Source organism: Oryctolagus cuniculus, chromosome 2 (assembly GCF_964237555.1).
Source record: "Oryctolagus cuniculus chromosome 2, mOryCun1.1, whole genome shotgun sequence".
In the NCBI taxonomy this organism is placed as follows: domain Eukaryota; kingdom Metazoa; phylum Chordata; class Mammalia; order Lagomorpha; family Leporidae; genus Oryctolagus; species Oryctolagus cuniculus.
In genome coordinates this window covers 142,619,263-142,763,441 of record NC_091433.1, presented here as the reverse complement: position 1 = coordinate 142,763,441, position 144,179 = coordinate 142,619,263, and the positions used below count along the sequence as shown (strand labels likewise).

The 144,179-nt window shown below is 43.2% G+C and overlaps 1 long non-coding RNA gene across 1 annotated transcript; it reads right to left on the bottom strand.

The window, feature by feature from the left end:
- Positions 1-24,010: 24,010 nt before the first annotated feature.
- LOC127488598 (uncharacterized) lies at positions 24,011-138,927 on the bottom strand. The gene is made up of 3 exons (XR_011386915.1): positions 137,642-138,927; positions 132,975-133,076; positions 24,011-27,533 (listed from the first exon to the last, which is right to left on the bottom strand). It is a non-coding gene; the product is annotated as an uncharacterized lncRNA (long non-coding RNA).
- Between the last annotated feature and the right edge of the window lie 5,252 nt (positions 138,928-144,179).

The window sequence follows — 144,179 nt, the reverse complement described above, 5'->3', positions numbered from 1 at the left end:
TGGAGAGCTAGAACCCGACCTGACAATATGGACTCTCTCTGGCTCCTGATGGTAAGCACGACACTGACTGAAACAACAGTCGAGCAAAGCACCATCTCCGTCAATGACCACCGCCATACAGGCATGGGAGGACCAGACGGTGGTGGCTTCAGCAAAGAGAAAGGTTTAGGACCTGTGAGACACTACAAAACAAGGCTTCAGGGCCTTTGGGATGAAAGTGGAACAGAAAAGAAAGATACCAATGGGGACAAAAAGTCTGGAGAAGAAAGGAGAGAACTGAGGGGAAGAAAACTCAGAAGAGAAAACCAGGCCTGGAATAGGGATGTTAAATTCAAGATACTGGCAGCACTTGGAAACAGCAAACATAGCCTGGTGGTAGAGACTGGACTATGGGCCATCTTGGAAATCATGAGTGTGCCTGAACTCATAAAAATAAGAATGTTTACAGGCAGGAATGAAGAGCTCCATTAGTCTATCATTACAACAACAACAAATGACAAGAACAGGGTTTACTTGGCTCATATTTTTAGAGGTTGAAAGCCCAAAGGACAGGATGTAGACTTTTGCAAAGGCCCCTATAGTGGGTGGCAGACTGTGTGGGGAGGAAGGGTCACATGATGTGCCAGGAAGCAGAGAGGGTAGACTCAACTTTGGGTTTCAAAGCCAACTGTCTTACAAGAAAGAGCTCACTGACAGGAGCACAAGCCAGTGACCTGAGGACCTCTCAGTAAGTTCACCTCCTACATACCATAACTGGTTAACTGTCTACTGTCTTACTACCTTGAACGTGTGGCTTTGGAATTTAAGGTCTTCATGAGTTTGAAAACAAAATCAGAATCAGACTTCAGCATATACCTATAGTTACTGAGCAGCAGAGGTTCTTGTCTGAATCACCTCTTGGCCACAGGTCAGATCTCCCTAAAAGCAAGTTCACAGAGTATCACAGTCATTGCCAGGACAAAGGAAATGGAGCTTCCACCAAAGAGAAAAGCTGGCATCCAGATGAGCTAAGAAGAGTCCCTGCAAGTTGCCAGGAGCAGAAGGGATCAGAGGACAAAACGTAATCTAAGTAGGGAGCCAGGGGCCAGAGCTATAAACAATGGACAGACACAGGTGCGTGGACAGCAAGAAAGGGTGCAGTCCTGGGCCATAGCCTAGGACAGCTTAGATGCTCCTAGCTTCCTTTCCTGAATCCACTGCCTGTGACAGGGTTTGAGTGAGCAGCACGGAAAGTCAAAGGACCAAAGGCAGACAGAAGGGACAAAGAAATGAGAAAATGAGTTGGAGCTTTGGGGCACCTCAAAAACTCGGCACCCATTCCCTGGAAAGGGTCATGACATAAACAAAATCTGCATCATTCCATTTAGTTATAAAGATCTATAGTTTCAAATGTTCCTGTGTGTATGTGTGCACCTTTAAACAGGATGAAACATCTCAAAGGTTCCAGTTCAGGCTCCTCTGCTTCCAACCCAGCTTCCTGCTAATGTGTACCTTGGAAGGTGGGTGCTGGCAGTGGGTGCTGGCTCAAGTGCTTGGAACCCCCTCATCCACATGGGAGGCCTGGATGGAGTTCTGGGCATTTGGAGTGTGAGCCAGCAGGTAGGAGATTCATTCTCTCTTTCTCTCTTTCTCCCTCTCCCTCTGCCTTTCAAATGAATAGGAAACAAAATTCAAACACTCTAAGGATGTAAAAACATCCTATATTTCATTAGAGCTGAAGTAGTAATTTTTATTAGCTGAGGTAATGATACTTGGGTAAGTCCTGTGTTACAATGAAAAACTCTGGGTGTCCCTCTATTTGGAAAAACACAGTTCTCCGTGAAAAAGAAGCAAATGAACTCTGTTCCACCAGTTCTATCCATGTACCTACCGATTTTCCTGGCACTCTTCAAGTTTCTAGCAGGTTTCTGAAATGATGTATATGTTTTTAAAGGCACCCTTCCTACTTGAGGACATCCATTTTGCACTTGCATCCCTCACATTTGCACATGAAAAAAATCCATCACTGTGTATACAAATGACAAATTGCAATGCAAATAGGCATTTGTGTGCCCAATTACCCATTTTGTGTGTTTGCAAAACGGATGTTCGGGCAAATGCTGCAGGTGTGAGTTGGTAGCCTGCTGCAAATTTTGTTCCCACTGAGTCAGCACCAAATAAGGTGAGGTCTCTTGACAGTGTGGCTGTGGGGAGAAAGTCCATCTTAGGGGAGCCCTTCAGCACTGGTAACAGGTGTGGGCAGCAAACAGACAATCTGTGTGGAGAGGAAAAGTGAAAGCCAATGTATTTAAAAAGTGAAAGAACTCTGGGTCCCTAGATGATTGGTGTGTCCTAGAAGTACTGAGGGTTTTTGCATGCATGGCCCTAACTTCTTTAATTCAGAGCTTTCTAATGGGAAACTTACTCTTTTCTTTGTTTAACTTTTAATTTATTCTGATAAGAACATTGAATATGAGCTCTACCCTCTTAACAAGTTTTTAAGTATACAATTCTATATTGTTAACTGTAGGCACAATGCTACACAACACATCTCTAGAATTTAGTCCTCTTGCTTAACTGAAAGTCCCTTTGATTAGCAGCTCACCAATTTCCCCTCCCTCCACCTCCTAGCAACCACCATGCCACTCTATGATTCTATGACTCTCAAATTCCTCATGTAAGTGGAATCATTCCGAGTCTGTCTTTTTGTGACTAGTGTATTTCACTTCGCATAATATCTTTCATGTTGTTACATATTGCAAATTTTTCAAGGTTGAATAATATTCCATTGCAGGAATATACTGCAGTTTCTTTATCAATCATCTGTCCATGGATATTTGGGTTCATATCTTGGCTATTGTGAAAATCATGCTGCAATAAACATGGAAGTGCTAATATCCCCTTGAGCTTTTGATTTCACAGAAGTGACATTGCTAGGTCATATGATAGTTCCATTTTTATTTTTTATCTTTTTTGAGGAATCAGCATTCTGTTTTCCATAGAGGCACCATTTTGCATTCCCACCCATAGTGTACTAGGAAACCCGAATCATCAAAGCATATTTTGTATCTTTTTAAAGTGTGGCTGTAAGTATGAGGTAGATACTCAGTACTCCAGATAGCACTCAGAAAATCCTGGGAAATCCTAAAGCTTTTGCAGGTTGATGTGCAAGCCTACAGCCACAGGCAGGCCATTCACCAGCTCTTCCTCTGTCAGAATTCTCAGGCACTTAAGAAGAACCAACAGCACTCTCTCTTGACCTACTCATGAATTCCCCTGGAGACAGATGCCACCTGTCTGAGCCACTACCATCTCCTCTAACCTGCTTCTTCCCAAAATAATAATGGGAAAATTAGAAGGAGGGCAAAGAGGTATGACTCTTCATTTGCGTGCTTGTTTGTTTATTGTGGATTTGAGATAAGTTGTTGTGGATTTGAAACTCAAGAATAATACATTCAGGAATCCAATGTTTTCTTGACAAATTTATAGTTGAATCCATAAATATTTTCACTTGATTTTCTTTTAACAAGGTTATTTGTCGAAAATCACAGTATATAAAGTTCTCCTTTTATACAGTGCCTCACTATATGTGAAAGTCATTTAAATACCATTGTTGTCATCATATAAATTTTATTTTCAATATTCTTTTTGGTATCTAACAGAATTTTAGTTTTTAAAAAATCAAAGCAAAATACAGCAACCCGCTTAATCATAAAAGTACCACTTCCTTTAGGATGTCAGTAATTCGTAAAATTGCCTTAGATATTTGCTAGATATCAGAAATGGGTAATGCAGTATTTTAAGTGCAGAAATGCATTAGTATTATGTAAGTACATGATCCTTAATGTACTAATCTTGGCAATATGTGTAATGAGGACTTTCAGTAACACTTATTTTAAGTGTCCTCTGAGAAATGCTAATTTACAATGAAACACCTATGGAAGTACATGTGACATCTACATGAATACCAAATGAATTCATTTTGATCAATGCTATTACAATGAATATAAAATGAATTCACAATGATAGGACATTTAAAGTATTACCAAATTTTCTTTTACTATTACATGAGCTATGGAGATTAACATATATTGAGTCAATTTGAATATATATGTATATATGTATACATATAAATACACATATAAGCATATACATATTTATTCACAAAGACATATACCAAAAATATATGTCCACAGTGACTGCTTCATTAGGAAACAACTTTTTATATAAGAAATGTTCTATTCATATACTCACAAATTTTATTTGTATAAAATGCTTATATTTACAAAAACTGCATACTAGACATTAACAAAAAGGTTTGCAATATGATAACAAGTAAACAAGCAGACTTTGTGGATTTTAGACTGACAAAGACATTCCCAAATCTATACCTTGAATTTTTTTCTTTCATGATGGTAGTCTTGGTAAATTGATTCATATAACCTGTTCAAACTCATTGGTGGTTTTGATGGCTAGCCAAAGACAACCCATGATGGATGGACAAGATGGATGGATGGATGAGTGAATGAACAGATGAACAGCTGGATAACTGTATATAATATTCTATTTAACCATGATCCCTCAGGCACTGGAGGTTTTATTTAGAGCTTTCAACAAGCCATACTCTGTAGGGAATAGGTGAATTATACATTTTTGTCAATCAGGCTTTTTCTTTTTGATGACAAACTCAAGTCCACAGACTGTGAGAACTCTTTAACTTCGACTTAGGCTGACCCACTCTAAGACCTACATATCAATCAACAAGGATTGACCTTGGAAGGATGGCTGAGTCTCTGGTCCATTTAGGATTGTAAGCGGCCAATATGAGTAGCCCAACATGGAGCTCTCAGATGAAATCAGCATGCCAGGCAGAGGCATCATGCTGAAAGATACCAAGCCAGGAAACACCATAGTAATTCTCCACTGCTAGAACATAAAGCATAAAGTCCATGCTGTGGTCTCTATCTCACTTCAGAGAACAGGATTTCTCAGATTCATCCATCAAATTTCTTCTTAAAAATATTTATTTATTTTGTTTTTTATTTGAAAGAGAGAGGGAGGCACAGAGATATCTTCATCCACTGGTTCATTCTCAAATTGTCACAAAGACTGGGGCTGGGCAATGCAGAATTCAGGCACTCCATCTGGTCTCCGAAATGGGTAGCAGGGGTCCAAGCACTTGGGCCATCTCCCACTGCTTTTCCAGGTACATTAGCAGGGAGCAGGATTGGAAGTGGAGCAACCAGGACTAGAACTGGTGCTCATAAGGGATGCCAGTGTCATGGGCAACAGCTTAACATGCTGTTCTACAACGCCAGCCCCTCATACATCAAATTTCTGTCAATGGTGATCTGCACACCTAAGCCAGACTGCACTCAAATAATACCCAACTCTCACCAATGTGCGCCAGTTCCCACCTCCTCAGCATCAACTACTCATCTTTCACTTTTTTCCTCTTCACTACCACAGCCCTGGGTCGGAACCTTGTTGTCTCTTGCAAAAGCCTCATACTTGACCTATCCCCTGCCTCCCTGCCTCCCTGCCTCCCTGCCTCCCTGCCTCCCTGCCTCCAGTTAGTCTTGCACACTACCAAACAGATTATCTTTCTAACAAGCATATTGGATCTGGCGAGTCATCTGCTCAAAATTCTCAATGGTTCTCTCTCACCTACAGGATTTAAATCGAATGCCCTGTTGGGTATTTAGCGCCCAGCCAACCTGTCCAGCTGCATCTCCTTCTTACTCCTAGACATGCTTTATGTTCCAGCAGTGGTGAACCACCATGGTCTTTCCTGGCTTGGCATCTTTCTGCATGGTGCCTTCTGCCTGGCATGTCTTTCCCTCACCTGTCTGCCTGGAAAACATCTAATTATTCTTTCAATTTCAATTCAAAAGCTTCTTCTTCTAGGAGGCTCTCCCAGTCCCCTTGCTGGCATCTGAATCTCACAGACTCCATGATTCCACTTTTTACACAGAATTACAATCTTTTTGTAAACATGTCTATAGGGTAACTAGGCTATAAAATCTTGAGCCAAGAACAATATTTTGTTTATCTTTGTCTCCCGAGACATTGCCCTGTGTCTAACATATCATGCTTATTCAATGGATGTTGAGTAAATAGACTTGTCTTCAAAAGATTCTATTGTCCTTTCTACTGTCTGCTCTTCAAGCAGACATTCAGAAATTTACACTCAAAATTGCTAAGAAAGCACCATTCTGGTTTTAATTGACTTGGTGAACACATTTGAATTATGTGTGGGCAAAAGTATGAATCTGAAAGTCCAAATCATCTTCCACTATCTCCCAAATCTCCTGTGAAATCAAATTACTGAATCACTAATCTAAAAATAAAAATACTTCAGGTCAATTACCAGCCATGTATTGAGCACAGTATCAATACTTTAGGTCTATCAGTTTGTGAAAATCTCACAATTGCCATATGACATTGGTATCACTATCCCCATTTTATAGCTGAATCTTGATCAAGGCCACCGGCATGGAGAATAGGAGATTCAACACAAGCCTGGCTGTCTCAAAGCCTGGGCTTGGGACAGTAACTTTTTCTAGGTGTGTCAGGAGTTTCCATAGTTTCTGGAATAGAGAACCTAACAGCCCCAGGGAGGAGATTCCAGAGTATGATATATTAGTCTAAAAGTCCAAGTGAGTCCCTCATTCACTTCACCTCCAAACCCCCAAATCTCCACACAGAAACTGACATCATGCTATGTGCACAATGAAGTCCAATGGTTTGACCTCTTCTGGTGGGTTTTTATTCTTTGTTTTTGGCACAGGCTTGCTGCCTAAATTTTGAAAAACTTATTTTCAAATGACTTGAAACATTCCCCCACTACTTTTCTTTTTGTTGAGTACAAAGCAGTTTCATTTTCAGATCAGGTAAAAAGAGTTTATAAATCTAATACAGTTGGCTTCTGGTCTTGTCTTGATTTTCAAAATTGGGTTTTTGTTTTTCCTCATTCTGGAAAGCATAAGTGGACTGAAACCAGGTTCTTGAAATGAACCACCCACATGGAGCTTGAACATTTTTTTTAGAAGAGAAAAAAAAATGATAATGTTCTCTAGTTTCTAGAATGAACTTTTCCTCCAGTCAAGTTCATAAGAGGGGCAGTGGAGAGGGGATCACCAGCAGAAGAATAGGAATGCCTATCTCAAGCAAATACTGCTAAAAACCCAAAGGCTACTGCTGTCCCTGGGAGCGTGGATGTCCCCTCCTCATCTGGTGCTGCTTGACTCCTGTTGGCAATTATCAGAACAATGGAAATGCATTCTCTAATTTTTAAAGACAGAATCAGTGACTTGTACAAGCAATCTGTAACTTCTACTTAGCAATGTGTATTGGACTGCCCACCATCAGAAGCTCCATTCTTTACCAATATCCAAGAGAAAACTGGGACTCTACGAAGCTGCCCATATCTGGAGTTGTCTCTAGGTAGAAAACTCAGTAATCACATTGGGTATGGCTGAAAGAGAATATAAACTGTCCACAGAAGAAAGTGTAATTTCCGACTGAGTTGTTTGTGAAGGCCAAAATAAGAGCTGTGAGCTGCAGGATTCAGATCTTGATTCATTTTCTCTACTTTCAAACTAACAGGAAAATCTCAAATGTCACCTTCTCTGAGACATTGTCTTGTAATCCCACTTCCTAAATACACAGTGATTGTTGGCTGGTTCCCACAGCACTTCATTCAGATGTCCATCATCCTAACCTCCGCAACGTAGAACAATTAGATGGATAATTCTGAAGCCATTGAAGATAGACCGTGTCTTATTTACTCTATCCTTAGTATCTGGTTAGTACAACAGGGATGAGCAAACTTTCTTCTATAAAGGACTGAACAGTAAATATTTTAGGCTTTCGGACAATATGGCCTCTGTCATAACCACTAGCTGCCATTTAGTACAAATGCACCTACAGACCATGAAAAATCAATGAGCCTGTTTGTGTTCTAAAACACTGTTCACAAAAATAGGTGGTAGGACAGACTGGATCATCAAGGCCATAGTTTGCCAAGTCCTGACACAGACTATCCAGTGAAAAATCCAAACAAAGAATGGAGGGAGGAACAGAGGTCAGGAGAGAAGGTGAGATCGAGCAAAAAGTAGACAGAGAAAGAAATAAACCCAGAAATAAAGTTAGAAGAAAAATTCAATATGCTTCCCAGATGGTAAAGAGCTATTCCTAGTGACTTTCTCTCCAGCAAAGCATTTAGTCCATGAGAAACAATTCTAATTAGAATCCTCCTATTATATTTCACATCGTATTCTCTATGTGTAAATCTTCCAAACAGTTTCTCTCTTTTGGCAAATCATTATTTCACATTTATTAAGACAGAGTACAGTTGAAGGGCTCCATTGCTGGCTTATAACTGCAGCTTGTCTACAGGTGTCATATTTTATGCACCGAAAAGAGAGAGTATTGTTCTGCCACTCTCTATGCAGGAACTACGAATGCCTGGAAATAAATGACTTTTGACTGCTGATCAGAACCACACTTTAATCAGTTACTGGTCTATGATCAATAATTAATCATGCTATTCTGTCTAGGTAATAAATAATGGGGAAAATAGCAATGAATATATAGTTGGTCAGATTCTCCCTGGGGCAAAACAGAAAAGGACCAGCATGAAAGGCTGCCTGAATAACCCTGTAGATTCTCAATACACAGTTTTAGTTGAAATTCCAAGAGAGTTAGTGCTGTTAGTAGAGAAAGAATTCTCACCATCAGCATCTCCCTCCAGGTCCTTCAGGACTAATAATTTCTATCTGAATCAAGTGGGTCTGTGCTCAAATGACTAAAAAGAGGGCCTGTGACAGCAGAGTCCCCATGGCACAAGCCCTATGTTTCACAGGTATGATACGATTGGAGCACCTCCCCTGGAGGTAGAGGCAACAGGGAGCCAACAGGAACACGAGTGCACCTTACTTTTTATGATAATACTCTTCGGTCAGAAACTGTGTATAAACTATAGCTTCAGCCATTGAATCCTGCAAGAGTATCCAGTGACTTTGCTATTAAAAAGTTTTATGATGGACTATTTTATAGAGAATAATTGTATGAGTTTTCTATTGCTATGTAGCAATGTTCCACAAATTTAGTGACTTGAAACAGCATGCATTCATTATCTCACACTTGCTATAGGTAGGATTCTGAAAGCTTTAACAGGGTCCTTCCCTCAGGGCTCAATCACAGGGCTGCCATCACTTCACACTGTCTGTTGGAACTGTTCCTCTCTGGAGCTTGGAGTCCTCTTCCAAGCTCATCTGATTATCAGAATTAAGTTCCTTGAGGTTGCAAGACTGACACGCATGGCTACTAACTGGCTGTCTCAAGAACCAGGCCCTTACCTCTTCAGCCAACTTTCAAGTAGAAGTGCAGGGAATGGGAAAACGCACATGCGAGGGAGATTCAAGGTGAACTGTTACACAGCTCATGTAGCTAACAATCTTCAGGGTTGTTAGAGATTAAGAAAATCCTACCTCGGGGCTGGCGCTATGGTGCAGTGGGTTAACACCCTGGCCTGAAGTGCCAGCATTCCATATGGGCGCCGGTTCTAGTCCCTGCTGCCCCACTTCCAATCCAGCTCTCTGCTGTGGCCTGGGAAAGCAGTGGAAGATGGCCTAAGTCCTCGGGCCCCTGAACCCACGAAGAAGCTCCTGGCTTCAGATCCGCGCTGCTCCGGCCGTTGCGGCCAATTGCGGAGTGAACCATCGGATGGAAGATCCCTCTCTCTCTGTGTAATTCTGACTTTCAAATAATTAAATAAATCTTTTTTTTTTTTTTAAAGAAGATCCTACCTCTTATTTTGCTGTTAAATAGCTTAGTAGTTTCCCTGAGCAGAAAGTCTTGGCAACAGTTCCCATTATGGGGCGCCACCCTAATATCATGCTTGATCTATCAGTTCAGGCCTTTCTCATGTGTTGCTAATGTAGATGGGACCATCCTGAATTTCGAATGTAGCAATATTTTTGATACAAAAACTGTAGGACTCTTCATAAGATACTCTAAATTGTCTTATTCCACCTGTGATATCAGCAAATTATCTACTGAATGCATGTGCTTTGAGTCAGGTGTTTTCTTTTTATTAACTTATTTCTTCCCAAACTCCAGCCTACCTACATTCTGAGAACATGCAGCCACACCCGTAAGCCTTCCTAACAAAGCAGGACACCAGCCCAACACCCAGGTCTTCCTCCCTCGTGGATGACAGGAGACTTGCCAGAAGGCCCATGTGAGCATTGGCCCTGCAGATGCAGCCAGGCCTGCAAACTACCAGTGGCCTTGCCACTCTTCACGAATTTGAAGAACAGAAATAGGCCCTCGATTCACAGAGCAAAGATGAAGTAAAGCCTTTATAATGATTAACTCACTAGTCACCTTGGAGCATATCCACAAAGGAAAACCAATTCGTATGCATCTAGCAATCCTCTGGCACCCTATCCACGTGCTCCCCATCTTCTTCACTGCTAATTGGTTTCTGAAAGGCTCACTCCTGGCTTAGTGAAAGACACCCAAACTCTCTAAAACTCTGACACTGGGCAGTTAACCTGGAACTGCCCCTTTTGCACCCATTGCTTTTATCAGCTAGTCCCTTTGGATTAAGGCAAATGGCTCTACAGGTTGGTTCCCCACAAATGAAAAGGAGTGTCTCCCGATGGAGCTACCTTATTCTGCCACATTTGACATAGGAACTTTCCAAAGCCAAGGAAACAAGAAGAGGTCTTACAACAGTGAGTGCATTAAACTGCTAAAGTACATTCAACACAGTTTAAAGCAGCTGCGGAAATTCAATTAAAATGCTCAGCACCCAACCTCCATTCTGGGCAAGCCTGGCGGACCTGGGATACCTCCCCCAAACCTCTTGAAAACAGAGGCAGCATCTACCTTTAGTGGAAGAAATAAGACTTTAGATAGAGCAGTATCAGGTCACATTTCTCCCTAAGAAGGTGAAAAGTTAAAAGAAACCACCTATCTATAGAGACTGCACTTTCAGCTGATGGAGAGCCGGAAGGAAGATGACGGGCATACACATGTGCACAGACGCTACACACCACGGCGAGGCACCAAAGGAGGAGAAACTGACTTGGCGTATTGGCCACCCTGACTGGCTGCCTTCGCTGAATTGGAGAGGACTTGCAGCCACTTCAGAGGGGGGTACACAGCCAACGCAAACCAAACACAATCTGCTTCTTTGTGAATTGCAAGCAATTCCCAACAGCCTGAGCTAATGGTACGGAGCAGCAGAGCAGATAACCCAATACGGTGGATAATCTCAAAATCATTTTCCATTTGGCTTGTGGAATGAATTAAATGATTTGTTTCAGCTTCAGCAGATTTACCTTCCTAATTATGTTTTTTGTTAGGCTAGAAACATTCAACATTGCAGGATGTTGCCAGGGATTTAAGAAGTGCAGCAGATAATAACGGCCATGTGAGAGAGCAGCACAGAGGTCACCAGGATCATTGTCATCTATCGAACGCCAACGATGTGCAAGTCACCAAACAGGACAGCAAGTGATGAAAGACATGTCTCCTACTGCCATGGCTATCACACAGTGTCTTAGTCCATTTTGTGCTGCTATAACAGAACACCACAGGCTGGGTAATTTATAAACATTAGAACTTAACTGGACTCAGGTTCTACAGCCTAAGAAGTGCAAAGTCAAGGGGCAGCTAGAAGTGAGGGACTTTCTGTGACACAAGGTGAGAGGGTGTGCAAGGAGGAGGGGAATGAATGGATTCTTTTATCTTGTGCAATGACTGACCCATTCAGAGATAACAGCATTAAACTCTTCACGAAGGCAGAGCCCATATGACTGAATCACTTCTTAAAGGTCCCTCATGTCAACACTGTTGCATTGGAGGTTGGCTTTCCAACACATGAAATTTAGGGGACATGTTCAAACCACAGCATGCTATAATTAAGTACCAGATCCAAAATTATAAAAACATTACTGAGAGATATTGTTTATTTAAGTAGCATGGAGAACACAGAAGTTTCCTTTACTTGGGATATCCCTACATGTTCTATAAATATTTGTTGAGGGACAAGTGGAGTGTCCCAGTGGTCTAAGCCACCCCTTGGAAGGCCTGCATCCCATATCCACATGCCTGGAATTGAGTCTCTCCTCTACTGCTGATCCGGCTTCCTGCTCATGAGCAACCTAGGAAAAGCATCAGTGGGAGGGATCAAATTACTGGGGTCCCTGCCACTCATGTGGGAAACCAAGATGGACCTCCTATTTCCTGGTTTAACCTAGGCCAGTCCTGGTTGCAGGCATTTGAAGAGTGAACCAGTGGATGGAAGATTTCTTTCTTTCTCTCTCTCCTCTCTGTGCCTTTTAAATCAATAAAAATAATCTTTATATATATATATATATATATATATATATATATATATATATATATATGTTGGGGGCCAGCACTGTGGCATAGCAGGTAAAACTGCCACCTGCAGTGCCAGTATCCCATATAGGCGCTGGTTCAAGTCCCGGCTGCTCCACTTCTGATCCAGCTCTCTGCTATGGCCTGGGAAAGAAGCAGAAGATAGCTCAAGTCCTTCGGCCCCTGCACCCATGTAGGAGACCCAGAAGAGGCTCCTGGCTCCTGGCTTCGGATCAGTGCAGCTACAGCCATTGCGGCCAACTGGGTAGTGAACCAGCAGATGAAAGACCCCCTTTCCCCTTCTCTCTCTGTGTAACTCTGACTTTCAAATAAATAAACAAATATGTGTGTGTGTGTGTGTGTGTGTTGAAGAAAATGAATGAAAGGATGAATAAGGCATTTTTGGAAAAAAGTGAGAAACCACTCTTACAGTAACGATCATTGTTCACCAAGATGGTCAGGAGATGTGTTCTCCTAAATCAGAAGCTCCTAGAAGGCATGGTTCTCTCCCTCACCTTTCCCAACTTACTTCCCTTGGGTTAATTCTCTCTATCTTTTTCATCTCAACCTAAATAACCTAACGATGACTTCAAGGAAATCTTTGCAACCGACTCTATGTCAGTCCCAGGCAGGTGCTTTCTTAATACCCTGCATTTCATCTCCTAAGCACTTCACCCAACTTCAAGTGAATACTTAGCTGTGCAATATTTGTAGACAGTCTGCTTCCTCCAATAAAAGCTAAGCAGCATGGTGGCTGGGGCTAATATCTCTCCTACTTCTATCACTCCATTTCCAAAACTCAACACAGTGGCATGCTAAATAAACATCTGTGGTAGAATAGTATCCTGAATTGGAGTGCTCAGACCAAAAGAGAACATTAACTGCGGTCTAAGGAATGGGTAGACAATACTTGAGTGAAGACAAGCATAGCAGGAATTCCAGGAAAAAGAATCTGTCTTTACATCCTTGTATGTTGACTCCTACATCATCTGTAGGCCTCAGGCTACAGAATAAATATTAAGACTAACATGTTTTCTTTTCAGTAAGTTCAAGGCTGATTGGTGCCTTGAACTAACTAAAGAATGGAATTGGTGTAAGTGGCCAGAATTGTCAAGTTGTATGGGTCTGATGCAGTCTGTACTTCTAGACTGTCAGCTTCGAGGAGAAGGAGTCCGAGTCTGTTTCTTCACCTTTACCTCGCTCGTGTAACACAATGTGAATAATTCAATAAACTCAAAATTTGGAATGAAAAGGTGAACACTCATGATTCAGTTAATTCTTAATTATAAAAGGTAAAAACAATACTGAAAACTCTGGACCATACATTTCTAGTCACTATAAGTGTCTATTATAAAAAAATAAGAAACACTGAACACTTTAGGGGGCAATGTCAAATAGGTTTGGCCTCATTTGTGTTACTAAAAAATTTTGTCACTGAGAAATAATCCATTTTACAACACAATGGCAAACAAATACAACAAATGAATGAACTAAATAAAATTGTCCTTTGTAACTGGTTATCTTAGCACCCCACTGGTGCATCCTAAATGGCAGCTACTAGGCCATCACTGACTCTCAATTGACATTTTCTAGTATTCTCTTTTAAAGATTTATTTTATTTATTTGAAAGACAGAGTTACAGAGAGAGGTAGAGACAGAGACAGAGGTCTTCCATCCTCTGATTCACTCCCCAGATGGCCACAACAGCTGGAACTGTGCCGATCTGAAGCCAGGAGCCAAGAGCTTCCTCCGGGTTTCCCACGTGGGCGCAGGGCCCAAGAACCTGGGCCATCCTCCACCGCTATCCCAGGCCATAGCAGAGAGCTGGATCGGAAGAGGAGCAGCTGGGACTAGAACCGGCGCCCATATGAGATGCCAGTGCTTCAGGCCTGGGCTTTAACCGGCTGCGCCACAGCGCCAGCCCCACATTTTCTAGTATCCTTAAGCAACTTAAGAGATATGAAAAATACACTGCGGAAAATATAAACTTGCATTTGTCTTACAGACAGCCATTTCGCAGCAAACAGGTATGCTGGGGCAGAACGCAGGCTTTCTCACATTCTGCACATTCTGGAGGCTTTCCTGGAGCTGGGCACAAACCACAGAAAAACAAGTAAGTCACCATCTCAGGAAGCATCCCTCAGATATTCCGGATTTTGAGACAAGTGGAATTATTCCCCACTAATTTATACACCAACTAAAGTGGCCAGTTGGCAAGTCCACAATTAATGTGAATGCCAAGTGGGAAGGCAGCTTTGTTTCATCTCAGAGAACACTTCGCTGAGCACCAGCCTCCCCAGCTGAAAAGCATACGATGCCTCTCCCTTTAAACTTGCAGCAGACGCTGGCATTTCTTCATCTCAATTCACTCTATCATTATGATGCATTATACAATGTAATGATGTAATACACCGGAAAGCCGAAATGCGTGCGCCTTGCCAAAAATAATAATAAGAAAAGTATACAATTATTTTCTGCTATGAAAGCCACTATCACTATCATTTCATCCTTCCCCAGCCAAAATGAAAGCTTCCCTAATGGCTCAGAGTCTCTTTATGTTTGTGAATTGAACATGAATGTGAAAAGTAGGACGTCACCTCGTCTGTACCAAGTCAGAACTTTTAAAGGATGTAAACAAATCTATCACTTGAGCTCAGTGGGCTGGCTCCAGAATCTGCTCCAACTATATTTCCAATGGTGTGATTCCTGGTGTGATTCTAAATGTTACCAAGCCTTTATTTGTTAATAACAAATTTTTCTTAATAAAAAAAAAAAAGGACTGCCTTTTCATGTTTCATTAACATTAACCTACAATCACAAGCCGCTGTTCTGGGCAGGAAGCACATTTCAGGAAAAAGTCAACGTCTCCTGATAGCTGCGTTTGTGGCTGATTAAATCAAAAAGAATCAAAGTAATAGAACCTCAGAAAAAAAGCCAACTAATTGCTATGTCTCCCCTCCCCCTTACCGAATGCTATTTTGAGTTACAGGAGCAGAACATTGTTTTAAGAATCAGATATATTAATGTCTCTATCACAAGAAAATATTCCCCAAAGACTGCAATATTGAACAGACTTTTTTTCCATCCAGTTCCTCTTGGTTTTGCCTCTCCTGTTTGCCCCTCCACCTCCCCTCCTCGCCCTGCTCCCGTGGATTTTCTGGGTAGATTTCTACAGCATATCTAATGCTTTTCTTCATTATTATCAGGGATCAACCCCTTATAAGCAGGACCAAACCTAAAGAAGGAGGCCACATCCTTGACGGTCCAGCGTGCTGGCAGAGGCTCTGTCAATTTGGATCGCAGCGACATTTCAGAGTGATATTTTCAGCGCTGTTATTATAATCGTAATTGGGAAGTGGTTGATTAGAAGGAGGCCAGAGACAAATTTTAAAGGAGCACAGGGAGCAGAGCAGGGCAGGCTGCCGTCCCCGGCATTCGGTCTGCAGCTCCGGGAAAGCCGCCCTGACAGCACTCACTCACAACACCCAGCCACACATCATAAAGCTCCTAAGTAGGCTGGCCACCCGCTTTATGTTGGAAATTTGTGGGATGCCATTTTTTGCCTGGCGAAATTAGTAGGAATGCTTAACATAATTAATTTTTATACTAAACACGTGTTGTTATTTTTTTTTAATGTACAATTACCAAACCATCGAAACCACAGTGGAGCACAATCAGATGTGCCTGACAACACATAATTGACATAAAGGACGTGCAGGAAAATACGTGAAAACATAAAATAAATGGTTATTGCTCTTTAGAATCTGCATTTAAAGAGTGGAATTAATCATAATTATGCATTATTAGCTAATAATTGGGTGGAAGCATACAGGGCATAGCTTGTTTATTGTTGCTGTCGCTGCTATTGTTACTGTTATTATTATTTTTGATGGAAAATTTTACCAACCTGAGATTGTTTTAAAGAATCCCCAGTGATTGCTCAGTGCACACAGCTGGTGGACTGTTTTGCATTATTCACTCACCACTGAAACACAGTCACCTCTGTGGACGGCCCCAGAAAAATCCCAGACATCTCTTAAGAACACACCAGCAGATGCAAGGTCTGTTTTCTCATCCAAGAGAATGCCAAAGAGGGGCGGGAAGTAAAAAGGGAGAGATGCTTCATGCAGGGTGAGAGAAGTCCAGAGCAGGAAGCAAAAACATGCTATTTCTCAGATTCAAACCTTCTTCAACATATCATTTCTTCTCTCATTACCTGCTTCTACGTGTGTGTGTGTGTCTGTAAAATATACCCCCACAAGCAAAAGAAGGGTAAGACATACTTGGTGACCAAGCTTTTAATGACTGCTGATGATCAATAAGTATGTATAATACTGGTTGTATTTGTACCACTGGGGTTCAACACACAGCGGCATGGTAGGAGCCAGAATGTTCAGATTTCAGTTTTCAGTAGGTAGCACGGCAGCCTCCGGCTCCCCATCAAGTGTCCTGTGATCCAAACCTCCTGCTCTCACACCATGGGAGACTAAGTGACAGTGCAGAGAACAGAAGTGGTGTCTTTCAGGTGATCAAACTACCAGTTGCAGGGTGAGAATTTGCTGACACAGCTGGTTTTCCTGGTCTACGTGAGGTGGGATAATGGAAATGATCAATTTTTGTTTCTTTCCCCACATTTTGGTGTCACACAAATAGCCCAAGAAAGGACATAGAGAAAGGACATTGACCAAAAAGGTAAAAACAAGAAAAGACAGCAAAAACAACAAGTAAACATGGCTAATTAATCCAATTTAAATTTGTTACATATTAAAAAAAATATTACCAGTCAACCTGATCAATCCAATTGGTTCATCTCAGGCATTTATTCAACAAATATTTCTTGATTGCCTGCTGGATATCAGACATAATTCCAGGCCCTTGGGATTCAGTGAACAAAACACACAAAAATCCTTGTTCCCATGAAGTTTACATTCTGTGTGCAGTGGGTAGTGACAGGCAGAGACAATAAACCAGTCACTAAAGTACAAGGCAGTTCAGGTGGCAATATATACCTTAGACACACGTACAGCATGGAAAAGAAAGCAGGAGGTATGCGTGGGGTAACAAGTTGTGCAATGGTAAACAGAGCGGGCAGTGAAGACCTCCGCAGAGTGGCAGTACCTGAGTAAAGATCATAGGCCCACTTAGACTAAAACCTAGTTAAGTCAACTATTGGGATGAGATTTCCTTTTCCTGTTTTTGAACAGAGATGACCAAATCAAGCCAACAACCTTTTGAAAGCACTACCTTAGTAAATCACTCAAAGGAAGATTTGCATGGAGTACAATTTCTTTTTAATAAAACATGTTTGAGTTGACTTTTTCCTCTTTACAAAGAGGAAATAGACACATTTTTCTTAAAATAATTCAAACTGGATTTCTCTCTCTGTTTCTAACCCCGGGGCGGGGCGCGGAGGGTATCTTTTCAAGCAGACCAGCGACCTATTTGGCTGGATGCATCTTTTAAGCCATTTGCTTTCCAGGCACTGAGCCCTGAGAACAAGAAGGGCAGCCAACAAACGCACAGTGACCAGGTTTCCTGAGTCATAAGTCAGTACCCATGATCTAAGAGGGAATTGTTTTTCTGGTTTGTGAATTTATTTATATAAAAAGACTCAAAGTTATAAAATGTAAACCACTATTAGTTCTTATTATTTTTTTAAAGTGTATTTCTTAAAAAGAATATAGTTAGCTAAAAATACATACTAAGCCAACATACACATATACCTACATCAGTACATATTAACATCTGAAACTTTAATATTGGAATAAACCCAAGAAACCCAGAAACTATGGTCTCCATGCCATACATATCAATGTGCATAGTATATGTTGGTCAAAACCCATGTAATCCATATAATCCTAACAGGAAACGTATTTCTTTTCCAGCATATTCAAAGTTCCTGGACCCTTAATTGCGTTTATCTATTTAAATTAGTATAACCTCTGCCCCTCACACACACATCCTAAGCTGAGGGAGATGGAAGTAGCCAGGATCACGTGCTCTCAGATGCTCCACTGAAACCCAATGCAGGAGCAGATACACTCAGCACTAGGTAATGGGAAACTGGCAAGGAGCTAACCCACGGCCTATGCTTTGAGGAGGAGCCAGTGGGGTTGCAGGAGGAGCCTGAGGCCTTACTCTCAGGTAACTGTTGCTGCCAGCATCCTGAGTCACGAGGTTCCAGCTCTCCCTGGGTACCCGGGACAAAGGATGGACAGAAAGCAAATGCCCGTTTTTAGTTGCACTGCGTGCAGCACAGGTGGGGATGGGGCAATCTTGTTTTATTACCACCTGTTTTTTGTTACTGTTGTTGTTGATGTTTAGTGAGACTTTTCACAGAGCCAGAGGGAAGCCTAGATTGAAATTCTGGTGTTTAGGAAGAGAATTCCTCGTCTTCTCTAACCTCCATTATTCTGCCTACCCCCCCCCCCCTTTTACTGGCCTACTTGGACCCCCACAATCCCCTCTTAGTTCCAACTTTGTTCACCTCATCACCAAGGCTTTCCTATCAACTGCTTATGCTTTGGCATGAATGCAAAGTGAATAATAACTTCTAGGAAAATTTGCGACTAAAGCCATTTTGTGTCATTGAAAGAATGAGAAGCACCGTATCGCATGACAAGAGTTCTGGACTCTCTGTGGATGTGATCTTGGGGCTGAAAAGACTTTGCAACATATTTCAGCTCTCCCACTTGTGCACTCCCCGCCCCCGGCAGGTAAGCTTGTGCTCTAGTTAGCCTTTGGCAATTGGAGGGAATTTTTCTTCATGATACAACAAACACAATTGGAAATGATCTGGGTAAAGCCACCTGTGCTTTCACCAGACCACCATCCTCTTCAAATGGTTTGAAAGACAAGCAGGTCCAGGTTGGTCCCACCCAGAAAAGACATACTGTCACCAGACGCGGTGTATCGTAGCCCCCTCCCTTTGCCTCCAGGAAGCTGAATGAATGATCCTCACTGCTGAGGAGTTTCTCACTCAAACTCCCTATGCCTCTTGCGGGTGTCCAAAGGGTCGGGATGGGAGGCATTGTCCTTCCCTAGAGAATTTACTCACTACTGCTGCAGGAAAGTGGCTCTACTCACTGAATCATCTTGTGGCTTGCAAGCCTGATTTGATCAAAAATGTTAATTGTGCTTCTCTTTAACATGATTTATAGGACATTAGTGACAGCAGGGGAGTGTTTACTCAGTGCAGGTAAGACATCACAGTCTAGGGGCTGCCTCTGATTTCCATGTAATTAGGAAAATTTGGCCCACCCAGGGGCCTAATGAGATCACTACTCTCTTTGCCTCCCAAAAATGCAGAGTAAGTCACTAACTGGCACGTCGCCTCTCCAGTTTTCAATGACTTTTAAAATATATGTAAAATTAAAAATAATCAAAGGGAAAGCATCTTGGTTTGGCTGTGTCTTCTCTGAGTGGCTTTGCACAGGCAAATGAGGCTGGTACTGCCTCTACCTCTAGGGACCCCCTGGGAATGACAATCCAGTTATGGGTGCACGTTCTGTGCTTTGGGCCTGTGGGATAAACTCTTCCACACACCCAGTGACACACACACATAGCTCCATTTCTGTTATTGGTGTACATGCTGTAAACACACTTGGAGAGCTTTGTTTTAATACCTGTGTAACCAATCTGTTGAAGGTCCCTTCTTTCATAGCTGAAATGATTGAAAACCTGGAACAGAAAGATGACTAATGGCCTAAAGATGCATATGAATGAGCACAGCAATAGTAAGAGTCTGTACCTTTGCCTGCTGCCCCTGTGAAATCGCAGGTGTAGTCACGAAGTGGTTCCTCACTCCTCTCCTCTAGTATCTCAGCTCACAGGTACCCACGCGTAGCTCCATCTCTTCCCCAGCCTGTGCAGATCTCTTTCAGAAACACAGCCCCTCACTGTAGAGCCCCCAGCAACCTCTGCTTTCTGTGCCCATAACATATGCCTTGATGGGGCTTCTAAGGAACTTAGAACATGTGCGTTTTCATGCTGTTACAGCACCAAGCATTCACACGATGTAAACAAGGGTAGAGTAAAACCCCTTAAAAAGGGAAAGGTCCATAGCAAAATTCTGAACCCATTTTAAAGATGTATATCAAAAGGGTTTTATAGTTATTCTGGAGAGCAGGGACAGGAATGACAAAGGAGAAATAAAAATCTTTCTTCTTTTTTTTAATCAGAGCTGCTTTGTGCGAGGGTACACAGGGCTTTGACATGTGCAATGTTTGGGTTTGCATTGCCAGCAAGATAAAATACAGTTTGTGCCACTATATATATATATATATATATATATATACACATATATCTGTATGTGGGTACAGGAGAGTATTTTTAAAAATTCAATAAAATGTTATCTCTGATTAGAAAAGAACGATGAATTCTCCTGCTAAACCAGGTAACCCTAAAAGCATGTTAACATGAAATACTAAATAAAATGCTACTCATCTATAATAAATCTTATTACACATTTTGGCAATTTTACTACTAACATAGTGAAGGTTTCAAGCAATGTTTGAAAATAGAAATCTTAAATTGAATCATTGTTGCATGAATATATGCAAAATATTCATTTCTAGCACTGTGAGGGTTGAGTGCTTTTAAATTGGAGAAATCACTCATGACTTCACCTTTTCATGCAAGATAAAGTTGTATGTGGTAACATCATTACAATGTCATGAAAGGAGTGGAAATCATACAACAGTTCTGCCTAAAGCTAATATACAAAAAAGGGCTTCAATATTTTTCAATATTGTTCAATATTTAAAGGTGCAGTGCAAGGCTTTAAATATATTTAAAAAAATCATTAGGCTTTAGATGTCAGTGAGGCCTTTACCGAGCTCAGAGACTAATAAAATCTTTGATGAGATCTCTTTAATATTTAACGGAATTCATGTCTTAGGTAGTTGCCTATTTTCCACTCCCGTTTCTGCAGACAAGGCTAAATATAGATTTTTAAAAAAAGATTTATGAGGAAGTGATTATGGATTTTCTTAACTATAGCACTAAAATAAAACTATTTACTCAATGATACTGTCATAACAAGAGAAAAAGCATTATGACATTTTAATAGGATTTTCTATCACTTCTTTAAGAGAAGAGCGCTCCAAAAGTAGCTAATACATTTGTACGCACTCACAATCAGGGAATTCAATCAGTGGAAACAAATGAGCAGATTTGCAAATGAGTTGCCCAACCATGAATCATCAATAGAGGGTGAGGAGGATTGTTGTTTTATTTTTAATATTGACAACAACAATTATTGTTGTTGCTCAAGGATTTCTTTGCTTTTTTTCCTAATCAATGATATAAAAAAATTAGGAGCCAAAGTTCAGACTCAAAATCCTATGTCACGTGTGTGTTTCTCTGCGTGTGTGTATGTGTATGCAGATGTAACCGCTCTCATTTAATTGTATTATTTCTGTAGAGTTAATCAGGGGGGAAATATTATTCACACGGAGGTAAAGTAAGGCATTCACAGGCTCAACTTTAAACCCTGTTTATGTATGAAATTGATAGCTCCATTTCTGTTATCAAGTCACCAGTCCAGCACTTTAAAGTCATGGTCTGCAAAATAAAATTGTCTCCCTTTTGAATGTCACCCCCTAAAACCAAATATTCCCATTTATTAAAATAAAAATGTAAATTTATAAATTATCATCCTATTTTTATGTAAAAGCATTCTGGAAAGTACCACATACCATTGTCACATGGCAAACAGCCCTCCCCCTCATTGGCTGTTGCTAGGCTACCAGGAAATGGAATGGACCATTGCCAATGATGAATTAACTGATGAGCCAGGATGACAGTAATCTTTGTCACTGGATGCAGTAGCTGTCTGAGCCCTGTCATTTTCTGCATTTCATGTTAAACAGATATACCTAGATTGTAAAACAATACAAAGAAGAATCTGAAAAGAAAGAAGTAAACTTTGACAATCAGAGGGCGGTAGCTTTTTATATAACATACGAGGCTTATTACCTCCACTGAAGAATGCAATCCAGCATTCATTAGCTTTTCTTTTTTTAAATTAAAATCTGTGAGCAAATGAAACTTTGTTCTACATCAATAAAGCAGATTCAAAGGAATACATACTGAGAAGCACTCTGTAATCTGTCTACACAAAGCCAAAAAACATCCAGCTGAAATGTGAAAAAAAAAATCGCAAAATAATCAGGATGCTTGGTCCATGATGTTAACCACTGAGATATGTGCATATGTGAGAGTCTCCTTATTTGGCAAATTGTACAGACAAAGATGACTGGCCAAATCCAGGTGTTTGGGCTTTGTAGATGTTATAGGCACACTCGTAAAGGATGAACAATTGCAATACTCGGCAAATATTGTCATATCTCCCCAGGACACAATATTTTTCCATTTGGAACAAACTGACTCATCCAATCATAATGATTTTTAATGAATTATCTATAAAAATATTGATGGAATTAGGGATTTTGTTCTACTTGTAGCTTCAACTTGAGACTGACCAGTCATGAACCCTTAGAAGACAGAGGACAGGAACTCAGAAGTTCTGAATGGAGGACTTCAAGGGAAGACAGGAGGAAAGCAAGTGTATAGGCAGAGGTGTGATCATGCACCATACCAGAACAGACACACACACACACACACACACACACACATAGTGGGCCAAATGCAGACAAAGGGGTATGCAGGAAATGATCACAGTGAGATGCCACCAGCCACGAAAAGACACTGCAACAAGAAGCAGTAAGTCTGATTTCTATAAGCACCCTGCCTGGCCGCATTTTCAGGAGGTGAAGACGGAGCAGCTGAACTTTAGAATGCTGAGAGGATTTCATGATCACAATCTTAAGGGGGAAACAGTATGAGGGAGAGACAGCATCAGGAGGAATCAATGAAAAGTCAAAAATAATGCTGTACCCAACAATCTCTGTATCTAGTCTTTTTTTCCCCCAAAATAGTCCTGGGGTCTGAGCTCATCAATTTGGATGGTCACTTGTACTGACTCCAAATCTCTAAAAATTTTAGGAAGAACAAACTAGTTAGGTACCCTCTCCTACTTAACTATGCAGCAATGTATTCATTATGAAATGGATTAACTATCTTAGATGAATGAAGTGGATGCAAGCAGGTGAGTGTGTGTGTGTGTGTGTGTGTCTGTGTGTGTAGTTTCAGTGTTTTTAGGACAAAGGATCTGCCAATGAGAGAGAAACTCTGGGGTCTTGTTAGTCCCTGCATTAGTAGAAGATGAATGGCAGAGGGTTCTTTGGACCTAATACTTCATAGCACTCAAGGCCTATTCTTCTCTTTTCCAACATGTGGATTTTTGAAATGATAGATCATAACGATAGGCCCAATGCGTGTGGATGCGGATTGTGTGCACTTAATATTTCAGAAGCAGTGTATGCAACCTAATCCAATCACTCTGAAAAATGTGGAAAATGGAAAGGCATAAAGAAAGCTGCTGGCATAAAAGAGAATAAAGAAGAAATATTGACAAAGCTCTGTATGGATTAGACAAAATATATTCATGTTGCATTTGAATATATATGTATATGTATATATACATTCTGATATGTATATATGTATATACATTTAATATATGTATACACACACGTATATATAATCAATGTATGAAAACAAATCAGGTCACAAAAGTACTTTCTTTGAAGTTAAAATAAATGCCTATCTTCCACTGTGGGTTTTTGTCATTGCCTTTATAAGAATCTTGGAGAATTATGGAAGATTTTTAATGAATCACAACCAATACCTCAAAAGTATTAGCAAATACTAGAGAGGGAGCCTAGCCAATAGATAAATTTACAGATTCTGGAGCCAGATCTGGACAATCAGGTACACATTTTAGCTCTGCCATGATCACCTCCTTGTCTCCAGCAAGTTATTTATCCCCTTTTTTCTTCTGTTCTTCTCTTTGTTCATCCATAAAATGGGGAGGTGGATAATAGACTTCTTAAATATTTGTTTTATTTATTTGAAAGGCAGAGTTACACAGAAGGAGAGACAGAGTGAAATCATCCATCCACTGCTTCACTCCCCAAATGGCCACAACGGCGGGGCTGGGCCAGACTGAAGCCAAGATCCAGGAGCTTCTTCCAATAGGTTTAGGGACCCAATGACTTGAAGCATCCTCAGCTGCTTTTCTAGGCACATTAGCAGGGAACTGGATCAGAAGTGGAACAGCCTGGACTCAAACCAATACCCACATGGGATGCCCATATTGCAGGTGGTGGTTTTATGGCTAAGCCAAAAGACCTGCTATTGATCAGTTAATATTTGTTTTTGAACTACTTAGATCAGCCTTGATACATAACAAGCACTATGGAATGAATGAATATACACCTATGTGGTATTTATCCAGGAAATTTTATCAAGGGAGGCTTTGAAACCTTCTTTCCCATAAAAGCAGAACGTTTCATCTCAATGATTTCATAGTGGCAAGCAACTGACCCACAGCCTAGTGTGCATGTGGGTAATTTTTTTGTCCTCTGTCTTGTATAACTTAGCCCTATAAACCTAGAACAGAAAGGTTACACCCTCTTGGGTTTGCTTCCCTAAGAGGATGCCCTCCAACTAACTGTCTCCTGGAAATAATTTGCTAGTCACCCAGCACTCTAGTCTCCCTGTAATGTCTTCCTCATCTTTCTCATACCACTTCATGACTTAGCAAAAGAAATTCTGGGAGTTAGAGATACAGAAAAACTTTCTCCAAATGATAGTGAAAAACACTTGGTGAAATACAGAACAGAGGATAGGAAAAAGGGAGAGAGCCTACACCAAAACCAACCAACCAAACAAAATATCAATCAGTATTGGGCCATAAAATTTCTGAGACTCAAAAATGAGACAGACTGAGGCAGAACCAGTTGTGAATGAGGAAGCACAGGCATTGGCTATCTGACTACCCTGTTCCATTGGATACCCAACAGCAACACTCATTCAATTCAACAATGTTTGTTAAGTACCCATGTGGACACCTAAAATCTGATCAAAACAGTCAAAAATCTCTGCCTTTATGGAGCTTACACTCTACAGAGGGAGAAGCAAAATTATAACCAAATAAGTAAAATATATAGTGAGTTAAGTGATAATAAGGAATAAATGGGGGGTGAGGAGTAAGCAAGAAGGTTAGGGCTTGCCTGGTGGCAGAAAGGGAGTTCATATCAGGCACTCCCATTCCACCTGCTATATTCTAGTGTGACACGGTCTGTAGGGGAAGAGGGTTTATGCCTAGAACACTTGTCTGATCCTATTTTAATTACTGCATTAGACTTTGCTAAACACTACCATTAGAAGTTTTCCAGGAATGGGCTTTTGACACAATGGTTGACATGCCACTCGAGATATTTGCATCCCATGTTGGAGTGCCTGGGTACAAGTGCCTGGGTTCAATTCCATCTTCCTGCTAATGTGCACTTTGGGAGATAGCATAGGATGTCTCAAGTGTTTAGGTCCTAGTCACCCACAAGGTAGACCCAAATGGAGTTCTGGGTTCCTGGTTTGACTTACCTAGCCCCAGGCTATTATGGGCATTTGAGAAGGAAACCAGCAGATAGAGGATCTCTTTGTCTCTCCCTACTTACATCTTTCAAACAAACAAAAATTTAAATAGTTACCCACACAACAGAGTCCTACCTTGACTTATCCTCTGCCACAGACTCCTATCTTGTTTGAAGAGGAAAAGATGTGCCAATAGTCCCCATTATATGACCATGTAGCTTTATAAGAAGAGAAACGGACAGACACACACCTCTCTCTTGCTATGGAATGCTCTACACTGCTTCAGGACTTGGCCAGCCAGAATGCTAACACCAGAAGCCAAACCAATGGGTCTGCCTTATCTTAGACTGTGAACTTCCATTCTAACACTCTCTTTTCTTCAAAAGATAGTTTCTCTCTGATCTTCCATTGCAGTAACAAAAACTGACTCATACATACGATTGTAGTCAAGCTTGTTGGGTCCATTAAATTATCATATTTTTATATTTTGATAGTATGCATGAAAATGGTGATCTTTCAGCCTCATCCCAAAGTTAAATAAATCCCTTAGCCGGACTAAGGATGAAGCAATAGAGATAAAATATAATGCTTTTAACATAGTTTTTAGAAGACAAGGAAAATGCGAAATTGTGCTATTACTCTTCCAGTGGGACTAGAATCAGCCTTCAAGCTCCTATAGGCAAGCCTGCATCCAACCAGAAGATAAAGCTGCTTTGCAGAGAAATCAGCTCCTCACAAACCCTCAGCTACATACTTCAGGGTCAGCAACCTGTGAAAAAGCACTTTTTGGAAAATAAAATATGTAAATAGGATATTATAAATGGGATAATATTTCTTACCCAATACTGGTCATCAAGTGAGGGGCATAATAATTCTACCTGGAACCTTAAAAGTAAAAGGCTTGAGTAGAAAGGAATTCCAGGATACTGAAAAAAGGTGTCTGTGAATTGAACTTTCCTCAATAATCCATTATAATTTAAATTTTCTTCAGCAAATCATAGAAATCTACCCAGTATTGTTAGAAATCTTGATTATGATTTACCAACAGCTTGAGAGAAATACAGAAATAGATAACTGAATTTTGTAGTGATCTTCAAGAATTTTCAGGTCATTTGCACAAAGTGAACAATAAGAAGGGACTTAAAAGTGTTTCTGGAAAGTGGACTTAAAAGATAATGTATATTTTCTATGATTCCCTGAAACAGCCCTAAACTGGATGGTGGCTGTGGCTACATAGGAAAATCACAGAGAGGACGAAGGTGGTTCTTCAGTGTATTCTAGGGCAGAAGAAGAATATTTGGCTGAATTCTACTTTCTCTTTTCCTTAGATCCCATCAAATGAGTTTATGTGTAGAAACACAACATGGAAGTTTCCAAGAAACACGGTGAAACAATGGAGATTCTTGACTTCAGATCTAAGATTAAGTATTTTCATTTCGTGGGTGCTCTGTAGAAGCATTTTTATCAAAATATGTCCAGTACATGGTTTTCCTGCATTTTAATTTTGTTTTGCTCTCCTAAGTGTAGTGGCTTAAAAATTCATTGTTGTACATAGTTAAGCACATTCCTCCTCATCCGTACAATCTTTACTGTAGTTGATTCTAGAGATGCATACCTCTGTACTGATATTCCAATGCTTAAGATACTTGCTCAGTGTTCTGAAAAAAAAAAAAAAAAAAAAAAGAGGAGTCAGTAGATACAATCTCTCTTCCCTACCCACTGTCACACATCACAACTGTTCAGGCCAGGAGTAAACCAGCTGCTGCAGATTTTTTCTCCCAGGAATTTGAAACAGGGACATTAGAATCTTCTTAGATGTAAGAATTGTGAGCTAAAAGATCATACAGATTTGCAGGATAAGGCCACCATTTGAAGGTATCCATAATGGGCCATGGGTAAACAGATGTATGAACAAGTGAAACTGATCTTCAGAGAGAAACGAATCAAACACGGAAACAACAGAAGAAAGAAGAGTTTTTGGGATGACAGAGAGGAATGAGTAGTTGCTCGATTCTCCACTTGTATGAGGCAAAGCTCTATTAGCACACAGGTTTCATGAGACGCTCAGGTAGCCTCTTAATATAACCTACTTTTTTTTTTTTTATTTATAGATTCTCCTTATACCAAATCCTAAAAACAAGTGTCAAGTAATACATAGGTACATCATGGCACAGACTCTTCAGTATATCTTGCCATGGCTCGAAGCGCTACACACCATCTTAATAAGGATCTCATTGCAATAGTGTTGGAAAGTGTAGACTACCCAGGAGTTCAGAAGATGAAGATCTGGCAGTGAGGAGGAGACGCCACAGTTTTCTGGGAGCTACACATTAGACATCTCAGAAGCAAGCGCTGTTCCCCTCCCAGGACTATTTCCTGAGAAGTTAGCCAGCAAGCATGTCAGTGCACTTAGGCACCGCAGTGATAAGCACTCTGTAAACCCAGAGAGGGAGATAAAAATCACTAAGGATGATGAATGCTAATTGCCATCTTCATTTGTAGCACAATTGGCTTTAGAGAACAAAGTTAAGCATCCCTTGATCCCTGGAGACAACCCTTTGGACTGGGATTTGAAAAGCATTACAAAGGCCTTTATGTAGAAGAAAAACGGAGGAAGCATGCTTGTGCCTATCATAAAAAAAAAAAAAAGACTCCTTCTGATTTACTAATCATTCCATCAAAAAACAGATGGGAATTCTGACACATGTGGGTATAATTAACGGATAAGCATTTATGAATATCCATATGTGAATATGGTATGGATTTAATTGTCAACATTCATTGAACAAACATTTAGGGTATAGGAGATTTGGTTCTGAGCTCTGCTACTTTTTAGCCATCTGACTTAAATTTCACATCAGTAAAATGGAGATGACAATATCAACTCTGTTGGGTTGGTGTGATGTCTACAAGGCCTAGTGCATAGTAGGTTTTCAAGAATGTGTCAGGCAATCTTACTTGATGCCAGGTACTTTTATAGATTAGCCATTAAGAAAATCTTGAATGCACTTTATATAGTTCTTAGAGTCATTTTAAAAGAATTCCTTCCTATGCTATCAGATTTTGATATATCTACTCCTATCTACATTATAGTAGCTACATAATCTACACTACCTTACCCAAGTAGCAGAATGTGAGGGAAGAGCTTAGGCCCAGCAGGTAGAAAATGGCTTCTGTGTACCTGTCATTATGCGACCGGCTGGAAATAATAACCTGGACCAAGGCAAAGTCCGTATGATTTTAAACATCACCAGAGTGCTAATGAAATTCCTCATTTTCTGATCATGAATTAGGACCAAACTGGCACCTAAGAAGCTCTCCTAATCCTCTTTCTAAGTCACATCAACATGGTATTCTCCTGCTTTTTCAGGACCTGTGCTTGAATCAAAAATCAGCTATCAGCCTACTTGCGACTGTAGACTGCACTGCAGAGTAGTTCTCCTAATTCACACATTTCCCACCCTCAGGGGCCAGATGTTTCCCACTTGCCTCTCAGAAACACTACACCAAGACTCGAATAACGTGGCTGACTGTCCTCCAAAACTCTGTCCTGCTATTTTAAAAAGGCCTTCATCCTAGGCTGAACCGAGCAGTACCTTAGTCAACGTTCCCCCATTAGCTCTCCCTTGCTTCTAAGAGGAGCCCTCAGCCTTCCTCTCCCACTCCACCCCACCCCAGCCTCCCCAAAGACTAAGTATGAGATCACTCCCCAAGGATCCTCCTTCATTAAAAAGGCAATGTGGAGCTTCCAGGAAGAAGCTTCTCTTCGACAGCAGACCAGAATGTCAGCGCGAGAACCCAATAAGATGTGCACGCATATCTAGCAGTGGTGTAAAGGATAACAGCTTTCCCTGGGCACAGGTCAGGGAACTCTGGTATGGAGAACAGGTGGGCTACCTGACAACCAGCAGGCAGCCTTGCTTTCGACCACCGCCATCTTAAATCAGGATGTTCGGCAAATCATTAGTGTCTGCTAGTTATTAAACAGAAGAAAGTTCAAAAGCCCACGCATGTTTTTCTCCCAGCTTCCCAGGTGGTAGCTGTCTCAAGTAGCAACCTTTTCACTTTATGCAGCAAGACTTGTAAACTTCCCGTGGCTAAAACCGTGTTTTCTATCCAGGCGCAGGCAACTGAGCGATGGCCTCGCAAGACAGGCAAAACCCATCCATGAATCTCTGTGTGAGGAGCTGCTATCCCCTCTCCTTGTAGGTTTATTGTTTAAATTACTGAAATGTACACAAATGACTGCATCTGAAGGTGAAATTTGGTGGAAAAATAAAGATATAATAGACTTCTTCCTTAAATAATTTCCTGGTGCGCTGTCTGAAAAAATGAAGTGAAATTATATGATGTCAAAAAATCATGTTTCAAGATGATTGACAACATGTGAATGTTTTGCATTGTGAAATGAGGTGGAAAATTTTAATTGCATGATGGGAGGACATAATATTTATTAGAACCTTGTAACTACAGAGGACTGCAATGAAGAGGACACAATTTTAAATTTGGCGTTAATACGTCAAGTTTAAATCTTAAATGAACATGCAGAAGTAAAAATCTTTATAAAGCCTTTTCTAAGAGTGTGTGATTAAGTTTTCAGATCCTAATAATCAAACAGGATCAAGGACATGCAGGACCCATCCACATCCTGAACCAGAGGTTCCTAAGCCCGCATTCATATTCCATTTTGAACAGTGCTGCATGCCTGGGTCACAGGGAGATAAAGTTGATCTCGGGCCTATAGAACTCACCTGAGAGGTGGTAGCTTAGCTAGGAGCCCAGGATTATAAAGAATGTAGGAAAAAGACAAAAGGGCTGGAAATGAAGAGTAGGATTGCAAAAGAGATGCAGAAGACACTACAAAAGAAACTGGCACAACAAAGTTCTAGTATCAGATTGTCTTTACTTAACCTTCGAATGCCAACAACCCTGCTAAGGGCGGCAAAAGGCATCCGCATTTGTTGATCTACTTGTCTATTATTAAGACCAGATCATGCAACAAATGATACAAACGGTTCAGCTCCCTCTGAATGACTCCATAACTCTCAAGATCTTGACAGTAAAGGAACCAGGGTTCTGCTTCCCCAGGGGGAATGATGGTGCTCAGGCCAAGGAGGAAGCAGCCTTCTGACTCTCACAGAAGTCAACAGCTTCACTGGTCAGTTTAGGGACTGAATGGATCTCTGCCTCTCTTCCCATCCTGCTCCAAACTCTACCCCTCAAAGACATGTTACCTCTTAGCTACAAGAGCGGCAGCAACTAAATCTCAAATCACGATTTTTCTCTTTCCTTTTTTACCTTTCTTCTTTTTTTTCCCCCTTTTTTTGACAGATAGAGATAGTGAGAAAGACAGAGAGAAAGGTCTTCCTCCTGTTGGTTCACCCCCTAAATGGCCGCCACGGCCGGCGCTGTGCCGATCCAAAGCCAGGAGCCAGGTGCCTCCTCCCAGTCTCCCACGCGGGTGCAGGAGCCCAAACACCTGGGCCATCCTCCACTGCCTTCCCAGGCCACAGCAGAGAGCTGGACTGGAAGAGGAGCAACCGGGACTAGAACCCGGCACCCACATGGGATGCCAGCGCTGCAGGTGGAGGATTAGCCAAGTGAGCCACGGCTCCAGCCCCTCTCTTCCTTTCTCTTTCTTCCTTCCTTCCTCCCTTCCTTCCTTCCTCCCTACCTCCCTCCCTTCCACAAATCTCCCCCTCCCCCTTCCCTGCTAGAGATGTCTAAAACTGCCAACATCAAGACTATCACTAAGATTGTGGGAAAAGAAAAACCGAAAGACAAGTTGTCCTGCTACCAAGCAGGAGAACACGGGAAAGCATCCCTCACTCGCTCGCGCTCTCCCTTCCTCTGCGGTTGACACTGTGCTTCACGTGAATATGGCAAGGACATAAATCACTGAGTTGGAAATCCTAGAGGGTCAGTGAATGGGTCTATAACTAGTGGAGCAGAAGAGGTCAGAAATTAAAATGCTTAGCAGTGAGCAATAAGAAATCTGAGCAAGGCTCAAAGAGGACTTGAAAATAGATACTTTATGGCCTCTTTCTTGCAGAATTGAAGAGATGAGCTGGGAGTAAAAGAACAAAGATTCAGCCAAGGAAATAGAAAGTCACCATCTTGTGATTAATTATTCTTTCACAGCTCGATATTTTGTGTACTCTCCTTATCCCAATGCCATAGGTACCTGAGAATCAAACATCTAATGATACGCATACAAATATACCCCTTCTTTTAAAGCAGTTTTGATTTCCTGGATGTGATTAGTGAGTGGAAAATTTCAATCTGATAAATGCAATAATATTTTTCATATAGCCTCTGCATGCATTTGTTATCCAAAATAATTTTCTTTTCCAGTAGTAAGAGTAATTGCTCCAGAAAATGAACACCTCACCTCTTGTACATAAAATGTATCTTTCCCTTTCCAGAGAATAGAGTTTAAGTAGTATGAATGCTAAACTTCACAGGTTGCTAAATTGCAAGCCACTGAAGACTTATCTTCCACCTGCTCATATTGTTGGCTACATTCTGATCAGAGAGGGAATTTGCGTCTCTGAACCAACAGATATAAAGTGCACAAGAACATCACAAAGTAATTACGAGTTTATGACATCATCTTAATATTACAAAGGAGAGAATGAAAGACCCGAGAGAAGCGTACGATTTCCCTTTTGGGAAAACATTAATGGATGCTTACAATCTGTTTTCTTTTGTTTGGATGTTACAACCAATAATACACTTTTATGTCTATAAATAAAGACTAAAGTTGAATAAATCCAACAAACCCCTGAGCCTGCAGCTTGGGATCTTGATTCACATTCAAGGCCAAGATTTATGAGTCACTTGCAGAGAATAAGTTGAAGCAGCAAGATTTGGGGGGAAATTATTCCACATGGCGATTATTTGGGGGAGTGATTATGCATGCACACCTGATCGCAGTGTCACCTGCTCCAGCTCTTCCGACATGATAAAACATGGCAATTTTCTCTATTTCCCTTCGCTTGCACAACAGAAACTGATGCTCACACCCTTACACCATTCATTTGGAGATGTGCACTGCTGGCAGAGGCACCAGTCCCTCTGCACTTTAGCTCTGACTTCTGGAGGTGCGGTGTGATGATTTATGTTAATGTCTTGATGACTGGGAAGGGAAATGAGGAACCCCAACCCTAATGACCGATGGCAGAAAGCAAAAGCTTCATGGAAAGAGATCTCCCATCTGCACTGGATGGGCTTTTTTCTTGGACAACAACAGCTGTCTCCACCTTCACTCTCCACGTACACACTCTACAAGCTTAAAATTATAGCTGGGCCCTTCGGGAAGGTTCTTTGGGGGTTTTCTAGGCCGATTCGCCAGTGCAGGCAGGCTCCCCTCCCTTTCTGAAGCTCCCTGAGTGTCTTACCTCTCTTTAAATACTTGCCACACTTGCAGTGATGGGGCCACAGCCACCTCCCCAGGCAGTTCACTTCAGTGCCTAATTGCCCTTACTGGGAAGAAATTTTTCCTAATGTCTCCTAACCGACATTTTCCCCTTTCCTTAGTTTCAAGCCGTTACTTCTTATTAGACCATTCTCAACCACTGCAAGCTATCCTCTCCTTTCCTTAAAATGATTATTGCTCAAATATTTGGAGACAGTTAGCATAGCCGTCCATCTCTCGGGCTCCTTTTCCCGAAAGCTTTAAATGTTATGTTCCTTTAACCTTTCTTTATAGGTCATCTCTTCTAATCCCTTTATCTTTTTTTGTCACCCTTCTCTGAGTTCTCTCTAATATACAGTATTGATGTTCTCTTTATAATGAGGCGCCCCAAACAGTACGCTGTGCTCTGTAAGGGGCTGTGGGGAGAGGTGTGCTCCCAGGAACGCCATTTTCCTATAGGCAACACCCCCCGCCCCGGCCCCGCCGCCACCTCCAGTGTGCTGCGTGCCTCAGTACAGCATTCGTCTCTCTCACAGCTGCACTACATTATCTAAATACACTATCAGTCCCAATTCCTTCTCTCATTTGTCTCTTGGAGACAGATTCCTCTAATGTAGCGTTTTCCTCTCCTTACTTCCCATCCCTGGCCCCTACCCAGGGTGGTTCACAACTCGAATCCAAGACTCCTTGGTCCCTTAAAAGAAAGCTTGAATTCCTTCTGTTATCAAGGCTCTCGGCTGTGATAAACTAGACACAGGTACTCATTAGCTGTGCCCCTTTTATTTACAATGCCATCAGATTGGGTTTATTTTTACAGCGCTGTTAGAGATTAAGAGCAAAGCTTCTGTCTTCCACACATTGGCTTTGCTGTGGGTTAGGACCTACGGTGCCCCACTTCATTTCCTGAGACCCAAGCAATGAGCACAGAATCATTTCTAGTAAGTTCTGACTCTGATTAAAAAACAATCTTTATGAAATAGAAGCTAATAAAATTGCTTTCCTAATTACCCTGAGCTAGTTCATTTCCCAGCAAATATAATAAAATAGAGTTACTTGGCTCCGATTCACAAAATCTGAACCCAAGCTCATTATTAAGGCATTTAGCAGGGAAAAAAGCATGTGTGCATAAGATGCTGTCCCATCAAGCAGAATGCAAGAAACCTTTTGAAGTTTAGACCTTTGAAGTTTGAAGTTATTGCAGCATTTTTTAAAAAATGCAGGTATTTCTGCAAGGAAAAAAAAACACAAACATATATATATATACACACACATTTAAATTACTGGAGCAGAATGCTTACTCTAACATAATCTTTGGAGGAGGGTTTTTATTGAGAACAGAAAATCTTTCTTTAAGAAAAATATTTAGAGCCCTTCGCATTGTACGCGCTAATCTTTGGGGTTATTGTACAAGGCAACAAGACTTTCACGTAATAGAAGAGAGTAACTCACATCCCAAGGCTGTTTCTGCCGTGACTCAGACCACTCACGGACCTCTTTCATCTATGTAGAGCATGAGCCTCTGATGACTACACATGCATGGCCACGCTCTGGATTTGTTTTATTTGCCTTTAAATGCCCTATCGTTCATTAACACGGACACGATTTGTTAATATTTCTAACGCACGCATGAAGACTCCGCAAACGGAGGCTTAAAATGCTCCTTTCCCAGGAGGTAAAAATACAATGACCAGAATTAAGAAAGACATTAAGAACAACATATCTATTAACAAACGGAATAGTTACGCGGCAGAGTCAGGTAGGCCAAAGAAAGCATGCTCTCCTCTGTTTGGAGGATGGCACACCCATTTGATGTGCATTGCCATAGGGTTACAGCTCATGGTAACCATAATACTGAAGGAAATACAGCCAGGACTGCCGAACGTGAGCCAAGCCCTAGAGCCAGTAAAGGGGACGCTAAAGTCTTCTTTTCTCTTAATCGGGCATTTGCCTGAAACCGGTCTCTTAACACTCAGTCTCGCAAATCTGAAAGGGAAGAAGAAATCGCTTCTGTGTTCTACCAGGAAGTGCAGATCTTCTTGGGAAAATTTGTGAAATTCCACCCCCTGGGCAAAAACCATGGCTTTTTGTCAATATGCCCCGGGTGGAAATCTGACATTTCCATAATGATATGACAGATTTCCATCTGGGAAAAATGCCTTCTGTTTTCACAATGAATTTGAAGCAAGAATGAAAAATCTTTCACTTTGTCTATAAAACTATTTAAAAGGAAAAAAAAATCTGCATTTTTCCTACCTTGAAATAATGGAGCAGGCACTAAACGAGAAGAATCTGTAACTATTTTGTGCTCAATCAAATCATCAGTAATACTTAAAAAGAAAGAGAAGAAGGGAACTATGTGCAGGATAAATCCTTCTGGACAAATTTGTTATCGCTTTTGATAGTTACTAGCAGATGAAAGTAATAATGTATATCTAGCAATGAGCGCCCGTGCATGGACATACGCAGCTGGAATCCAGGAAAACAGTGATGGGGCATCAGTTAGTCTATTTGTGAAACTGGTTCTAATTGATTTGGATGAGAATATCATCATATGGATTGAAAATTTGCTGAAAGATAATAAACAAAGGATAGCAATGAATGAAAACCAAAGGGGACAACATCGGAATTAATGTGAGTTTTGATCTCATTTCTCACATTTAGAAAAGCAATAGGAGAGGAGCAACCTGGACACAAATGGAACATGTGAATGTTGTCAGTGAGTGGTGCTACAGTTACCAATGAGAACTGAAAAATGGAATTTGCTTAGAAAGTGGCGGGGGAGGTGGGGTGGCAGAGAGAGGGGAACACAGACACAGAAAGATCTCACAGAGGCTGGAACCAGAACGTGATGGGGGAGAACAGCAAGTACACAAAATGAAGGAAAGTCCACTGGCTTCTGAAATTCCTCTGTGCCCTGCAGTTTGGGCTGCTGGCTGTCTTGTTTTGTTTGCCAGGTTAGGGTGGGTGGATGCTATTGTTTACGGCCCCTCTCGTCCTGAAGTTGTGTTATCTTCTTTTCTGTGCCGAGTTAATTAGCCCAGACACTCTGAAACACGGGGTACCTTTTCATGCTTAAGAAAACAAACCTTGCCCTTTCTTCTGTGGCCACCTCCACCCCAGATGGCCATGGGTGGCAGCGGCAGTGGTTGGCACTTACACATGGTGGTGTGGTTTGTTGATGTTTTCAGTGGAACCTGCAAGTGTTAGACCATCCTGAGAGTTTGAAGGCAACTGACCAAATGAAGGCAAACACAAAAGGGGAGGGCGTTTCAGAACAAATCGAAGGTGAAAGGAGTGGAGGGAGTGATTTGCTTGGAGAGGCGAGTGTGTCCCGATGATGAGCACCAGGTCGGCATGCTGAGAGAAAAACGACACAGACACTGCGAGCGCGGTGCATCCGGCTTGCCGGCACATCCTAATGAGCACGATGGTCAAATGCCCTGGGTTTGCCATATGTTGTGGCCATATGCATATCTGGTGAACCAGATGCCCTGCTTTTTTTTCCCCATATTGCGCCATTTTTCTCACAGCATAAAGACATGGCTTAAGTGGGAAGCAGGAGGGGGTAGGGGGTAGACAATGATAGCTTGTTATTCCAAGAGGTTGTAGGACAGAAAACATCAGCAAATCCATCCATAGACCAGTTCTGTTCTCAGATATTTAATGAGCACCTACTAGGTCGAAGGAGAGTTTAGCTCAAGCCAGGGTGGTAAGTACTTCTGGAGTTACTGTCATAATTTCTCTCAATAAGCTCTCTCGGCATTCAGTGAGAAGGTAAGCTACAGGGAGCCATTTCTAACACTTCCAGAGAGTGTGAGGATTAACACGGGACAACTCCTGCACAGCAACTGCTCAAACTGTTTCCTCCCCCGGAAGACCCTTTCCCTGTCCCATTTCCACCTCTTCTGCAATGCCCACTCCTCCGTCACTCATTTATCAATATTTTTGACCACCTTTTAAACTTGTCTGACACCACTGAAGACGCTGAGGATACCCCAGAGGGCAAAGAGGACAGGATCTACTCTCAGGGAATCTACACAGACATTAACCAAATAACAAAGCAGAATTACAACTGGAAGATATGTCATCAAGGAGAAGACAAATCATCAACTAGAAGCTACAAGAGCGTGAAGCAAGAAGACTAAGCCTTGTCCAGGAAGAATAAGGATGAGTTACCTTGATGGCACTTCCTACAAGGAGCTATTTTTGATTCTTTAAGCAAAGCACCAAGTATGCAAGTCACGACGCCCTCATCCTACAGCACACCATTAAGCCCTTAACAAAGTCCATTCGTGTTATTTCCAAATTTGCCTGACTTTCCTAATCCTCAACAGCACAGTTCCATGTCACTTCCTTTGCATTCTTAACAGTGCTTCTCGCACTCAATTAAAGTAGGTTTAAAAATATTAGTTGAAGTATACCAACATCTCCATTGCTCACCAAGAGATAAAAGAAATCAGAATGATGTCAAACATCAGATAATCCATAAGTCCTCCTGGCTAAATATGGCCACTTTTCTGGCTCATACCATTACCTTGGTGCTTCTCACAAGTTCCTGTTTGTCCAGGTGTATCTGTCTTCTCCCCTGCTCTGTCTCTCGGGGACAAGGGTTAGCTCTTCATGAAGGTGGTCAGGTTTCAGCTGCTGAGAAAACACTTACCTTAGTATGGCACCATCTCTGGCACCTAGTAGATTCTTAGCACAGATCTCTGAAACGAATCTATCAATAAGTAAATAAAATAAATTTCTCCTTCAAGTTAGTGTCCCTTCTCTGGCTGCTTGCTTGATGCTGTTTGCCTTCCCCATGCCTCCCTCTGATTGAACGCATGCATCGAAGGCGGTCAACCCCGGGCCTTGGCAGTGCATTGTTTCAGGAGGCACCATTCTCAGCTTGCTCCATGGAAATGGATTCTCTCGGAAGCACCAGGTGGGTTACAGTGTGAGCGATTCCCCTGCAGTGGTGCCACGCACAGGCCCTGGCACCTCAGCTCACAGAGAGGAAGGAAAAGCTTAGAAGAGTTGAAGGAACTGCCCCAACTTGAACAGCAAGCTCCTGGCAGAAAAGAACTATTCTTCAGACATCCAGGCCACTACAGAGAGTTGGCGTCTATGTTTCAAAGGAAATGAACTTAAAATCATTCATTTTTAGCATTTTTTACTTTCCTAGGAGTGAATGAAGCCACTGTGGAGCACCAACACAGCCAGGCTTGGGATTATTATTTACATGGATTTCTGTTGTGACCTATAGTCAACGGATGTCACTCAGCCCAGGAAACAGTCTCTCATACATGGCAAACGCTCCAGGGCTGACAATCAAACAATCAAAAGCCAGACTTGCTTTTAGCCATGTACTTCCTGCAAAAGAAAATGGTAAAGTAGGTTTAAAAATTGTATAGGTTTGTGGGTTTTTTTTTTTTTAAGATTTATTTATTTGAAAAGCAGGCGCAGAGAAAGAAAGAGAGAGAGAGGTCTTCCATCTGCTGGTTCATTCCCCAAAATGGCTACAACAGCCAGAGCTGGGCTGATCTGAAGCCAGGAGCCTGGAGCTTCTTCCAGGTCTTGAAGTGGGTGCGGGGGACCAAAGACTTGGGCCATCTTCCACTGCTTTCCCAGGCCATATTAGAGAGCTGGACTGGAAGCAGAGCAACTGGGACTCAAACCAGCTCCTATATGGGATGCCGCCACTGCAGGGGGTAGCTTTACCCACTACACCACAGTGCCAGCCCCAATTGTACAGGTTTGTTTCAGGGCCAGTCTAGATATCTTTGTATTCATCCTGGCTGATTCTGATTACAGGATGAGCAGAGAGGGGGCATGGGCAAGGGCCGGGCGGCAGTGGTCCCTTCAGTTCCCCTAGGAGCCTAGGGGCAAGGGCACTGGTGTCAGAGTAGAATTTCCTCCTCAGTAATGCAAAAGAAACAAGAGTAGAGCCTCAGAACAAACAGAAGGCCTCTGTGTAGGGAAAAGCACAAGTTGTAGAATACAAGACTGTTCTTTGAAATGACTTGAGGAAAACGAAAATTGGAAAAAGTGCAATCAGGTTGTCATCCCACCTTAAATCCCCAACGTGACAGCCCCCTTCCCGAGGGTTCTTGGGCTCTGGGTGAAGTCGCAGCCCGGCCCCAGTCAGTGAGGACAGGATCCAGGCTCCTGTGTCTGCCCTGGCTTCGGTCACCCGGCAGGGAAAGGCCCCCTCGGTGCGCAGAGCTCTACCCACCAGCGCTGGTCCTTTCCTGGGCAGATTCTACAACGAGTTCCCCCTTCGCTTCCTTCAGGTCCTTGTAAAACACGAGAGCTGCGTTTGATTTCCTGTAAATGGGTCATTTTTCAATTCTTAATTTAGAAACCTCACTCTTAGGATTTTCTGCTCTGGGTATCTGGCAGGGGGTTGGGTGAGGAGAGTGTCAGGAGAAATTGTATACGGCAAGTTTAAAAACATATTTAAATTTTTCTGTTTTAAGTCCGTACGTTATGTATCAGTGAAACAGCATCAGTTCCTGAACACTTTGGTTTGGTGTCTTAATTGGACATTTTATAGATCTGGAGGTCCGTGTTCAATATGTCTAGTGAGGAAAATCTAACTAGCCAATAACATCAAAACAGGGCTGGAACCAAAAGAATCTTTTGTACCTGGAATCCTCCTGCTCTACTTCGCTGTCCTGTTTCGGGGGGGAGGGGGCGGAGAAGGGGTGCAGCCCCCGGCTCTTCACCAGAAAAATAAATGAGGGAACTGAGGCAGCCAGGGCAATACTCAGTTCAAAAAACTCCAGTGACCTGAATTTCCCAGACTGTACGTCTAATAAGCCTCTTACCTGCTAATGGTTCTAGTCTCCATGCCCCTGTCGGTTTGGGGTTTTCTAACTCATCTCTTTTGAGGCAGAGGTTGGCGCATGCGCAGTAGAGGAAGGGGCTGGCGCCGCCTTCCCCACCAGGGACAGAGCCAAGAACCCGACAGCCACAGGACTGCCCGGAAACAAAGAGGGCAGTTTCTACCAGGCCTCTGCACACGAGGCCGGCGTCAGTCCGGATGCCTGGAGGCAGGCGGGCAGACCCTCGCCTAGCTGTGGCGTAGCACATGTGACCTGTGGACACCCTGTCATCACTCAGGGAAAGCACGCGAAGAGTTAGGCAGGGCGCGGCAGGAGGCACAGGTGTCTCCAGTCAGCGCAAACAGGAGCCACTAATGCATGCGGCCCGGGATGGGGGAGTGAGCGGAGTTAGGGAAACAAACAAGGACCATACAGAGAAGCCCACAGAAACTCAGGCCCTAAGGACGATGAGATGGCGTCGCACTTGGGTCCTGGGACCGCTGAGAGGAGCCCTGAAGCAGGAGCCAGAGTAAGGCAAGGCTGCTGCCTCCAGAGGTGCGCACTCAAGGAAGGGAGCTGTGCAAGCACCCACCTACTCTCCCTCCCCCACTCCTGTCCTGGCCAGTGTTCGCCCCACTGGTGGAATCCAACCAGGAGCCAGGGGCGGCGCCTCGTGAGGCACCAGTCGGACACAGAGCGGAGCTGGGGTGGGAAGCAAATGAAGAATCACCAGCACAATCGGTGACAAGCTTCCGCCGTGGTCCTTGGGATGACGGCTGTTGCTCAGCCTGTCTGAGGCATGGGCAGGAATCTGGCTACTCCCGCCCCTCAGCCAGGGCCGAGCGAGCACCACCCCCAGCCTCCGCACACTCCCGGCCCTCCGCCACTCTCTCCCCATTCCATGTGTGTCGAGGCTCTCCTGACCTCTGGACCTCCCTTCAGTCTCAATTCTTCTTTCTACTCCTGTAGCCCTTAGCAGATTATAACACCTGCTATTATCAGTTCAAAATTATTCATTAAATTTGATTTTTTTTCAATCAACAAATGAGTGGTTATTAAGCCTTATTATATACCAGGAATTATACTTCATCTTGTGGGCACAATGTGTGTCAAAGGACAGAGTGCCACTCTCTGGAACTTTCAGTCTAGTAAGGTAGAGAATAGTGAGTGAAATAGTCACAAAAATACATTCAGGATTGCAAACTTTAAGTGCTATGAATAAAAAGTACAAAGTACCTTGAGACTGTATGGCAGACAGACCCAGTCTATGAGTTATGAAGGACTTCCCCAAACAGGCCTGAGCTGAGATCTGAAAGCTGACTCACTAAGATGGAATTCACTACACAAGGGAGAGTTTGGGAAGGAGATGGAGAATGGGACTTCCAATGGAAACAGCACATGCAAAGGTCCTGAGGTAAGTAGTGTTTTTATTTACTGAACTAATAGAGCACCATGAGGTGGGCCACAGAGAGCCAAGCAGAACAGGCTCAGTGAAGCAGGAGCCAAACCTCAGCAGAACTGTGGCCAAATATGACCAAATTTCTAAGGAACTTTAAGTTCTGTTGAAAATAAACATGACACTGCAGCCTTTCTTAATGCGTGTTTTGCTACTGCAGCCTTTAAAGATCACGTTACTTCCCACCACATCTTCTTCCCAGTCATCACTGAGATACTGAATTTCGTTAAATAGCCCATTTCCTGAGGCAGAGAAAATATTAAAGTGACAGGTCCTCTCATATTATCTGATTATTCAAAGAACTGGGAAGCCAAAGGATTAAAGTTGTTGTATAAAGAACAATTAAAGCCTGTGCCGCGGCTCACTAGGCTAATCCTCCGCCTAGCGGCGCCGGCACACCGGGTTCTAGTCCCGGTCGGGGCGCCGGATTCTGTCCCGGTTGCCCCTCTTCCAGGCCAGCTCTCTGCTGTGGCCAGGGAGTGCAGTGGAGGATGGCCCAAGTGCTTGGGCCCTGCACCCCATGGGAGACCAGGAAAAGCACCTGGCTCCTGGCTCCTGCCATCGGATCAGCGCAGTGCGCGGGCTGCAGCGTGCCGGCCGTGACGGCCATTGGAGGGTGAACCAACGGCAAAGGAAGACCTTTCTCTCTGCCTCTCTCTCACTGTCCACTCTGCCTGTCAACAAAATAAAAAAAAAAATTTTAAAAAAGAACAATTAAGAGCTGAATGCTGTTGCATTGTTGTTGTTGTTATTGTTGTTTTTCCTTATCTAGTTTTTATTTCTCTGCTTGTGGACTCTTTCGGTTTGACTTTTGGTTCTGCATTTACCATGGAACAATTTTGTGAGGCAGGAGAACAAGACTTGATGGGTTTTTAAAAGGCAACTGGTATAAAAAGAGAAGATAGAGTAGTAGTGAATGACGACGCCTTTTTGCTCACTGGCTTGTTTTCCCTGAGCTCCAAAGATCACAGTCAAGTTCTCAAACCAAAGCTGTTTATTACCTTGTGCTCCCCCTGCTGGTCCCAGGCTCAGAGAACCAAGGTGTTTATAGAGGTAAGTCTCCAAATTTTACCCACACCTCCCTGCAGCTCCTGGTCCCAACCCCTCCAGCATACTTTCCTATCTCCATCCCCTAGTCCAAAGATGAGTTTGTTGAAAACTGTAATTGCCCTTCCTGAAGCCCCAGCCCAGGTTGTCCCTGCCCCTTGGCCTGACACTTAATCACAAAGCCTCCTACTCTAGGTTCCCTCTTTGAATCGCTCTTCTCTTTAGTCAGCCTATAGATTTCCCCAGGTCAGTAACCATGATGGCATCTGCCTGAACCCCAGAGAACAAAACTGGAAATTCAGAAATTGTGGTGCATATGAAAATCAGAAAGAATGATTTTTTTGCAAGTCTTAAAACAATCAGCAATTAAAAATTTTTTTTTTCTTTCAGAAAAGACCATCACAGATAACATCCTGTATAATGTTCTGTCTCCAGGTGTTCGGCTAACATCTTGTGGCTAACAATTGTTTTTTCATCAAGGAAAGACAGTCCACCTTCCCTTCTCTTCCTATCAGCTACTTCTTCCCCACTGCTGATGGAGAGACCTAAAACTTTACCATCAAAGGCAAATCCACAGAAGCACATCATACACACATATACACACAAGTATGCACATACATACCACACGCAGCTCTAAACTTCTCCCTACTTTCAAAAGACAAAGCTCCTTTCAAACATAACGAGCAGCCCTCGTCCAAGAGAAGACCAGAGCCACGCAGCAGGCCAGCCGGATCCAGCCATCTCCCGTGTCTCTGGGGCTGAGCCCCTTCAGGCTTTCTGTCCTAACCCCAACACCTCAGGTTATAGTTTCTTTTCTGCTGATACAAGCGCTGGACGTGTCCCCATGGAGACATAAAAAGGCTTCTGGTTTCTACTTAATAAGGAAACCTAAAAATATATAAGACCCTAAATGCATGGCCTCTGAGAGAATTTTCCCCTGGGCCCCATCCAGGTGTAAGAAATAATTAGGAAGGGCACAACTGCACCTGTATTAAATTTGATATTACATTTACATGCCTGCAAAACACTACAACTTCTCGATTTAATTTCTGAAATGATGCCTTTTGTTTGTGTGTTTTCTTTTTCTCCTGTATAAGGACATGTTATGTTCTGTATTTGGCTGATTTGTCCACATTATTTTTTTTTTAATCTCCAAAATATCTTTGGAGAGTGGACACAGGACAGAGAATACATGGCTTGCCCAAGGTCATACAGTTTATTAGTGGCACACCAAGGCTAGAATATAAGTGGCCCTCTTAACCCAAGTGCCTATCTTAATGCAGATCTCTCAATCCAGAAATAAGAATAAGAAAATATGGGACAGCTAAGTTAAGGAGAGAAGATACCCAAGCCTTCTGAGGGCCAACAGTACCCTCCAGACATCACTAAGCCTCCACGTGGAGACTACATTTCTAATCAGAATGCTCCCAGCCATGTGGCTTGGATGATGGTACTTTCTATTTACCTGATTTTCCACCAGAACTGGAAAAGTCATGGAGGCTTATGAAGTACGTGGAGATCCCCGAGTCCTAAGTGCTGTGCTGGGGATGTCAGCATCCACTGCAAGGTAGACTGTTTAACATCAAGCAATTGTAAATACTGGGGGGATCTGCACTGTCTAACTGAAGTAACTTACGGGTTCTGTTCTTAACTATGATTTTGACTTGTTCCTGGGCCAGTAACTTGGATCCCTACCCTTACCTTAATGCACTTTTTATAGTTTAATTTCCTTTTTGTGGTGCTCTTTGGGGTTGGAATTTTTTTTAAAGCAATACGACTCAATTGAAATCAGATTTCCTCTAAAGAAATCAAACAGATCACAGGGAGGCCCTATCTGAAAACTGCCCCCTAGCTTGTGGTTGGATCACGGAGCATCACATTCTTCCTTTGCTACTCTTTTGTGTCTGTCGGAATGATTCATTTGCCCCAGGCTCACACTGGTGAAGTATTGGGACTGATGACAGGAGCCCCCGAAAGCCCATAGCATTTGTTAGTGTCACCCACCAAAGCTCTGTGTGTGGGATATTCCTTTCAGCCCCTATTTGGCCTTCCTGATAACATTAGTTCTGCTTCCTCCCGTGATTAGGGCTGCCAACAGGTGAACACACAGATACGAATCTCTAAAGAAATCTGTTTGTTGCAGACAGGGCTAGCCTCTAATACTTATACAATGGGTTTAATGCCTCTTTCTCAATGATTTCTGTGATGTGGGCCACAGTACAGATTCCTAGTAAGAGCTCTGTTTTAGGGAAGGGGACTGGGGTAGAGAGAACTCCAGAAGAAGGTGCTGAGGGGGAACAAGAAGAAGTCTAGAACAAGAGAGGCCATAATACATCCTGCTTCTTCCTTCCTAACTCACCTTGGGAAAATTATCTCTAGGAATTTAGGAATCTCCTCTCTCTCTCTCTCTCTCCTCAGTGAAATGAGAAATATACTAGAAACACCTGCTAGCATTTCTGTGTGTTTCAAATGAATTCCATGTATGAAGCACGTATGAAGCATGTATGAATTCCATGTATGAAGAGAACCTGGGGTTGGTGTCACCGCTCACAAAGCTATCGCAGGGGCAACCTTCAGACCCCAATCACCTTGGGGAGAGCAGTGGAAAAGAGAGGCAAGAGCATGGCAGGGATGAGCTCTGCTTCCATGCCACTGCCCTGGCTGGGCTCTGGGGACACTCATATCTCCGTGATGAATGAACGCGTTAATGAGATCAGACATGCTGTACATACACTGCGTTCATTTTTCTTTAAAGTTTTCATAAGTGGACAAAAGCCAGTGGGAGGAAGTCTCCTAATATCATTAGCAGTGTAGGTCTTCTATGCCACACAGTTGTTTTGTGGGGAAAGAAAGAGCCATCAGAACATAAGGCAGGGGTCACAGCTGAACCAGAGAGCAGTTTACATTGTTTCTCCATGAGTGAAATGCCTGTATTTATTGCACCATGTTCAGAAATCCTTTCTCTGGAATAGCAACGTCTTGGCTCTTGAGTTGGAAATAAAGACATGGTATGAGCAGGGTGAGAATTCCTTTGAATTGACATTATTTAAAGAATGAAGCCATGTTTAACTGTTCTTATTATTTCTGAATGAAGATCCTCACTTATCTTCCAGTGGCTCAGTGATGGTTACAAATGCTATGAAGAATTTTCTGCACCTGTGCAGGTGTTTAGAGACTACAACAAATCCAAAAGGCACAATGCCCTTTCTCCTATCCTCCATCTTTTTTAAAACTCCCCTAGGCTGAAGACACAAGGAATCATATCTATTCTACGCAAAAGGGGCACCATATTTTAACTTTTTTTTGTCTTTTTTAGAGTCAGTTCACACTACCATGCTTTAAAATCTGGCAACAGGTTTCCAATACTCAATATAACAATCTGGGTGTATTAATTAGTTTTAAAGACCCCCAAGCAATAAAAATCTAGTTGTTCAAGGTCACAGTTTGACTTATTTACAATTGACAAATAACTTGGCAAACTCTGCACTGAGCCACTCCATACAATAGAAAATATATTGTCATTCAACTTAACAAAAGAATCTTTCTTTGCCATCTCACTACAATGGCCCTGCAAATGAACATCGCCTGAATAAAATCCTAACCACATTTTCACTCTCATTAACCACAGTAGGGTATCACACAATTTGCCTGGCTCCTGCTTAGACCACTGTGCACCATTTTAGTAGCAGCAGTTTGATGGGTTTTATGGCAGGTGATATATGGAGTGGGAGTTTCGGGAGTCGTAAACAGAAGGCACTGTGTATCACAATGTGGTTTAGGGATATAATGACTGTGTTGTAAAGCAAGGGATGACAATACTGCACTAGGCTTGGGGTATTGAACCAATAGACCAAACAGCTCAACATAATTCAAGTAAGAATGAAAAAGTCCTAGGAAGGGGTATGTGTGTGTGTGTGTGTGTGCATGTGCAGGCCATCTTCTGGTTTTCATTAATTACTTCTGATGAATTTGAATAAGAGCTACTAAAACTGAAATAAATCTGTGTCTCACTGAAAAAACACAACATTTCTCTCTCCTTTTAGCATAATCTTTTTCTGCCTCCCCTGTCCAATGCTTAACCACTTTTGCTGCGAGAATAATGGCATAAACAGCTAGTCCTGGTACAAGGAAAACAACTGTCAAAATTTAGAGAGATTGACGCAGAGGAAAAAACACCAAACTTTCTTTCCTTTCTAGGTGTTCAAATTCTGTCGGAGCCGAGAAGCACTCCCCTTGCCCAGACAGCAGGGAGAGTATGCAGGGTTAAGCAAATCTCAACATTCGTTCTGTTAGCATCCCTGGGTGTCCAGGACCACAGCTCTATGTCACCTCCAGTCACTTTCTCCCAGAAGGCTGTGGCTGGTGCTCACCAAGCAGGAAAGGCCAGTGTGTGGCCTCCTTTAAGAAAAACAATGTTAGAGCGACAAATGGAGACTTTTCTATCCTGCTCTGTGGCCTTGGGCAACTCCCAAAACTTCTGAGAAAAACAAGCAGAGAGATAGATATCATCCATCTGTTGGTTCACTCCCCAAAAGGCCATGACATCCAGGGCTAGACCAGGCTGAGCCCAGGAGCCAGGAACTCCATTCGGGTCTTCCAGATCTGGGACACACGGACTTGAGCCATCACCTGCTGCTGCCCAGGGTGCACATTAGCAGGAAGCCAGAGTCAGAAGTAGAGCCAGTACTTGAACACCGGCACTCTGATGAGTTGTGACATCCCAAGCAGCATTCTAAACACTGTCTCAGTTGCCTGCCCCAGCAGGTGCTTCTGAGTTGGGAGATTCCTCAAGACTGAGAAAGGATTGTAGAGGCCTGGAGGTCTGAAGAGAGCTGAGAATTCAGCACTCCACTGCACTGTCCTGGGAAGCTGCTAGGCTCCTGACCAGGAGTTTGCATAGTGAACCTAAAGAGCCAGCTCCTGAACAATGAGGCTCCCGGCCTTGAAAAAAAACATGGCTCCATTCAGCAGATCTCAAGGAACCAGTGCTGGTGAGGTCAGGGTCAGCTGATCCCAGAGAGGCTCAAGATAGGTCTTCCTCTCTGCTGTCCACCAAAACGAATGAGACTGCATTTCTTGTAAACCTGAGCTAAATCAGAGTTAATTACCTTAAATAAAATCCTGTTGCACACCTGCATTTGTGACCAAAAGGTCAGATTTGCTTTGCTATCACCTTGCATAATTGGATCAGGATGGGCAGTGGACCTCAACCACTGTTTAAATCACACAGTACTGGTCTGCAGTGAACAGGCGTCCTGATTTAGTTCACATGTGCAAATTACTCCTTTAAAGATTTGACACAACTGAGGATATATCATTCCCCCAAAACCCCCACAAAGGAATTGCAGGAACAAAGGCAGCACCACTAGAAAGAGTCCTCAGTCATCCCAAGGGGACGAGTTGGAGGAGGACACATTCCTCTGGAAGGCTGAAGCTCTGATATACTATTCAAAATCTCCATGGCATTGCCTCATCTACATTCCCGCTTTGTGTTTGCAGGACCAGAATGGAGACAGACTCTGCTGCTCGTCGGCTCGCCCCCAGGCCACATGTCTCAGGCAGTGGCTGGGGTCCACGCCGTCCTGCTGAGGCTGTCACTTCATTTCCTCCTTCCTTCTTAACAAGGAAATGACTGACCCACGTGTAGCACGTATCTATTTATCAACAGATCATAAGCCCAGTCTTCTGAGATCTTGTGACAGGTCCCATTAGCTGTGAGCTACCCAATAATGTGTATAATCAGTTGTTAATGGCAATGTGCTATTCTGTGATAACTGGGCCATTAGTGAGTGTCAGTGCTACCTGGATGCAGACACTCCTCCACCTGACTGATACCCTGGCTCCAAGGGAGCTGTAGTTCCTACTCATGATGGTTCTCCCACAGGTGAGAGATGGAGTGGGTGCTTTCCAAATCAGCCATTCTGGACACCTTGTGCCCCTTTACAATTTCTGTTTGGGAGCCCTATAGTGAACAGATCTATGGGAACTTGAGTTATAAATGGAGAGAGCATGTTGTTTGAAATGATCAACTGGGTTCATAGGCAAAAATAGGTAGGTAGGTCCCTCAACCCTCATGGTACCTTGAGTCACAGCCAGATAACAAACACTTTGGGAACAATCCCAACGTTCCAAGTCCTACTGAAAGCAGATCTTCTCAGTACCATTCCACATACAAACCCCCGACAGGAGTACAGTCACAGTCATTTTTATGGGCATAGAGAAACTTCGATAAGAGATTATACAGGGTAGAGTCTCTCTCTCTCTCTCTCTCTCTCTCTCACACACACACACACACACACACACACACAGATAAAATAAAAATATCTCTATCTCCAAAGCTTGGGTTAACTTCTCCATGCTCATTCCAAGATCTTAATTTCCTTTTATGGGTGTTTTCCATGCTACTTAAGAAAAAACAGGTAAAATATTCCAAAAGCTTCAAGCCAAAGCTCCCTCTACATAGTGAATTTCCCTGCATACATCTCACAAAATCTGTACCCATCACCAAACAGGACAACCTTCAACCTCAGCCCAAATTCAGACACTTCTGAAGTGTTCAGTGGCTTAGAACTTTGTGGGTCAGAATTTGATTTATTTGGGGAAGGAAAGTTTCATTGAACCTAGAAACCTGTCAACTGGATCCAGCCAATGCTCAGGTGATTTACATCCGTACTACATCACAGCACTGCCTAGCAAAGGCCCTAGAGTTTTTACTGCTGCCTCTATAAAAAAGAAATTTAGCACTAAGGACTTGCCAAAGGGTCAGCACATGTTGTTGGGGAGAAATAAAGAATGAGATGTTTGCAAAGTGCGGGAAGCAAGGATAAGGCTCAGCTTACATTCTCCCTCCAGTGCTGGCTGCCAAGAGCCTGGAGCCTGGCTCCATTCTTTCTGGAAAAGCCATTTCCTCAGAATTGCCGAGGAAACAGAGGATCCTACTCCAGCTTAGCATCGTGGGGGAATGCCAACAGCCTGGGTCCGAATTCAGCCCAGGAGGAGAAGGTTTGGGTTGATGTGTCACAACATGTCAGGGACAGGGTAGAGAGGCTAAACCCATGGTCATGAGTGGCCTAAAACATCGAAATGCAGAATTTGGAATTCTCTCCCAAGGGGAGGCAGATCTAAGACATAAAGGTATCCATCTGCCGGGACCAACCTCGGGGGTACCAGATATCCCAGCCAAAGGCACAATGGTAAAATGGTGGAGAAGATGAGAACATGGGCAATGATTCCTCCTGGGCAGCACTTTAGTGATTCACTCACTAAAGCCACACATTGTGCTGAGGATGTAGCGAGGAACCAGCCCCTGCATTCCTAAACCTTGAAGAAGAATGAAGACCCCTACTGGCCTGAAAGGTCAGCACAAATGATACATCTGTTCAGGGAAATTCTGGGCCATCTCCAGATAAGAAGACCTAGCTGTCAAGGCCTCCTGACGAACTTGATCTGTTATACAATCCCACACTCTGATTCTACCTGAACCTATGCCTGTCAATGCACCTATTCATCAAGTCATTCACATAAGCATTCAGTCAATGCATATATAATTCTTAGTATATAGATGGCCCTCCATATCCATGGATTCTATAACTAGAAACTCAAATTAACCATGGATCCAAAACATTCAGGAAAAAGAACTCTGTTTATACTAAACACATAATGACTTTCTTTGTCATTATTGATAAAGAATAAGGTAAAAAGTTGTTTACAAAGTGCTTACATTGTATTAGGTATGATAAATAATCTAGAAATGATTTAAATTTATTAAAAGCATGTGTAGATTGTATACAAATATGCTACTTTTTATAAGAAACTTGAACATCCTCAGATTTTGTTATCAAAAGTAGCCTGTGGCCCATGGAATGAATCCCCCACAGATACTAAAGGAAAACTATATTTTAAATATCATCCTACATTCTAGGATACAATACTGACCAGAAGCAAACATAGGTCTTTCATTCATGGAGCATATTAATCAATTACTTAAAAGTAATTGAGGGGGGCTGGCGCTGTGGCGTAGAGGGTAAAGCCGCTGCCTGCAGTGCCAGTATCCTATATGGGGGCCAGTTAGAGTCCTGGCAGTTCCATTTCAAATCCAGCTCTCTGCTATGGCCTATGAAAGCAGTAAAAGATGGTCCAAGACCTTGGGCCCCTGCACACACCTGGGAGACCCAGAAGAAGCTCCTAGCTCCTGGCTTTGGATCGGTGCAGCTCAGGCCATTGTGGCCAATTGGGGATTGAACCAGCAGATGGAAGATTCTCTCTCTCTCTCTCTCTCTCTACCTCTCTCTCTCTGCCTCTCCTCTCTCTATGTAGCTCTGACTTCCAAATAAATGAATCTTTTTTTTAAAAAAAGTAAATGAGGAATTTCAACTGTTTAAGTGATAAAGAAAAAATTCATTGTGCTCCCTGAGAACCTAAAACAGGGAGGGAGGTTGGCCTGATCAGGAGATAAGGGATAATTTTGCTGATGCTTGGCCTCTGGTTGGGAGAGTGAGAAGACAGATAAAAGGAAAAGGGACCAGAGCTCCAGACAGAGGCAACTGCAGTCATGAGAACTGGGCACAGTGTGGTACGAAGCAGGGACTGAGGGAAAGCCAGTGATGACAAAGCACAAAGGAGAGCCTGGCAGGAGGCATAGCTGGAGAAGACTATGCAGGACTTTAACCCTGCTCATTTCAGCTTTGCGGGTGGGTATTTGGTGCAAGGGTTAAGGCATTGTTTGAAATTCCTGTATCCCATATCAGAATACCTGGGTTCAACTCCCAGCTCTGTTCCCAATTCCACTTTCCTGCAAATGTGGCCCATGGGAGGCAGTGGTAATGGCTTAAGTATCATGTCCCTGCTAGCCATGTGGGAGACCAGAATTGAGTTACCAGCTTCTGGCTTCAGCATCAGCCAGGACATTTCAGGAGTGAACCAGTGGATGAGAAAGTGTTTCTCTCTCTCTCTCTCTCTCTCTTTCTCTTTCTCTTTCTCCCTTTCTCAAATACATAAAATAAGTAATTTTTTAAAGATTTTGATTTTTGTCCTAGAATGATGAAAAGCATGTGTAGGCTGACATGTAGTCACTGATTTTTAAGGAGTCCCTCTGGCTGCAGGATGAAGAAAGGAAATAGAGCCACAGAGAGAGATCAGTGAGGGGTCTTTCACAATCCCAGCAAAAAGATGATTTGGCTTGGTTAAGGGAGGTGCTGGAGGCAGAAACAAGGAGAAAATATGAGTACATTAAATGGTAAAGGCAAAAAGATTAGGATTGGATATGGAGAGTGAGAGGTTGTGAAAATGGCCTCTAGGTTGGGTTACATTCTTGAAAGCACAGTTGTTCTAAGCCCAGCCTGCCTGGGGGTCTTGATCTGTGTTCCCCACCGCAGCCTAGCTGGCAGGACCCTTTTCCAGCCAGTCTGTGTCCACTTTCTTGGCTTCCAGTTCAACAATGAACTATGTGGTCCCAACATCAACCTCTTGAGCCAGGTCTCCTGCAGATGCCTTGCACTGACTCCCCTGGTTTCACATACAGTGATGTCTCCACACCTCTTGCCTAGGTCCTGCCAGCACCCCTGACCCCACCTCTCTGCTCCCTCCTCAACTTCCACCAACCAGAGTGCTCCAGCTCAAGTTGCTTTACATCTTCCCCTGTGGCATCTTGGACTAAAATAACAGGCAAGATTCTCCTTCCTGACTGTCAGTAGAGCCTTATCTCTGCTAGATAATATTGGGGTAAGGCACAAAAATGTCACTTCTGGGTTACCCAGTGATGGAAGAATCAGTGATGATACTGTTCGTTAAACTACTATTTGCTGAACACAACACTATCCACTTTATGGAATTTAAAATATTTAAACTAGATTATAATCCCACGAAGAAGACAGTACTATTATCTTCACTTTACAGATGAAGAAACCGAGGCACAGAGAGGCTGAGTAATTAGCCCAAAGTCACATGCTTACTAAATGTTAGAAGGGGGATTCAACCTAGGGAGTTGACCCTAAAGCTCGGTCCCTTAGCAACCACCCTCCACTGGCTGTGACAGCTTCAAATCTGCAGAAGCTCATACTACAGTCAGATGGACATGTGCTCACACCCACAAGACTGGCTACCACCACCTCTCCATCATTAAAACATAGGAGTCATCAAGTAGCCCCAAGAAATGAAACTTTCACTGAGCAGAATCCAAGGTCAGGAGGCATTAGCTTCTGACGAACTTCTACTGTCGTCATAGATCAGCTTTTGCTATGATTATCTCTAACTTTGGGAAACTGGATATTATTAGTGTCTGTGAAATGACACAAGGCTGTTTAAATCTGCTAACTTAATAACCCCACTCTGTTGCATATTTCCAGTTGGCTTATCTACTTATGGGCTCCTCCCCAACTCTCCCCTGTTACTCTTCATATCTCAAGGCTATTACAGGAGCAGGTGCTTAGCCTACTGTTAAGGCACAGGCTAAGATGCCCACTCTCATATTGGAGCAGCTAGGTTTGATGCCTGGCTCCAGCTCCTACTACTGCAGACTCTGGGAGGCAGCAGATGATGCTCAATTGTGTACCTGTCATCATGTGGGACACCTGGATTGATTTCCTGTTCTTGACTTCGGCACATTCCAGTGATAGCTGTTATGGGTATTTGGAGAGTGAGCCAGTGAATACGAGCACTTTTTCAGTTTATCTGTCTCTCTGTTTCTCATCTCTTTCTCTGCCTTTCAAATAAATTTTTTTTAAAAAAAGGCTACTACTAGCTCTCAACTTTATTTTATTCATGGAATTCACTGATATTAATTGGATTCCCTTCAAAATTGTCTTATTTCCCCTAGAAAGAAATATACTACTCTGAACAAGAGGACTGTGCCCTCTTTGTTGTACTTTGTGTATTGTAATTTTTTTTTAAATTTTTTATTTGACAGATAGAGTTAGGCAGTGAGGGAGAGAAACAGAGAGAAAGGTCTTCCTTCCATTGGTTCATTCCCCAAATGGCCGCTACGGCCAGAGCTATGCTGATCTGAAGCCAGGAGCCAGGTGCTTCTTCCTGGTCTCCCATGCGGGTGCAGGCACCCAGGCACTTGGGCATCCTCCACTGCCTTCCTGGGCCACAGCAGAGAGCTGGACTGGAAGAGGAGCAACTGGGACTAGAACCTGGCATCCATATGGGATGCCAGCGCCACAGGCAGGGGATTTACCAAGTGAGCCATGGCACCGGCCCCTTTGTGTACTGTATAAAAAAAAAAGTGTCAAATTGTGAGTGAATGGCTCTCTAACAGAGCAAAAAGCCTGAGCTTGGGAACATCTATTCATTTTGCATATGGAATTACTATTAATACTGAGGAAAATAGCAAACACTGTTTATTCTACAATGTGCTAGACACCATGAAGAGTTCGTTATCTGACTTAATCATTCTATCAACACTATTTGCTAGATGTAAGTAATATTGTTTTACAGAGGAGGAAACTGAAGCTTAGAAGTAACAAGTACCTTCTCCAAGAACACACAGACTGAATGCTGCAAAGCCATGAGTTAGGCCCAGTTTTCTTTGCCTCCGACACCATTTACTCATACCCAAGATCAGGTAGCTCCATCAGCTGAGAAGTCAGCATCAACAGGTGCTTGTTGGAAACTGGAAATCTCAGAACCCACTCAAGACCTACTGCATTTTCACTTCCTTGGTGAGTTACATGAGCTCTGTAGTTAGAGGAACATTGATTTCAAAGCCCCTTTTCCATCCAGAAAACAGTGGGAAACCACAGAAGTGAAAAGGTAGCTTCATAGTGCTGCCTACCCGAAGATACCTACGTAGGAAGGCTAGAAGAGCACGCATCTGAAGAACTGGCCATCCCTTCACATTACCCACATATGCTGCTTTGATCATCCCCCAGATCCTGGCAGTTTCAACTCCAAAGTCACCATCATCTCAGCACAGTGCTCCAAACCTTTAGGTATGTTTGTCCTCAGATTATCTCACCAAATCTAAGAAATGTGTCTTTAGCAATTGGCACGTTGCCTTCTCTTCCTTTTCCACAGCCCTCAACCATCAGTTCACCCCAGCTTGAGCCCGAGTCTAGACTTGCTCAATCAAATGATAATATATGAGATGCTTAGCTCTATTTGATTTTTAGACAAAGAAATATATACATTCATATTTATATATTTATATTATGTATTTATATATTATATATTTATACTTATATATATAAATATATACTTATATAAATATATACTTATATAAATATATACTTATATTTATATATATCTCCCACGCAATAGTGGGGACCTACTTTTTAAAAGCTTTTTTTATTGTTTGTCTGAAAAAAATGTAACTGTACATCCTATATTGCTCTGGCTAAATCATTCAACCTTACTAGAAACCTCATTATAAACACCTTCCTCCATCAGAACAAAAAAACTTGAAAAAAATTGACAATAACTGAGTGAATTAACTCTTTCAAGTCACTATTAAATTTAGAAACAGAGGTTCTCAACTGGAAGCTGTTAAAGCTACTGGCGCCTATGGGAGGGATCAAATAAGGGGTTATATTTTAAAGCTTCTCTAAGGATTCCAACACGAGACCAGGGATGAGAAGTGCTTCTCTAATGAGACTCACAGAGGTAGAAGGTAATGGCCCAAACAGAAAGACGGTCGCACTTGGGCACCAGGGCCACCCAAATGGGGGTTTGGAGGAGAGGTTTGAATTGGAAGAGTATTTTCCAAACCTGGAAGACTCTTATGGAGTAATGGCAAGCTGGATATGCCTATACACACAATAAAGTACAGTTGAAATGAATTTGGTAACAATTTTAAATAGATGATAAGATAAAGCAAATATGAGAATATTTTAATGTTATTAGGCAGCAATATTTTCAATATAAGAATAAAAGAATTATATATAAAATTGAGTACATTAATAAAAAAACCTATAAGATTTACATTTGAATGATAGCTAGGTAGGTACATAGATAGAGATAGATAGATAGATAGATAGATAGATAGATCCACAGAAAGGGCTTAAAAGCAATGACATTTCAAAAGCATCAAATGTCCCTTCTCCCTAGATCTGTGTGTAAATCCCATTCCTTATACATAAAACCAGAGTTCCTTAGCAAAATGAGTGTGTCTAGTCCTGGGGCAAGGAACATGCAAGGTAAATCTAGAACATCTTATTGTTCCAGAAGAAAATAAGACTAACCAGGAAGAGTCACATGGACACAGGTGTCCACGCAAACACAGGCATCAGCTTCTGCCTGCCAAATACAGGGCTGCTTGTACATCAGAAAAAACCAACTGTAGTATGTTATAACATGGTAAGCAAATTAAAATCTACAAATTCAGAGTAATATAAGCAGATAAATAAAGGACAAAGCAAATAAAGAAACAAGTTGGATTTTCCTACTTTGGAGGTGACATGACCATTCCTTCCTCAGAAAAGTGATTAGTAAAGAAAAAAGAAATGAAGCATCCACCTAGTTTTTTTTTTTTTTTTTTTTTTTTTTTTAGGAGAACTGTAATTCATCCCCATTACTAAGTGATACTCTACGTGCTCAGTGAAATAACTGATACAAGTCAGGATAATCAACAGATAGTTAAACCATTAGATGAAAGACTCAGAAGGAACAGGATATTCAGAAGGTCGGTGCTGTGGCGTAGTGGACTAAGCCTCTACCTGAGGCACCAGAATCCCATATGGACGCTGGTTCAAGTCCCAGCTGCTCTCTTCCAATCCAGCTCTCTTCTACGGCCTGGAAAAGCAGTAGAAGATGGTCCAAGTGCGTGGGCCCCTGCACCTCTTCACTCCTGGCTTTGAATGAGCTCAGCTCCAGCCACTTTGGCCATTGGGGGAATGAACGAGTGGATGGAAGAGTTTTCTCTCTGTCTCCCCCTCTTTTTGTCTAACTTTACCTCTCAATAAATAAATAAAATATTTTTTAAAAATTTCAGCAAGAGCCGGCGCCGTGGCTCAATAGGCTAATCCTCCACCTTGCGGCGCCGGCACACCGGGTTCTAGTCCCGGTTGGGGCGCCGGATTCTGTCCCGGTTGCCCCTCTTCCAGGCCAGCTCTCTGCTATGGCCAGGGAGTGCAGTGGAGGATGGCCCAGGTGCTTGGGCCCTGCACCCCATGGGAGACCAGGAAAAGCACCTGGCTCCTGGCTCCTGCCAGGATCAGCGCGGTGCGCCGGCTGCAGCGGCGGCCATTGGAGGGTGAACCAACGGCAAAAGGAAGACCTTTCTCTCTCTGTCTCTCTCTCTCACTGTCCACTCTGCCTGTCAAAAAAAAAAAAAAAAAAAAAAAAAAAAAAAATTTTCAGCAAAAAGTTTCAGCAAATACATGTGTATATAAATCTCTGTGCATGTATGTGTGTAGACATTCGGATTTGCAGACAGAGCAAGTAACAGTTGTTGAAACTTTGTAATCATTGTACAATTCTTCCAACTTTTCTATACATATGAAAATGTTCATGATCAGAAGATTGGCGAGAGGGGGACTCTCTCAAATCCTCCCCCAAAGCAATCTGACAAGTCAGCCAGCTTCAAAGGGCAGCGTTACCTCTAAAATCATGCGACTGACTTTCTACAAGATCAGAGAGAGTTATTAAAGTACCATAGAGGATTGGGCACAGTTGAAGAAAAGCTTTTCGCTACAATAGCAGGAAAGTATTTGTACTGTGAATTTAAAAAATGTAATCTGAATATTGCCTGAGCTTCAAGTTGATGGACCCTAAATTAAGATGCTCTAGGTTCATCTCTCATTCTACTGGCAAAATATCCACCACCTGCCATGTGGCCTCACATGTCGTTCCCAAAGTGTATGAATGTACTGGGGCCAAGAGGAGATTGGCGCTGTCCCTTATAATGAAGTCAGCTCTGTCTCCCTTAGCTCTGAATGTATAGTGCAGTGAATGGCCATGAATGAGTGCCAATGTGATATGAGGACTCCTCTCCACATATAAAACCAGGAAGATACTATCGATCATATTAGCGAGAATCAGCCTATCTTTCCTCTGCCACGTGACTTGCCATGCCTTGCAGCAGGCAGAGACTGCTTCCCTACCCCCACTGTCAGGCTTGGTCCTGATTTGTTTCTGCTAGTGGCATCGCCTGGACAGAGGCACAAATCAAATGACACCAAGAGAGGATGATAAAACAAATCCAGATCCTGGGATATGCTATAAGACAGCTGTCCTGCTCTCTTCAAAACACCATTGCTATTAAGAAAAAAAGTGGGGGTACTCGTAGACTCTTCTCAATAAAGGCAGAAGCTTTAAGTGATTACAAAGCTCAGCTCTGATATTTTTTCTCTCATTGTTCCAGCATGAGTACAACATATCCAAGATAAGGACTTCTTTTCTAGCCAGAGTCCCAGAGTGAGAAAACAACAAACTGACCCACACTTGACCTTCAGTTTGGAGCAGAGGTGAAGCCAACTTGCTGCCCTCATCTACTGTGAGTGAGGGAGAAATGCCTTCCATTGTACGTCACTGGTACGTAGCGGAGAACGGGAGGCTTAGAATTGCAGCAATGGCTGACTAACACAGATTGTAACAGTCCCTACCTGGTAGGGTTGTTGTGTGTATTAAATGAGATAACACCTGAAAGATGGCCGCACAGCATCTGACGTACAGTAGACGCTCAGAAACTGAGAATGCAGCTGTTGTTGAGCCAGGTGTTGGTTACACCATCCTCTGCAGCCAAGGTCTGTTTCCTTGGGGTCATCAACACCCTCGAGAAGCACACTGAGCCATGCCTGTCTACATCTGAGCAGCCATGATGCTGGTGCTCGGTTGGTGCCCACAACACACCACAGGCCACTCTTGCTGCTCACTTTCCTGGCTGACCTCACTTCAGACTTCAGGTCTCCCATGAATCTCCATCAGGAAAAGAACTGTGCGTTCTTTTTGGCTTTGCTGTTTTGTAGGTGACACAGAAGTCCTCAGCAGAGATACCTGGGCTCCTACCGATTTCCTTTCTTCAGCTTGACTGCGGCCAGCGTTCACGCGCATCCCAGATAGGCAGGACAGCTGGGGTTAGTCTAGATTTTTATTGTTCCAGACCTCTCGACTTTCATTAGTCTCCCTGTGACTAAGCTGGATCACTTCTATCAGGCTTCATCACTGTGTGTGTGATGCCATGTGCCTGTGTGTATTTGTAGAAGTGTGTGCACATGCATGTGAACAAGCCTATCTCTGTGTGTATGGGTGCATGCTTCTCATCAAGTCCTTATGTCCTGCTCTGTGATCTGGCCCCTGTCAGCATCGGTCCCCCGAAGTCTCCCAGTCATGATTGTCTACATCTGAGCAGCCATGATAGACAAGACTTCAGCTCCTCTTCTCCTTCCCCCAGGACTTCTGGGCCCTGTGTCCATCTCTGAGTGTGATCAGAGACTGCCTGGACGGTGTGTGTGAGGAGGCAGTTTTACAGTCAACAGCTTCTGCCCACATCTCAACTCTACCCTAGCTACAGCCTTCACTAGTCAAGGGTGGTGGGTACACTGCAACTTACAATTAATGTTCAAAATCAACTGCTCTAAATGTTAATGAGTTCAAGTAGCCTAAGGTCTACTGGACTTCAGCATTAAGGGTCTGGCACCTCCTCCACGTCTCGGCAGTCTTTGCTACTAGCTGTCTGACCCCGCCCTACAGGAGACTTTATTTCTCTGAGCTTCAATCCCCATCATTTGATCCACGTGTTATAAGGATTTGCTAGCGTAGCCAACTAGAGCTGGTGGGCCCTGGTTGGCCTGCCATCTTACTTTTGTAAGTCAAGTTTTATTGGGACACTTAAGCATCGCCTGTAGCTGCTTTTTTGCTACAACAGCAGAGTGGCAAGTGGTTGTGGCATAGACTTCCTGGCCTGCAAAGCCCAAAGTACTCCCTCTACCCCTTCCCAGGAAAGATTCGCCCATCCTTGGGTTGGGTGACAGATGAGGGCTTTGCCAACTGCATCATTCTGTGAATCTCTACTCTTGGGTTAGAGCCAACTCTATTACAACTTAGAATACTTAAGGAAAGGTATCTGAACAAAACCACCCTGCTCAAGATTTTGAAATGGGTGATGTTGCAGCCATCCCACAGCACAAACATGGCTCATTGGATTGAAGTAAGGAGCTGGGCTGGCGGGGAGAGCATCATTCAGAAGTGAGAGAAGACCAAGATTGTTGCTGCTATTTTAGCTTTTCAAGGGGACCTTGGGCTTGAGGCTGTGTGTGTGTGTGCGCGCTTGAAAGCTCCATGTATCTAGTTCCTTTCACATTAATAGAAGGCACATGGTTCCTTCAAGAGGGAAAATATCTTTCAGAAACAGCATAATTTGCTCTAGCGGATAACAAATAGTTGGACGTTTTCTCAGCGAGCAACCATTGTATCTGGTTTCAAATTCCTTTTTGAGCCAAAGAAAATGATGATGATCTCTAAGCCATTGCTGTTTTTTGACACAGACCTGAACTTAGAATTCTAAACAAGACTATGCAGAATTGGATTACATTTCATCCCCCTCGCCCATCCATCTTCCCCTTTCCCGCTCATTTGCTGGGGTTGCTAAAGCATTGAGTGCTCCAGGAGAAACTTGGTTTTCCAAACCATGCAAGTCATTATGAATGGCCTTGTGTCCAGGTAAAGGTCAAAGAGGTCTTTTGTTGTTCTAGTTTAACTTGTCCCTGCCACTGCAGCCTAATCATTCCACATAATAACAGGCTTGATACACAGGCCTGAGTCAAAGTCACAAGTCAATAAATCCATTCCTTCCTCCCTTTCTGGCAAAGTGTTGAATAGTACCGAGTGTGCAGTGTCACCAGATCCCATAGTCTATCACACCAAGGTCATCTGGTATACAGCACATTAAAAAAAAAAAAAAAAACCTGCTTCTTTTCAGTGCCTTGTACATCTGAGAGGGAAGCATCGCTGTCTCCCACACAAGGGCAGCCAAGGGACTGAAAGGGAAAGATTGACCGCCCAGGTCCACAGAACCATGGGGCCACTGAAACTGACAGCCAGAGGTTCTAGACATCAGCTACCTAGGATGCTGCTCCTCATTTTACAAATAAGGAAGCTGCTGTCAGTAGTGGGGACCAGATTTGTCCAAGATCACATGGCCAGATCCTCCAAGGGCTAAGACTAGAATGCTGGCCTCCTGACTCCCAGGCCAGTGCTCCCTGTCTGCTTTGAAAAGGAAAGACAGGGGAGGCAAAGAGGGAAGAAGGAGAATTAAACTCCTTCCCTCTAGAAAGAAAGCCTTACTTGATTTCTTGCTCCTCCCCCCCCCCCCCACTACCAAAGAGTCTATTCCACGCACTCAGGCAATGTCCCACCTGTAGATAAATTGTATGAGGTCAGTCCCTCTTTATTTCTACAGGTAAAAAACATCCAAACTTAGAGAAAGCCTTAGTTTTCTTATCTGCAAAATGGATATCATGACAATGTTGATTTGAAAGTGTTCAATAAGGCTCAGTTACATAGCGTGGTACCTGGCACGGGGCATCAGCTCGGTTAGTATCATCATCATTGGCACCAGGACAAGGACAGCTGCTGTGTGTTAACCTGTAGACGCTGCCTTGTCAGCCTCTCGCTTCCTGTATCATGCAGGCAGCCTCTTGGCTGCTCTGAATGAGACAAAGTACAGCTCACCAAATTATCTTCCCACCTCTGGTGTGAAAATAAAACCTGCTGATAGAGGATCCTTGCAAATATGCAACCCTGAGTTACAGTTTGTTTACTTTGCTAAGGGACTTCCAGCTCCTCCAGGTTCATAAATTCCTTGTGGTGGACAGGGGAAGGATTGTAAATTAACTTGAATAATGGCCCCACATTTGTGTACCTTCCAACGGTTTAAATTGCTTCAAAAGGGGGGAAAACGTCACACTTCTCATCTGCTGTCTGTATTTTTCCCTTAATTAGCAGTTGGGTTGGGCAATCTTGGAGGTGAAGGATTACAGGCACAAGGAGAGACCACAGCCAGACATTGAGAATTTTTGCCCGAGGACCTTGAGTTGTCTTTCTACCATAGCTGTGAAACAGATACAAAAATGCGGACCCCCACTCATGCCAGACGCCTGTTCCTGTTGGGCAAGGCCTAAGACTCTGGCACAGTCACACTTATTACTGGAAAGGTGACAAAGGTCTTATATAGAAAACCTGCTGCTTCTGAGTAGTTGTGTTTAAAATTTGCTTCACACAGTACCAGGCACATTTTAGGCATTCTTTAAAAGCTCCTCATGTCTTCATAAACCTCTTCTCTACCCATTCTTCACAATTCTGAATGTCCCACCCTTGAGAACAATGCTTTCAATCAAAGCACAGGATGACCCCTAAGAATCAGATGTGCAGTAAAAAGGAGTGCAAAGGTATAGTTCTATGCATCTGGGTTGAGCTGGTCCAAACTTAAGATGATATTTGTTATCAGGATATTCTGAGATATTGCAAGGATGAATGCAATAATGTCCATCTAGTGTCACATGGCGGGACCCTCTTTGTCTAGGCATATGTGTTATTATTGCTACCATCTTTGCAATCAATGGTGTGTAGGTGCTGCAAGCAATCAAGGGCTTCTCAAGTCCTGTCCTCTCCCTATGACATCCCCTTTCACTGTTTAACACTGACCCAAACCCAAACATACATTAAATAAAGGCAGCTAACATTTATGGATGATTTTCCCTGCCTTAAATTTTAAAGAATATTTACTACTGTAAGAATTTTGGGGATGGCACTGCGGTGTAGTGGACAAAACGGCTGCCTGTGATGCCAGCATCCCATATGGGCCCTAGTTTATGTCCTGGTTGTTCCACTTCTGATTCAGCAACCTGCTAATGACCTGGGAAAGCAGCAGAAGATGGACCAAGTGCTTGGGCAACTGCACCCATGTGGGAGAGACACCTGGAGGAAACTCCTGGCTCCTGGCTTCAACCTGGCTCAGCCCTGGCTATAGTAACCATTTGGGGAGTTAACCAGCAGATAGAAGACTAAGCTCTCTTTTTCTCGCTCTCGCTCTCGCTCTCCCCCTCCCACTCCCTCCCTCCCTCCCTTTTTCCCTCCTCTTTTTCTCTTTATAACTCTGACTTCAAATAAAAATAAATACTAAAAAAATTTAAAAGTTAATCCAACTTCTCATCAAGTAGTCCTACTAAACACATATTTAAAAAAATATATTTATCTCTGGCCGGCGCCATGGCTCACTAGGCTAATCCTCCGCCTGCGGCACCAGCACCCTGGGTTCTAGTCCCCATGGGAGCGCCGGATTCTGTCCCGGTTGCTCCTCTTCCAGGCCAGCTCTCTGCTGTGGCCCAGGAGTGCAGTGGAGGATGGCCCAGGTGCTTGGGCCCTGCACCCGCATGGGAGACCAAGAGGAAGCACCTGGCTCCTAGCTTCTGATCGGCGCAGCGCCAGCCACAATGCACTGGCTGTAGTAGCCACTTGGGGGGTGAACCAATGGATAAAGGAAGACCTTTCTCTCTGTCTTTCTCTCTCACTAACTCTGCCTGTCAAAAAAATATATATTTATCTGAGAGGCAGAGCAAGAACTTATGACAGGGCTGGCGCTGCGGCTCAACAGGCTAATCCTCCGCCTGTGGCGCCAGCACACTGGGTTCTAGTCCCGGTCGAGGCACCGGATTCTGTCCCGGTTGCCCCTCTTCCTGTCCAGCTCTCTGCTGTGGCCAGGGAGTACAGTGGAGGATGGCCCAAGTGCTTGGGCCCTGCACCCCATGGGAGACCAGGAAAAGCACCTGGCTCCTGGCTTCAGATCAGCGCGGTGCGCTGGCTGCAGCTCGCCAGCCGCGGCAGCCATTGGAGGGTGAACCAACAGCAAAGGAAGACCTTTCTCTCTGTCTCTCTCTCACTATCCACTCTGCCTGTGGGGGGAAAAAAAAAAAAAAAAAACAACTTATGACAGGTTTACTCCCCAAATGCCCACAAAAACCAGCAGGAGATGGCCAAAGCCAGGAACTAGGAACCGAATCCAGCTCTCCCACGTGGGGACCAGGAACCCAACCACTTGACTCATGGCTCTCGGAGTCTACCATCAAGAAGCTGGAATCAGGAGTCAGAACTGAGAACTGAACCCAGGTACTCCAATGTGGGACACAGGTATCCCAACAGGTATATTAACCACTAGGCCAAATGCTCACGCCAGTCCCACAGATTTTTACACAAACCTAAAACCTTCAGACATATGTGCTACATAGAATGTCTCATGTAGGTCAATGGGAGGCAAAGGAAGGAAAAAAAAGAAAAATGCACATCTTCACATGCTGGTCTGTGCAGTAGATAATTAACTGTATTTTTTGGTCAATGAGGTTAGCCCATGCAAAAGTATCTGATATACCTCTAAAAAAAAAAAAAAAAAGTCAGGATGAGAAGCATAGCTTCTAGTAGCAAGTAGGTCACAGACATCCCCTTCAAGGTGAGGTGGCCTGGAATGCAAACGCTAAAGAAGGCCCCCTTCAACTTTCATTCCCAAACTGTCTTAGAAACAGTAGCCAAGGAATTGTCCCCTCTACTTGGTAATATCCAGACAAGAACTCTGCTGTATTCTGACACCTAAATAATGTTGAGAAAAAAGAAACCTAACATCTTCCTAATCTGCTGGCAACTTTCATCTGTGCAAATACTTATCCCAGGGTTGGGTTATATTTCATGTATTCCCCACAAAGCATTGAAAAGTGCATACGGGATGTGGCAGGATGGATCACTGTGTAGAGAGCAGAATCCTATGCAAAGAAAGTGGTGTTCTGAAGAGGAGAACACTTCTATTCTCAAAGACAAAGGGGTTTTTGTGCATGCTTTTAATATGCTAGAAAAGAAATCAAAGCAATAACAATGGGTTGAATGATTATTTCATTCAGGCACTGCACTGTGCATCTGTATACATCAGCTCACTCAAAAAACATGCATTAATGGGTAGGAGATTAGCCTCAGGAGCTAGACCACCAGGTCTGAATTACAGCTCCACAGTTCACCAGCTTGATTGTTTTGGACAAGTTAATTCAACTGTGTGACTCAGTTTCACCATCTGTAAAATGAGCATAATAACAATGTCGATCTTATCAAATCATTATGAGAATTCAGTGAGTTAATTGCTTGTTTAAATATAAACCCTCAAGTAAGTATTCAGTGACTGTAGAACTCTTATCCATGTCCCTCTGATGGTGGTTATAGATAAAAGGTTGAGATTCAAGAGTTGCAATAACCTGACAGGCCCAGTATTATTTATACCTGTGCCATTGCTCTCTCCTGCATACAACATTCCTTCAGGTTTCCATCCCTCCTTGATCCTCACCTACTATTGCTTTATTTATTTATTTATTTATTTGACAGGCAGAGTGGACAGTGAGAGATAGAGACAGAGAGAAAGGTCTTCCTTTGCCGTTGGTTCACCTTCCAATGGCCGCTGCGGCCGGCGCACCATGCTGATCCGAAGTCAGGAGCCAGGTGCTTCTCCTGGTCTCCCATGGGGTGCAGGGCCCAAGCACTTGGGCCATCCTCCACTGCAATCCCTGGCCACAGCAGAGAGTTGGCCTGGAAGAGGGGCAACCGGGACAGAATCTGGCGCCTCGACCAGGACTAGAACCCAGTATGCCAGCACCGCAGGCGGAGGATTAGCCTATTGAGCCACGGTGCCGGCCCCTACTATTGCTTAATACCCTCCTCAAAACTCCATTCAGGTGCCCACTCCAAAGAAACTTCTCTGATTCCTCTTTCTATCCTACCATTAAGTGCACCTTCTTGGGAAGTCCCATAGGACCTGTCTCCATTGATGCTGTCCCATTCATCTCTGGTATATAAGCTCCTTGGCATCAATATCCCAAAGCATAACACTTGGCACACCATAGACTTTTAATAAATCTCTGTGGAATGAATAGAGAAACTAGATTTCAGACAAGTCTATTAGCTCCCTCCCCAAAGTTCTTTCCTCCGCATGCTTTCTGTTTCCAAGGAGATTTTCTACAGCCAAATATGGAAACTGAGCACAGAGGGGTGTCCAAGGTGGGCACTGCAATCCAGGAGATGTGCACAGAACTCAAGATAGTCCCTGAGAGCCGGGTGGGATTAACGGAGGCAGAGGGGAGAAAAGGTGTCTGAACACAGAGAGGTGGGAACCATAAGGCATCATGAAGGGGCTGCAGCAACACAGGGAAGATGGTGTAGACCTCTGGATCCTAAAGAAAGGGTGTTGAATCCCATTCCCCCCGGCACCATCTTCCACTACCCCGAGAACTATCACCCTAAGGATTATGCAGAATCACCAGGGATCTTGTCAATCATCGCTTTGGTGAGGAAGGGAGTTTGGTCCATGAGATGGAATCAGACCGATGAGGATTTGCACTCCAGCTTCGGCTTCAGCAGCAGAGTAGCTCAATGGCATCAGGCAGTCCTGTCTGCCTCAGATGTGGACATCTATGAAACAGGCACCTAACATCTCTTACAAGGTTAGAAGGAGGATTCAAATTACCGCCACGTCGCTCTCCCCGTGCCAATGTTCAATAAATGCTAGCTACCAATCTCAGTCTTGCCCTGGCACCCCCATGCACACTACGGGACTAACTCAGAAACCCACATCACCGTCACATCTCTATAAACCCGCACACCTGTGAACCCAGTTCTGGTAAGGTTGTTTATGGCTGAAGTGTTGTGCTTCCCCCCAACAAGGTCTGGTCATCAGCACACCAGAAGTTTCTCTGGTGAATAGTAGGTTCTCTGGAAGCCTGGATGCATCCCTGGGGAAAAGAGGAATGTGTAACAGCCCTTCCCCATCACCACCTCCCAATCAAATCATCAAGAGCAGGGAGCAAAATCAACCAAGAGCCCCTGTCCATTACCATTCACGAGGTGAGGGGGCTGTGTGTGCTTGTATCTTGTACCACTCGCCAGCAAACAACATGGAGTGCTGTAGTTAATTGAAAAACAGCTCCGTCCTGCCTGCCATAATTGACATTAAGTACTGTTTGGGGTAGGAAATCAGCCATTTCCAATTGATATTAAACGGGAAATCATTTAACATCAATGGATATAAACCGGGCGCAATTGTGCTGAATTAGGGAGAAACGCTTTGGCTCATGTTAAAAAATGTTTCTGTGAAGTGGGATTTTTCAGAGTAAGTGAATATTAAGTCAGCTTAATACCTGTATTAGGAATGAGAAGAAACCACTTCTCAGTCTCCCCCTCAGGCCCGCGAGAAAGCTGCCAAGTGCTCAGTTGGAAGAAGCCATATTCTAAGGTGGTCTTCTCATGCAAAACAAAGTAGAAAGAAGGTATAATCTGGGGAAGCAGATGAAAGGGGAAGGGGAGTCTCCTGAAGGCTTATCCCACATCATTCCCTGTGCTGCCGGGGAAGAAGCCCAGGCCCTGGGAAGGGGCGTGGTTGGGAAATCTCTCAGCACCCTGGGAGAAGGCTGTGTGAGGGCCATGCCCCTGGTACCAGGAAAGCAAACCAAGGTGCAGACATGCAAATGGAAGGAGAGGCCCTCAACTCCTCCTTTCATCCAAAGTCCTTCTTAGAACACGAACCAGCACATTATGGCAATCCACGTTTTCTCTGTAGCCTGTTATACAGCCACACTGCTGGTCCTCATCCAAGCACTGTGCCCTCTGGGGCCGGCGCTGTGGCGCAGCAGGTTAACACCCTGGCCTGAAGCGCCGGCATCCTATATGGGCGCCGGTTCTAGTCCCGGCTGATCCTCTTCTGATCTGGCTCTCTGCTATGGCCTGAGATAGCAGTAGAAGATGGCCCAAGTTCTTGGGCCCCTGCACCCATGTGGGAGACTGGAAGGAGCTCCTGGCTTCTGGCTTCAGATCGGCACAGCTCCGGCCATTGCAGCCATCTGGGGAGTGAACCAGCAGATGGAAGGCCTCTCTCTCTGTCTCTACCACTCTCTGTAACTCTGACTTTCAAATAAATGAAATAAATCTTTAAAAAAAAAAAGCACTGTACCCTCTTGTTCACAACTATGGCAGAAAGCTCATCAGCTGGGGCTGTAGCAATCTCGCTGTTATTCTCCGGAGAGGATAAACCCCAAGTCTGACTTCTGGTCCTCCTTTCATTCCACAAGAACAAGAAAGGGGACAAGGAAAAAGGGAGGTGCAAGTGAATCCAACAGGAAAGAAAGATGAGATCCTTGAGGGCACAGGTAACAAAATGGATCGTGTAGGTGAAGAAGACACAAGGAAGAGCCAAAAGCCACAGTGTTAAGGGAAGCCACTGCTCCATTTTGCAGATGAAGAGACCGAGGTCCAAAGAGGTTGTGACATGCCCTGGGCTACTGTCAGAGCCTGGTCTAGAGCACTCCTAATTCCTCTCATGTCACCCCAAGAGATAAGAAATAATGAGACAAGAAAGAGAAGTGGGGAGGAGATGGTACAAGAAAGAGCACCCTGGAGTACAGGGCCACAGGCTCAGCCCCACATTTCTATTTCAGGATTAAATCGAGACAATCATACCTCTCTCTGAGTTGACACCCCCTGGTGGTTTGCAGCTCCTGGTCCCAGAGTCTGGGATGTGGCTTGTCAGTCCTGGGCGTTTTCTCTCTAGAATGGCTACCGACACAGTCCTCTGTGGCTTCCTACACCTTTGCCCGCCTTCCATGGCCAGACCTTCATACCCGCAGTGTCTGTAAGGTTGGGATGACCAGTCTGATTTCATCCCAAGGAGAACACTCAATCATGAATTCTGAGCAGTTCTGAGAATTCGTCCTTTGAAGTGCATTTCATACAGGAGTGAAATCTGTCCATTCTGGCTTCTCAGAAGGAAAGGCTGGATCTTACAACATTTCTTCCAACAGGAGAGCGTGGGTCCATGTGTGCTGAAGAAGGCAGGCTTTGCTCACCAAGTGGATGGGGGGCTTCCACTTTGACTATGACCCTGTCTGAAGAAGATTGAAGTCGGCGAACTCAAAAGGCTTCTATAGCCTTGGCAACTCATGACTAGAGCATAGGGAGATTACTGACGCCATAAACAAGAGTGTCAAGTTGTTAAGTCAACAACAGGAGTCACTGTGTACTTACTCCTCATGTGGGATCTGTCCTTAGTGTGTTGTCCAATGTGAAGTAATGCTATAACTAGTACTGAAACAGTATTTTACACTTTGTGTTTCTGTGTGGGTGCAAACTGATGAAATCTTTACTTAATATATACTAAATCTATCTTCTGTATATAAAGATAATTGAAAATGAATCTTGATGTGAATGGAATGGGAGAGGGAGCGGAAGATGGGAGGGGTGCGAGTGGGAGTGAAGTTATGGGGGGGGGAAGCCATTGTAATCCATAAACTGTACTTTGGAAATTTATATTTACTAAATAAAAGTTAAAAAAATAAATAAATACAATATATCTGAAAAAAAAAAAAAAAGAAAACCTCCTTCATGGCCCACCCCCTTTGGTAAAGCCCTAAGCCAAGCCCCCTGTGATGCTGTCCCTTAAAAATGGAATGGCAGATGCAGCCCTGCCTGCACAAGGGCCCCCTCAAAGCAGGTGGAGGAGTCCATCAGGCGCCACTGCTTGGGCTGTAAGGCATAACTGGCAGTGTCTGTGCCAAACGGAAAGCTGAATAGAGGGTTGGGGAGGCTACTTGGGATTTTATTTCCCAGCTTTTCCCTCCTCAGGTAAATGGCCTTTCCAAGTTTTTTTTTTTTTTTTAATAAAAAAAAATACTCTGTGTGTACCAAAAGCCCCCAACCCCTGGCTCATCAGCCTTTTGTTTCCATGGGGCCATCACATGGCTACAATAATGGTAGGAATACACCTGACCTCACTGTGACCACCAGGTTCAGACGGGGAACATGACCCAAGCAGGTTAGTGACTATTCCTCAAGGTCAAAGCTAATTCATTTTTTCATTTATTGAGTTGACTGACAAGTTAGCATTGAGCACCATGATGGGCCAGAGCACCCACTGAGGAATAAAACATATTCTTTGCTCTCCAAGGACTTGCCATCTTAGAAAATCCATTAAGTATTATTCTACACCCAGCAACTATTCCCGAAACAAATGTTCATATTGACAAAGCTGCCTCATTCTGTGCTCCTGATTTCAATTTCTAAAATGTTGATGATCTCTCCTGCCACAGGGCTTTGGCATATGCTGTTCCCTCATTCTGGAATGTTTTTCCCTGTTACCTTCCTCCTTTACCTATTAACTTCTATCTAGCCTTCAGATCTCGGCTCAGACATCACTTGCTTGGGGAAAATATCTCTCCATGTTCGGAGGTCAGCTTTCCTTGTTCAATGTCTCCTCTTTGCTTCTCAGTTTCTGACTATACATTCACTCAGGTTATGTATTGTTTGTATGCTTCCCACTAGTCATGAGCTGGCCAGGATAGAGATGGTGGCCATTTGGGCTCAACATCAAATCTATGCCAGCACAGAACCTGGACATTTTGGGTACTCCGTAAATACTGGTTTATTCCTGTTGAATGAATCAGGAAGAAGATAACAGAATACTTCTATCAACAAAACCTACATCCTAGTTCTCTCTGCCAAAATTTTAGGGAGAAACTACTTGTTTAATTACACTGAAAACTTCACCCGCCCTTAGAAAATGCACATGCATTCTATGAGTCAATGTGGAGGCATAAAAGAATATAGCCCTGATGTGGTTATATTCATACCCCACCTCTGAGAACTGCATAACCTCAGGCTCAGCCTATGTCATGTACTGAAAATATGGCTGCCCCCAAAATAGCCACATCCTCACTGTGAAAGTTAGCTTATTGGGAAAAAGATCTTTGTCTATGTGATGAAGTTAATGATCTTGAGATGAGGAGACAATCCTGTGTTATCCAGGTGGGCCCTCAATACAATCACATGTATCCTCATCAGCTAGACACAGCAGAAAAGACATACGGACAGAAGAGCGAGGGGAGGTGAGCATGAGATAGGATCAGCGTGATGCAGCCATAAGTCAAGGCAACCAAAAGCCAGAAGAAGAACAGATTCTCCCCTAGAGCCTGGGGAGGGAGCAGGCCCTGCTAACACCTTGACTAAAGACTTCTGGCCTCCAGAACTATGAGAGCATACAGGGTTTTAAGCCACCAAGTTGGTGATCATGTGTTGCAACAGCCACAGGAACCTGGTAAGCCTCTCTAAACCCTGGGTTCCTCATATAAAGCAATAACATAGACCCAATGGGGTTGTAGGTTTATACAAATGAAAAGTATCCAAGAAATGACCCAGCCCTAGTGATGTTGTCTCTGCAAGATGAAAGCATTTAGATTAAAAGGGACACTCTGTCAATCAAAAGGTAGTTGGGTCCCAAGTTTACTTTCCAAAAGCAAATGCCCCAGGTATATGATGCCTCTTTCTCCACTTATGACTCAGGTGCCCAGTGTCTTTCACACACTGCCATGTTATCATCAGGAAAGCCAGACATGGGATAGGCTTGAGCTGTTTAAAGGGAGAGATCAGAGTTCCCTACTGGGTACCCCAAAACTCAGCCCGGTCCCTGCCATAGCAGATGCGCAGCAAATGCTGGTGGAATACATGAGCCCTTGAGTCATTACAGCTTGGACAATTCACCCAATAAGAGGAAGAAAGAAGGATAAGGGTTTCAGAGAGGAGGAATGATAACCACGTACTAAGTGAGGATGATGATGGTGATGATGATGATGACAACAGTAACACTGCTTGGATGATTCTTTTTTTAATATTTATTTATTTGAAAGACAGAGTTGCAGAGATAGGTAAAGAGAAACAGACAGACAGACAGAAAGGTCTTCCATCCATTGGTTCACTCCTCAAATGGCCGCAATGACCAGGGCCAACTAAAGCCAGGAATTTTTCCAGGTCTCCCACATGGGTGCAGGGACCCAAGCACTTGGGCCATCCTCTGCTGCTTTCCCAGGCACATTAGCAGGGAGCTAGATAAGAAGAGGAGCAGTGAGGACTCCCACAAGTGCCATATGAGAGGCCTGTGCTGCAGGCCAGGGCTTTAACCTGCTGCACCACAGCGCCGGCCACATTGGATGATTCTTGACCAGCATGCTGAGGCATCTCTGATATGATGAGATAAGGATTGTCCTCCTTTTATGTGCCTGCCTTTCTAATCTCTATTAGCTTTATCAGGAGATTCTCCTGGATGTCCTAGATGACAAAGTCAAGATGCTAACAGATCATTTTATTTTGCTTCTGACTTGGAAAGAAAGCATAATGGGAATAGATCTAAAGATGCCAAAATCAAAGTGGTTAATTCATTCTGAAAGTATCGCTAATTCAAGGGATTAATGTCAGGTAAGCTAAGAGTTAGTTCTATAACTCATGTCCATCTTCACATTGTTTCTGAGTGTAATCTCCATTTCTAGGCAATACTCAGACATGAACCACTTGGGCAGGTAGATTACTTTCTTTTGCTTGTTTAGACATGTTGGAGTGATAACCTTGGTGATTGTAGTTCCCAGCTTAGTATTAATTGATAAATCTATTTCAAACGTGCAAGAGATATTTCATAACCATATAAATATGGATCACTAAAACCAGAGCCAACATTACAAGACCAAAGCTCTTCATGAATGTCTCGTTGCTAGAAGAGAGGTTGTTTTCTTGCTTTTTAATTTTAGAGTAAATAAGAGCTGTGGGCTGATTCAAAGCTGGATCAGCATGCATCATCCCAGACAGGGAGATGGGGAGGCTTTAATTTAAGTTTCTGAAAAATCTCGAGCTATATTTTAGGAGTTGCTGTCTTAGAGACCCGGAATCACAAGCTTCCTAAAGTTTTTGATTCCATTAAAGAGATGGATGAGAAATATTGAGAAACCCACAAAATACCTTTAACCACATTAGTTAGACATCACTCATGACTTTGCTCCAGAGATCCCTAACTCTCCAGGGAAGAGCTAGCCCCTTTTCAAGGTCAGACATTCACGGACTCATTCCACACATTCATTCTGACTCAGCTGTGCACCAGGTGCAGTTTTTAGCACAGAGGACAGGAACAAACCTGGCTTATTGAGCTTACATTCTAACAAAGAATATGGAGCACAGATAAAATTTATCAATGAACTAATAAGATGGTCATAAAATTATAAGTCCTATCATAGACTACAATAGAATGATGGCATAAAAACTGAATGGGGATAGTTATTTGGGGGAGTCTGGGAAAGCTTCTCTGTGGGCTGATGCTTAAGCTGAACTTTTTTTTTTATTTTTTAACTTTTATTTAATGAATATAAATTTCCAAAGTACAGCTTATGGATTACAATGGCTTCCCCCCATAACTTCCCTCCCACCCGCAACCCTCCCCCTTCCCACTCCCTCTCCCCTTCCATTCACATCAAGATTCATTTTCAATTATCTTTAGATACAGAAGATCAGTTTAGCATATATTAAGTAAAGATTTCAACCGTTTGCACCCACATAGAAACACAAAGTGAAAAATACTGCTTGAGTCCTAGTTATAGCATTAAATCACAATGTACAGCACATTAAGGACAGAGATCCTACATGAGGAGTAAGTCACAGTGACTCCTGTTGTTGACTTAACAAATTCACACTCTTGTTTATGGCATCAGTAATCACCCTAGGCTCTTGTCATGAGCTGCCAAGGCTATGGAAGCCTTTTGAGTTCACCGACTCTGATCATATTTAGGCAAGGTCGTAGTCAAAGTGGAAGTTCTCTCCTCCCTTCAGAGAAAGGTATCTCCTTCTCTGATGACCTGTTCTTTCCACTGGGATCTCACTTACGGAGATCTTTCTTTCTTTCTTTCTTTCTTTTTTTTTTTTTTTTTTTTTTTTTTGCCAGAGTGTCTTGGCTTTCCATGCCTGAAATACTCTCATGGTAAGCTGAACTTCTACCACCCTTCCTTTTCTCTAAATGGCAGATAACAGAAATGTAAGTTTTTACTCTTTTTTTTTTTTCAAAATGGAAAAAAGAGAACGGATGAATGACAATGCCAGAAAAGAGGAAGCTATGATCCAATATATGAGTGAGAAACTCCAAAAGCTTCATTGGAAAAAAATCACAGTGATGAGCTAAAGGGTCAAGTTCATGACACTCCCACTTAATAAGCAATGAGAAGCATACCTCTGCCCCTCCATACCTTGAGGACTGTTTGCGGCCACACACGCATCTCTTTTTGTGCATTTGTGCCTTTCAGGCTAGACCCTATTTTATAAATCCAAGACGCCATCAACTGTGAGATGCAAACTGATGTTAGAGATGCTCAGATGTTAGAACATGCACGTCTGAAGATCTATGGGATAGCATCATTCTGAGCTGTTCTTTGCCTTCAGACTAAGTTTATATTTATTTCCTATTGGGGATCCCAGTACACTTCAAGCTTTACTCAACTGAGTTTCATTCTTCCACTTCCTGCTACATTTTCAGAAAGTCCTTTTAACTGCCATCATCATTCTTGCAATGCCCACTGGGCAATATTTCAGGAGGAATGGGACTCTTCTCTTCACTAAATTGTTTTGGTTCTAAATTCCTCTCTCGGGCCATATCTCCCACACAGTTCCACCCTGTTCTTGCCTCTCTCTCTCTCTCTCTCTTTCCCCTTGCCTTCTGTTATCCTCACATGGATTTTCAGACTTGTCAGCACTAATTTCCCAAATCCTCTCACCCTGTGGCAGTAGTGGAGATGGTAACTCAGATCATCAGTCTGCCCCACCAATTTGGCCCCAGACCCCTTGTCTCTGGCTGCTGCCTTTCCGGGACAACTGTCTTCACCAGGCTTGCTCAGGGCCCGAGAGCACAGGCGAGGTCCTCTTTTACTTGGAATGATCCATCTGTATACCTCTCCTTCTATTGGGAACTGAAACTTCTGGATCATTCAAATGACAAGTTCTTTGTCTTGAATCCAAAATCAAATAAATCATTCAACTATGGGGGGAAGAAAGAAATCTTAATAAATGTAAGATTTTAATTTAAAGAAAAGGGTGAACAGTGGCAGCACTGGGCCAGGCACCCATGCAGAAACACCTCCAAATCATGCCTAATCCAAGGTGAGAAAGGCATTGAAATATTAAATAATTACAAAAAAATGTTGTTGGATAAATGTATGTACTTAGCACTCACTCTCTGATAGAATAAACAAGGTACATAAAGGGGTTTTGGAGAACATTTCTAAACAAAAGTCAGTGAGTTGACCATATCATAAAACGACTGATGAGCCAAAAGCAGAGAATGCACCAAAGCCCTCCTCACTTGGTCTGAGAGTCAAGTGGAGCACAGCAGTGTTGAGTGTGGCGCTCGGGACCCTTGTCACGGCAGTTAGGGCTGAGGGTGCTGTACAAAGGCAAGTTTGAGTGGGTGCAGAAGAGATCCCCAAAGAAGAGACTCTGCACAGCGGAGGAACGTATAGCTCCTACGATACGGAAAGGAGTAGGTGGAAACCCCCGCAACTGCTCCTTGATGAAACCAAGACTCTAAAGGCAACCCAGTGAATTAGCAGTTCTGTCTTCAAGGGACAACTTTGAATAACTGACTGCTGGCCATTTAATGAGACTCCAATAAAATGAATAAATAGGGAAACTCGAACAGAGAATTTGTACACCATCCCTCTTGATTATTTCTCTAAAAGGCATATTGGACATTTAAAAATAAACATTTTAAGTTAGCAAAAATTCTGACTTCCTTTTTTAATTTCAGGTCCAAAAAAAGGAAGGGGGGAAGAGAGGAGAGGAGAGGAGACTCTCATTAAATGGGAACACCAGTGTTGGGAACAGGAGCTGTGATGAGCTGTGCTCCGGGCTGCAGTTAATATCGCTTTTTCCCTGCAGTACTTTTTAATTACACTCCTGATTTTCTATGTGGAGACATCATAGACCTGTTCTGGTAAATTGTCCCACAACCACACAAGTCAAATATGTGTTAAATATGAGAAAATGCTGCCATTTTTATCTGATGTGTGGTTCATTCATGCATCGTTATCTATTTTTAATTAAATAATATGAAATGCACATGGTCAGCAGTTTGACTTTTCATTTCCTTACAACGTCAGTAATTCAGCTTGATTGTTCCCACCTACCCTGGAATTACACAGGAAAGATATAAGCCTCGCTCAGTACTGAGCCAATATCTGGACAGTGTAAGCCCCTGCTAAGAATAACTACCGTCCAATCAGACTTGGGAAAAAGGAACCCTTAATATGCCAAAGAACATAGTCTATCAAAAAAGCAACGTGCTTTGAGTCCTGGAGCAGCAGCAGCCCTCACTGTCCGATTTCCATCTGTTTCATGCCTTTTCCCAGTGTCATATCCCTTGTTGATTTATAGTCTACTAAGTTCATTAAGATCCAGCGTGGCTCTCATGGAACTGCCTAAGGCGCTGAAGAAAGACCTTTCCTAGCACATTGCTACGGACCTCGACAGGTTACTACTTCCTGAAGGCTGCTCTTCCACTGGCCAGTTTGCATATTGTTGTGCTATCAGAGCCCTCTTCTCCCTCGCCCTCCCGCCCCCACCTTCCTCACACTCCTCAAAAGAACAAAGACTGATTAAAGACAGAGGAGCGAGGAAATAAACCCAAGTACTTCCAACCCATATTATTATTATTACTATTATTATTGCCATCATATCTAGGCCTCTTCACTGCCCTAGCTGATAGGACGCTGTTCTGAATGTTTCTGTTCTTCAAATTAAAAATGTTTTCAACTTCAGTTTTTCCCCCCTAAATTAAATGGGAACTCTTTAGAGGTAGTCTTGCCTACCGAGTAAGGTGTAGAGTTCCTACTGAGGAGGTACAGAGGCAGCCTCTCTCCTGGGGAAACAGGCGGTCTCTTTGGGAAACTGTTTTCCAGGATGATCTTTGAATTTTCTCAAAGACGAATGCTTTCAGGATGAGGCAGCTCTACTTGTAACCCAAATGAGAATGAAGGAGATTAGTGAAATGATAATAACCAGGAGGTGACCCTAAAAGGAAAATCCTCCTGTAAATAAACTTGATTTATTTACAGTGAAATGTATGATTGCAAAAAAATATTTTCAGCCAAACCATAGAACTTCTGCTTAATAATAATAATACTTAGCACTTAAACAGGCACTTTACATTTGCAAAGTGCTTTACAAACATTAACTAATTAATCGTTAACAACACCCCAGTGAGGTAGGTAAGTATTATTCAAGTATTCTCTTGAATGTTCAAGCCAGGCTTACTGCAAATCCAGAGTGGGTTTTTGCATAAGTGTGTGTCTGTGTGTGTGTGTCCTGCTCCACTCTTACTAAATACAGGACTTTGGAGGGTCTTATCGATGGGAAGACGGCTCTTCTGGGGACTGTTTGAAGCCTTTCCAAAACCGTGGCTTTGGAATTTCCATAACAGAATCAAAACAAACTTGGAGGTGGCTTCTCCAAGTCTTGTTCGGATTTGAAGTAATCAGGTAAGGGGTGATCTGTACACCGGAAGCCAACCACCCCACATTCTCCACTGATTGGTGTTTAGCCCACCCCTAGCTTGATGAGAAGGACTAAAATCTGATTTCTACAAGGATTTTGCTCATTAGTCAGGAGAGGCTAAGCACATAACACCTGGCCTGGCCTGGAGGAGACAGGCATCAAGGGGCAGGTAAGATGTGCCCTCCAAGAGCCACAGTGCTGGCTCCCGGTTGGGGGCAGTAAGAGGGTGTCAGACGCCAGAAAAGCAAGAAGCCAGATCAAAGGCTGAGGAGGGCCAAAATGCCTCTGAGAAACACTATTTCCCAGCTTCTTGGGCCAAAGGTGTGGTGACCCAAGCCACTGGATGCCACTGCCAAAGCACCTGGCTCTTTCCTGGGCCAGGTGACATACTGCCAAGGGTGACCTTGAGTTTTTCTTTGATTTCTTCCTTTACTCATTAATAATAGCCAATGTATACTGAGCATTTCCTTTGTGAAGGGCACTGCGTAGAATACCTTCGTCTTACTTGGTCACTAAACTGTCCCCACAATCCCCTTGAGAATGTTCTATTGACCTCATTTAAAGATTAGCAAAATGAGGCTTAGAAAGATAATATGGCTGAAGTCACACGGTAATATAAGGTGATAGCAAAACCCACACTCCTCGCCTCTTGATTCCATCCTCTGAAATATACTCTATTCTGTTCCATTCATTTGACTACTATTTGAGTATGTGCTTAGCCTAGAACTAGTAGTGGGCATAAGAACTGATACACATGATGTCTGCCATGCTAAAGAGACAGAAATTTAAAAAAAAATCCAAGTAAATATGTCATTGTAATCAGTCCTGGGAGGGGAAAATCAGAGTGGTGAGAGAAACAGGAAACAGTGCAGCTCGGAGAATCGGAAAAGGCCCCTCCAAGTAAGTGACATTTAAAGCCAGACCTGAGAGATGGCCGGAGTTTTCCAGGCAAAGAGGGAGTAGGAGAGCATTCCAGGAAGAAGAAGCAAGGGAGGTAGGAAGGCTAGAGGTGACCAGGAGTTCACAGAACTGACAGAAGCCCAGTACAGCCAGTGGACAGTAACCCAGGGGGACAGGCACACAAGATGAGGTCAAAGGAAAACCAAAGGCCAGATCATCACACAGGGCCCCATGAGCCCTATGTCTCAGTTAATATTAAGTTCAGCTGCCCGTAAGTGAAACACAAAGCAACAGTGGCATGAGGAAAACAGAGGCGTCCTTCTCCCACATATAGAAGAAGTCCGGAGAGGGGCAGCCCAGGGCTCGCATCACAGACTAGGATTTCTTCTACCTCTCCACACTGTCATCCAGCTGTGGTTTCTATCCCACAAGTCCCATCATGATCCAGAACGGGCAGTAGAGACCCAGCCCTCGTGTTTGCATCAGGCCAGAAGAAGGAGGCAGGGGGAAAAGACAGGCCAGAGGGCCACCCTGAGGCAGCTTTCTGAAAGGATCCTTCCCAGAACCCCAATCTCCATTTACTTATCTTTAGCCAGATGTGCTACATGGCCACACCTGTTTGCAGAGGAGCAAGGGAAATCAGTAGGGTAATGAGACAGATTCTGTTATGAAGGAGGGGAGAACAGACTGGAGGAGGGTGACTTGTAGTCTCTGACATAAGAATGGGGAGTCCAGATTTCCTTGTGAATGTGCTAGAAGGCCAGCAAAAGGCTTCAAGAACGGAGTGGCATTACGTAGTGGTGTGATGAACACTGGCTGCTCTGTGAGAATAGAGCATCTAAGGACAGGAACAGGACAGGAGCTAGAGCTACTACAGGGGCTCAGGAGAGAGATGTGATTTTGATGGAGGCAGGTTCATGAGAAATGGGAAAACATGGTGGAGTTGAGGTATGTGTTGAAGAGCAGAAGACCAGAACTGTTCATCTATTTGATATGAGACTGGAGCTGTGGGAGCTTTCCAGGATAATGTCTAAATTGGTGGCATGTACAACAAATTTAGACAGGAGGTGCCACTTGCAGACATAGGAAATACTGGAGAAACGGAAGATGTGGGTGGGGAGGAAAGAGAGATTCCAGTCCTAGCTATCCTAAATTTAATATGCAAGTGAGATAGCCAACAAAAGGTGTAAAGTAGACAGTAGACAGTTGGACACACAGGCCTAGAATTCAGACAAGAAGCTGCAGCAGGATATAAATATTTGGGAGCTATTGCATAAAGTAGGAATTAAAATCACTAGGAGTAAAATGAGCTTTTTGTAGGAGGGAATATAAAATAGACGTGAATACATGGTCTTGGGGAAGACAACAATTATGACCAGGTAGGGAAGGAGTAACAAGCAAAGGAAGTTGAAGGAAGAATCAGCATTACAGATGGAAACCCGGGAGAGTGAGGCATCATAAATATCCAAAGAGAAAGGAAGAGGACAGAAATAAAGTTTGACAAATGTTGAAAAGAAGACATCAGGTCAAATGAAAGTCGAATAGTCAACAGTAGAAGTAGCAGCATGGAGGTCACTGGGGGACCCCTGCAAAAACAGCCAGAAGTGGTGGAGAAGATGCGTGGGTAGGTATTGAACAATGCCCATGTGATGATGAAGAAGAAGAAGAGGCTATAAAGAAGAATGAGGGTAGGAACTGGAGGGAGGTTGGGGGGCTAAGGGCACAGATTTTAAGAGTGGGGGCTAATAAGGCTTGCTTGAAAATCAACAAAAGGAATCTAGGGGAGAAGGAAAAGTTGAGGTTGCAACAAATGAAGTGCTTGCCAATAAAGATTGTTGTCTGGGAAGAAAGAAATCACGAGACCTAGAACATGAATGGAGAGACCAGTTTTTCACTGAAGGAGGTAAATCTTTTTCAATGCCACAGGTAAGAACTAGAAAGGACCAGAGTATAATCTGACATGTTTATGGTGATGGTGGAGATGAAATTAGATAAGTCGTCTTCTGTGGCTTCAATTTTCTCTGTGGAAATGCAAATTACAGATACAATGAAAAACCTTTGCCATCTATCAGATGGGCAGTGCTGAAGAGATGAGTCACACGCTGAGGTGGCAAGCCTGGAGACACAGGCATTCTTGTACACTGCTGGAGGGAGTGTAAATTGGTGCAATCTCTGTGGAGAGGAATCCAACAGTATCCATAAAAACTGCAAATGACATACCATTTGACTCATCCACAATATTCTGGAAACTTATCTTACAAATACACTAACACACATGCAAAATAATGTAGGTATGGATGTATTCATTATCACAAAAATTTATAAAAACAAAGTACTGGACATAACCATCAGTAGTAGACTGGCTAAACAAATTCAAGTATACCCATATAATGGAGTACAATATTATTATTTACAATAGTTACGAAGCTCTTTAATTATTTTAATCAATTATTAGTTAAAAAGAATTTTCTCTGTATACTGAAAAGAAGTTAATCTTTGATATGTGGCTAAGTAAAAATCAAAAGCAAAATGCTATCATATGTTTAAAAGAAAAGAGAAGGGGCCAGTGTTGTGGCACAGTAGGTTAAGACTCCACCTGTGGCACTGGAGTCCTATATGGGTGCTGGTTTGAGTCCTAGCTGCCCCTCTTCCTATCCAGCTCTCTGCTTAAGACCTGGGAAAGCAGTAGAAGATGGCCCAAGTGCTTAGGCTCCTGCACCTACATTGGAGACCCTGAAGAAGCTCCTGGCTCCTGATTCAGATCAGCTCTGCTCTAGCTTTTGCGACCATCTGAGGAGTGAACCAGTGTATGGAAGATATTTCTTTCTGTCTCTTCCTCTCCTTGTCTGTAACTGTGCCTCTCAAATAAATAAATGAAATCTCAAAAAAAAAAAAGAAAGGGATAAAATATACATTTGAATTTGCTTTTATATGCATACATTGTTTGTAGAAACATACACACTAAGAACACTGGAGAGAGAACTGGGAGTATGGTGAATGGGAGTAGAATGTTGGAGTTTCAATCTTTTTAATTTTGAACACTTTGAATGCATAGCTTAGACCAAAATAAATAAAATTATGTCTAAATAAAGATAGGTTAAAAAATTAGCTTTGTACTATGAGTCCTGGTAGTCCAATAAAGGGAAACAAGGATGATAGAAAGGAGAGTAGGGGATACCTAGCTCACTGCAGAGAATGGGAGAGCAAGTTTACTTCATACTACACATATAATTCACTGTAGGAGGGTACTTCAAAAATTTCATGGAAAATGCATATTATGAAAGAACAAGGCATAGAGTTCAAATTTTTCTGCATCAAAATAAACTTATCTTTTAATTGCATTTTTGACAAGCTTTCTGAAGTGGCCGAATATTATAGAGAAAAGGTTGGGCAATGTTGAAAACCCAGTGGAGGGTGGTGAAGAGCAATTTATAGTGACGATATACTGGTTGCTCATAGGTGATTTCCTTTTTTCCTTCCTTTTTTATGATTTATTTATTTATTTGAAAGTCAGAGTCACACAGAGACAGGAGAGGGAGAGAGAGGTCTTCCATCCATTGGTTCACTTTTCAGTTGGCCGCAATGGCCTGAGCTGTGCTGATCCAAAGCCAAGAGCCAGGAGCCAGGAGCGTCTTCCAGGTCTCCCAGGCAGGTGCAGGGGCCCAAGGACTTGGGTCATCTCCCACTGCTTTCCCAGGCCATAGCAGAGAGCTGGATTGGAAGTGGAGCAGCCGGGACTCGAACCGGTACCCATATGAGATGCCACACTGCCAGCGGTGGCTTTACCCACTATGCCACAGTGCCGGCCCCTCCTTCCTTCCTGCCTGCCTGCTTCCTTTTCTCCCTTCTTCTTTCCTTCCCTTCCTTTCTTCCCTTCTTCCTTCCTGACAATATTTAGCAGTTTAATTACAGACACAAAAACAACAGTCTGCTGAATTCCTCTGGAGTGTGTGTTTTCCAATAGGTGGGATGGAAGGAAAAGGGTAAGGGTGTTTATAGCTTGTGAATATAAGCTAGATAATGACATGTGGAGATGATAGAAAGTGGAAAAATTAATGGATCTGGGTCACAATGAGGTCCAAAGGAGTTGTAGAGGGGATCTTGAGTAGGTGAGTCGTCAAGATAAGGTTATTTCTTCTTATCAGAGGAGTAAAGACTATTTTTCCTGTTTGTTCGTGGGAAGTGGTCAAATTAAAAATAAAGTAAGAAGACAAAGGGGGATAATAGGGAACATGCGAGTGTAGTCCAGAAGGGGTTACAGGATATAGAAAGTATCGAATTCTCTGGAGCATGCCTAGCAACTTCAGTGAATTAATACCTCCCATAGGCTGACTTTACCTATAGAAAGCAAGGAAGATTCTGTGGATGTGGACTCTGCAGGACAGTGCCAGCAAAGCTTTGTGCTATGGGATAGCACAGCAGTATTGCTCAACTTGGAGAGGGAAAGTTTACAAGAAGATTTCTTAAGCCATGTTTAGAAAGGAAAGGGAGTCCTTAGATATATAAAAAATGGCAATGCTGTGGGCATGGCAATTTCATTACCTAAAACAAAATCATTGACCTTTGTTCTTTAAAGAAAGAAAGTCCCAAAAGGGACTTCCATTAGACAAGTTACTCATACATAATAACCACTATCCAATTCACAATCCTAAGACTCTGATTTGATCCTGAAATTCTGAAACTCATACACTTTCAATGGCCCTAGCTTAACAGCAGAGTAAAGTCCATAAGAATATAACAAGAAAGGCTACCCTTGCCAGTTTGTTCTATCCAGCCTCAACAACTTTGATGTCCTGCTTACATTCAAATGCATACATTCATGAGGGGCAGTAAACTCAGTATTAAGTCCACTTCCACACTTTTGCTCATGCTACTTGTTTATTAGAATAATCTTCTTCCCTTCTACCTAAAACCAACATTTCCAAAGCCCATGTCAAGCCCTACCTTCCCCTCCAGATCCATCATTCCCCCAAGTTACAAGACCCAAGAACACAAAAGCAGCCCAACTTCCAAAATATGGTCCCAGTTCTATTGGCCAGAAGCCTGGAAAGCAAATCTGTCCATTCATTTGCACTGAAATGGAAGAAACCATGGGACTTAGGTCTCCCCCAAGGGTTGTAGGCAAGAGAAGTGCCTTCCCTTCTTTCAGGGAAACAACTTCAGGTCCTTGAAGATCAAGTTTAAGTCATTTCCTGACCATATACCAGCATAGTTCTTCCACAACTTCAGCCAGGTTCAACTCCTCTGAAACTCTCAAATGTAGTTTCTGCATTAATAATTCCTGAGCTTTGATGTCTTCATTTGAGAGTTCCAGAAGAACAGAGTGATTTTTTTTAAGGAAATGGGAGAAGGCATGCTCAAGGGGGGCATTATGGTGGAGAGAGAACTCTAACTTTGAAAAACGCATCTGGATGAATGAGACTAACTTCCTATGACTAATGTCCCCCAAACATTAAGCTAATGATTAAATTTAAAAATGCAAATCCCTGAGATGTCATATGCTGCTAGGCGGACTGATGGAAAGGAGCCTTGCAAACAGTCCCAACGTTGTGTGGGGAGCCGGAGAGGAGATGTGGATGAAAACAGAGAGCCATATGGTCCTAGCCAATGGTCAACAACCAAAAATTCAAAACCAAAGGACAGGGAAAACTCCAGAGCTGCACAGCAATGTGTTTCTCCTGTTTCTTCTCTTGTTCTTGGGGAGTTCTAATTTTATGGGGGATGGAGAACAGAGCAATGTGCCAGGAGGCAAATCTGTCTGTTCAGCAAGCTACGTGACAAGCAGCAATTTCTCCTCACACAGAGAACCACCATCCCCAAAGAAGTGGTTGAGTACTAGGTTTGCACGACCTTTCAATAGTCAGCCAGGTCTCATTGATCCCTTACAGGTCCCCAAGAAATGAGACCAGTCCCCCATACCAGAGGGACCTAAAGTTGTCAAGGTGCTCCCAGCAAAGACTCCATGGGGAACTCTCAGACCTTGGTGGCCATAAAGATGCAAGAAGTCATGTTTTTATGGTACATGTGACTTAGCTACCTTATTTTCTTCTCTGGGTATGAAAATTGTAGTTAGTTGGGTTTGGATAGCTTTTTTCAAACTACCTCTGATCAAATAGATGATTGCAGCTCTTCCTTTTCAACATATTTTTAGCCATACAGCAAAGATTCTCAACCTGGCATTTAAGATCTTCTCTAAGTCCAAGAAGCCTCCGATAGTATTTGCAACATCTTGCATGTATGGGCATTTTAGGAGAAAAGATTCATCGATTTTGTTCAATTTTCAAACAAATCTGCTACCTAAAATTGGTTTAAAGCCATTAGTGTGCTTCATGTAGCCAAGAAATGATGTTCTTAGTTACAGAAAATATAAATTATGCCTTACAGTTGAGTAAAAAAAAAGATAGTGGAACCCCATTTAGAGTCCAATGCTTGGGTAGAGAAACTCTCATATTATAGACCCTGCTTTGTAGAGTAAAAGAGAGATGATGTTCATTCTTCTGCTCAGGCTATATAACTGGATCATAACCCATGCTATAAATAAGGGGTCTTTAATGTGGTTCCATTTCTAAGTGTGATTAATGAATGAAATGCCAAGATATACCCAGAAGTCATCCCCATTACTTCGTAAACCATTTTAAATTGCAAAACCTTATAGGAAACATCACAAACCAATAACATATCATCCAATGGACATAGATCTTCATAGTCCATTGTATATTATTAATGTCATCATATGATTCTTAGAGCTAAAAGAGACCACAGAAACCTCACTCTCATTATGCAGAAGCACAAATTGAGACCTAAGGTCACAGATCAAGTCCTGCCCCAAAAAAGCATCATCTTCTGAACTAAGCCCCAGGAAAGAGTTGTCAAGGGTCGGAAGCAATGGGAAGTGGGGCCAACCTTCTTAGAGGACAATCTGGCATTTTTCTTGGGGGTGGAATGGCTTTGTGCCCTTCCCTGCATTTCCAGAAGGCTGCTCCCACAGGGCTGTGCTTAAGCAAGCTGTGCTGAGGGTGGCGATTTCTACCAACATTTTTAAAAAGTGTTGTGTGTGTGTGTGTTCAGAATTTCAATACTTTCTCTCCAACAACCACTCTTAGGGAACAGACTATGTCTGAGCTGGCCAGCTTGGCCCCTTCCTTAGCATTGGTAAGAAAGGTGCAGTTCACATGCTCATTTTCTACCATGCAGGGTTTTGGCAGGAGCGAGCGGCCCTGGCATCTCACCCTGGGTAAGTCCCATTCCCCGCGGAAGTGGCTATCACAGGCCTCAGCAGAGCCCTGCAGCCCATCTCAGAGGTGGCTTGCTCTCGAGGATCGGCATTTTAGAGGAGTGCAAGCCAACTCTCTGTAGAACATGCCTCAGTTCTGGTTTGCCTGATGTTCCCTAGGATTGGATTCATGTTTTGCATTCCTTAGTGCCTTACAATAGGAGGAATCTGCAATCTTCCCACCCTCCTGCTCCCTCTCTCTCCCTCTCTCTCTCTCTCTCTCAGACCTCAGCTGTGCATAAGGGCTAGGGCAGGTACTTCTCAGAGACACCAACAACTCAGTAGCTTGCCAGGCTGCCAGCTCCCAATGAGGAAGTAGAAGACACTGAGTCAGTGTCTGTCCCCTTGCTCCTCACTCAGTGCAGATTTCAGTTCAAGTGCTAATGTGCCTACAGGATGCCCCTCCAGCTCCACCGGGATGAACAGTCAGCACCCACCCAGGTGTCATGCTACCAAACTCAGGTCATCCAGTCTAGGACTTGTTCCTAAACGCTCACACTGAATCCATTATCCCTCTGGAAGAGGCAGAGGAGATCCACTTGGAAGCAGGATATCAAGCTAAGCCTGAGGCAGAAGTGCAGAGTTCAAATCACTCATTTGCAATGACCCCTGCTCTTTCTGCATACTTCCCCCTCTTTTCAAAAACTATTTCTTCCCTGAGGCCTTAGATTTCCAAGCTCTGCTGGGTAAAGAAGGTACCTAATTCATACTAAAATGCTGTGTGCTTTCTGCATATTCAGAATACAATGCAGAGTTCAAAAAGGAGGTCTCATTTTGTTCATGGCAACAATTAAAAAATACCAGCTGGAGAGTGGTTGAATGTCCAATAGCAAGGAGGAAGTAATTGGGAGCCTTGTAAGCACCCTTCAAATAATTCCAAGGAGACCACCTACTGCCTATGTGGATCTGAGGCCAGCCAGCCAAGCATTCGTCGTTATCAATACCGCCCTAGAGCTGCTGCTCTTTCCAGCAATCCCAAGTCCCAGGGAGCTCTCATCAGGAACGAGGAGAAATATTTGCAAAGAGTGTTTTCAAAAGAGCACTGGATTAAGCAGAATCCACTCCAGCACTCAATCTGTTTAATATGTTGGTTACCTTATCTCTCAGGATCTCCGTTTCTTCATTTAAAAATATGTGGGGTGGTCTGGCTGGTTGATCAGAAAGATTTTCCAGTTCTGAATTGCTGACATTTTTATATTCAGGTCTGTTGTGATAGAAGCATCCAAAAAGCTAGAAATTGGATGTTGCATGAAATTTTGAAAGTTAAAAGTAGAGCATTGGGACTGGCATTGTGGCATAGCGGATAAAGCAGCTGCCTGCAGTGCCGGCAAACCATATGGGCACCAGTTCCACCAGCTGCTCCACTTCCAATCCAGCTCCCTGCTATGGCCTGGGAAAGCAGTAGAAGATGGCCCAAGTCCTTAGGCCTCTGCACCAGTGTGGGAGATCTGGAAGATGCTCCTGGCTCCTGGCTTTGGATTGGCACAGCTCTGGCCATTGCAGCCATCTGGGGAGTGAACCAGCGGATGGAAGACCTCTCTCTCTCTCTCTCTCTCTCCCTCTCCCTCTCCCTCTCCCTCTCTCTATCTGCCTCTGCCTCTCTGTAATTCTGCCTTTCAAAGAAAATAAATCTTTAAACAAAGTATTTATTATGCATACTTCTAAGTGCTCACCCTAAATTCATTTGTTGAATGCCTACAATAACCTCTGAAATTGTAGCTAGATAAGGAAATTGAGCTACAGATCACTTAGGGAGTGGCAAAGCAAGAATTTGAACACAGGGTGACTGTTCATGTTCTAAAGCACTATGCTCAAAGTAAAAATAATAATAATCATCACCACATGGGTATGCCAGAGAGGAATGGGGAAAGTTGGGTGGGACTGCGGGTGAGATGAGAGAGGGCTAAGGATGCTGATGAGGAGGGGTGGTCCTGCTTCCTCACTCAAGGCTCCCACACCACCACAGAACTCACAACAAGAGATCTGAGAGGAGAGGGGCAAAGCTTGGGCCTGTCTGAATGTGTGGAATTAGCTCCCACACTGACAGTGTCAGTCTCCAAAAACCTGTGGATGTCTGAGAACAGAACTGGCAAGCAGAGAGAGGTTCACACGGCCTGAGGTGCAGCTTGCGCCGTGCAGCATCCCCCCCTGGCTTCTCCGTGCCAGGCCTCTCTGCTGGCTGCTGCAGGGCCGGAATGGGTGAGGACTCGAGGCTGGACGGCTGCTCTGAATTTCTTTCCCCTGGGATTCCCAGGCTGACCTCATAGACACACAGGTCCCTACAAGGAACACTCAAGAAAGAAAGTCATCCTTCCTTTCCTGGTCTGCCAATGATGGCCAATGAGCTGAGGGGTGTGTGTGTGTGTGTGTGTATGAGAGAGAGAGAGAGAGAGAGAGAGAGAGATTGTGCAAGAGAGAGACAGGGAGAGAGCAGCTCTGCACGCTTGCCTAAAGTTCCCCGTTTAAATGAGTCTGTCTAGATCCTATGTGGTGTTTGGGAGCCTCTGTTGGTATCTCAAAATCAGTGTTTTAGCTCCACCTAACTTTTGCAGTTTTTTTTTTTTCTTTCTAGTTACAGTCTGGCATAAAGTGTCAGTTTTTTCTGTGGGTGGGTAATGGTATGCTTTTAATTAAGGAGGCAGAGACTAAATTAAACCACATCAAGTGGCTAGTGTTTCTTTAATTTCAGATTGTGGGTCCCTTGCCCTGAGCACAAGAAGCTGGGCTAGATCATGATTCCCCTTTCATGGTCATGGCTGAAAAACTGCATCTCGTGACCAGCTTCATAATTGATTAAACACAACTGTGGGCTCCCATGATCAGGAAGTGCAATTTTGCTGGTGTCGCTTCAAGTCTAAAATACCTCCAGGGTAATTACAGGCTGAGAGGCAACGCAGAAGGCTTTGAAGTAGGGAAAGGAAAGATTAGGGCATCCAGAGGATCTGTGCCTGTTCATTTGTCCTTCATGGCAAAATCTTTAAAGCCTGTAGGGAAAGATGCCTCTGTCTGGGAGGGAGGGGGCTCCAGGGGTCCGGGAGTCCCCGTCTGGCAGCAGCTATGTAGGGGACGGCTGTGTCCCAGGTCACAGCCAGCTTCAGGGGTCATGGCAGCCTCTCATAAGAAAGACTGCTTTTTCCTGTGTGCGCCTAATGAAAGTTTCATGCGACTCGGGTCCTCTGCGCCTTGGGTTGGGTCCGCCTGGCTGGCCGCCACGTGAGCCGTCCACTTGAGGCGGGGAGAAGTGCGCTCTCTCTGACCAGCTGAATTATTTACCTTGATAGCAATTATCAAACACTACAAGCCACACTCTAAAGGCCTCTTTGCAGTTCATGCAGAGGATACAAACCTTATTCAGAATTGGAGACAGTGGAAGACTCTTTCTTTTAATTTTTTAATTAATGAAAGGTTTGAAGTAAGAACAATTATTAGTGGCAGTACCTAATGGGAAAGAGAGACCTGCGCTGTTACGAGGACTATTTAAGGAAATGTTAATGAGTTGAATCTGAAGTTCTTGGTAGTCAACCTGGAGACAACTAATGGTTTCAAAGTGGAAAAGAGAAGAGTTATTAAATGTTGTATATTTATTGCACTAATAATCAGATTGCCAGAGGCTAGGAGAGATGCAAATACTGGGTCACGTCCTGTTTAACCATTAGCTGTGGAAAAGCAAGAGACTTACTGCGGGGTGGGGGGTGGAGGGGTGGGGGGTGGAGTTACCGCATGCCGACGTTTGCCAGCACCGCCATGATGAATAGTTCCTGGGTTAGGACCACAACAGCTCCAAGCCCAGGAAAGCCCATTTCAGCAGAGGATAGAATCATAACTTAATTTTTTACTGGCACTTGGAGAGAGATGAGGACAATATTTCTGGCAGCTGCCAGTTTACATAGTCTGTGTTTTGTGTTAAAAAAAAAAAAAGTCATTGCAGTTGCCCAAGTGTTCCAGCTCTCCCAGGAGGAGGCACAATCACCTCATGTCCTGGCATGCAGGAAAGAGCTCTTCGAAGGCAGAGGCCCCTCCACTGCAAAGCTGCCGGGATCCCCTGGCACGCTCGCTGCAAAAGCATGATTCACTTGACTTGGAGCAAATCTCACAGACCCTGGAGACAGAGCTGGAATGATGAGCTTGGAATTCTGGATTTGCCGCTTCCTTGCTGGCTGATACTGGAAAAGGCATTCATCTCTGTAGGTCACAGTTTCCTTGCCTGCAAAATGGGGATACAAGCACTGACCTTTCAATGCTGGGCCAAGGATCCATGCTGACCAGCGCTAAGTTCCCAACAGAGCAAAGCAACTTATCAGGTTCCTCTCGAAGGGGGTTCCCTTAGATTCAGACCCTAACATGATGGTGGATTTGTAATGTGTCTGTGATCTGATAAGAAAGTCTTCTCAGGGCAGATCTGGATAGGAATAGCAGAAGCAGGACAAGAAAGTGGGGAGAGTAAGAAAAAGACTTGATGTGGGGTGAAGTCTCATGGCACATGGCTTGGTCTCCAGGGGCACTCTAGTTATTGTGCCCTCAAGTTGCCAGAGGTCAAGTACCTGGGTGTTCACATCCCTGAGCCTGTGTATCATCGGCTGAGGCATCCTCAAGAGAACATAAATTCCCAGGAGCTTTTTGGGTCTCCCAATCATGGTTCAAAGCAAGGTCTAGCAGCCTGAAGACAGTCTTCCAGAAGAAAGGCTACAGTTTCTGGATGCTGGAAGCGCTTGAGGTCACCCTACAACCTCTCCCTTCAAGGTCTTTCAATTGAATGTGTGGAGATGTGTGCATTCCTCCCTGAATGCAAAGCAACAGGGACTAGTGAGCACTTGCTGTGCATTCTTCACCACACCAGGTCCAATGCGGAAAGACACACACACACGTTGAATGGCAGCTCCATACCAATACATGAGCAGAGGAGTCCTTCAGATGAAAAGTGAAATTGGTATACAAAGTAGGATCTCGTTCTTTGGCTTCAATAGAACAAAAGCAAGAAGCAAAGCACTTCATTGCGATGTCATTGGTGAAGAAAATGGCACCAAGAAGAGAATGCATTGAATATGGGATTTGCTGAGGGATCCGAGACCAGGTTTAGGAAGCAGAACACTGGAACAGCAAATTGGCACTAGATGAGATGTTACTTTGTATCCCAGACTCCCTTCCAAATGTCACTTTCACCATTAAGAACCCTACAGGAAGATAAAGACTTGGGAAGGGATCTTCCAATAAGCTTATAATTTACAGCTACCAACACTTGGAGATTATAATTTTCCAACTGCAAGGACCCATAAAGATCATCTCATTTCGTTAATGAAGAAATTAAGTCATGAGAGGTTAAGCAAGTTAATACAAGCCATGAAAGAACATTAGAGTCCTTGTCTCCTCATTCCCAACGCAGTGATCTTTGTGTTGTTCCCTGTTAAATCTATAAACACAAGACTTGAAGTGCTGAAGAATAGAATCCTTCAACCCTATAGACCAAATGTCAACAAATTATGGCCTGCAGACAAGTCCTGCTTATTGCTTGCTTTGGTAATAAAGTTTTATTGGAACACAGCCATGCTCATTCATTGTGTTATGGCTATGTTCACATTACAATGGCAGAATTGAGTAGTTGTGTATGCAGACTCTGCATAGCCTACAAGGCCTAAAACTAACCCCTGCCATAGACCATCAAGAGATCAGCATTACAAAGGAACCAGCCTTTGACCTGTGAGGGTGGGCTTTGTAATTGAATCAGGCATCTGTGTATGCCTTGCTAAATAAACATGGAATGGGAAATAGGAGAACTGGCTGGGTGCTCTTATCACGCACAAGTGCCTACTCTGATATCCCAATGTTAGCCCACACCAGAGCACAGAGGCCTCACACAGCACTAGGCCATTGGGTAGAAGAGTGTGTTGGTCAACTGAAATTCATAAGGCGGTGCTAAGACCCTCCAGCTTGCCTTCCCCCTCCACCATTCCAATTCTAACCAGTGGAGCTTTCATTTACTACTCCCTCGTGCTGCCTTCTTCCCAGTTCTCTATGTAACGTCACATAAACAGAAGTGTGTACACATTCCCTGCTTCAGTATTGCCAGTATTATCCTTGTTTTCATTCATGGAATAATTATATGCATTTAGCAATCATCGTCTATAAATCTATTGGTTCTAATAAAACAATTACCATACTTGTTCTTTATCTGCTTAAGTGATTCTTGAACAAAGAGGAGGGAACTTCAGCAAGTCACATACCACAGAGTTTAAGTTGCATGCCCCTGAACATTCAGCCTGCATGGAAATAGTTCAGTGCTACAGAGGAAAGCCTTCAGAAATGCAATTATGTCACTAGCAGGTCAATACAATTGAAAACCCAGACAAATGATTTCACTAATATGATACCTTTCAGTTGGCCAATAGGGTTGGCTCAGAAGCTGAGAGAAGCCAACCTGTTTGCAGATGCCATTCTGCTTGTATTGCTACTGAGGAAAATTTTATTTCTGCAAACTTGAGATGCTTTCTCCTCCACACATAAAGGAACTTATCCTTGAGAGTCATGAAAGCCATATCATCATCAGAATTAATAATAATATAGTTATAAATATATTCAACATACATATAATTAGTAACATTTAAATTTTCAAAACAAGGAGAAATAGATAGATGGTGTGAGGTCCACTGCGTATGTCCAGCTGAGACCCAACTTGCAAAGAAAACCCAATACAGCTCCCTCCAGCACCTCTAAAGATAAGGCGCAATCACATCTGACAGCCTCAAGTGAATCTCAGGTGCACTCTGCTCTCGCACACCCAGCATCCCTCTAACAAGAAAGGACACTATGGTGAGTAGGAAACTAACACTCTAAAGTGGAGAGGGTACGAAATGTCCTGCAATACCAGCCAGAAGGGCTCCTCCGAGACCTGCCTCCACAGCAGCGGGCAGGGGAGCCAGCTCCTCTCAGAAATACTGATAAACCGGGCTGTGTGCAGCTGCTCCTCTGCTGAGATGCAGTTTGGGCCCAGAAGCTGCTGATGCTTTTAGAAAGTGTCTCCCAGTGGGGGAAGCAGTTCTTGAAGGTGTTGGTTACCTGGCTGAGCAGTTGAGGTGGTAGTCACATGGGTATATTTGGCAGGTGCCCCCACGTGTCTGCAATGTCTAAATGTCTAGATGGCTCAAGTATGTGCATACGTGCACACCAGTTGAATAAAGCAAGCCTTGAAGATAATAGCAATGACCTTTTACTAAGCCTATCACCATTTACACATGCAGTCGAGGCTCTGTCCTATCTAGAGAGCCATACTGGGAAGCTGAGCCCTTGCTGTATGGATGGTGACTGAACAAGCAGAATAGGAAATCTTCCTTAGGGCTACTTGTCAGACCCTTTAGCAAATTCTTTGAAAAGCACCCTCACAACCATAATCTTTATCTTTTGAGGGAGGATTCAACTTTTGGAATGAGTCAAAAAGTTGCACCGAACCAAGCCTGGAGAACAAGGTAAGTAACTAAGCTGGGAAATATTCAAACAGTTCAAAAGAAGATGCAGCTATGAGGAAATGAGTCTGTTTTCCTTGGCTGACTCAAGTCCTGGTTCGGGGCACCAGCTAAAGGCCAAGTCTTCCACTATGCAGAAGTGCACACTCACTGACATGTCACTTGCCTGGGAAAAGATTAGCTCCGTGACTTTCCAGTGCCACCAGGTACAGGGGAACACATGGACAAGCCACATAGCCAGTTGTGGGTGTCCACATTTGCACAGGGAATGGAGGTCTACAAAACCTTTGTCAGGATTCAGCAAGCTACAGCCAGAGAGACAAACTCATACCACTCCTTGATTTATCACCAAAATCTTACTGGAGCAGAGCCATGCCCATTTGTTTATATATCAACTGCACTGCTTTCCCCTACAATGACAGCAGTAAGTACTTGCACAGAGAACCAATTCATAGCCAGCAAAGCCTAAAATCTTTACTATAGAACCTTCTAAAGAAAAAGATCACCAAGCCCAGCCCTTTGTAAGTCTGTAAGGGGCAAGTTAAAGTAGAAAACATGTGGTAAACTGTCTTTGTACCCCAATTTTCCTCAATAAGAGTTGACTTTTATCTGTACAGAGGTGATAATTGAATTTGGCTGAATTTGCACTCATCTCCTAGGGCTGCTCTAATAACCATAAACCAGGTGGCTGACAACCTATCACGACTCTAGAAGCCAGAAGTGGGAAAGCAGAGTGTTGGGAGGGCCATGCACTCTCCGAAGCCTCCAGGCAGGGAATTCCTGTATGCCTCTTGCAGCTTCTGGTGGTCTCCAGCAATCCGTAGCTTTTCCCGGCTTATAAACTCATCATTCTAATCTCTCCCTCAATATTCTCATGGCTTGTGTGTCTCGTGCCCAGATATCCCTCATCTTACAGGAACATGAGTCATATTGAGCTTAGGGACTGCTCCAATTCTGTTCAATCTCATTTTAACCTGCTTACATCAGCAAAGACCCTATTTCAATTAAGGTCATATTCATAGGTTCCAGGTGGACTTGACTCTTGCGGTGACACTACTCAACCCAGAACAACTTGACATTTGGTATACCTTAATTGTTATTTCTTTGCCCTTCATGATACATTCTGACCAATGTCCAAGCCAATTGAGCCCTGAGGATACTGTCATCCTGTCCTTCTGTAGACTCATATTGGTTCCCCTCTCCTTAAAAATATCTTCTCCCTTAACTATCCAATGCCCCCTCTTAATTTCCTCTTGGAGACCCACATCAGGTAAAATCCATTAATGGCAAAACTCTTCTATTTATTTCTTAAGTCTGCTTAACAGTGAGTCTTCCCAATCCTGGGCTTTCTGGTGGCACTGGTTTCCTCTGATTTGTCTTGTGGGCAAGACATAAAAACAGTGTCTGTTCTTGGTGTGAACACAGTCACTGTCTAGCAAAGACCAACAAAGCTGTCACAATTCCCCACTGTTCTCTTTCCCCCTGCAAGTCTAAGGTCACAATTATTTATTTATTTTGCCATTTTAAATAATACTTGCCTTTGTTTAGTGCTAGAAAGGAGTCATAAATGTTAAAGGAAATCCCTACCTACCAGCAGACTGGATCAACAATGGTAGAGTTTCCAGATAAAACACAGGAATCCCAACTAGGTTTGGATTTCAGATAAACAATGGATAATTCTGCAGTATAAGTATGCCCCAAGCAATATTTCAGACATTTTATATTAAAAATTATTTATCGCATTTCTGAAATTCAAAATTATTTGAAAATCATCTATTTTTACTGGCAAAATCTAATGACCCAAATAATGGTGCAGTGGCTATTTTGGGGTGGAAAGGACTTAACTGTGCTACACAATATTTACCTCCCCCACCCTATACTCAGTAACATGGGGGGGTTAGTTTTTAACCCTAAGTTCTCAGCAAATAACACTTTTGTTTTCTCTGGTCTCTGAGAAGAATGCTCTAAGAATTCTGGTAGTAAGGTCTAAACATGTCAGTGACACTATCAGACTGCCAAAGTGCAATATCACATGGCTTTGAGCAAGTTATTTATTTAATCTGTTCCTCTAAGCCTCAGTTTTCTCATCTAGAAGGGAGATCATTCAGATTGGTTTGAAGAGTAAATAACACATGGGAAAGCACATTACTTTGCATATAGCATTTACCTAATTTAATTCCATCACTTATGTTTATTGTTACCCATCGAGACTTATTGTGGGACTCTAGGGAGTGCATTTGTCTGAGACTGCAATCACAAAGAATCAGTTATAGATTTTGCTATGCTCTCCAGCTAAAATTATACCATTTCACCTGTCCTCACCAACAATCTGGCAAGCTTGAAGGCAAAAAAAAAAAAAAAAAAAAAAAAAACCTAAATGAAAGATCTCTGTGAGTGAGATCCCAGTGGAAAGAATGGGTCATCAAAGAAGGAGGTACCTTTCTCTGAAGGGAGGAGAGAACTTCCACTTTGACCATGGCCTTGTCTAAATATGATCAGAGTCAGTGAACTCAGGGGGCTTCCATAGCCTTGGCAGCTCATGACAAGAGCCTAGGGTGATTACTGAGGCCATAAACAAGAGTGTCAATTTGTTAAGTCAACAACAGGAGTCACTGTGCACTTACTCCTCATGTAGGATCTTTGTCCTTAGTGTGCTGTACATTGAGATTTAATGCTATAACTAGTACTCAAACAGTATTTTTCACTTTATGTTTCTGTGTGGGAGCAAACTGTTGAAATCTTTACTTAATGTATGCTAAACTGATCTTCTGTATCTAGAGATAATTGAAAATGAATCTTGATGTGAATGGAAGGGGAGAGGGAGTGGGAAAGGGGAGGGTTGCGGGTGGGAGGGAAGTTATGGGGGGGGGAAGCCATTGTAATCCATAAGCTGTACTTTGGAAATTTATATTCATTAAATAAAAGTTTGAAAGCAAAAAATAAATAAATAAATTAATTAATTAAAAAAAAAAAAAAAAAGAAAGTAGGTACTCATTGGGTTGCTTTAAACTTGTGCCCTAAGGGTTGATGTGGTGAAGTAGTGTTTCAGGCTGCTGACTGTGACGTTGACACCCCATATGGGCGCTGGTTTGAAGCCTGACAGCTCCACTTACTATCCAGCTCCCTGTTAATGCTTCTGGGGAAGCAATGAAAGATGGCCTGAGTGTTTGGGCCTCTGCACCCATGTGTGAGGACTGAAGGAAGCTTTGGGCTCCTGACTTTGACCTGACCTAGCCCTAGCTGTTGCAATTGTTTGAGGAATGAACCAGTGGATGGAAGATCTTTTTATCTCTCTCTCTCTCTTTCTCTCTCTCTCTCTCTTCTCTCTGTTACTCTTTCAAATGGATAAAAGATAAATCATTAAAAAATTGTACCCTGCTATCCTCAATAACCTTTTTCATATATTATATGATTATCATATCACAGTTTTACAGCCCTATTTTGACCTTATTTTTTGAAATACTGAGAACCTATAAAACTACAGAGAAAATAGGGCCCGTACTGGCTTCTGATGATGGATCTGCAGCCAGGCTAAGGGTGATGAAGAGTGGCTGTGTTCAGCTCCAAGCTTCCAGTCTGTGAGCATACAAGGACACCTCAGATGGGTTCCAGGTGAGGTTTCAGAAAGAGTGGATGGGACCGGAGCCCTGAATCAGCATCACAGCCATGAACAGCTCATCCACCTTCCCAGAGTACCCTACACACACAATCATTTCCTAGTTGGGCCATGATGGGAAAATGTTGGCAAGCACTGTTCTAGCCTCTCTAGGGGAAGCTCACAGCTTTGCACCTCGACCTCTCTAAACCTACCCTTGAGGAAGACAAGGAGCTCTGAGGTGGATCAATAACAGTTGGGCCTTTAGAGACGTACAGTTATAGGTCCCCTACCAGGGGCAGAGCCTTTAATAAGTGGGAAGAGTAGAGGGAAAGAAAATAAACCACATTGGAGCAAATGTTTGTGCAGTGTTTCTCTTCTGCCTTCCTGTGTTTTCTCTCTAAGGTCCCAACCGGCCATGCATCTGACTGCGACTTCCCACCAGTCCTGATCCCAGGCCGAAGGCCAGAGGGAAACAGGCATAGCATGAGGCTTGGGCCGTCTCTGCTCTGTCCCTGTAGGAGGGCCTTGTTGCTCTAACAACAGTGAGAGGTAGGAGCCACACGGCCTAGGCCAAGAGGTGTGTGGGCAATGTGGGTGGTATGTGTTTCCTGTCTCTGAGGCTCTAATCTCCTGAACAGCGGGCAACGACCAGGCATGCCAGTACGCCGGCGGTGACGGAGGGAAGCACAGGGTTAGGGCTTGAATAGTTCTTGGGATGAAACCCAGCAGAAAATCTGGCTTTGCAGGGTGGGCAAGTTGTTAAAATTCTTTGAGTTGCCTTTTTTTTTTTTTTTTAACCCACGAAGTGGAAATAATAACACCTTCTTCACTGGGATGTTGGGGGGATTTAAGAAGTCAGAGTAACAAAAGAAAGGTTGGCAGCATCCCTGCAGACACACAGAAGAACTTCAAGAAGGGGTCCTGTCGTGAGCCTCCGACATCCAGAGGCCTCTGCCCCTGCGGCTCCACCTTCACTTGCTTTGCTGTGTGCCTGCCTCCATTGCCAACGCCCTCACCCCAGCCTGAGTCTCCTGAATTCCGGTGACATCTTTACCACACCACATCTGCCACTCGGTTATGAGCATCTAAACTCTAATTTCAATAGTTACAGATTAAAAAAAAAAAAGCACTTAAACAAAATACTGTACTTCTGAATTATGCTCTTCCTTCTCTCCTAACAATGCTGGTGGCTCCCCAAGCACCTTGGCCTGCCAGCCAACCATCTCCTGGATCCTGCCCAAGCAAGCCCATCAGCTGGGGTCACTCCTCCACCAGCATCCCAGGCAGCTGAAATGGAAATGACCGCGGCACATGGTGTCACGGCTCAGCCTCTGCCTGGCCCAGAATGCACCTTCTCTTTCCCCTCCAAACACTGCCTTCCCCAACCATTCCTGTCGAGATGTCTCCTCTGAACTCCTAGAGTAATTAACATTCTCCACCTTAAATGATAAATACTTAAATAACAACAATAATCATTTCAACCTCTTATGTAGCCCACACACACCCACCGTCTTCTCTAATATTTACATCTGTACGATTGCCTCACGAAATGATGATCTCTTCAAAGACAAAGGCTTTAATTCTCTATGTTCCCCAGGGCATCTGACCCAATGCTTTGCAGACAGAATCATATACAATAAAAAGTTGATGAAGATATGAATGAATGAGTGAATGAAGATATGAATGGGTCTCAAGAAACTGGTAAAGGGAATTAGATTCTGTTGGGAAACAACATTGATGATTGCAAATTCTTTTCATCCTCTTTTATAGGAAGTGCTCTGACATTTTTAATGCTATACACTTGTTCCACACATACAAGGGGGCTTTGAAAAGTTCATGGAAATGGAATTGAAATGTGTATAATTAAAATAATAAAGTCTTATAAAAAAGATAACATGCATGTTCCATGGAATTGTTACAGCACATGATTGGTAGATTCACTGACCTGACTGTGATTCATTAAAGAACAAATGTCCCTGCTCTTAAGGAGATCTCAGCCTAGCAAAGAGACTCAAAGTGTGATCACAAACACATAATGACAGAGCAGCCTGGATGAATGATCTGAGGCAAGAGATATGAATAAATGTCCCTGATGCTTAAAAGAGGTGCAAATATTCTTTTTTAAAGATTTTATTTATTTGTTTGAGAGGTAGAGTTACAAACAGTGAGAGACAGATATAGAGAGAAAGGTCTTCCTTCCATTGGTTTACTCTCCAAATGGCCACAAAGGCTGGAGCTACACCAATCCGAAGCCAGGAGCCAGGAGCTTCTTCCCAGTCTTCCAGGCAACTGCAGGAGCCCAAGCACTTGGGCCATCCTCCACTGCATTCCCAGGCCACAGCAGAGAGCTGGATTGGAAGAGGAGCAGCCGGGACTAGAACCGGTGCCCATATAGGATGCTGGTGCTGCAAGCCAGGATTAACCTACTGCACCACGGCGCCGGCCCCAGGTACAAATATTCTAGGTATGAAAGCTACATCAGACCAACTGGGCCTGAGTTTACAGGAGCTGATGGGATTTGAGGATCAACTGAGTCCAAGCTGGTGGACTCCATCAAAGTGATGATGGTAAGAACAAAGTTTGCATTCCATTGCCCTAGTCTTTGTCATGAGGGGACACATTCAGGGGTGGCCAGGTCACAAACTGCTGGAGAAGGAGGTCTTTTGCTTTAACTCAGGGGCTGCTGGACTTGGAAGATGGGAATAAAATTAGGTCATCTGGAAAGGTTGACACGAGACAGAAATGTAATGAGACTTAACAGTCTTTTGCTATGTTAGGAATATCATCTATATCCAAAATAGTAGCCAACATATTTATTACTACAATATTTTCTCAATTCTAAAGGTCTATGTATTGGAGGTACTTGATTTAAAAACAGCTTTTTAGGGAGAAGAAAGAAAAAATATGCTAAATCCACACATAGACTGCAAGAAAGATGCTGGCCACAGATCTCTCAAATCGCTAAAAAAAAAAAAAAAAAAGAAAAAAAAAAGAAAAAGAATTCCTAGAACTGGGGAAATATGAAGGAACTTCAAAAGGAAAATAGAATTAAAAGATAAATTTATTTTAGAACAAAAAATTCAAATCCTGGCAGCATGTTTTTTTTTTAAATAATACACATTTTCCATGAAATTTCTGAACAGTCCTCACATGGTATATGGTAGATAGTATACCTCAGGAATTAGCTGATTCTGCTTAATCTCCTTGGAATTTAACCCCCAACCAATTACTGTAAGTTGGAAGCCTTGGCATATTGTTCTTCCAGAGAAGCATCCGGTCGCTCAGACCCCAGAGGATGGAGTGGGACCCTGAGGACACACACTCATGGATTCCAGATATGGAAACCAAGGAACAAATCACCCTTCACAGTACACTTGCTCATTGTCTGAGCAGAATCGTGGTCTTTTAAAAATAAAACTGTGAGTGGGAGTGCTTGCGTTCTGGAATAGACTTTTTTTTTTTTTTCCTTTCCTTCATCCCATGTTCCTTGGCTACATGCTATTATGTGATATTCAGGACTGTCAAACCTTCTGGAGCCATAAGCATTTTTTCAGACAACCAATCTCAATATGCATTATCAAAATTAGATCTTTTCTCTGCAGATGACAATTATGTATTATATGGTTACACGCTTATGAGTCTGTGACACCGTATTGTTAGACTTGGGGTATTGACTTTTAACAATATGTTACCTTATTATATTTGGTGTCGCATTATGCCTAGATTGCAGCATTTGTCCCATGGCCCCACTCAGTCTGCAATTAGTTTCTCAGTAAGTGTCACAAGGCACTTGGGGGGTGGGGGGAGTGTGAAAGGTAACTCAGAAATGATTTTCTTTTGCAACTGTCATTTAACTATCCTTCACCTCAGCAAAAGAACTTCAACTACGAGAGAAAAGCACAAGTTGCATGCTCATCTGTCAGAGGGCATGGTAATAGGATGCCAGCTCCAGTTGGGATCTCCAATATTCCAAAGGTCGGGGATACAGCTCCAAGGTCACAAAAGAGCAAGTTGCAGGGCAAGGAGGGAATGAAGGAACAGAACATAAGCAATCCCTGTCTTCGTTTCTATAAACACAAGCTCAATGCAGTTTAAACTCATAAACATGCTAACAAGAGCTAGAGGTAGCCTGTTACTTTGTCATATATTTTTATAGGCCTTTCTGAATGGTTTCAGATTTGACATAGTAACTGCCTGTTACTAGAAATAAACTGTAAGTCAATTCCATGCTGCCATAATTCACTGCCCAGGGTTGTTCAAGAAGATTTAGTGATGCCCATGATGGACAGCAAGTCCTCAGATGTGTTCATTTTCCCTGGGTGTATTCTTTGCACCTCCAGCTTGCTGACCTCCAGAGAGCAGGAGAGGAGAGGGCCTTCCCCGGGTGCCACTTTCACCGCCAACTCAGTAAAGAAACTTCCCAGGCAGGAAGGAAGCAAGACATTCTCTCCATGTCTCTTTGGGCACATCTCCCTCCCTCTTTATTTCTAGAGGTTGACAATCCTTATTCCCAGAAGAGTGACCTGTTTCTGAAAGGAGAAATTAAACCAAGGTCACACAGAGCACCCAGCAGGAATTAGGTGCCTGGAAAGTAGCAATACCTCATCTCCTTGGCTGGCATTTTCTTTTGGCTCAAGACTTTGGCTACATCTCCACCATGTCACGCACCCAGATGGAAAGTGAAAAACCCATTCAGCCATCTGGCTGTTTCTGTCTACACAATGCCATGCATCTGGAGCCATCTGGGAGATGGGACTGAGTTGTTTCACTTTTTGCCTGGTTGTGTGGTGTGGCGTAAATGCAGCTCTCTACTAGGCAGAAGTGCCTGATAACCCCCACCCCACCTGAAAAGCTAAAATAAAATTTAAAAAAGAGTACAGCACAACATGGCCTATCATGCCACTCTGGAAAATAAATCAAAACTTTGTGAACTGCAGCATAATATCAACTGCAGGAAATAATATAGGATAAGACCATTGTTTATTAAACAAAGCAAACACAAGAACTGAATCAAGCGATTATTTGTCAACTTAGTTTGTCCCAGACAGCTAACACAATATTCTCAAGGGCACATTGTTACAAGTCTTTCCTGGGGTTGGACATTAGTCTAAAAGACATCTCAAATGGACTCCTGTGCTTGGAATTATGACTGAACTAAAAAATGTATGATTTCTAAGCCCTAATTAGTAACTCCTCCAAGGGACTCTCTCTGTTTCTCAGAAATCATTCTAAAACAAGCAATAAATGTATGAAAGGCTTCTCAAGAATCATGTTCCTATGAACAGAATTTCCATACAAATTTCAGAAATTCAATATATTAGCAACATCAAAAACTTAATAGTATGGGGTAGAGAGGTGGAACTAGCAGGAGTCCAAATGGTGGGAAAATGTAAATAGCAACTGCAAATAAGGGCTTCCCTGGTATTGCAATTCAACATCTTGGAATTCGGGGCGGGGGGGTACTTTCTCTGCCCTCAGTTATTGCTGAAGCTCATCTCTGGCAGGGTCTGGCAGCCTTCCCTGAGCTTCAGTCTCTGCAGATAGCAAGGCTCAACTCACATACTGTTGGGCAAAGTGCGAAAATTAAGTAATAGTAATACGTGTGCAAAACGTCATGATGAAAACATTTGGCCAAGGGAAGGAGACACAGGAGATGGGCCATGCCGGCAAGTCACTATAGAGAGCACTCCAGGACTGGAGCCCAACCTTGGCCCTGAAGGTGACTTCAGGTTGGTCACTAAAAGGATGGAGAGCATTTGGGGCTTAGAGGAGAAGAGAAAAAATATATATTTACAAAAAAAAAAAAAAAAAAAGGCAGGGGAGGTTAAAAACAAAGTCCTTGCTACTTCTACCCCAGCTTTTTGAACAGGAATCCCCTTGTACACAATGAAATGGCATGCTCACATTTTATGAATCAGACCCTTAGTTTTAATTGCTTCTGGTACTATAGGCCAATTAAGGATGGGTCTGGAGGCCAGGGATCATTCCCACAGTCTCTGAGGTTCTGAGAGGTGGGGCTTGCCTAGCCTGAGGCACCCATTATACACTTCTATTTAAAAAAAAAGTGCGCCATTAAACACCTCTGATAGGAATGCTTACTTTATATGGGCTGAAAGCAAAAACTGGAGACTAAAGTTTCCCTTTGGCCCCATCTCTTGCTTTCAAATAAAATCAATTACGACGTTTCTCCTTGTCTGAGCCACAGAAAGCTAACTACCAATACATCTAGACCCACTACTCTGTCTTGAGAAGCTGCCAATAGGTTTGTGAGTCCTCTGAGATCTCCCCTCTTTTTATCTATAATTGATCCCCTGCACCTTTATGCAACACTGGGGTTAAAGAGTAAGAGCTAGAAAAATAGTATATGCAATACCACCTGCATAAGATACACATCTTAATGGACTCCTGGTTTCCACAGAGCAACTCCAATATGGTAAATGACTGAAGCAGGTAGTAAAACTTAAAGGGAAGAAAAATAAAATCTGGTATTCTGCTGCACATTATATTTTGCACACCTTGACATATGTATAGAGTGGTTCTCAGGCTTTGTTTCCATACAAGAACACTCACAACTGTAGATCTTATACAAATAATATGTTTCACCGTTTCCGAAGCTTTTAGATCTGGATCACCAGGTTCAGTGGGACAGTCATCAGCACCTCACGTTTCAGTGCTGGACATGTCTAAATGTTAATTTTGAGGAGACAGTGGGGGGTGGTGACAGGGTCAAGCTAAACAGCACATTCACCCAGCAACAGCAAATAACATTTCTCGCTTACAGGTCACTGGTTCAAATCCTGCTCTAGTCAGCAGGATCCTAAAGCCATGGCCATTTACTTGCTCAGGGACCTGGTGAATTGAATTGCTGGAGGAAGTCTGGTCGCCATCCCAGCTGGACATCTAATCAGGACAAACACACTGTTCATAATTCACCTGTCTTGCTCCCAGCTTCCTTCCCTTCCCCCAATTTGTCCTAGTGGAGCCTTGACCAAGAATCCCCAATTGCTGTGAGATGAAAACTCTGCCCTTCCATTTGTAGAAATGTAGGCTTGCAAACTGTGTGTGTGTGTGTGTGTGTGTGTGTGAGAGAGAGAGAGAGAGAGAGAGAGAGAGAGAGAGAGAAAACACTGTCCACTATATATCCAGAATACAAACACTATCATTACAGAGTCCAGTTTCTAGCCACAGTCCCTGGAGGTAAAACACCTTCCCTCTGCTATTAATCTGGCACCTTTTACACACAGCAGGTTTGTTTGTAATTTTTCTCTTCCTCTAATATACACATCCACACCACTCAATAGATAACCAACTAATTGAACAATATAAAATAATTTTAATTTCCCAATTTATGGAAAACATCATACTGAAGCTTCCTCATTTTCCTAATGAAGGAAAGAAGCATCGAGATAAAAGTGAAACGATTTATTAGGTTTTGTTCCTGCGCCACTGGAATAAAAGAGTACACCAGCTTGGCAGCACTGCAGACCAGCATGTGCTCATTAACTCTTTGCCAGGTACAAAGGTGTCCGAACAGCTCTGTTTTAATTCTGTGATCCGGCCCATAATCCAGTGCTAAACAATAATTAGTATTGACTTGTTAAACAGTAGTTGAAGGCTTCTTTAAGCGCCTCAAATAGGCTTTAAGTTCCATAGTCAGAGAATCAAAGGAACAGGGAGGCATAGTTGGGAGAAGGTATTTGTGATGTTTTTGAATCGTGAAGAAAGCAAGCATCCCCTGCCCTGGTAACGCTGCGGGCATGTAGGCACTGTTCCCAGCACATCAGTCTGCCCCGGATCTGTGCCTGGTGTGAGGAAGTCTTTTCCTGCCCTAATAGCTGCCCACACCCCACCTTGCCTTCCACCTTGTCAGACTGACCAAATGTTGCCACAATTTTCTCCCTTCTTCTGATGTAGTTTAAAATTCTTTCCTGCCTGTAGCTCTTTTCATCCTTTGTATCAGGTTCATTTAAAATGAGCAATGAAGGAAGACCTCTGGCACTAGGGATGGGCCATGATTTCATTATTGTCCAATCATGTATTTGGATAAATAAGAGGGGACACTGACCACTTTTGCTGGGGAGCTGCTCAAAGCAATAGCCTGGGCAGAGGAAACAATGGGCTACCGCCCACGGAGATGCGTTTGCTAAAGAGAGAGATGCCAGGCTGGCTTGCAGGTTTGCCTGGCACACTACCCCCACCTTCCTGTGTGATCTCTTTCTGATGCAACACCAAGGGAAGAAAAGAAGCACTGGAGGTGAGAAGTGCCAACAATTTAGGGCCTTGTGGTATTTCCACTGGCTTCATTCCCTCTGCACCTGAGTGGAGTTAGGGCTCAGGACCCAGACGCTTTTCTTCTGCTTGGATGAGTACCTCTGTAGCAAAGAATCCCAGGTATCCTCCTTCTCACACAGATTGCAGCCCCCCAGATTTGTAAGCCTTAGCCAAATCACATAGAGGATCCGTGCATCCTCCATCCATCCATCTTCCCATCCATGCCCCAAACCAATCAAGCATTTTTTCAGCACCTTTACATGTGCCTTGGGGCAAAGTAAGACATGGTCCCTCTCTTCAAGAAGCCTTACAGCCTGATTGATTGTAGTGAAGAAACCATGAACCAGCAAATCAGATAGCAGTTCGAGAGAGAAGACATGGTAGACAGAGTTGAGATATCAGGCGGTGCTCTTGAAAGGTGGGGGCTTGTGCTAGGCTTGGAGAATGTTTTCATAAAGAAAAAGAGAAAGGATCACTCTGATATGGGATGCAGCACACTCAGAAGCCAGAATCAGCTCTCCAGCTCTCCAGAGCACAATAAATAGTAAGCACATGATGAGAACCCTTTACATGTTGTTCCCTCTCTTATCTACTTCTCCACCAGACCTGTGCAGGGGGAGAGGATAGAAAAAATTGACATAAAACAACACTAGATGATGGGAAACATGTACAAGGCCATTGTAATAATTTGTAAGAAAACTGATGGGGGTTATTCTGGGAAGTTCAGGACACTTGATGGATGAAAGCAAGTTAAAGATGAAAACTAAACAGGTTGTGATGGCTGAAGTGGTTGTAGGAGATGAGGAAGAAGGAAATATAAGAGTATTAGTAAGATTCGCCAATGGGTAGCAAGTACAGTGGCATTATTCATGGAGATGCTGAATAAGGACGGAAGAGCAGGTTGGTGGAATGTAGACATAATCATTCTGTTTTGTATTTGATAAATTCCAGGGGACTTTGGAAAGCCCAAGTGGAAACATCCAGGAGACAGTTCTATGTAGGCATCAACTTAAAGTCAGAGGCAAACTGGAAATGTGGATTCAGGAATCATCCATGTAAATGTGGGGTCAGAGTGATCTCCCTCGAGAGAGGATACAGCCAAGTCCTAAATGTGGAGTATTCCACTGAATGGGCAGCAAAGAGAAGAGTGTCCATTTATTAAGACCCAGTATATGTAGAAGGCAGAATGTAAGAATAATGAGTACAGGTTTTTGGTCCACCCTTTCATTTTTTCAAGGAAGAAACTAAAAGGGGAGATAGTGGCTGCACCATCATTTGTTAATCCATTAACATCTAACAATCTCAAGGTTCATTTTGGATATTTTTATTAGCTATCTAGAAAACACAGAGCATAGCATGGGAGGAAGAAATTGGAGTTATACTTAATTCCAATGACTGGAACTACACTTCCAATAAGGAAGTAGCTCAGTGGGAATGGGAAAGGAAGCCCCACCATGTCATAGAATACTATTTAGAGAGGACAGAGCTTGGAAGCAGACACACTCAGAGAAGAGACAAATCCCTGGGCATCCAGAAAGCAGGATAAGGAAGGGATTCCAAAGAAGTGGCTAAAAGTACGTAAGAGAAGCATAGAGGAGAAGGCGTCACAGGTGCTTTCTCTGCAACACTGTGTTGGCATCATGAAAGAGCCTGAAGGAAAACGCAAACGGTCCAGGTCCAGTTAATACCTGTAGCCTGAGGACGTCTGTCTAGTCTTAATGCCACTACTCTAACTTCCAGAGGCATTTTAAACCCTAGTATTTCAAACTGACTTAGAGATACAAGAAGAGAATTATGAAATTCTACCAACTTACGGAATTTTACCAGACCAAGTTTAATTAAGTAATGCAAAGAGCTAGAATTTGATATCAAATATACCCAAGACGAGGAGTATGACCCCAGGCAAGCTGTGTGACACTGAGCACATTGAGGAACCTCAGTAACCTCATATATTAAATGAAAATAATCTACCAGGCTCATTGGGTTATTGAGAAGATAAATATCTATGAAATAATGGGTGAAGGTATGCAGTACAAAAAACAGACTATCAAAACCTAAGACATTACTTCCCAAGGATATTTCCTAATGAGATATTCAAAAGACATGCACACCAGTGATATTTTCTAGTAACTTATTTCAGTTTCCTAGACTTATGAGAGAATTCACTAAGGGGAGAGAAAGAGTCTGCATCAGACCTTTAGGCCAGAATTTGAACAGAATGTTATTTGGTAGCAGATATGCATGGCATGAATAGGGGATTCCACTGATGTCATTAATAATTATGAGGAAAGCAAATCAGAGACCTGGGTCAGCAATAAATAAATAAATAAATACATACATACTACCTAGTCACCCTGAAGGAGAAGGTTTAAAGATTAAATGTCCAGACCAACCTCCTTTTATCTGGGTGTGATTTTTGTACCTGCAATTAGCTCCCTCAGCCTTCAATCTAAGAATCAGCTGGTTAATTGTGCATGTAAGTGGCTAATAGCTCCAACTGGGGGATGATGCAGGCTTAGAGGGTCACACACCTTCCTCCACACATGTTCTACTGTTCCACTTTACAGCCACACATATACATACACATATACACAATAGTGCAATATGTGTGTGTGTGTGTGTGTGTGTGTGTGTGTGTGACTTGTAATGCTTTAAGAGGAAAGGCATGGAATGATTCAGTCACATTATATTCCTAAATAGAATAACTGTAAGGAATGTCATCATCTTTGTGTCTCCCCTGTAGGGTTTGAGAATTTTCTGCAAGTGTTTTGGGATCAAACTGAGTTTGTAATAAAAATGGAGAGAAAAGGTTGATATAGAGAATTGCACTGAGACAGCCACTGCATTAGTCTGAAGTCTGTTAAGGATGCATCAGAGACAAAAAGGTGGCTCAAATTAGGTTGGGGGTCAGTGAGTGGAGTGAAATGACAGAAGCAAATGTAGTTATGGATTGGGCAACCTGTACATGGCACAGCCAACTCTACTCACTACTTTTAAGCCAAGCTGCAGCTCTAAATACCATGCATAGTCAACCTATTATGCAAGTATTCCCCATTGTTTTCAGACCATTCAGGTCTATTCTGGTCTCACATTCACCATCAAACATTCTGATTCCAATCTTTAAGCTGCCTCTTGAGAATGCCAAAGGAACTGTCTCCAACAGGTCTTCCTTCTTTAATTTTGCTGTTTACCTTTGCATCATATAAATATCTGATCTTCCCTCTCTGGGTCTTGGTTCAAGTAGTGTTCCCAAAAACCTGCCCTGTCATGAATGATAAAAGAAAATAGACCACTGATTCCAGTTACAGACATTTGACTTACTTCCAATTAAAAATAACACTTTGGTAAACCACCTTGTAAATTCCTTTTTGCTCTTATGTCTGATTATTGTATTAAAATAAAATTCAAGGAGCAGAGTTCTTCAAGGCCTCAAAAGTATATACATCTGGCTGGACAACTGGGGAGTAAGAAAGCCAACATACTCCGCATGTTGCAGAGAAAAGGTCAAGAACTTCCCCATAGATTCCATTTTTCTACATGCACCTGCCTTAATAAAACAGGGCACAAAGAGCCTTGCCCATTACTATTTTCATCCAGGAAACAATGTACTATAGAGCTGGTCTTGGAATCAGAATTAGAAAGTAGAAAGAATGGCTTTGGAGCTACCTAAGAAGGGCAGACTAAAGTAGAGTAGCACAAAGAGGGACTGTTTATTTGCTTGATTTTGGGCAAATCATTTAACCCCTCTGAAGGTCAGTTTCCTTATCCATAAAATGGGAATGATATTCATCCTTAACACCTACCTCACATATTCAGTTCATCTGAATAGACATTTATTGACTGAAGAACATCAAAACAATCAAAGGGGCATCTGTGAAAATGCTCTTTCTATTTTTATATTAGTCATATGTTTAATAAACCTTTTAAAATTTATGATTTAATGGGCTCAAGGAAAACCACCAAGGGTCAAGAAAATTTCAGAGATACTAGGTGATACTTCTAGGACAAAGTTTTAGGAATAAGATTTTTTAGAACTGGTCATGTTGGGGCCAGCACTGTGGCATAGCAGGCTAAGCCAGTGCCTGCCATGCCAGCATCCCATATAAGCAGTAGTTCAAGTCCCAGCTGCTCCACTTCTGATCCAGCTTCCTGCTAATGTGCCTGGGAAAGCAGCAGAAGATGGCCCAAGTGCTTGGACCTCTGCAACCCACAGTGAAGACCCAGATGAAGTTCCTGGCTCCTGCCTTCAGCCAGGCCCAATCCTGGCCATTTGGGGGAGTAAACCAGCAAATGAAAGATTTCTCTCTCTCTCTCTCTCTCTCTCTCTCTCTCTCTCATCTCTCCTTCTCTCTGTAACTCTTGCTTTCAAATAAATAAATATTTTAATAAAGAATTGCTCATGTTATTTGAAGCACAATTTTAAGGCAAAGTCCGAGATTGGTCAAATTCACTTTGATGCCCTTGCCCAGCTCATGTCTGACACCGTTTTGCCATTCTTTGTGTATCCCACACTCCAGTCTTCTTGACCCTTCATGATGACTCCAGACCCTACTTATAGGGCCTTACCCAGGCTTGCCTTCCTTAAGTAACTCCAAAGAAATTCTTTCTACCCATCAAATTCCTCTGTCCCATACCCCACTCTCTTAAGAGTCCTGATTGTCCAACTACTAAAATCTAATGAAACTAATTCTCACCATGGCATTAGTGATTGATAGATAAGATTACCTTTCTCTGGGCTATTTGCATTTCAAATAATCCTTGGAGTCCCTGCTTTGGAAGAAATAAAACTTTGAATGGTGATCATGCCAGTTAGAAACACTGGCCATGGCAACCAGAAAGTTTTGTCCTCTGGAAAAATCATATCATAGAAGTGACCACCAAATTTGTCTATGCATAAGACTTCTAGCTCTGGTTCTCCTTGGATATCACTAAGGGGCAGGGTGAAAAGAGAGGATAGTGTAGAGCTGGACACCTCAACTACAAAGGAAATGAGCAAGAATGTCCATTGTCAGAGGCAGGAGGCCCAACCTGTCCAATCCCCTGCCCTGCACAGGCTTGGCTTGGGCCCAAAGTCACCAGAGGCTCCATGGCTCAATGTTCTTCCTTTAGTCCCGGAATTCAAGCCTCCTTCCCACATGCCTTCACTGTGCCACCAGGACTGCCTTGTTACATGTTAATTTTTCTCAGTTGCACTCTGGGGGTCCAGTCTGCATCACACCAGCAGTGGGAACATTTGAAGAATCATTTCCCAAGATATTTTTAATATATTTTCAGTAAATTGTACCTCAACCTGTCCAGCTGGCTGGGTCATTTAAGAGTGACACACACACTGGGCCTGGAGGCTGCTGGAGACTGACCTCAGTGTTTTCCTAACAGATAAATCTGTCCCCATTGCGGGTTGAAGTTTTTTATATACAAGTGCTGCAGGGAACACAATGAGGACTGCCCATCAGAGAGGGCTGGGACCTCTCACTTTCATTACGGGAAAGCCCATATGCAGGACTAGACCAAAGGAGTCTTGAGAATCCTCCTAGAAATTATACCAGCTTTCAGAGAAGTGGCATTCAAAAAAAGGAAGAAAAATCTATATCTCTGGGTGATTATTTAAAGCCCCCAAACAGACGGTAGAGTTTATCAAGTATTTTTAGCCAAATCCAGGGCTGCTGCCTTCGGGGACTTGGAAGCACTCTGCCAAATGCAAACAAAGTTCTCACAGGACAGGAGCCAGTGAGAAATGGCCCCCAAATCTGCAAAGCCAGAAGGAAAACGAAATTCTTCACAACTCATTCCTGGCCACCCGGCTGAAATAATGCTGACAAGGAGAAGCAGACAGGTCCTGGTGGGCTTGGGGCTGAGGCTGGGCAGAGCCCGATCCCTCCTTGCCCGGCAGAAGCTGCCCTTGGTGGCAGTGCCATTTGGATCTATGCCCATGGAAGAAGCAAGGTTTTTGTTTTTGTGGGTTTCGGTCTTCATGTTTCATAATCCAGTTTATTTGATCTTTATTTTTCTGATAATGAAGAGAGAGGGAGAATGTGGCAGGGGGTAACCCTGGAAAGTACAAGCAGTGAGAGCAAAAAAGACCTAGCAGGGCAGGCCCTGGGCTGTCAAACACACCACGTGGGGCAATCCAGTAGCCCTCTCCCTGTCATTCTCCAAGCTGTTTTTCTTTCTCTCCCTCTCCCTCCCCCACCCTCTCCCCCTCCCCCACCCCTCCCCCTCCCCCTCTCTTCACAAATTGAAGGGGAAGACAAAGGAAGGAGTTAGTGAGTGGTTCTTATTTCCTATTTGGACCGCCACTAGCTCAGGCAAGCCTCCTTGTGTTTCTTTGGAGAGACAGAGAATTTGGGAAGTTCCACATACACACACAAAGAAAAGCCCTTCTGAAGGCTGCAGTTGGCTCTTGTCCCCCTGCAAACTCACCATCAGCACATGACCCTGAGCTTTGATGTCCCCACATACAGTCCGTGTGGCAGTGGCCACCCTTTCTCCAGCAGCCCCAGAGGGTCCTGATTACTGACAGGGCAGGGAGAGGAAGTGGAGGTTTGAAGGACACCAAACAACGCCCCCACCCCTGCACCTGCCACTCCCACCTCATCCAATTCATGCAAGTTACCAAATGTTGGCATCTTTGCTGCCGCTTTTCATCAATGCCATTTAAGTGAATTAGAATAATAATTTTATTAAAATGTTTTAGATGCCATATCTCCAATCCATAAAATTTATTGTACCTTTATGCAGAATTATACTGGAGTTGAAACATATAAATCAATTTATAAGGTCTAATGACACACAAACGCTTAAAAACTAAAGGCGATGTAGTAAATTCAAATTACCATTACAAATGTAAGCTTTGTAGTCAGTGTGTGACCTGCTAAGGATTATATTTAACTCCCCTGAGAGCGGTTTATCATAAAACTTTATACTTTTATTACAGTGAATTATTAAGTCCTCCATGACATGAGTCATTCCTTGCACTGACTATGGCTTTTTTAATGACACTATAATAGACATCTTGCTAATAGCAGGAGGGTTGCTACCTCTGCAGCAAGGAGAAGAGATGGGAGGAGGAGAGAAAAGGAAAAGACAATACAGTACCCACACACAGAAGAGCAGATTTCCCAAGGCATTTGTGTTAACAATCACACCAAGAAGCGTGGGAAGCCTAAAAACTACACCTCTCCATGGGTTGTCCGGAGTAAAACAATAGCTGATTGCCTAAAATACACTCTGTTGAAAAGTTACATGTAGGGAAAGGAAAACAGTTTTGATTTTCCTGAGGAATGTTCATTTGCCACCAAAACGTTAAACTCCTCTCCCTGCTGCTATGCCATAGATAGTCTTCCTTTCACTCCAAAAAGCTCTTCACTAATAACAGATCACTGCCATCCCATAATGTACAGTGGCCCATGCTCATACATACATCACTTCCTTGCAAAGTTTGCCTCCTTTTGGTGTTGTGTCTGCATAAGAGCCCCAGAGCAGGAAACTCTTGCAGAATCATTTTGAACCCATGGATCATCTAGCGTGTAAAGCCTACGGCCAAATTAAAGGGTTTCAGATGGAACATTCCACGCGGTGTGTACAGGCTGTAGAAAAGCAATCCTGGTTAGGTCAATGTTCCTGGTATTATTCATTCCTCCCAAACATTTGAGTCACAAGATGCTGGTGTCATAAAAGCATTCATGCACAATGCCATTTCTGCCTCTGAGATCCCAGATCTTAGGAATCCCAGGCCCCTGAACTCAAGAGAAAAATCAGTTCACATAAAATGTACCTCCATATTACAATTGGTGAACAGATTTGGGTTAAAAAAAAAAAAGACCAATGGATTTGACCAAAGAGAAGAGAAAATGGATGCCTGGCCTAGCTTTTGTGGCATCTACAGAATTCTTTCCACATGTGGTCCTTGGTTGTAGAAATGGCCCATGTATCCTGCCATTTGTTTCAAACTACTCTCTAACAATTGTCTCTGTGCCCCATCCCTGTTACTGCTCATCTCTGAGGCCATGATGCAATAGCCATGAGCTCCACTTCTCACTCAGTGGCTTGCCAGCTGCCCCTGGAGTACCTTTGCTCATATAGGCATCTCATGCCCACCAGAGCAAGACTTTAAGAGCCAACATTCTATTTTATCATGAACAGATATTGTTAGCATAGGGTTACAAAAGCATGAGTTTGACTAAATGAACTAAGCAATCCAGTCTACTAACAAATTTTTCGTAAGCTGACTGGTTGATTATCTATTTATTGACACCCTATTGGCTGCAATATGTTTTTATAGGATCAGGAAAATAAAAAGTACACAAAACCTCATCCCCCTCATTCCAAACACACACACACACACACACACACACACACACTTTAATATGAATCCATTTTGAAAAATTTCACTCAAGAATTCAACAAAGCTTAACAAAGCTAAACAGGATTTTTCATAAATTGCCCCAAACTATGAAGTCAAATATATTTTCTATCCAAAATTCTGTATCTTTCCCAAAGTTAGTCACTCTAGTGCCATGAGTTTAATAGTCATGGAATTTAATTTAATTTTGTAAGTATTTATGGAGTGTTTCAAGCCAGGCCTCTATGTTAGGGACTTGGGGTTGAACTTCACTAGCACAACTCTTGTCTTCACTTTATTGATAAATAAATGGGACTGATGTTGTGGCATAGCAGGTAAAGCCACTGCCTGTGATGCTGGCATCCCATTTGGTTGCCAGTTCAAGTCCTGGCTGCTCCACTTCTGATCCAGTTCCCTGCTAATGCCCTAGGAAATCAACAGAGCATGCCCCTGGTCCTTGGGCCCCTGCAACCATGTGGGAGACCTCAAAGAAGTTCCTGTCTCCTGGCTCCAGCCTTGCCCAGGCCCAGCCATTGTGGTCATCTGGGGAGTAAACCAATGGATGGAAGAATCTCTCTCTCTCTAACTCTGACTTTCAAATAAATAAATCTTTAAAAAATAATAATAGTAATAATCTAGACTCTAGACCAGAGTCAGCAAACTGCAATCCATAGGCAAAACTCAGCTCGCCACTTGTTTTAATAAATTTTTATTGGAACAGAGCCATACTCATTAAGGACTGCTTTGGCACCACAAAGGCAGAGTTGAATAACTGTGGCAAGACTGTACAGCCTGTAAAACCGGAAGCATCTACTCTCCAGCCCACTACACACACATTTGCTGACCCTTCACCTCTAGCAATTCCTCCAAGTCCTTACTGAAATCTTAAATTTTATGAGAGTTTTTAAAAATACAGTCTATGCCCTGACTACCCTGGATTCATCATGTTAGAATCTCTGGGTTATAGGACTCAAACATTTTTGTTTCTACTAAAAAAGAGAAACAGCTTTCCCAGGTAATTCTCATACAGAGCCAGGGTCAAGAACAACTGGTAAAGACATTCTGCCTGTGTCCACAGACAACATGTACAGCAGCCTCTGTAGGCAGGGAGTCCCCTGTAAGAGCTGCTGAGTAGCCTGGACATCCTCAGTTTCTCCAGTGCTGATGAACGTTCTCTGCTCCCCAGGGAGAACAGCCGCACATCTGACTTTTCTCAGAGAGAAGATAGTCAAGGGTATGTGTGTATCCATTTCTTCCCCCCCTGGTAGCCAGGCATGTCCTACGCTGAGTTGTGATAATCGTTTCAGTAGCCAGAACACATAAGCCAGCCTCGTCTACCTTTATAGCTGGCACATGTCATTCAACACAAGACAATTACTCAGCAGCAGCCCCTAATCTGAGGGCCCCTGAAGGACTTCAGTACCTCAGGACACCTGAAGGTGGGCATCTCTGATAAGCACCAGGAGGGGACAGAAGACCACTCTGAAAGCCCTCCCTGGAGCACGGAGCCTATCGTCCAGGTAGTTGTGGAAGAAGTTGAGCAGCTGAGGCTCTGCTAACGGCCGCAAGCCAGCCTCGTATAGAGTAATTTCAGAGATGATAGCGAACCTAGGATGCCCTCAAGGACCTGGGGAACACCTCAACTTCAGGCAATCTATGTAGCCTAGCATTCTTTATTAAACAGCTATTTATCATCATTCAGTGTCAGTCCAGAACTGCCGAGCCACTGAGTGAAGCACAGAGAATCTAGTCTCTATACACAATAATACAATATACACACATGCACACTTTTCACACATTCACCCAGGAAATAAAACAGGGTGCATGGTGAGGTACTATAGGCTACAACTCAGATCTGCATCCTTGTCTAGAGACTAAGGCTGTAGGACATTCTGTGGAGGAGAGTGGGTCTTGAGAGCAGGACCAACGCTCCACAGCCACTGGGGAACAGGAAGAGGGATTCAGAATAAGCTTCTAGAACAGTCAGCCCTCGTCATCCACAGGTTTTCCATCCATAGATTCAAAAAACTGGGTGATTGAAAATACTTTGGGGGTCCAGCGCTTTGGTGCAGTGGGTTAAAGCCCTGGCCTGAAGTGCCAGCATCCTATATGGCCGCTGGTTCAAGTCCCAGCTGCTCCTCTTCCAATCCAGCTCTCTGCTATGGCCTGGGAAAGCAGTGGAAGATGGCCTAAGTGCTTGGGCCCCTGCACCACGCATGGGAGACCCAGAGGAAGCTCCTGGCTCCTGGCTTTGGATCAGCGCAGCTCCAGCCGTTGCGGCCATCTGGGGAGTAAACCAGTGGATGGAAGACCTTTCTCTCTGTCTCTATGTCTCTCTGTAACTCTTTAAAATAAATAAAATAAATCTTAAAAAAAAAATACTTGGGCAAAAAGTTGCATCTGGACTGAATATATACAGCGACCAAGTTTCTTGTTATTATTCCTGAACAATACAGTATAAGAACTATTTACATAGCATTTATAAGACAGCAGGCAGTATGAGGGCTATAAATGATTTAAAGTATACAGGAGGATTCGAGTATACCAGAGGATGTGACCCAGCCATCCCTTTTCTGGTGTATGTCCAAAAGGAGATGAAATCAGCATGTGAAAGAGAAATCTGCACTGCCGTGTTCATTGCAGCACGATTCATAATAGCAAAGATATGGAGTCAACCTAGATGTGCACTGATGGGAGAATGGATACAGAAAGTGTGGTATATGCACATGTGAGATAGTATTCAGCCATAAAATAATGGAAATAGACAAAACTGAAGATCATGTGAAGTGAAATAAGCCAGACACAGAATGACAAACAAGTGTTCTCTCTCACAGAGGGACGCTTACAAAACAGAGTCAATCTGAAATTAGAATAGTGATTACTACAGGTTGGAAAGGGAGGGAGGAGAAGGGGAGAGAAGAGGAAGGAGTGAGTTTGCACAATGGTACCCAAACATAATCCTGCAGAAGCAACAAGTTCTAGTGTTCTACAGCACGTGAGAGGACTGCAGTTCATAATAATGTATTACGCACTGCATGAAGAAAGGGAAGAGAAGAGCCGGTAAGCTCCAAACACACACAGAAATAAGGAAATGGAAAGGCTAGCAGGATGGATGGATTGGCTTATGGTTTGATTGTTTTATGTTGTGTATGTGTGTTGAAATACTGAATTTTACCCTATAAAGATATATTAGGGGGCCGGTGCTGTGGCACAGTGGGTTAAAGCCCCAGCCTGCAGTGCCGGCATCCCATATGGGTGCCAGTTCAAGTCCCACCTGCTCCTCTTCCAATCCAGCTCTCTGCTGTGGCCTAGGAGAGCAGTAGAAGATGGCCCAAGTCCTTGGGCCCCTGCACCTGCGTGGGAGACCTGGAAGAAGCTCCTGGCTCCTGGTTTCGGAATAGCCGTTGCGGTCATTTGGGGAGTGAACCAGCGGAATGGAAGATCTCTCTCTCTGGCTCTACCTCTCTCTGTAACTCTGTCTTTCAAATAAATAAATAATTCTTTAAAAAAATAAAAATAAATAAATAAATAAAACATTACATTAATCACAACTACTTAAAAATAAAATAATTTAAAAACACGATATCTGTACTGAACACATCGAGACATTTTCTTGTCATTAATCCCTGAACAACACGGCATAATTATTTACATAGCATTTGCATGTATTAGGTATTAGAAGTAATCTAGAGGTGATTTAAAGTGTAGAGGAGGATGTGAGGATACTGCACACAAATACACAAGTTGGCTCATTCTCTATAAGGGACTTGTGCGTCATGGATTTCCTGAAGCTAATCCCCTGTGGATACTGCAGGACAATTGTACCAGTAAGTGAAGGAACACAAGAAATCATGGGCACTGGCCAGACAGTAGCATGGAAACCAGGAAAAGGAGAGGTTTAGGACTACGGAAAGAACACTTGGAGAAATCAGAAGCCAGAGTTGCATACCCAACCAGAGAATATTTTGCTTTCTCCATTGATCTTCAGCACTCTCTCTCAAATTAGGTCTTCAGGGCTCAAAAGAGTTTTGGGTGGTCTGGAGGCCACACCAGAAAGATCTTCCAATGTCATATTTACAAAACACCCTCCAAATAGCCCTGTGAATTAAAAATTATAGTTATATTTATTTTAAAAATAAGTAACTTTGACTTTAAGTCATTTTCCTACAATAATCAAATCAGCAAACAAGACAGAATCTCAAGCCAGTTCTTAGTGGTCAAGTTCAGTGTTCTTTTCACTAAGTGACAGTGTTGGGTGATGAAGTGAAGACCTGTTCTATCATCATATAAAATGCCATCCTGAAAAGGGTCCCACACAGGGTTTCCCCAGCCCTGGGGCTCCAGTTCCAAATAACAATGCCATCTAATCATTAGGATTCCAAAGACAAAAGCCATGGCAACTCTTTATGGTCAGCATGATAAATTAGGGCTCCTATGTTTTCTACACACATTCAAGGACTGAAAGATGTGAAAGGAAATAAATGAAAAATCTGTATCTTGCCCCAGGGCAAATTTTAGTTTTTTTTTTTTTTTCACAATCAATTCATATTTCAGTTCCTTGGCCTTTTGCTAAATCTCAGAAGGAAGAAGGGAGGGAAGGAGAGAGGGGAAAAAAATTGAAAACCTGAAACTAGAAAGGCAGAGCCCGCTTTTGGCACCGTGATGGTCCATGGTAGAATGTCAAGGACAGTGGCAGGTCCAGATGCCATCATCTAACTGAATTTCTTATTTAGGGTCTCGACAAGAAACTTGCAGCAGGTATATAATTTTCCTTCTCATGAACCCTGTTTGAAAATCACCTGCCTGGACCGTGTTTTGAGGCCAAAACTCAGATTTCTGAGCTCATTGCCCAAAAGCCCAGCTCACTCATCCTGTCCTAGAGTCTACAACAATGGTTCGAAATTGGGGGCACTGTTGTGGTGCAGTAGGTTGAGCTTCCGCCTGCGATGCTGGCATCCCTCATGTGCACCGGTTCAGACGCGTCTGCTCCACCTACGATCCAGCTCTCTGCTAATGCACCTGGAAAAGCAGAGGAACATGTCCCAAGTGCTTGGGCCCCTGCACCTACATGGGAGACTAGGAAGAAGCTCCTGGTTTCAGCCTGGCCCAGCCCTGGCCATTGTGGCCATCTGGGGAGTGAACCAGCAGATGGAAGGCTTTCTTTCTCTCTCTCTGTCTCTCTCTCTCTCTCTTTCTCTCTCTCTCTGCCTGTCAAATAAATAAAGAAAAATTCTTAAAAAAAAAAAAAAAGGTTCCAAATCACAGGTGAGGAGGAGCACCTGAGAGAGAAGGACCTGGCATGTAGCAGAATCCGTGCCTGCTGAGAAAATCCAGTGTCTCCAAAAATCAAGAGACAGGTGTTGGGGCCGGTGCTGTGGTGTAGCAGGTAAAGCCACCGCCTGCAGTGCCAGCATCCCATAGGGGCACCAGTTGGAGCCTATGCTGTTCCACTTCTGACCTGGCTCTCTTATATGGCCTGGGAAAGCAGTAGAAGATGACCCAAGAACTTGGGCCCCTGCACCTGCGTGGGAGACCTGGAAGAAGCTCCTGGCTCTGAATCAGCCTGGCTCTGGCCATCTGGGGAGTGAACCAGAGGATGGAAGATCTCTCTCTCTCTCTCTCTCTCTCTCTCTGCCTCTGCATAATCCTGCTTTTCAAATAAATAAATCTATAAATATATATGTATTTATAAAAAAGAATTGGGTCTTTAAAAAGTTAAATTAATGAAAAAGAGAGACGAGTGCAGTGCCTGAGGGTTTCAGCTAGGGAAGGAAACCAGAGTTGGGAGTGGCTCGACAGGGCAGTCTAATTATAGATGTCTGAACCCACCCATCTTTTAAAGGGCAGTAAAAACACCACCTCCTATTTGTCATCATCACTCCTGCCACTTCTACCCTCAGCTGGGGCTGTCGTGTCATTCATGCACTTAAAGACAGAGACGCAGGAGGGCAGGGCTGTCATTCAGACTGCATTTTGTTTAGGATTCCACACTAGGGACAGTAAACTACAGCCCAGCAGCCCACCGCCTGTTTGTGGGGCCCGCGAGCCAAGAATGGCCTTTAGGATTTGAAATGGTTGACAAGCATGAAAGGAAGTATAAGGTTCTGCAATCACTGAAATTTATCCAATTCAAATTTCTGTGCCCGCCAATTTTAGCGGGACACAGATAACACCCACTTTGCCTGGTGCAACAGCACTTTCACACTACACCTGCGACACATGTCCCAGAACCCACAAAGCCTAAAATCTTCAGAGCCCGGCCTTCTGTAGGCAAAGGTTGCTGCCTACTCGTCTCTACCATGATAACAACTGAACAAATGTCTGGGGGGTGACAGAAAGAGGAGGGTGATGAGGCAAGGGGTGAGACAGAGAAGAAAGGAGAACGCTTGGGCAGGGGGAGAAGGAAAATGGGCACAAGAGAGAGCAGACAGGGAGCAGACGGTCAAGGAATCTGTCGAAGGGGTTGAAAGCGTGCGGAGGCCAGTCCTTCCAGTTTCCAAAGGCTGCTCTGGGAAAGCGCTGTGAGTGCCCTGACTCAGAGGTGCTCCCAGGGCCTGCTGATACAGCACGGCTGGCCAGGCAGGGAGCATTACCAGGGGCCAGCGAGAGCAGTCAGAGCCAGGGTCTCGGACACAGGCAGCCTGATGAATTCAATTCCCCTAGCTCTGGACAGCAGTGCAAATTCCTACCTTAGAACCAGTCTTTTTTTTTTTTTTTTTACAGCTAGAGTTAGATTGTGTGTGAGAGAGAGAGAGAGAGAGAGACAAAGAGAAAGGTCTTCCTTTTCCATTGGTTCACCCCCCAAATGGCTGCCACGGCTGGCGTGCTGCAGCCGGCGCACCACGCTGATCCAAAGCCAGGAGCCAGGTGCTTCCTCCTGGTCTCCCATGCGGGTGCAGGGCCCAAGCACCTGGGCCATCCTCCAATGCCTTCCCGGGCCACAGCAGAGAGCTGGGCTGGAAGAGGAGCAACTGGGACTAGAACCCGGAGCCCATATGGGATGCCGGAGCCGCGGGTGGAGGATTAACCAAGTGAGCCACGGTGCTGGCCCCAGAACCAGCCTTTCTTTCTTTGCTCAACCATTACCTCTTCTCCAGCCAGCCCATAATGCCCTGTTCCTGGGGTTCCAGTTCCCTCACTCACTCAACTGCCCAGGCTCTTGAGTTTACCTTTCCCTCTCATTGTGCAGAGCCTCGCAGGAGCCTCCCCGCTGACTTGAGTCACTGAAGCCATCAAGTCCCTTCCTCCACCCACCACAATGGCTGCTCTTTTCCCTTGGGGTTCACTCGGCATTTCTCCTGCAGCACTTGGAGAGCTCAGCACTTTCCCCCGCACTTGGGATAAAGGCTCAGCACCTTCCCCTGCATTTGGGATAAAGGCTCAGCACATTCCCTGCATTTGAGATAAAGGCTCAGCCCCTTCCCTGTATTTGAGATGTAGGCTCAGCAGTCTGCACTTGGGATGTTACATTTAACACAGTGACAGTTGAACAAGAATCCAGCTTTGAAGAAAGCAGTCCAGTCAGTGCCTGCCATCATGTGTCTAAATCACATAAGGCTGTCCCAGACGAATTCATCTAAAGCATTTGTAATTATGTCTCCATTTTTGCTTCTCACTTATTTTGCCTTTTTTCTGTTTCATCAACTAATCCTTCCAGAGATATTACACATTGTGAGTGCATTGTTGGTCTTCCTATTGTATATTTGTTTTCCATCCGATTCACTTCTATCATTATCTTTGTTACTTCTATTTTCTTTGGGTATATGCTGTTCTGCTCTTCTGACTTCTAAAATTGAATGCTTTGTTCATTAATTTTGAGCTTTTCTTCTTTTCTGATATAAGTACTTAATCCATGAATTTCTCTCTAGGTACAACCTTAACTATGCCGCATGGTTTTGATGCATAAATTATTACTACCATGTAATTGTAAATGCCTTGTAATTTTTCCTTTGGCACACAACTCCCCTGAATGAATACAGTTGGCCTTTTGTAGTCATGGATTCCACATTCCCAGACTGAACCAACCATGGATCAAAAATATTTGGAAAAATATTACATCTGTAGTGAACATACAGACGTTTTTTTTCTCTTCATAATCCCCCAAACAATATAACATCTGTTTACAAAGCATTTATAATGTATTAGGTACCATAGGAAATCTAGAGATGATTTAAAATATACAGAAGGATGTGAGTGGGTTATATGCAAGTTGGCTCATTTTAGGTAGAGACTTCAGCATCCATGGATTTTGGTACGTATAAGGGTACTAGAGTGAAATTCCCTACAGATATCAAGGGGCGATGGTATTTCTCCATCTTCCAACTTCCAAACATATGGGTGTTTCCTAGTTGTCTATGTTATTATTCTATAATATAATTGCTTTAGGGGCTGACGTTGTGGTTAAGGTTAAGCTGCCACCTGCAGTGCCACATCCCATATGGGTACCGATTCGAGTCCTGGGTGCTCCACTTCTGATCCAGCTCCCTGCTAATGTGCCTGAGAAAGTAATAGAAGATAGTCCAAGTGCTTGGGACCTGAAAAAAGTTCCTGGATCCTGGCTTCGGATCAGTCCAGCTCCATCCATTGTTGCCATCTGGGGAATGAACCAGCAGATGGAATTTCTCTCTCTCTCTCTCTGTCTCTCCCTCTCTCTCTCTCTGTAACAATGCCTTTCAAATAAATGAATCTTAAAAAAAGAGAACTGCCCTATAAACATGTACATATATTTATACATATATAATTGCATATAGTTAGAGAGTGTTGTCAGTGCTGTAATGACCCTTTGACATGAGTTAAGATCTTCTCAGCACACAGTGAACCATCACAAACATTTCATATATTCTTGAGAGAATGTGTGTTCAACAGTTACTGGCTGTAGTCTTCTGCAGATGTTTATTAAATCAAAATGTTTATGTGTTGCTCAAATACCTCTAATCCATCGGTTACTAAGTGAGGTAGGATAAAATCCCAAATATTATAATAGACTTCACTATTCAAATTCTGGCTGTTTTTGTTGCGGAGATTATAAAGATATGTTACATTTTAAACTTGCAATGTATTCCTAATCATTTTTTATAATGTGCTACCTTCATCTTTGGTAATGCTTTTATCTGAATTAATATAGCAATCTCAGATTTATTTTTATTAGAATTTGCATGGGGTATCTTTTCTATTTTGTCTTTTAATCTTTCCTGTCCTTAGGTTTTAAGTATACCTTTTAGAAAGAGCATTTAGCTTAATTTTTAATCCAATCTGACACTTTTGTGTTTTGATCAGAGAAGTTAGCTTACTTACATTGATAGTGATTAATCTTACATTAGATTTATTTCTACCATCTTATCATATATTTTGTTTTGCCCTGCTATTTTCTGTTTCTCTTTTTAAATATTCTTCTATCCTCTTCTTTAAGATTAAGGATTTTTTGTTCATATTCTATTTCCTTCACTTGGAAACTGTGTGCTATTTGCTCTATATTTTTCTTTCTGTGGTTACCCTAGCGATTCTAACATAAAAGGAGATGTAAAAGATCAAAGTCCAAAGATGATGAATATTGTGGCTCTTTTCCTGAGAATTTCAAGAATACAGAACATTTTAACTCTGATTCTCAGTCCAATCCTTAATTATTTTCATTTTATTCTGTTTCTCCCAAAAAATCATATGCTATTTTTATAGAGTACATTTTGCCTAGTTTTTGTTCACCTGTTAACCAGTATTTTTATTTATGATTACTTTCTGCTTTCAAGGCCTTCCATCTAGATCATTTGAAGGTCGTCTCTAAGATAGCCTTTAATTAACATGTTTCTTGTTTATTTATATTGGTATGAAAACTCTCTTTTTTATACTTTATTACTGAAAATTTACTCTAAATACAGACCTCAAACTTGAGCTATTTTCTTTCAGAACGTAGATTATATTATTCTATTATTCTGTTGCTGGTAAAAAGTATAAGTACCATGTTATGTAGGTAATGTGTTATCTCAGTCTCTGGCTGCTTTTAAGATCCTTCTTTTGTCTTTGATTTTTTGAAGGTTTTCAGGAGAGGTGTGGATTTATTTTTATCCTGCTTGATATATGTTTGGCTACCTGACTGTGGGGATTTGTGCTAAGTCATTCAGAAAAACTCCCAGTAATGATGCATTTTATATACTGACAAATTTGCATTCTTCCTATAATAACTGTCCAAATCTCTGAATGGATATATGTTAGACCTTCCGACTCCATCCTCCTTATCTCTTAACCCCTCTAGTGTACACCCAGATCTCTCGAGTCTGCATTCTCCACTTGTTACTTACTATTACCATTGTTGTTGCCATTGACTTCGCCTTTACTCCACTAAATCTCTGTCTGGCTCTGTCTGCCATGCTCTTTAATCTGTCCACTGGGTTTCTGATTCATTAAGACACTTTTCAGTTCTAGAAATTCAATCTGGTCATTTTGATTAAATCATTTTGATCATTGTTTATAGTTTCTTGTTCCTTTTTCATATTTAAGGCTTTCCTTTCATATTTCAAATATAGAAAATATGACTATTTTGTGTGTCTTATAATTTCAATAATTGAAATTTTACAATCCTTATTCTGCCTTTTCTAAGTTTTTTTGTACAGTCTCTATTCTTACTATCATGCTTCTTGGTGTATTTTATAGTTTTTGACAGAACTTTTAGTTGGCTTTGCAACTTCATATTTTGAGATTTTTAGGTGTGGTTGCAGTTTTTTTCCAGATGCAGTAGAAAGACAACCCAGCTTCTCATTAACATAGAATCATTTTCAATCAAATTCCCTACATGAACTTATTTTGGATTATATAGGTGGCATGAATCTTGACCTCAGACCCACATGAGGGCTAGGCATTGGCTATTAATTCTCAGGGAATACTTCCTCCCTTCATTCAATCACCAGAGTTAAATTGTTATTCTCATTGCACTTGCCTGCATTCTTTCTAATTTACCTTCACATTCACAAGGCAGCCTTTAGGGTTCTATGTTTGTATGGAGGATCCAGTCGGACAGCCTACCTTGGGCAGGGCATGTTTCGCCTATACCTTCCCAGTCCCCTTTTCACCATTCAGGTGAATTCAATACCATTAGTGTCAATATTAGCACTTATGTACCTGCCATATTTTCTACTCTCTCTTCACTTGACCTCTAAATATCCTTACTATAAGTCATGTCTGCAAAAAATTAAATGTAAGCATTGTTTATAATTCATGAAGTGTTTTGTTTGTTGCAGTCAGTTTTGTTGGTCCAGGTTTTTAGTTTGCACTCTGCCAAAAACTTAGAGCTACCTTCCAATTGATGCATAAGCTCTGGAGTGGAGCATGAATGTCTTTGACACAGGGAAGGCTCAGAAATGGTAGAGAGTAAAGATTAGCATCGATCTACTTATACCTCTGACATTCAAATAGTCCAATTCCAGTTTCATTCTGGAAATAGGCTTAAATCTGTATTTGTGGATTTGTGCAATTTCTCTTAAATCTGGCCTTTATTTCTTACCACGTTGGTTCCCAAATTAGCTACTTTCTCCTTTCCTAGCCTGACATTATAGAATTGAAATGATGGCTTCATTCTGGAAGATTAGTTTCAATTTTATAAATTAATGGGAAATTCCCCCTTTTGCTTATTCTTTTGGTCCGTATCTTCACCTCTGGCTTAGGATTTATTCTCTACCCATGTATTGATCTGTTACTCTGTATTAGACACATCCTTGTTGCTTAACAGAATCACAAATCCTCATAGGAACTCTTTGAGAGCCTTAAAGAGATGAAATCTCACCCCTTCCAGAGCACGACGACTTCACCTTGAATCTATGCCTGTCTGCGACTGGTACATCCAGTCCTGGGCTCAAAGTGTGCTACACAGACAAGCAGCTTCAGCATCAACTTGGACCTGAATAAGAAACTCTGACGGTGGATATCAGTAGTCAACCATCTGGATTTTAACAAGCTCTGCAGGTGACAATTAAGTCATAGAACTTGAGAACCACTATTCAATCACACTAATATTTGATCTCTAATTTACTTAACAGTAAAATCAGAGTTTTACTGACCCAGATTCCTGATACTAAAAGAGATCATTAGGTTTTTAAGAGCCACTAGACTCAACTCACTTACTTGCATGATCCAGATGGATCGACAGTAAAAAGGTTATGGATATCACTAGACACAGAGCATAGCTTTCTCAGTGTAATATGTGTTTTCTGTTTTTTATAAACTGTTTGCAACAGCACTGCTGGCAGATCCTCCTTGCTTCCCCTTCTTGCCATGTAGGCAAACATAGCAAAATTATGGGACAACACCAACTCCAACCTATTGGTTTACCTTGTGGCTGCAAAGCAGAAACAGTGCACAGGGCCACAGGATTGAGCAGCATTAAAGTCCTCCCATAGCACCTCAGAGGGAGGAGATGAGTTGAGAAACAGCGTTCCTTATAGGAATGAGCCTGGGATCCACAGAAATAAAGGGAGGAGGGGGAGGAGAAGTGAATCAAACTCAAAGGTTCAGCTGGGCAGATCCTGCCAGATGTGGGTAGAAAGGTTCCCCCATAGGGCCGATGTTGGGGCATACAGGTAAAGCCACTGCCTGCAAAGCTGGCATCTATTCATGCCCCAGCTGGTGCACTTCTGATTAGCTCCTTGCTGAATGGCCTAGGAAATGCAGCGGAAGATGCTCCAAATGTTTGGCCCAGTGCCACCCATGTGGGAGACCTGGATGGAGCTTCTGATTCCTACTGTTGGCCCTAGATCCAACTGTGGCAGCCATCTTGGGAGTGAACCAGCAGATGGAAGATCTCTCTCTCTCTCTCTCTCTCTGTGACTTTGACTTTCTAAATAAATAAATAAACCTTTAAAAAATTCCCCATAACAGTTATTGCCATCTAGCCAAAGACTAAAACTTCGCTGGCAGAAATATAAAATAATGGGCAGAAAAGGGGAGGTTAGTCTAGGAAATAAACTAGCCAACTCAAGTTTTGGTGATCTTTCTTCTCCATCAGAACTGTTAGGAAAGAAATCTACGCACACTAGAGGGAAAGAACACACTCTGAACTCATTTGTCCTTGTGATTTATCTGATCTTTCTCTACTTGTCATATGTGCCATCATACGCGGATGTGTGTTTGACATGTAGGAATCATGGCGCACCTTCACCACGTGATCTAAGGAGAATCTGCACCAACAGGTGAGGGAACAAAGACATCACTGGAAAGCTGAGCATGCTGTACTTTATTCTCACAGCTACAATGAGAATGGGGTAAATTTGGCTTTTGAGATGTTATTTAACTTAAATGATTAAAACAAAATTAAGAGTCAATGCCAGATTACAGAACCTTGGGCAATCAATTCACTTTGTATGTTTTGGGGTGAGAAACACAAAATTCTTTCTGGACATTTGGTGAACAGGAAGGTCCCAGGTGCAATGCACCTTGGAAGCTAGGAGAATTCTCCTTGACATCTCCAAAAGGAGACTGAGCCTGGTGTCTCCACTTTGTGATCACACTCAGATTGCATCAATATACTCATGGCAGAATAGAAAGTGCCACCATTTTCTGTCTCTGACACAGAACACATTTATTTGCCTACTCAACTGCCAAACTTATATTTCTCAGAAAAAGATAAAGGGTAACTCAGAGTTAGTAGTAGGGGGAAAAAAAGTCTGGTAGCATAAATAATGGCCAATACAGATCATTTTCAATAAAGAAGAAAAGAGGAATTGAACCCTCATGGACTACCCCATAAGATGTCCACCTCCTACTCCCCAGCATCTGTGATCTGCAAATAATACTACATTGACATATGACACATGGCCACTAATCAGATGACCTTAAGGTAGAACAAACACCCTGGATCACTCAGGTGGACTCAATGTAATCACAAAGGCCCTTAAAGATGGAAAAGGAAAATGCGAATAGAGAGGGAAGAACCAGACGAACGGCAGCACAGGAGGGACTTGGCCCCAGTACCGGGGCTTTGAAAACGGTGAGCAAGATCATGAGCCCAGGAGAGTTCCAGAGGCTGGAAAAGCAAGGAAACAGAGTCTCCACTAGAGCTTCCAAAAACACCTTAACCTTAGCCCAGGGCAACCCCAAGAGACTTCAGATGTGTAGAATCATAAGTCAATAAAGTTGATTGCATGAAGCCACTCAGTTTGTGATCATTTGGCAGAGTGGCAGGAGAAAACTAACACATTCCCACTCACAACACAATCTTCCTCTCCCCAAAGATAACAACTCTAACTTCCAACATAAAAGGTTGATTTCACTTTTTTAAAAAATCTTTGTTAAGTGAAATGACATCATATATATTCTGTGTTTAAATTCCTTTGCTCTTTATCTTTTGTGACTGCATAGGAAATACCTTTTTATTTACGCATGCTGCTGCTGATGGACAAATTTGAGGCTATTAAACATAGTAAATCAAGAAAACATTCTTTTTGTAGTAGTATCAAAAAGAATAAAACACTTAGGAATAAGCTTAACTAGGGAGACAAATACTTATACACTGAAAACTATAAAATCTCTTCAAAAGATTTTGAAGAGAAAAAGAAGTGGAAAAATATTCATGGTCATGGGTTGAAACAGCGTAAAATAAAAAGGTCAATATTACCTATCGTAATCATCGTAATCTACAATTAAATATAATCTCCATCAAAATCTTAGCAGCATTTTTAAAAAGAAATATAAAACCCATCGTAAAATTCATTTGGTATCAAAATACCCTGACTAGCCTAAACAATATTGTAAAAGAAGCATAAATTTGGAGGTAACATGCTCTGGTTTTAAAATTTATTAAGTTACAGTAATCAAAATGGTGTAGTACTGACACAAAGACAGACATATAGACCAATGGAATAGACAGAAGACTCAGAAATAATTTTTGCAGATATGGTCAAATCATTTTTGAAAAAGATACAAACCATTCATTGAAAAAAGGATAGTCTCTTCAGCAAGTGGTGTTGAGAACATTAGACACCCACATGCAAAAGAATGAAGTTGGACCCTTTCTTTACTCCATATATAAAATTTAATTCAAAATGGATCAAAGACCTAAATGTATGACCAAAAATATAAAACTGTTAGAAGAGAACGTGAACAAAAAGCCACATGATATTAGATTTGGCAACAATTCCACGACTATGATACCAAAATTATATACAATAAAAATGAAAATAGATAAATCAGAATACATCAAAAACTTCTGAGCCTGGAGTTGTAGCACAGTTAAGCCACTGCTTGTGATGCCAGTATCCCATATTTCAGTGTCAGTTTGCTCCACTTTGAATTCAGCTCCTTGCTAAACATGCCTGAGAAAGCAGCAGAGGATGGCCCAAATGCCTGGGCCCCTGCCAACTATGTGGGAGACTCAGATGAGTTCCAGGATGCTGGCTTCAGCCTGGTCCCTCCCCAGCCACTGCAGCAAAATCAGCAGATGAAAGATCCTCCCCCCCCCCCGTCCTCTCTCTCTCTCTCTCTCTCTCTCTCGTTTTCCCTCTCCCTCCCTCTTCCTCTTTCTTCCTCTCTCTTCTTCTCTTTCTCCCTCTCTTTGTGTTTCACTCTACCTTTCCAATAAATAAATATATAATTTAAAAAAAATTTTTAAATATTTTACTTAGTTGAGATGTAGAGTTATAGACAGAGAGGAAAGAGAGAGAGAGAGAGAGAGAGAGAATCTTCCATCTTCACTCCCCAAATGGCTGCAATGGCCAGAGCTGAACCCATCTGAAGCCAGGAGCCACGAGCTTCTTCTAGGTCTCCTACATGAGTGCAGGGACCCAAGCACTTGGGCCATCTTTCACCACTTTGCCAGGCCATTGGCAGGAAACTAGATTGGAAGTGGAGCAGCCAGGACTTGAACCAGCACCCTATATGGGACACTAGCACCACAGCCTGAGGCTCAGCCTACTATGCCACTGCACCAGCCCCCTTTTTTAAAACTTCAGTGCATCAAAGGATACAGTCAACAGAGTAAGAAAAATATTTGTAAATCATATGTCTAATATAGGGATAATATATATAATATAGAAACAATGCCTACAATTCAACAATAGCAATAAAAATAACCCAATTAAAACATGGGAAAGGACTTGAACATATGTTTCTTCAAAGATGATATGCAAATGACCAATAAACATAGGAAAAGATGCTCAACATGATTAATAACTAGAAAAATGAAAATCAAAACCACAATAAATCACCTTATACCCATTTAGGATGGCTACTATCAAAGATAAACACACACACACACATACACACACACACAGAGACATATAGACATACACACACTCCAATAGTGAGTGTTGGTGAAGATGTGGCAGAGTTGTAACACTTGTGCAGTTTCCAAAGCTGCTATGGCAGAACCCAAGCATCTCTGACTTGAAGCTCATGAATCTATTTTCCTAGATGACAGGGTTAAGTTCTGAAGTGATAGTGACTGCCTAAGTTGCAGCATAATGAGAATGTGAAAGTAAAAACCATCCTTCTCTCAGGAATCAGGAGCACTAAATCCAACTATCTAGCAGATCACAAGTGAACTTGGCTAATAAAATCAATTTAAATGAGGCAGAGAGCATCATACGTCTTCTTCCTTAGCCTACACACAGTCATCCTCACTGCACCTGCCCAAATAGTTTCAAGGGTACCTGATGGGTCCTTTCACCAACAGAACCAAATATACCCCCAAGAATCTTATTTTTCTTAGGAAACTAGATCTAAATATAGGATGAACCCCTCTTAGAGGTAAATCATAAAGAAACTTGTTCTTGTACAGTCAAGATCCTTTGAATGATCCAGTCTCTTTGCTTGAATAAGACTTTGTCCATTCTCAAACCTCCTTTTTAATGCAGTTCTTTGGCCTCTTAGTACATGTCAGACACTGTGATAGGGATATAATACAGATCAAAATCACAAATTCCCTGTTCTTGTGTTTACAGTTTCACTTTAGTTTCTCACCACCACATAAAGGGTGTGCTGGCGAATGTTTCAGAGTCAGCTCTCTGTGGAGAAAGAGAAGACTCTTATTTTTAGCTTTTGCCCATTTCTTTTGTATAAAAACTCCCACCACGACTGTTCTCAAGCTCTCAAGGTGATGTGACTGGACACCGAGTTGGCAAGAGATGTGCACAGTCACATCTTCTGAGACAGCCTACGCCACCTCCAGCTCACCACTGAAGATAACACAAGGTAGCTGTGAGACGCGTGCTGAAGCCAAGGAACCTGTGCTGCAAGAGACAGCACAAAGCAACCAGACTTGCCCTCCACGGTCACAGCAGGGTCTCTGAGGAGATCTGAAGTGTGAGTCAACATTCACCAGGCAAAGAGTAGGCAACGGAAGAGCACCCTGTGCAAACAATGTAGCCACGGAGCCTGGCTCACACACGTCTACCACAAGTGAGCCGCAACAGGAAAGCATCAGGTGAGGAGCTGGGGGTGGGTCTGCATCCTAACCTACTGCGCATGTCCCACTCCTCACTTTCCTACCACTGGCAGCGGCTAGAGAGTGCTTAAACCCAGGCGGCAAGATGCACTTGAAAGCCCTTGGGAGAGCATTCCTCCAAGTTGCTAGAGCGTGATCCTGCGGCCAGCAGCATTTGCATCCACTTGGTGGATGCCAGGGAACAAGACTCTGCATTTCCAGGCACCCGGCAGCCTTGCTCAGCTATTCTCAGTCACTGACACAGCTTTTCCCCCTAAAGTTTGAGATGTTTTTCCATATTAAACTTTTTAAAAATGAGGGGAAAAAATGGTACAAATTGAGAGAGGGAGGGAGAAGAGAACAGAAAATGATTGCACATTGAAATAAATGTGCTACTTGAGAAAATTATAAGTGCCTAAAAACAGGAGTTGATAATGAAAGTGCCTTCTCAAGCATAACTATAGCTTCACTACTCCAATGCTAAAATACAATAAAGCGTCCTCCTGAATCTATGGAGCAGATTTAATAAGATGGGTGGTGCATTACATAAATGCCAACTGATTATTAAAGATCTTTTCACTGTGGATTTACAACTATGTCATCAAATAACTGAACAGTATTCAGGTGTAATAAGACCCATATGAGAAACTTAATTTAAAGTAATGCAAAGAACTAAAAACACTATTACAAACAGACCATGAAAACTTGGAAAATAGATAAGTGGAGAGGCAAAAAACATCCCATCAAATTATTGTCAATAGTAGGGGCTGATTCCATGAGGGAGGACAAAATATCATTTACATCTGCGTCAACTAAATAGCTATTCAAACGCGCTACAGCATGACAGAATGGCACACTAGGTATGTCAATGTGCCCTCCCCTAGGAGCCCAACATGCCTCCCCCTTTTTTTCTCTCTGGAAAGAAAATTGGCTTTTTAATGTGAATTTTTCTGTAGTGGAGAAACCTTTGAGTTTCTTGGAAATTGGTTTTGCAAAGCAATGTGAGCTCCAAGAGCAAAGGGGTTCAGGGTCTGTACCCCTAAACCTAGGATGCAGGGGTAGAGAGGGATAAGAGGTGAGTGCCAAGGGGAGAGAAGGAAAAGACTCTGTGTAAGAGTCAGAAAAGTGAGTTCTTGGGCGGGGGGGCTTCTCTCTCTCTCACTGTGGGACCTGGAACCAGTTACTCCAAATGCTTAGGCCTTGGCAGTTTCCTCAAATACAAAACGAAAGGGTGAAGCCCCAAGATGTCTAAATGCCCAATGAGTACTGCAAGGCTTTGTCCAAGTCTTGGGCCCACTGCTGACATTCCTGGGAGCATAAGAAACCCTTTGCAGGGTCATCAGATGTCCTCAGGGTGGAGGGAGCCTTCCAGGGTCATAATCGCACAGTCTTGGTTTCTAGGGTCTTGGTTTCTATGGTTCTTTGCGGTTCTTGAAGCCCTCTCGCTGTATCCCGCTCACCTCCTAGTTTAGTCAGCAAGGAAAGAGTTACTGTTTCCACCGCACAGATGAAGCCGCTGAACTCAGGACTGGTGAGGCTGCCTGCCCATGGGGGTCCTGGCTGAAGGTAAGGCCCAGGGCTCTCCACAACTCAGTGCCAACCTGGTGGGCGGTGGCACAAGTGCCCTATATACACATGCAGGACAAGCTGGGCACAAGAGTGTCCCAAGATAAGAAGCCCAAGCAGTGTGGCTCGGGGGAAACAAATGAGTTCACAGCGTTAGAGCCTGGCTGTCACTTGCCTTTGGCCCAAAACAAGCAAAGAAGATGTTGTAGAAAGGAAGCAATAAATGCCCCCTCCCCCAAAATTGGAAATACTGACAAATGATTCCATTTTTAGTCCAGATTTCAGACACCCTGTCCTTAGTCACAAGAGACATGTAATTGGTCCCTGAGATTCTAGCTCTTACGCCTTTGTTACTTGACGCTTTAGGCTAGGACATGCCATATCCCTTGTAAATCCCAACTGCTTTAGGACCTGTGGGTGACCCCCCAAGCTGCCATCCAGGAGCACTTGCTTCCCCTCCCAAAAGGTTTCCGTGGGAGAAAGAAATTCCCTTTAAAATCTACAAAGCCCTTCTTCAGCACCTGTAGGAAAGCAGTCATTTCAGCCAGGAAGGAAAGGGGGAGTGGAAAGCTACCAGAAGAAAATCAGGAGAGAGGGAAAATGGCTATTTCCACCGCACTCCATCCTTACTGTATTTCAGTGGCCAGGCTCACGGCGGCTCTGAGCTATAGAGGGACATCCGTCAGCCCTGATCAATACGTGCGGTGTTAGTCATGGATGATAAATTTGAAAGGGATTATAACTGTAAACAGTGATCAATAGAGACTTGCTAGAGGAGACAGAGAGGAAAAAACAACCTTAAAATGTTACACGGTTAATAAAGTAACGGGGGGGAAGGGTCACTCTTAAAGAAAACTCGGAGAGCCCCACGGTGTGCCCCGACCCTTCTCTTCTGGGAGGCGGGACAGGAGGGGCAGAGGATGCGAAGGTGCCCCCCAGACTTTCTCACCAGACGACGGCGACTCCAAGGGTGCCTGATTAATTGGTGGCACATTTGCCGATCCCTCTGCTTGGAAGGCACAGTCCCCATTAGCATGTGGTTGGAGATTTGTTTCTGGATCTGAGCTGGCATCCCTCACAGCCCCCAGAGTGCAGCTTGCCCTTTCCCCACGCCGCCTCCCTGCCCGGCTGGTGTCCTCTCCCCTCTTCTGACTTCACCGCAGGCACATGACGGAGCTGTGCGTTCACGCGCGTGACATCCCTCTCTACAAACAAATACATCCTGAATCCAAGCAGGAGGGGGAAAAATGCAGGCGCCTCCGCTGCTCACCCGCAGATGAATGGAACTATCCGTCTTGTCACCGGGGGTCGGTGGGAGAGGTTACTCCAAGTCTATACCTCAGCCGCTCTGCTGACGTTTGCAGGCAACTTCCTTCAAAATAAAACCAAATAAAGAGTGAAAAACAGAAGGCTGCCACGTCCAGCACTTAGCCGGTCCCTCCAGAACCCATCCCAGCTTGTGTCTTCTCACCACCTTTGGAGCCACAGCTCCGGGCCTGACACATACATTTTTTTCCTGCTGACCTCTTAGTGTCCTTTCTGCCAGAGTGTGTAAACCATAAGCTGATATATGAAGGCAATTTTTAGTGGTGCCACTTGTATCTGAGTGATTGCACACACTTTACGTTTCTGGCCTGCCGCCCCTTCCACCTTTCGAAGATCTCTCTATTTTCTTTTAAGGGAACTGCAACAAAGGTGAAAGCAAGTTTAACTGCTTCAAGACTTTGATGGCCAGAAGCACCTGTTTGGGGGATTCGCAACTGACCAGGGCCCATCTTCAAAGGTGGGATTTCTTTGCTGCTCTAGGGATCAGCCGGGCAGGACTGCTGGGGGTGAGGAGGTGACATCAAAGCCCCTGCCCTTGCCAAAGACTTAAAGGATACTGAGTCACTGTCTCCATAAATTCTAAGAGCCAGTCCCCAGGGGTATTCCATGGTGGGAGTGGAGGGGGTAGGCAGGTGGGTGTGGAGGAATGACTAGGTGTGTTGAGCCAGAGAAGGCAGCCCTACTGGAGACTCACAGAGTCCCCACACTCTATCACCCTGTCCTCTGAGCCCCTCAAAAGCCACAGCGGCTGCTTTTCACAGCTACGGGTTCAACTGCTAACCTGGATATGTTTGTCCCCTGGAAGGGGCACTAAAAACAGCCAGAGCGTGCGGCAGCATTTACTCTCTCTTCCAAACTAGAATGGAGGCTGGAGCAAAGCACAGCATCTCCCACCCACCAGCGCCACCACGATTGTCTCACAGTAGCTTTCAGGGTAGCAGGGAGAGGATGGTGCTGCCAAGCGATGAGAACCACAAGCTCAAGGAGGAAGTGAGGAGAGGAACTGGACTGTGCTCAGTGGAGCTCAGTCTCCACGAGCGCACAGCAGGGACGTGTGAAGTCTGCCACGGGAAGGTGGCCCCTGAAGGACAAGCTGTAAGACCAGTCTCACCTCCTATAGCAAACTGCCCTTCCATTCCCAACCTTGGAAGTTCAGGATTCAAATACATCAGGTGACCCAGGAAGTCCCACCCACTGGAGCACGGTTCAAGAAGACTCAATGAGAATTCCCTTGACTGGCAGCAAGAGTGACCCATGGTCACCTCCACATAGTAGGCGCCATTGCCCCAAGAGACTAGGACCAGCCAGGCAGCCAGTGAAGGCGTCACTGAGAGACTTCGCTGGGCTTCTCCCATCAAGACCATATCCTTGCCAGTGTTTCTGAATTATTTGGGAAGAACTCACAAGTAATGTATAACTAACACTAAAGCTCTAAGTTTTTTTTAAAGGAATTTTAACATGTTTAAATAAATTCTCATTCAACTTTTCCACTCAGTGTATTTAAGTGCAAGTAAGAAAGATAGCAAGGAGACACCATGAGTGGGAGATACCACCTCTGAAGAACATCTCCCACGTGCCGCTGGCTGCAGGACAGGGCTGCTGATGTGCACGGGGCCCCGTGACAAGTGTAAATTACTGTGATACTGCAGCTCCCCGCAGGATCCTCAGGGAGATGCTCAGAATTTGGACATGTGTTCAGGAGTGCTTTGAGGATGTAAAAATCATTCATGCTAAGCGTGCAACTGAGAACGAGATAAGTTACGGACTGGCCACTGAGCAGAGCAGTGAGGAAAAAATGGAGGGCCACACAAATAATCAGCAGGCAAATGTCTCATGGCAGACCTTGGGGAGGGAAGAGCTAGCTCAAAGTCAACCTATCCAGGCTGCTCTCGCCTGCATCCCCAAAGCAGAGAGCTGGAAAGACCACAGCCAGCCACGGAGAGGAACCATGGCCGCCTCCTACTTCCAGGCCAAATCCTCTTGACTGAAGATTCCAGTCCAGGGGGCTAATGGGGACTTGGCCAGTGGCATCTGACTCTGCCAACCACCAAGAACTCCAGGGCCATGGAGGTGCTGCTGAGAGCTCCAGCTTGGGCAACTTCCCTTTCAAACCAGTGGTGATGAGCTTTGAGAGGTACTCTGGTGGGGACCCAGGGGATGGCACTGGTGACAGCCCAGGCTTGGGTTTTGGGCATAACTGCAGTGTGAGAACAAGGACTAGCCCTGCCTTAGGCCTCAGCGTTCTGGGGAGCAAGAATCCTTCTGTTTCAGCTACAGAGCTTGGACACCTAGACATATGTGCTAAAGAAACAGGAGCCCGGTGCTACCCTCAGTCCAGAGCTATCCATTACCCTTCCGTACCACAGGTCACTTATTAGGTGACCTGCGTTATCTTTGCCTTTCTCGAACATAGTGAGTGGGACTCGAGATTTGGTTGGGAATAACCAAATTAAGGCTCAAAATCATTTTGGACTATCAGGGATGCTCTGCTGTCCATATAGTGGCCAAAAGCAAAGGTCACAACTGAGAAAGAAGCAGTGATGGCATTTTAGAAGATGGACTAGTGGACAAAGTGTGTGAAAATTAGGTGAGGATGCAGACAGTGACATGCATCTGCCGTTCCCACCCTCCTGTCTCCAGCAAAGGGGTGGTTCACACTCACTCTTGACTGTGTGGTAAATGTGAAGAGTTTTCCCTAACCCAGTTCTTTACAGGCAGCTGGGATAAGGATAGAAGAACTGCTCATAGAAGGGCTGTCCCCTGAGAAACACAGAGAGGAGACCTTGTCCCCAGTGGCACAGGGGAAGGTGCCCATCCCACTGCTACCTGAGGTAGGGATGACAGTGAGGATCCTGGAGGTTTGTTCTGGGCGCTTGCTCAGGTCACATGAAAGAAGCTGATGTCAAAAAAGCTTTTTGTCCCTGAAGCAAAATCTCTAAAGGAACCACCCAGCAAAGCCCTTTTACTCCACTCTGCAGTCATTCATTCATGGCAATGACATGGATGGTAGTTGGGGTGTTGAAGGTCTCCCACAGGCCCATGTGTTAAAGGCTTGGTCCCCAGGGCAATGGTACTGGGGGATGGTGATGTAATGAACCTTTAGGAGGCAGGGCTTAGCGGGAGGTCCTGAGGTCATTGGAGGCATGCCCTTGCAAGAGTGTTGTTATAGAAGCCTGAGTTTGAGCCCAACTTTCTCTCTCTCTGCTTCCTGGATCACCATGTGGTCCTTCCTCTACACTCTCTGACATCCCATCTGCTGCCCTCAGCAGAGGCCAAACTAATAGGATCATGAAATCCTGGACTTGTATCCGAAACTGTGAGATAAATATACTGGTTTTCTTTGCTAGTTGTCTCTGGCATTTTGTTATACTAATACAAAGGCTGATTAATATATTTATCATTCATTCATGAATTATATATTCAGTCCCTGCTGTACAAAGGGCACCATGCTAAAGGATACACATGGAAGGGTAAAAATAAACATGGTCTGCACCCCATGGAGTTGACAGGCTCACCAGGAAGCTAGATAGTGAGCACATAAAGAAATGTGAAATTACTACTGTGTATCGCATGCGAGGAGCCACAGTGCCAAAAGAGCTTACAGTAAGGGAACATAATTGAGTTAGCAGGACAAGAAGATTTCCTGAAGAGAGAATGGAGAGTTGAGGTTGAGAAGATGTAACCTAGTGAGAAGGAGTCGGGGAAGAATTCTAGAGAGTTAGACCAGCGCATCTATTGTCCCCATCAGAGATACGCATAGCTAGGGTGTTGGTGCAGCTGGAGGGCAGAAAGCAAGAGGAGAAGTGAGGCTGGGCTTGAGAGATGGGCTAGTTCCTGATCATGCAGTAACAAGAAGGCTGAAGCTTGGGATCTCCACCTTAAAGGTGATGGGAAGCCACTGCAGGGTTTTCAGCTGGTAAAGGAAGTAGCAGACTCAGAGTGGCAACTCAAAAACATCATCCTGGATGTGAGTGAAGCATGAATTCAAGTAAGACAAGAGGCTGTTGTCAGCTCCAGTAAAATTATGGTGTTGTGGACAAGAGTATTCAGATAAAGATGGTGCTAAGTAGACTGATCCAAGTTATTTGAGTGGGAAGTCAACAGATCTGGGTGATGGACTGATTGAGAAAGAAGAAGGAGATGGAGGTAACAGGGATGACTTGTTATCGTTCTTAGCCTTTTGGATAAGATCATGGGGAGGATAGCCTGCAGCTTTCTGGCCACTGTGTGTAAATCATGCTCCTGGAAAACAGAATACGAAACTCCTCTGCCACAGATACATGAGTTCCTTTGGGATAAGAGAAACACTGTTGCTGGAGAAGCAAGGGAAAGAAGTAGAACATCCTGGGGATCTGTAAGGTACACCTTCTCAATGATGGTCAGAACACCCATGCACAGCATGTTCTTCCTCCGTGTGTGTCGCTGGTGCACAAAGCAGGTTCCCCAAGTTGAGGGGGAAGGAGAACCAGAGTCCGCTTCCACCAGGACTATCTTTGTTAAGTTCCCTGGCCTTTCTGTTCTTAGCTGGAGGATGTTAAACCAGATCCATGATTTCTTGGAGAAGCTTCTTGGCCACTGGGGTTTTGTACCCCAAGAAACACAAACACCTACCTCATCCTCCTGTGCATCTCCAAGTGATCAAATCCCATTTCTCTTTTTCATACGCTTGTCTGTTTGATTGGCTCTTATAGAAGGAGTGGATTTCCTTTGGAGGAGAGAGAGGTTTCCCAACAGCAACAACAAAAGAGTCGAAATATACCTGCTTCAAGACAGGCTTTGGATCTGAATTCTATTTTCGTGTTATAAATAGACAAGATGGTGAAATTCTAGAAGCAGAATCTCCCTGATGCTGGCCCCCACCATAAGCAGTGAAAACAAACACCTTCAAGTTCAAGACCAATGTCATGCATCATTCTCCCTAGAGATAGGAGTGGAGATGAAAACTCCCTTCCAGCTCTTCTTTCCATGACACTTATTTGCCACCAATTTTTACTCTTCTGGTTTCCCTCATGCCTTTAACAAGGCCCAAAGTGAGGCAAAAAAGGAAACTGCTGAGATGAACTAGAGATTTCTCTCTCCTTCCCTGCCCCCATGGGCTGCCTCTCCTGCCTCTCTTGTGTTTGGAAGAAAGGTTTCATTGCTTGAGCAACCAGGAGCTCAGAGTACCTCTTGATTGATGCTGTCAGTTAAATGAAGAGCTCTTGTGGCAGGAATTGTCTTTTCTTCATTAAGTTTGAAAACATGCCCACGGCTAGTCTGTGATCAGCTCATCAGTAAATGGAAATTTACTGATAGACGAAAATTCATGCCAGGGTTCAGTTTCCTGCCCCAAATAAGAAGTCCGAAAATTCCCCTATTGTCATTCCCTGCAGCCTAAGACCTGAGAGGAGAGGGAGGAAGGGAGATTATGGGTTGGTCATCAATGTCCGCACAGCCTCTAATCTGAAGGCTAGAAACATGTTTTCTACAACACAGAGGTCTACCATCTCTGACTCGTTCAGGGACCTCCCTGGAGAACTGGCCCCGGAGGAGGGAATGCTGGCCAAGTCCTGTTCACAGGGCCAGTGACTCAGCCATGCGGGATCTCCTAACACAGCCAACAGGGGCTTCAGGAGGGCTCAAGAATGGTAACAAATTCATTTACCAAGATTCTCAAACGTGTGTGTAGACAGGCCACAGGACTAGAAGCAGGCAACAGGTGATAGCTCAAAAACTTGGGTCCCTGCTACCTATGTGGGAGATATAGATTGGATTTCTAGCTTCTGGCTTTGGCTTAGCCCAGCCCCAGATATTGTAGGCATTTAGAAAGTGAATCAGTATATGGGAGATACCTATCTATCTCTCTCAAAGAAATTAAAAAATAGATTAAAAGATGTCTCTGTACTACCACTGGTGAATAGAGTTGGGCTAAAAATAAGACTGATGTGTTTGACAAAAGAAGAAAGGAGAAAAGTGGAGCCTGGCATAGATTTTTTTTAAAGATGCATTTATTTGTTTGAGAGGCAGAGAGGAGAGAGGAGAGAGGAGAGAGAGAGAGAGAGAGAGAGAGAGAGAGAGAGAGAGAGAGAAGAGAGAGAGGGAGAGTTGTCCATCTGCTTGTTCACTCCCCAAATGGCCGCAATGGCCAGAGCTGGATAGATTCAAAGCCAGGAGCCAGGAGCTTCTTCCAGGTCTCCCACATGGATACAGGGATCCAAGGACTTGGGCCATCTTCCACTGCTTTCCCAGGCCATAGCAGAGAGCTGGATTGGAAGTGGAGCAGCTGGGGCTTGAACCTAGGCCCATGTGGTAAGCTGGTACTACAGGTGGTGGCTTTACCTGCTGTGCCACAGCACAGGCTCCCTGACATAGATTTTTAAGCATCTGTAGAATTCCTCCCATATATTCCTTTGTTTTGGTCCACCATTTGTTTTAAACTACTCAGCTGGCATGGTGGCTTAGTGGGTTAAACTACCACCTGCAACACCAACATCTCATATGGGTTCTGGTTTGGGTCCTGGATGCTCCACTTTCGATCCAGCTCCCTGCTGGTATGCCTGAGAGGGCAGCAGAGGACCCCTGTGGGAGATCCAGAGGAAGCTACCAGCTTTGGCCTGGCCCAGCCCCAGACATTGTGGCCATCTGAGGATTGAACCAGAGGATGGTTCTCTGTCATAAACCACTCTCTGATGATCACCTCTGTGCTCTCATTCCCATGGTTATTTGCTCATCTCCGAGGCCAAGATGCAATTGCCATGAGCCCCTGGTATCCATTTGCTAACACAGGTGTCTCAAGCCCACCATGACAGGAGTTTAAGAGCCAACATACAATTCCTTTATTTTATCATGAACATGGATACACAGATTTTTTTTTTTTAGCTTGGAGTTACCAAGGCATACATTTGACCAAATAGGCTTAGCAATCCAGTCAACAATAACAAAAAATTCCTTTGACTACGACCTTGTCTAAATATGATCAGAGTTGGTGAACTCAAAAGGCTTCCATAGCCTTGGCAACTCATGACAAGAGCCTAGGGTGATTACTGAGGCCATAAACAAGAGTGTCAATTTGTTAAGTCAACAACAGGAGTCACTCTGCACTTACTCCTCATGTAGGATCTCTGTCTTTAATGTGTTGTACATTGTGATTTAATGCTATAACTAGAACTCAAGCAGTATTTTTCACTTTGTGTTTCTATGTGGGTGCAAACTGTTGAAATCTTTACTTAATATATGCTAAACTGATCTTCTGTATATAAAGAGAATTGAAAATGAATCTTGATGTGAATGGAAGGGGGGAGGGAAAGGGAAAGGGGAGGGTTGCGGGTGGGATGGAAGTTATGGGGGGGGAGCCATTGTAACCCATAAGCTGTACTTTGGAAATTTATATTCATTAAATAAAAGTAAAAAAATAACAAAAAATTCATAAGCTGATTGGATGAATAATTATAGAAGTCCTATTGGTTGCCGTACATTTTTATAGGTTCAAACAAAAATTATACATAATCACCCCTGTCTTTCTCTTCTTGCCTTTTTCTCTTTCAAATAAAATAAATACCATATTTTAGAAGAGAAGAGAGAAGGAAGGAAAATAACTTCTCAGAAAATCCAATCAGGAAGTCCCTTAATCTGCCTTAAGAAATAAAATTAAAAGAGTCCTACTTTCTATCATCAGAATCAAAGGAGACAAAAAATAAAAACAGTTTGAAAAAAGAGCAAGCATCAAAATTGCCATCAAGCCAACAGGCATCAGCTTAAGAGCTCTAACCTGCAGGTTTTCAACAATTAACTTTTAAAGTGATTGTTCACCAATCCACCTTCATTTCCTTACATGGGGCAATGTCAATATTGGCAGGCATTACTTAAAATCCCAGCTGTGCAGAGATAAAGCCATCAACACTGGGCGCCTGGGCCACAGGGTGAGGACAGGGGAGGCAGCTTTTGTCACATTGTTTGGCTCATGATTTTCATTTTCTTGTGCTGTTTTCATCTCATTGCCAAGCTTTGCTCTTTTTCTTGCCAAGTAGCATTACTTTCCACTGAACTGGAGAAATTCCCTCTGAAGCCACGTGCAGAAGTACCCACAGCAGCTCAACAGGCATCAGTGACCAGCCACACTGTAGCCCTGAACACCCCACCACTGTCCTCCCTGTGTCCTCCTGTCTAGGAATTTTAGATTTCTACTGATTCCATTCAGACAAAATTCTATGATAGAGTTTTGTAAACATTGTTTCCATCATTCTATGCAAGTTTTGAGCCCATCTTTGTTCATATACTCTTTTACTACATCTGCACGTAGATAGAAGAGAAATAATGACAAAAGCCTTAACAGGCACCATGGAGAGCATCCTTCTAAGATCAGAAGTCAGGACAAGTCCACCTTGTGAGATAAAGCTTGACATGCACCTGAAAAGATAAGTAGAACTTAGCAGGTGAAAAACTCGTAGAGCAAGAGAAGGACAACTTCCAGACAAAAGAAGAATCGTGTTTAAAGACCAGGGGGCAGAGAAGCAGAACACGATGCATTTGAGGAATAATCATAGTAATAAATAATGCCAATAGAACACTCACTGTATACCAGACACTGTGGCTAGCTTCACAGATAATATTTCATTTAATGTTCATAACAACTCCAGGAAGTATGTATTATTATTATCACTTAGATATGGCTCTAGGGAAGCTAATTTCCTAAGATCAAGCAACAATTTAGAAGGATTTGAACTGTAGTTCTGCTTTCAGAATCCATCTACTGCTACTGTGGCAGACAGTGGGAAAGATAACAGGTGCACAGGAGCCTTGCATGCATACTAAGGAGTTTGGCCATTACTCAACAGCCATCATGGATGTTGGCTGAAATTAAGCTCCCCTCAGCACCGCAAAAAAAATTAGAGAAAAGGCACCAATTTTTTTTATTATACAGGATGTAGCAGACTTCTCTTCTAGCCAAGATTGAATCAAAGGAATTGAATTTACTCTCCTGCCTGAAACAACTAAACAACAGAAAACATCTGAGATAAACATGTTTTCAAAACATTGGTCATCTCAAGTTAGGGATCCCTGAGAGATGGGAAACAAATGAGCTAATCCTTAGGATTGCTCCAATTTTCTGCCTACAGAGAGTACGTGGTGCAAAGAGGGGCACCCACATAGAGCCCAGTGGTCTCCCTGAATTGAGTAAGTGGAACTGATTGCACTGGAGACAGCTGGAGTTTTCAAGGCAAGGTATTGGAGAGGGGGCAGGTACACACAGAGAGACTCTCCAGAGGGCTAAGGAAGACAGTCCTTGAGTTGCAAATGATCAAGAATGGGAGGGAACTAACCAAGCCTAAAGATGGAGTTGGAAAGGACCATTCAAAAGAATTACAAGGAAAAGGAAATAGACCTCTTCCAGAAGTATGAAAACCTCATAATTGTAAATGAAAGGTTTTGCCTCAGTAGTGGGGAAAATTAACCCTAAACTAAACTGCTCTGATTCTGCCTAATAAAGCATAGAAACAAACCTGTATAGTTTTCAGAATATTTCCAAGTAATTTAACAATGTCCCAGAACAATGTTCAAGAATATTTATAAGAGCGTTAAAATATGTAATATCCAACCAGGTAAAAATCATAATACCTACTATCCAATTGAAAATGGTCCAGCAGGCAAAGAAGTAGAAAAATATGATCATAATAAGAAAACTCAATAAACTGAAATTTATCTAGAATTGATACAGATGATAGAATTAGTAGACAAGAACGTTAAAAGTGCTATTAAAATGTTATTCCATGTATTCAAGGTAAAAAGGTACTTGAGCATGTTAATGGAGTAATGAGAAATATTTTTTAAAGACCCAAATTAAACTTCTGAAGATTGAAAAACTACAATGTCAGAACAGGTGTTGAGCCCAGTGGAAAATACCTGCATCCTTTGGGGCAAATATTGTGGTATAACAGGATAAGACACAGCTCGAGACACATGCCTAGCATATCAGAGTTCTGGCTTAAGGCCTGGCTACTCCACTTCTTATTGAGCTTCCAGTTAATGAATCCTGGGAAGTAGCATATGATGGCTCAAATGCTTGGGCCACTGCCACCCATGTGGGAAATCCAGATGGACTTCCAGGCTCCTGACTTCAGCCAGGTCCAGCCACTGCTTTTGAGAACATTTGAGGAGTGAATGAGCAGATGGAAGACCACATTGTCTCTTCTTCACTTGCTCTCACTCTCTCACTCTGCCTTTTATATAGATGAAAATAAATAATTTTTAAATCATTTTTAAAAATGTCTTTATCCCACAGTGGAATGCTCAGGTTCAACTCCCAGCTCCAGCTGCCCTCCACGACAGACCCTGGGAGGCAGCAATGACAGCTCAACAAATTGGATACCTGCCAAGGAGACCTCAGTTGAGTTTCCAGCTCCTGGTTTCGGCCCCAACCCATTCCTAACTGTTGCAGGTATTCGGGGAGTGAGCCAAGAGGGGAGTTTACAAGCTCTCTCTTATAAAAATTTTTAAAACCTGAAATGTCTGAGATGAAACATATACTGGATCACATTAGGAGCAGAATAAAATGTTAGTAAATTTGGAACACAGGAATAGAAACTGCAAAATAGGAAAAAATGAACAGAGAATCTATGAGGTATGAGATAACTATAAAAACCCTAATATTGATATTGTTAGGTCTCTGAAAGAACGACAAAGATAATATTTGAAGAAACACTGGCTGAATTTTTTTCCAAATTTGGTGAAAATTATAAACTACAGATTCAAGAAGTTCAACAAACTCTAACACAAGAAACCCAATGAAGACTCACTAAGGCACATCATACTCAAATTTCTTAAAACCCAATGATAAAAAGAAAATATTTAAGGAAGCCAGAGGGAAAATAGATTACATATAAGACTGCAAAAATAATAATGGAGGCAATTTTTTCTTTGGAAGTCGTATAAGCTAGAACACAACAGAAAGGCACCACAATAGCACTGAATGGAGGGACATTGTCAACATGGGATTCTTTACCCTGTGAAAAAACTGCTTCCAAAAATAAAGGCAAAACTAAAAACTTTTCCCAAACATATGAAAGCCTAAATAATGCATGATCAATATGTCTGCATTACAAGAAATACTAAAGGAAATACTTCAAGCAAAAGGAAAATGATCATAGATGTAAATCTACAGTCCACAAAGAAA